General features: G+C 48.3%; 1 protein-coding gene across 2 annotated transcripts; it reads right to left on the bottom strand.

Moving 5' to 3' along the window:
- Positions 1–34832: 34832 nt before the first annotated feature.
- Positions 34833–138882, bottom strand: LOC119456087 (zinc finger protein 771). Of its 2 annotated transcripts, XM_037717688.2 has the most exons (8): positions 138279–138880; positions 97480–97783; positions 90610–90761; positions 89255–89387; positions 86557–86726; positions 81971–82136; positions 57072–57155; positions 34833–37853 (listed from the first exon to the last, which is right to left on the bottom strand). In XM_037717688.2, exons 1-8 carry the CDS (start codon positions 138507–138509, stop codon positions 37459–37461), a joined length of 1635 nt encoding a protein of 544 aa, XP_037573616.1. In that variant the 5' UTR covers positions 138510–138880; the 3' UTR covers positions 34833–37458. The 2 variants fall into 2 exon arrangements, with proteins under 2 accessions (XP_037573616.1, XP_037573617.1); XM_037717689.2 differs by lacking the exon at positions 57072–57155 and having other exon boundaries at positions 138279–138882.
- Positions 138883–144179: the final 5297 nt, after the last annotated feature.

The following is a 144179-nucleotide window of genomic DNA, read 5'->3' as shown; positions in this document are numbered from 1 at the left end:
AGGCATTTCTGCTGCCCAGGCTGAGGCAAACAATTCGAAAGGTGCCTGGAAGCCGCGTCGCGAAGACCCGCGCATTTTCGTTCTGTAAACGCCCTATTATAGCGGTGGAATAGGCCTTCCGTAATGATTGGTTACGGCACAGGTATAACAATATGGTGGCAGGAGTTGGCCCCGTAGCGGCACCCTTCCCTTTACGTTCTTGCGTCACGACTGAACAGACACACCTGAAGTACCTTATCATGCCGAAGAGAAAAGACGGGTATAATGAGCAGCTTCAAAAGGCCAGCTACAAAAGGCCAGCTACATGGATGGCCAGCTATTCACTTAGTGCCACCTGCTTCATTCCGAGAATGTTTCAATATAAACTAGTCTAACACCCACTTTCACATACGAAAGGATGTCGAGCCCATATCAAGCACATGAGCGACAGCCAAAAGCCGCACAAGAGTGGGCGGTTGTGCTTGTTGGTACTGCATAACTAAAGCTAAGAGCACGAAAATACAGAGACAGCGGTGTTAACAAAGAGACTGGTGTCCTGCTGCTCTTATTTGTGTTTTTCTTGTGTTTCCAGCTTAAGACAGCAGTTTTAAAGCCAAATTTCTGCCGGCAGAAACAAAATCCTTGCAGTTCCGCAGGACGTGGGCTACAATACCTGTTACTGTACGAGGTATACTGCTTCCGTCCCCTCCAAATTGGCCATTGACGCGTCGGCTCATCATGGACTATTTTAGCATCTGCGCCAGGAACGCACTGACAACTTGGCAAGTTAAGGTTAACGTTTTCTTACTACTTGCGCAGAGGCGCCAAACTATACAACCCACTCTAGCAAAAACAAAGGCGTGCGTAACACTTGTAGAGTTATTAGCACAGCGTTAATGTGGTTCCTGCATGGGGAACGCAAGCATGAATCGGTCAGTACCACAGACCGCGACCACGAGACGCAGACGCAACAGGAATAAGCTCGGATCGTGTCTGTGGTGCGCCCTTACCGTGCACCATACCGGAACCAGGTTCCAGTTCCACTGCAGCGCTCAGGTATATTGATGCTCGCAAATCACCAACTCTAAATGCGGGCAGCTCCTCTAAACCACTGATAGCGGCCTTCTGGCTTCCATACACGGTGGTGTCGCTTTCTTTGCCTTGTTACGAATCTTTCCGACGTCTAACGAGAAAACTCGTGGCCCCCGCTGTCATTTTTTTCATGCCCCATTTGAAAAACCTGTAGGTTGCAGAACAGCCGTCGATGAGATCTGTCTGCTTTAGTCAACGTCCGGCGGCGCAGTTTCCTACCAGCATATTTCTTCCGCGAGCGAGTATGAGACAGAAGAGACTATACACGGATGCCCACGATGCTTATCGTCCAGTGCACCATATGGCCAACGGGACGGCAGCGACGACACGCGGGCCGCAAGAGGTGCATGCGTGCGCGCATTCGCTGTCGTTGCTCGGGTCGTGCTGAAATCGGCCGCGTTCGTTTAGGCGTCTCGCTTAACTCTCTCTCTCCCCCTCTCTCTCCTTTGCGGCGACGAAGACCGTCTGTCGACACTCGACGAACGCGAGATGCTATCGGTTGGTCGCATTGCCGATTCGAGTCCGGATAATCGGGTTCCTCCGGCGTACGCTTACGGATAGGTATACAGCGCGCGTCTAAGCTCGATCGTGTGTCACATTCTGTCCCTGCCTGACCGCTCCGATCATTAATCACAATTATCGTCCCCGGTGAATTCTCAATCGTCTCGCGGACGAGAGAGATGCGGGTCCGGCAGCTTTTGAACTCAACGATGAGGCCTTTTCCATCACGAGAAAGCTCGAGCCAAGTGTTATCGCTTGAAGGAAAGAAACTAAGAAGCCCTAAGTGCATACGCAGCAATGCCTACGGTTTCGTACTCTCTATTTTTTTTTTTTGTTTATGTCATCACCACTTGTCTTTTATTATTGTTGTTGTTGACGAAGTCATGCTGATTGCAGGCGTCTTGAATAAGATGTGCTTCCTGCGGATTCATTCGGCAACAGTCTAGAGAAGTCTAGATTCTGCCCGCGCAGATTAATGATACACTTCTCCTCTCCAAAGATAACGGGAGCCCTAAAGCCGGCGACCTCGGAGCACTTCCAGTGTTTTGGACCAAATAGTATTGCTAAGACGCGTCCCCGAACGCCCACGTAAGTTCTCGCTGGGCCGACTTGTACATTAGCTTTGCATACCCGTGGGATTATCGTAGTAAATAGATTCTTTTATTCCGACTCTGAAACTGAACATTGATTGAGCGAGAGGCTGTTGCAACCCCTGTACTGGGGCCGAGGAAAATAAAGAAAGAACAGTTCCAGAAATATGGCCACCAAATGTTTATGCCTGTGCGTCTCTAGGGAACGTATGAAACATATGTTAAATTATCTTTATAATATACCTTCATGTGCTTAAACTGAAGCATTTTGTCGTACGATATGTAACTGATGCATACCTCATAATCAAAACTGGTTTCGGCACGTAAAACCCCAGAAAGAAGATCTGTAACTGATGTTTTCAAGTTTACTTATACGGATCATAGTTTATGGTGGATTTAGTGTCCTTAGCTGATCGGCGTTTCTTTCTTTCTTTCTTTCTTTTTTTTTTTTTCAAGCGTCAAAGTTTTTCACGGGCCATCAAACATTTGTTTTATTCATTGTTCTTGGTTCTTGAGGTAGAGCATTGCACGGGCTCGGGCTTACCCGAAAGCCCGACCCCGGCCCGGCCCGTGGGCCGGGCCGGGCCGGGCCGGGTAGAACAGTTTTTTCACGGGCTCGGGCCGGGCTCGGGCACGGCGTGTGCTTTTTGACCCGGGCCCGGGCCGGGTTCGGGCTTTCTGGTGGTGTGCATGTAACGTGCAGCGAGTTATTCTCGGCCGTCTCAACTCTGAAAAACATTATTTTTCGGTCTCGGGCCGGGTTCGGGCCGGTTTCGAGTCGGACTAGGGCCGGGCTCGGGCCTAAGGTAAAGGGGTGGCGGGCCGGGCCGGGCGGGTAACGTAGATTATTTCCGGGCTCGGGCCGGGCCCGGGTCTCGCCATAAAAGTTTTGATCGGGCTCGGGCGGGCCGACCAACGTAAAAACGGGCCCGGGCCGGGCCCGGGCTGAAAAAATCGTCCCGTGCAGTGCTCTATCTTGAGGTGCCCAAGCTGTCCAAGTATTGTATACTGCTTGCTATGGCTTTGTGCCCGGAGACGAAGGTTCGTCTAAAAAAAATATACCGCAACACAGTGGGAGGGAGGCATTCCTGAGACGTAAAACGAAAACTTAGATGGCAGATGATGCGGCTACGGAGCTGATCTGGCGCAACGGCGATGGTTTTCTGGGGCTTCGCAGTATTAGAGACAAAGAAAGTATGTGAGCTATTATGTCAAGTAACACCTTGTACACACGTCTGGCTTCTTCGTTTGGTTATATATGGCCTTTACTGCTTCTTTTCGTCTTCTTTCTTTACTAAACATGAAACTCCCTGAGAAGTTTGGCCGCAGAAAGGGCCGGTTAACCGAACAATTTAGCTAGAAGAAGCAAAAAAAAAAAAAAGGCTAATGCCTCTTTCAGTGGAATTGGTGCTAACACGAAAGTGAAATGTGCCTTATATAGGAAGCAGTGACGTCTTTGGAGCACATTCACAAGTGCAAGTCCCCAATGTACGCTGTGTTTTATTAATCACAGTTTCGCTCGAAGGGCTAAGCAACGGCAGCGATAGCAAGCGAGCGAGGTCTGTGCTGCTGGGCAGCGTAAACAGTCAGTCCCCCGGTGGCTACTAGGAGTCATAAGTATATCCGACGTGACGGTGAGTGCGTATGTGGCGAAACTACTATATGGCTACTGCTCACAAGAAATTTATCAAGTCACGGTTAACGAAAAAATGTTTGCACAGCCTTGACAGTCAATCTCTCTTTGTTGAGGTAGAACCAGGGTTCAAGCACTTTTTGCACACAGAGGATGCCTATCTAAAGTGTCCAGACGACTTTAAAAGATATCTCGCAGCTGGTCATGCTGTGCGTACTCAATAAGACAGTGCTCAACAGAAGATTCTATTGTACCAAACAGTTCAGCCGTTCGTTCAACATGCCAGACTCTATGGTATGCCTGGGGTGGGTGACAATTTTTCCCTCCCACGTTAGGTTCACGTAGGCAACGCTGATTGTCGTTTCTCCCGTATCTCGTTTATTTCCATTACCTCGAATTCGCACTGACGTGATACTCGATAGGCTCCTCTCACATGCGTAAGCAAGCTTATTTTGCGCGTGCGATGAACGTTCAGTTTGCGCAACAAATGGCGTAAGTCCAATCGCGCCCGCTACGTCTCCATGTTGTCCTGCGCAACCGAAACTTCTCACGTTTAGCGCTCACCGACAACAAGAACTGCAACTCTTGTGGGACACATGTCACAGGATACGGTTCTGTTTGGGATCCCAAACAGCGCCGAAGTGTGCTAATAAGAGGAGGGACTGCCCGTGACGCACGTAAGGGTGATTATGAACGCGCGACGATTGCGCCGCGCAGTGGTTTCGCCCGCTGCCGACGATCGCCTCTGTAAATCTCGGCGAAAAGGTCTCGCGTGGGAAACCACGGCGGGGCTTGGCGCTGTGTTGACAGAGCCGGTACCACTTCCTCAATAAGCGCGCCGCGCGCAAAACGAGCGTAGCACGGGCTCGTGCTGCTGTGGGAAGACAAGTCGCGCGGCCACGACGGCCTAATTGGCGCTTAACGCGGTAGAAGCACTTGCGCGGCACACATATTGGTAGGAGCGCGACGCGGGCAATTTTCTTGAAGGCTCTCGATCTCTATGCCTGCATGCGCGCGGATAGCGTGGGAAAATCCGAGCGAGAGTTCGTTGTTGTGATCCCCAACCACGAAGGAAGATATTGCTTCCAAATAGAAACGTTTCGCGGAAGCGTAATCGAAAGCGGCAGTGGCCATTCCGAGTTGTGTCAGCCATTTGTAATTGCAATATGTTGTTTTTTGCATCATTTTCGCACCTATTTTCGGACGAAAATAGTACGAACGTCTGCACTAAAAGCAAGCTTTTTCATATCTCAACGGCTTAATAGAGGGGCAATAAGGGCTAGGTATAGATAGGGAGCCTTCATACAGTGCTTGCATGCAGACTTCCTAGATACAGGCTATTTGCTTTGCGTATAAACTAATGGACCTATATGTCCTACTCCACAAAAACTCAACGTGTGCTCGAAGGATTGAAGAAAGTGTTTTTGGCCATTCACACACAACAAAGAAAGGCGAATGCTCAATAAGGATAAGACGCCTTCACAAAGTACGGACATTACAAAGCACTATAGAGCGCTCATGGACAAGCTCTAGATGGACCCACATAAGGCACTGTCAGTGAAAGGACGAGGTCAAAGAAGATCCTGCAAGCAAAGCTAAAGGCGACATACTTTTACTTTGGAAAGCAGTAAGGCGAGCGTTTACGGGGCAGCCGTAGCAAGCGCAAAGCATGAACATCTTGGCCATCACTTGTTCTTGGGGTCAACCATACGATGACATTGTTCAGTGTCCAAAGTGCTCCGCTCCTGCGTCTGCAGCGGATTCCCGCCATCTACTTTGGACGTGCCGTGGAACAAGCATGATTCACGAAAGTGCACTTAAAGGTGTGAAATTTAACAGTGATCAAACTGAAGACTTTGATAGGTTGATTATGGACAACGAATCTTATAAGTCACTATTGCAGTATCTCTATGAAAAAGACCTGCATGTTTATATTTACTTGCATACAGACGTTATGCCGCGTGGCAACCCACGCGGGAAAAAAATGAACATCTTGGGTGATTGTGGTTTAATGGGGGAAGAGGTGCAGAAGTTAAAAGTACATCTTTCCTACACTAGTCCATTTTACTTCTGAATCAACCCAAAAAATGAAACACCTAGCAGGTATAGCCTTCTAAAAAGGTCTAGCAGGCGTTTCCACCTGCTTTAGGTTAGGTTAGGTTAGGCTAGATTAGGTTAGGTTAGGTGAGGTTAGGTGAATTCTCGATGTGGCCTCGAAGAAATAGACTGAGACTACAATCAGTCAAGGTGTGATATACATCCGGGGAATCCAGGCCAGCTCTGAGAGCTTAGCGTTCAGAGCGTCCGCTCGGGGCGCCCCGCGCCACGGTTAATAACTTTCGCAGCAGCCCACGAGAGGCGCCCACAACCTTAAGAGTGTGAGCTCTAAGGCACGTTCAGTTAACCGACTAAGAAACTTGCAAAAAACACATTCTGCTTCTTATTTTGTTTAAGTTCCTTTGTACCACACACGCTTGAACTAATTAGCGGTCGATAGCTTCTCTGCTACGGAACTGACCAAGAACTCATTAAAGCGAGGGTCAACATAAGTGATTTGACCCCACCATTTTTAATTGACAGAAATAAAGAGGTCCGGCCTATTTAGAAGACCTTTAGCCCTATAGCTACCTAGACTTCCCTTAAATGTTTCTTTTAATTGAAGATTTAAATCTGGAGTTTTACGTGCCAATACCTCGATTATATATCGTGTTTTGTGATATTCTGTTCTTTTTTTTTTTTCTTTGAATATTTCTCCTTCAAAAAGGAATTTGGATTTTGGAATAGCCGGCTCTGACTTAGCCTACCTTCCCATGCTTCTACATCTAAATAGATAAAAAGAAAGAACTCGATTGGATTATGAGGCACGTCGTAGTGGGGTACTTCGGATTAGGTTTGACCACCTGGAGTTCTTTAACTTGCACCCAACGCATGGTGCAAGGGCGTTTTTGCATTTCGCCCCCATCGAAATGCTGCCCGCTGTGGCCGGGATCTTATGCCGCGACCTCGTACTTAACAGCGCAACGCCATAGCCTACTAAGCCATAAAGGTGATTAATGTTTCCTTTTAAAAAAAACGAAGTAAAGGTAGGGGATGTGTCTAAATTTCAGCGTACAAGCCGATACTTGCTTGAAACCACGTCTTCAGAATGTTACTTCTGAAGGTGTGGAACGTATCGAACACCGTTGCCCCTGGTCCATGTATACTGCGGGGAAAAGAAATAAAAGGACAACCTCGATAGGGTTAACACTTTGTACGAGTTCGACGGCATGTGCACCAAGTGCGGCTCGCATGCCTGCACGCCGCCTCTAACAACCAGCGCCGTGCTGTAGCACCGCGCGTCACACCGGCGGCTGCTGGCGCCTCCTGGCAACGCTCCCGGGGGCTTCTCCAATTTGGCTTCGTCGCCAGCGCTTCCCGTTCGCGGCATCGGCCGGCCGGGGGGATCCTCCTTCTATTATCCGATCGGAGGACCTGCCGCATTTTCCAGCTACTGACTGATAAAGTACGCATAATTGCGTGATCGTGAGCAGACCAGCCCCTCAGTCGCTTGATGCCCTCGGGCTCAGATCGAACGACGCTCGCTGCCCGCCTGCCTGCCTTGCTTGCCTGCCCGCCGCGCCGACTATCACGGGCCCGTCGTTTGTTGTGTTCGTTCTCTCACATTTATTTCTGCCTATTCGCGTACTTTGTGCTCGCGTGTGCCCCTGCGTGCACGTAGTACCTCGACGGTCCTTTTGGCGAAGCGCAGAGGAACCATGCATCAACTTCGGCCATCGGCGCTTTTATAAACGCGTGCACCTTCAGCATCTTTTTTTTTTTTTCTCGCGCAGTACGCCCCATCGAACCGCCGCTCTCTTTTGGAGGCGAAACTATACGGCGTGCCGCCACTGTCTTGTAGCTTCCAAGTCGCTGGTATACGTGAGTGGACCGTGAAGTGAAAATGTCCCGAGTGTATTAACTCGCCGCGAACTGCGAAAGCTTTGTCTCATCGCCCCATCGTTGTTTATAGCATACCGAAATTATAATGCCCTTAAAGTATGCACCATCAAATTTCGCCTGTCTGCGCCCTTCACCGCACAGATGGTAACTTAGAGGGGAAAAAAACAAAAAAAACAAAGAAAACTCGCATACAGAAAGCTTATAGGAGTTTGTTCATAAGAACAAGTTTATTATTCTGGCTCATTTGTCCGTCGACACTTTGAAGAATATAAGTCAGTAGGATGACAGTCTTTGTGCTTATTGTCTCTTGGGTGTATGTGGGCAATAAATAAAGGAAATGAACATGCTCGCTGTTCTGTTTGATAGCGAGTCGGTAGAAGTTGGATAACAAAAAATTCACGCAGACGAAGCAGTCGCTAAATGAAAAGTGCGACCAACAGTATAATTAACTAATGAACAAATGCAATGCCATACATGTAGTCACTGGTAGTAATTTCTTAAGTGACCCATGGCAATATGGTCCCGCCATCTCCTGCTTAAGGTCCTGAATAAGGGCTCCTGACTGCCATACAGGGACTTTTTATCGACACCAACTCAACGTTCGCAGCTCTGGTTTGAGTTTGCAGCGCGCCTAGTATTTCTCCCATCAGTCACTTATACGCCCTTTTTTCCTTCTTACCTGGGCGCTTCCACTTGTCAGCGATAGTCCATTGGTCGATCTTTATTTATTTAGGCCTCACGCAGGTCCTGGCAAGGTGAAGCCAGAATTTAGTTGCTTTCAACTTCTATTTATTGGATAATGCGGTTAGATTAGATTCTGGGATTTTTGCTTGCCAAAACCACGATCTCATTATGCGGTGAACCCGATACGTGTGCTACTCTATTTTGAACATATTGGCGTCTAAGTCAACGCCTGCATGATGAGCGGAGGGCAACACACCGGGCGCAAGAGCAGACTTAAAACGCGCACGTGGAGGCTTTTAGTAGTAGTTTGAATTAACTGGTTGCCGTTTTCTCTCTCTACGTTCTGTTTCATGTTGAAATGCCACGCGCTGGCCGTGGTAGTTGACGTTGCCCTGACGTTGCCCTGTTGACGGCTATGACGTTGCCCTGTTGAGCTCGAGGTCGGAGGGTCAATCCCGGCTGCGGCGGCCGCAATCCGATGGAGGCTGAATGAAAGAACGCTTGTGTACTAAAGTCGGAGTGCTCGGAAAAGAACCCCAGATGGTGAAACTAAATCATAATCCCCCACTATCGTGTGTCTCATAATCAAATGGTGGTTTCGGCATGTAAAACCCAAGAATTTAATTTTGAGGTTTCCGGAACGTGGCAATGGTCAGGCGGTGAGATTATAATCAAGTTGCTTCCAGCAAAATTACTTCAGTTAAGTATACTCACAAAGGCCAAGATGCTTGCCAAGTTTACGTTGATTTATTTGTTTAGTACATAGTAGAGATTTAGGTATAGGCGGAAAGCATACAAATACAAAAAAAAGAAGAGAAAAGCTTAAAACCCCTTCCCCACCAGGAACAGGGGTGCACGCGAAGCTTGTCCAACCCTAGTGGAGGGGTTGGTTAGCTTGTTGAGCGTTTGAGACATTCACGGGCCCGTTGCTGATGCCGTTCCATCAACGCAGCCTGCTCTTAGGCAGAACGAACCAAACGCGGCCTCCCCATCTGACTGCCATGCCTGAACCGGCGGGAAACGGCGGGCGCGAGGCGAGCGAACACGCGATCACACCCTTTCCCTACTCCGGAGAGAGGGGACGCCTGTGATTCGCTGGGGGTATGGCGTCATCGCGCTCGCCAGCTCCGGGCGCCGCGTTTACTTCTTCGTGTATACAAAACCCCGCTTAAAAGGGGTGCGTATGACGAACCGACAGTGGCTGAATTCACCAATCATTCAGCCACAGTAAATTTTGTGTGTGCAGGGTGTCCTCAACGAGATTTTAGGTCCTTTCTAGGCCATGAATATGAGATTTGTTGGCTAGTGCTTGCACGTTTTTCGCATATCGTATTTTTCTCATACATACATCATGCAATAAATACCATGTAAGAAAAAAAGAGACAGTGGCTAAATAGCTAATCGGACAGCTCGGGTCAAACTCAGGACAGTCACAGGCGGTCCATACAATTTAGGCAACAGCGGCACACCAAAAGATTCGGTATTGTCTCCACTCCTCTTTAACATTGCCATGCACAGGCTCTCGGAGGAATTGGCCAAAATCCCGAGCTTGGGGCACGTCATATACGCTAACGATATCACCGTGTTGGTCCCCAGGGGGTCACTCGCTGCACTAGAGCAGACACTACAGGCAGCCGTAGCCATCACAGAATCCTTCCTTAAGGGCACCGGACTCAGACTGTCACCTAGTAAATCTGAGCTGCTGCTCTTTAGACAGGGGAGGCAGGGTGTTAGGAACCTTGCGCCTTTAGAACCTCTGCCAATTAAAATCACAGACAACACAGGACGGGTCATACCCAGAGTAGACACAATTAAAATTCTGGGTCTTCTCATTGATGCAAGGAGCTGTAATGCTACAGCTCTAAACCGTCTCACAGGGCCGGCCAACAGTACTTTAAGGCTCCTGGGCAGGGTCGCAAATCAAAATGCAGGTCCCAGGGAGGACAATCTCATCAGAGCATATCAGGCATTCTTCATCAGTCATGTCATGTACATCATACCTGCATCATACCTGACCTGGGGGAAAGGAGAAAAGGCTAAGCTAAACACACTTATACGCTCCGGACTGAAAAGGGCTCTGGGACTCCCGCACGGAACGAGTATCGAACTACTCAACAAGTTAGGACTTCATAACACTATAGATGAGCTCATTGAGGCGCATTTGATGTCACAAATTGCAAGACTATCCAACACTAAGTCGGGCGCAAAATTCTAGATGAAGTCGGAATTCTGCCTCGAGGAGGAGACGTCTCTAAGTTCAAACTACCCAAGGAGGAGGAGACACAATTGCTTGTGGACTCCATGCCTAGAAATATTCATCCTGTCCACAACAAGGGCAGAAGGGACAGCAGGGCCAAATGCATTCTGCGTAAACTGCATCAACAACAAAGCTCAGCTCTTTTTGTCGATGCAACTAGTTATGGATCGGGCAACCACTACGCTATTGCCGTGGTCGATGAGAACGGTAAATTAATAGCAAGGCGTCACTAAGAACGAGCTCAATTCATGCCGCCGAAGAAGCAAGCATAGCACTTGCAATTACAATGAGAAGAAGCTCCACGATTTTCTCCGATTCCCGTACAGCTGTTAGGAACTACTCAGCCGGCTTCGTCTCAATGAAAGCACACAAGTTTCTTATACACAGTATTAATACTCATAATTACGAGCATCTGGGTAGCTCACACCTAGTCTGCTTTCCGGCTCATCATGGCCACTCGGTCAGCCCCAATGAATGCAATCCTAACGAGCAAGCTCACTCTGCTGTGCGAGATCTCACATGCCGGGTATCAGATCAGGAACTGCTCCAGGATGACTGCGGCTCCTACAAAGACCAACTTAGTTCTTTTCACGAGAGAACCTCACACTATAAGGACGGCAGGAGGTTCCCCCCCCCCCCATCGGAAGCTCAACCGAGCTCAGGCAGTCAAAGTATGATTCAAACTAAATCTTATCCCACACCTTTTGTGCTTAACAAAATTGACCAGGATTGTCCCGCAGAATGTAAATGTTGCGGACACACTCCGTGTCTCTTTGATCATATGTTCTGGCTGTGCCCCAACCAAAGGGCTTCGGACCTCAACAGTGAGGAGGACTGGAGTCGAGGGATATCCAGCGGAGTCCTCCAAGATCAACTCCTGGCCGTCCGGAGAGCTCACGACATCGGGATAGCCTTTGGCCTACCGGTGCCTACGTGGGCGGAGCCACCGACTTAGCCTGGGGGCTTTTGCCCTCGGGCCCTAGTTTCTCTGGACCAAAATAAAGTTCTAGCCATGCCATGCCAGTGGCTGAATCGGTTAGCGTTGGGGTCTCGCAACCCGGAGATTGGTGGTTCGATTCTGCAGCCCGAAGAGCAGTTCTTATTTTTCTTGGGTTTTGGCTTGGGTTTTTTTTATACGCCAACACCGACGCCGACACGAGTGAGGCAATACAAGCTTCGCTTTAAAAACAATAACAAATAGTAAGTACTAAAACTATGCTTAATGCTATATAAGGGGTAGGCTAAGCAACATTATATCGCCAATAGTTCGTGGAAATGCCAGTTCGTGCTGTCACTGAGAAACATCAGAGCTCAGACGTCAACAGTTATGTAAAAGTCAAATGTAATGAAATATGAACCAAAGAACATAAAGAACACAGTGGAGCAAGAATAGCTCGTCGCGCAAACACAAAAGTAGCGGTCATCGATTTCAAAAATGAGTCACCCAAGGTCATAAGCTCGATTATCTTCTAGAAATTTCTACGTAATCGCAGTAATTACCTTGCAAAGAATTGCGAATTCGTTTTTCTCGGCACACGATTTGCATAAAAGAAGAGAAGCGTTGAAAAAAAAAAGCTTGGACTTTTTCGTTTCTATTTCTGACGTGGTGCTATCTGCGCCTAATAATTTCTCGAATAAATACCGGAAGCCGGTAACTACGACGCTTTTCCCTGTGGGCTTGTGTGCACTCGCCATACTATACATTTGCCAGCTGCGGAAAAAAGGCAGTAGCTGAAGTTCGCAGTAGCAGCGAAAAAGAAAGAAAAGAAAAAAAAGAAACACCGCGTGGGACACCATTTTCGCGCGAATGACATTATCAACCCGAACAATCTTAATAGAAACCAAGAACACGACTGTATAGGAGCGACGAAATCCCACCTTGCATTACTTACCGCGCGATAGCGAAGGACGGTTCTTTCAGCGCGCTCGCGCTCGCCCCTTGGAGTTGCACTTCCACGCAGTACGGCTACGCGAACAGGGAGATATGGCGCTTACAATGAGGCCTGTGGATTGCACGCGGTAGTTACCGTCAAGGGCAGCAATACGTGGCGCTTGAATTTATATGCATGGGCTTGCGTAAATGCCTGCCACAAACTGGCTACCCGGTCGCACGGTTTAATTCCCCCCTCACTCGTTCGTACATAGCGGAGCTATAGCGCCAGGACGAATCTAATCAGATACCTTGGCACATTGAAGAAATGAGCCTTATTCGCTCCGTGGAAGCTTAGAGTCTCACACGGGACGTTGTCGGCAGCTCGTACAGGCTTGTATAGTATATACTTGCTCGTGTGTGTGTGTGTGTGTGTTTCGCCGAGCCGTTGCGCTTGAGCGCTCACGGTTTCCGCGCGAAGGGTCTTGTTTACAAGTCTGGCATGGGTCTCGGATGGTGCCGTTTTGTGGCAGTTAGGCGATTACGCACTTTGGACATTTCCATAATGGGGGGCTGTCCAAATTGGCCGTATTGTTGTGAGCACCTGCGCCTTTAGTATTCTGGCTCGCGCCGTCGTTCTCCTTCGTCACGCAGTATACGTCTTCTTCCTGTCCGCACTCGGCTGGCTTGTTGTTTCGTTCTTGAAGAACAGCGAGTCTACTTGAGGCCGTATTTGCTTCTCGGGTATTCACATCTGACGCTCTTAGCGCTTGCCTGCGCCTGGAGAATTGTGTGATTGACAGCTAACAAAACAATGTCAGATACGTGGTGCCTTTGAATACAAATCCCGATGCCAACTTCGCTTCTAACGTTATGTTTATTTAGGGGACGCGAAGAAAGAAGAAAGAAGAAAGGAATAAGCGCTAGACCTCGAGACAAGCATCACTTAGTTGAAGTTGAGGAGGATTTTCTACGAGTTACCATTCACGTTGACTGCTAGTTTCATTCATTTATATGGTATAAAAAACGAATAAAGTGGTTTAGACCATTACATTTCATCAGTTGTTGCATTAATTGTTAAGGTTAGGTCAGCCCTAACTCCTATTCTGTATAAGCTAAAGAAAAATAAAAAGCACCAGTTAAGGTTCAGTAACAACCCTTCTTTACCCTAACCATAGATTTGCAGGATTATACGTTTAGGGTTTATACTATACCACACGACGGCGTTGGCATGTTTCTATGTGGGGTCACTCCTGTCCATGTTTTCTCGAGTGGTTTGTGCTTATTGTGCGTAGTCAATTATGTTACTACATTATTACAGTGCACCATATCTGTGTCTTCGTTCCCGTTTGCGCGTTCGTGACAAATTATCATGCTATCGGAGGCACAGAACATGCCTGTACCAAGCCGCTGAAACAACATATAAAATGCAGAGACGGTGAAATTACTCCTCTTTTATGCGTACACATCAAGTGTCAGGTCTTTCTCCCTGTGTGGTAACAAAAGACTGCAATTATACGCTATCATTCCTTCGCCTACTGTTCTCGCTTGGACTTCATTAACCGAACGTGCTGTTGGAGAGCGCTTGCAAGTTTAATCAGCCGACTAACCAGAACTTCTACCGGTTTGACAACAAAATAAGGCAGCTGGCTCCGATTAGTTAACTCGCGATCAGTCAGTACGTTCTGGCGATCACTGCTGATTGGTTATTATGTCTGCTCTCGAACGCTAGTCAGCCGCAGAGGTAAGCAATCATTTTGTCAGAACGTGCGAACACGTAATACGATGGAATGGCGCTTCTCACGTTGATTCTAGATGATTGGTGGCGTGATTTCCAACCGTGACCTGTGATATTGCCCTTGCTGCCACTAAGGGACATGCGTAATGCGCATTATACAAAGCCGTTTGCTAAGGTGCAACCATTCGTGCACGTTACGGTTGTTAGTGTAGTTTAAAAACGCGAAACTAATGCACGTGCAAAAGCAATCGGCCATCGACTACGGTGTGTCAAAGTAATACCATCTCAACAAGGTATTTTTTTTTACGTGCGTCGTTTTTCTTTCAGTAGGTCTTCCTGTATCCGATAATCTCAGCAGGGTTTCAATACTTCCCTCAGCTCCCTTCCTCCAAATAAAAAGAAAACACAAATAAAAGTAACAACGCAAACAAATCTTCGCTTCAAGTAAACGCAGGTCACTGTATATAATACGTGTTTTCTAAACGTATATTTATGTACAACGTCGCAAACAAACTGGAGAGCAAAAGCAGTTGCCATGCCACAGGAAATGAGCCTTGAAGACGGGGAGTTTTCTTTTTATAAGCTGCAAGTTGCACTCGCCTGTTTTACACTATATGCGCCACAAAGCGCCATTGCAGCCGCAAAAGCAGCCATGCACACTGCTTGACGTTTATAACGCAACTTGTTTGTGTTTCTTTGAACGAATGCAGTGTCAGAAAAAGCTTATTTCCACAGCCCATAGAGTTTATTTAATATAGTCTATAAACGAAATAGTAACTAATATAAGTATATAATATAAGTATAGGTATAATATATAGAATATTTATATATAATCGGCGGACTTGTGGCCTGGCACTACCAGCCGACTATTGTCGGTAGGCGTTCCGCAAAGAACACGTTTGTAAACCCCTACAACAGAATAAAGAAAAGCAAACAGGCTTGTTTGCAGTTTGTATTAATAGGCAATTTGTATACTTGCCGTATACACGAGAGGCCAAGTCTATAAAGAGTAAGAATAGGCTAGATGAAGTTCATAAAAAAGATGTTATGCTGTCCTAACTTCTTTTTCTCATAGTCTCTTCACACAGCATATTGTGGGAACAATGTATTCTGGCGCTATAAGCTGTTGCAAATTCAATTCTAACAGTACTCCAAAAGGTTCCCAAAGCGGTTCCCTCTCTCCCTTACTTTGGCATAACCCGCCTGACAGGAAGATATCACTTTGGCGAAGGCTTGCTCCATCACTCGTTCCCCCGTTTCGCTTCATTTTGCTGACACCGAGAATTCGTGCCTTTTTATCGCCTCTGTTTATAGACGCGCGGAAGCGCGTGGGGTGTGGTCAGTGTCTCTGTTCTCTCGTGGTCATCCTCGGCTGCGACTGCCCCGGCCTGTCACCGTGTACGGGACCACGTAAACGTGACCGGCATGCCGCCGCGTCCTTAGCCAGTAAGACCGCCGGGACAGGCGTCGCCGAACAGGCTGCGTGCCATGCGCTGACACGGAATGGCAGTGCCGACGGGCACACCACAGGGGTCTCACGTCTGCGGCAGCGGAAGTCGGCGTATACCTGGCTGTCTCGCCTTGCGTTTCTACCTGTAAAATTTAGCACGCACGCGTCGTTGGACGCAGCTTTGTTCCTCCTATAGTCTTTCCTGGTCTGCAGAGCTTCCTATATATTTGTGCACAAGAGAGAAAGTGTGTGAAGAAAAGGCACGCAGTTTAGTGACGAAGGAGTCGCGGTAATCAAAGAGGGAGAGCGAGAACCATTCGCAATATATTCTCGTTAATAAAGCTACTGTAATAAAGATTCTAAATTACTTTCAATGGACTTTTTTTTGCGACTTAGGTTATAAGTATACTTCATATTTAGAACGTGTGGCCATGGTTACAAGTGGATAAAGTTGGCATTGATTATTGTTCGGAGCTTGTTTAGTTGCTACATAAAAAACTGTTCCGAAAAGCACTTAAGGTGATTTCGAAAAAAAAAGAGAGACCGCGCGCTGTAACCATGTCCAAAATTTACGCTACTTTTTAAACAGCAGCTGCTATAAATCTGTAAATCTTGTCTTGTATCTGCTGTATTAATGTTTCCCTCAGTGTCAAGAGCATTGTAACGCCAAAAACAGGATTCATTTTCCTTCGTCATCCACCACTGCTCATAATTGGCATACGATCTTCACTTGTGCCATCGAAACCGGTGGACGGCTGCTCCATCTAAAGGCGCTCTGAATGTCATTCTTTTTTTATTTGACTCAATTTTATTAAGGCGGCGTTCAGCACGCTGAAAGCTCCCATGCGTTTCGAACGACGCACTCCACCGTGGCACACTAGCTAGTCTGCAGATGATTATGTGGCTCTCACCCGTGCTGTGATGAAAGCCAGAGAGTGGGAGAGGGCTAAACGAAAACAAGAAAGATTACAAACAAGAGTAAGAAATTTTCCACGCACGGTTTCGCGTCGAATCCCGGCTCCGAGAGAAGTCGCATGACAACAGACGCCGCGCAGTCGATGTGTTGTCGTTGACGTGCGCATCTATAGCGACCCGACCGAGAGCCGAGAGTGCCGCTAAAGCGGTTTCAAGATTTTTTCAGATAAGTGGACGCGTCACCGAAGAGTTACAGATGACGCCAATTCCCACAGGGCAGCATGATCGTGGCCTGTTCTGCCGTGTTTTCGTACACCGCAAGGAGAGATGAGAAATTCGAGTCGTGATAGCCGTGCGTACGGTCGGGCTTTCCAAGGTTCTTTTGATTATTGTTATTGTTAAATAGGTTTACTCGCTTCTGCCATTACAGCGGAACTGAGGGAAACCGATGCTCTCGCTCAATACAAACGTACGGAAGTTCGTGCCAGCGCATTTTTCTTACCCGTTACCTCCCTGCCTTTCCTCTTCCTTCTGTCTCTCTCTGTTTGCATGAGCGCAAACACTTCCACGCCATGGCCAGTACGATCGCCTGCGCTGATACATGATTTTATTTTCTTGCGCTTCTTTATTATCGTAACAAGCCGAGAAACTCAGTTCGAAGTGCCCTTTTAAAGAGCAAGTCCGAGTCCACGGGCAAGCGAATTACCGTGTCGGCCGTGATGTCCTTTTGTTGCCAAGACAGTCGTGTCGGGCCTATATACTGCACAGCTTTCCAAACGACCAGCCGACACCGATCCTTCCCGCAGTCGAGGTTAACAAATGGGATCGGAAACAACGTGGTCACGACTCAATAGATTGGCTCTTATAAATAATTAATTGGCTTCACGCCGCGCCTGAGCAGGAGGGCCATCGGGGGCGCTCTCGCAAGCCGCGGTCGTAGCGCTGGTAAATTTATTGCTTTCTATTCCCCTCGGGCCGACCGCTAATTCTTCGCGCCTTTCGCGTTGCTTCATTTTAGATGACCGCCGGCGCTTGACCGCGCCACGTGAGTGGCCGTGCTCTTTTACAAGTTGCATCGTGCGTGCCTCTTCAATGTCTTTCTCCCTTTGACAGAGTGCGCGGCAAAGTTTCTTTGTTGAAGTAGTTTGTCTTCTCGCAATCTTGTGTGTGTTTTTAACAGTTGCGGTGGTTCTTGAGTGCAAATAGTGGCTTCAGTGCCAGCAGAAATACTTACAATGCAACTGACTCAGAGTAACCTTTGCACGCTATTTGCATGAAGTCGTGTTCGTAGAAATTGAAGTGTTCTCGCTAGCTGGGAACTTGCGGTGCTTCATGTGTTCATATACAGGCTTCCGGTATCACGGAGCTTGTTTTAGCCAATACATCTCATGTTGGTCTTTCAGTAGTTTAATATTAGTTCTGAATATTAGTATTGACAAGTGTATCCGACGTACAAAATTAAAAATGAGTGACAATCGGTGTACAAAAATACAGCGTAAGGAACGTTCATGTATGGCGACCACATACGGCGCGTCTTCGCCAGGATATACGCAATTGACTATCAGACTAGTTATTTGCCAGTTTGGTGGTCCTGCAACCTTGCATATATATATATATATATATATATATATATATATATATATACTCGCTCGTATGCTTCAAAAATAATTTAGAAATAGCGAAATGGGTGTAATAAAGGGAAGAAATTGTTTTCATTGGGAATAGCGCATTTCTCTCATGGAGTAGAGTTACACTCGTTTCTCTGTGGCAACTTTCTTGCAGGAGAAAAGATTCAACGCACCATCTTCAGGGAGCATCTAACGTACTGTAACACGTATTTTGCCACAAAAGGCTAAACCTTGCTAGACAACGACAAAGTTTCTTCTTGGTAGAACGCTTCTATCTGTGTTCCCTAGTTTCTGGCAAAATATTACGAATTTCCTGGTGCCTCGGCTCACTGTCTTGTGGCAATATACGCGGAGCCTTCCAGAGGCCCTCCTGCAGTCAGCAGTCATAACTGCCTTCCTTCGCGAGGAAGAGAGGAAGCATGCTCAGCGACACCGAGGACACTGAGCTGTGCTCCGTGTCGGATGAAGACTCATCAGATGACAGCTTCATCACTGTCCGCAGAAATAGGGCTAAAAGGAGGAATGTCAACGCAAATGCATCAACGCTAGCGAGCACGGCGACTCTGACGTCAAGGCCGGAACGCTGGCCTCACGCCATGGTGTTCGTGCCCGAGGAATCCTCAAGTAACCTTCCGATTGCTGAACAGGCAAGAACTATCTGTTTTCTTGGAAGGGGTCGTGCCGAATGAAATTAAGGACATTCGGATGAATACGGGGAAAAATGTCCAAGCAATCGATGTTTCCAACGGAAGTGTGCTCGAAAAACTGCAACAAATCTCGGAGCTAGGACGCATCAAGGTGCGTTCCTATATCCCGATGGATGATGCATCCACGTCGGGTGTAATCTATGACATTGATGTCGCCATTCCCAACGCGGATTTGCCTGTCCTCGTCAAACCAGCAAGTGAGGGGGTTCTCATCACTCATGTGAGCCGCCTTAGAACTTCGCGCTGCGTCAAACTGATTTTCAAGGGCGATTGCATACCATCTCACGTCAAAGCCGGTCACTTCCGACACCCTGCTCAGCCATTCATACAAAAGCCTCTTCATTGTCATCCGTGCTTTAGGCTTGGGCATGTCAAGGGGGTCTGTCCAAACTTGTTACTGTGTCCTCCCCGGTGTGCTGAACCTCACGCGGAGGACACTTGCCGGGCTACGGTCCTGAAGTGTGGCACCTGTAATGGTTGTCATGTTGACTCATCTAAGGACTGTCCTTGCATCAAGAAAGAGCTCACAGTTCTCAAGCAAATGGTTCGGGACACTTCGTCACAGATGGAGGCTGCTGAAGCAATCCGGCGTCGGCGTCACCTAACGTCCTCAAAAAAGGAACCTTTCTCCAGAAGAATGGGCTGCGCTTCCCAGCCAGCAACTTCCCAAAGAATCACAGATTGTCAAGACCGCTCGGGAGCCTGCTCCTGCCGCTGATGACACACCGAAAGCACATCGTCAAGTAATTTCAATGCTTCGGCCACTCATAAATGCCATTCGAGTGATATTGTCGAACCTTGGAACCACGTCTGCTAGAAGTGCCCTGAAAGTACTGGATGCCTTAAGCCCAGTGCTTGAATATCTCGAATAGAGACATAGCCAACCATCACCCATCCTTTCGAGAAGTCAAGGCAGCGTCAATTATCCAGTGGAACGCAAGAGGACTAAAGTCACGCCTTTCAGACTTTCATCGGTATATATATATATATATATTCCCAATCATTGTGAGCCTAACGAGTCAAAACCAGTCAAATTATCGGGATACGAAGCTGTTATATCCACAGCAACTGGTGCATGCAGCAAGGTTATCGTTTTTATTCGTCGAGAACTCACCTATGTTCCCCAGCCGATTCCGCCTCACGATGACAATCAATATGTTTACCTAACAATTAAAAAGGGCAAACTCATGTTTACACTTGTAAGCGTTTATATATCGCCTTCAAGTAATTTTCATTCCAAAAGATTAACAAACATCTTGTCGGTGTGTCCTGCTCTATGGGTCATCATCAGAGATTTTAATGCGCACCACATGGCACGGGGAAGCATAAGAACAAATGCAAGAGGACAAAGATTAGAAAACTTCGCCTGCAACCACGGCCTTTCACTCCTGAATGACGGCAGCCCAACGTTTCTACGAGGTGTGAATTATGGCAGCGGTCGACCTAGCGTTCGTCTCCAGCTCATTCACAAGATGCGTTAAATGGTTTTTGGATATCGAGACCCACGCGAGCGATCACATTCCCACGTACCTTATCATCAAAGGGATGTCCAGGTCCTTCTCACGGAACACCATTCGATTAATTGACTGAACTACTTTTACCTCTGCCATAGAAGATGCTTCTCAGGAGGGCTTGTCCTCTGAATTAGAGGAAACAATCAAGTGTGCAATGCGAGACGCCGCGCGCACGGTCACGGTTGCGTCGAAACACACAGATTTGGATATAGAGTTGGAACGGCTTCGTGCCCTCCGTTTGCAGTGCCGAGCGGCATACAAAATCCATCGATGACCTTAGGACAGCCAGACGACTACAAAAGAAAATTTAACGTCGCATGAATATATTCGCATCTCGACTTTGAACAATGTTTTGCCAGTCACCAGACCCCCGGTAGCCACTTTCCTACATCTGGAGAACCATACGTGGTCTGCATTCCCTCCCTGAACAACGTTTCCCGTTCAGAGCGCTGGCACTCTTCCAGAGGCGGCTGGATGTTGATGTTGCAGAAGACTTTTGTGCAAGGATCGCTGGCCAAGCAACCTGTCCAGGCTCTGCAGCCCCCAGTGACATCCCTGCTTCGCGTGACTGCCGCATGGATCTTCCTTTCACAATGGAGGAACTTGAAGCGGCTCTTGCTGTATGCAGGCGTTCTTCATCCCCGGGACCAGATCCTACCGCGCGTTGAACAAGCTGAGTGAATGCACACGGAGAGAACTGTTAGATCTCTACAACGTATCCTGGCAAGATGGCATTGTTCCCGAAGAATGGAAGACAAGCCGCTCGGTCCCTCTCCTGAAGCACGGCAAGTCCCCACTTGAACTCACCTCATACCGCTCAGTAGCGCTGGCCACCTGTGTGGGAAAGGTAATGGAAAAGATGATCCTTACCCGCTTGGAGTGGTGCCTTGAACACTATACTTGTCCCCAAATTAGATGGCTGGTTTTCGCCGAGATCGCTCATCAATAGACAGTGTTGTTGATCTTGCTACGTATGTCCAGCATCAAACGTCATGTAAAAGATTATCTGCAGCTTTGTTTCTAGATGTCAAGGGTGCATACGATAACGTATCTTACGAGGCTATCCTCAATGCTCTTGAGATGGTTTGCCTAGGGGGTCGAGTTTTCCAATGAGCTTCTCATTACCCATTTATGAGATCGTTCTTTGTGTGTACCGGCGATGGCCAAACCGCACGACACTACACCTACCGAGGTGTTCCTCAAGGCGGAGTGCTAAGCCCCACCCTATTCAACCTCACACTCATTGGCCTCGTTGAACATCTGCCAGCAGCGATCAAGATATCAGTGTATGCAGAAGACATATGTATATGGACTTCAGGTGTGACACGTCCTCAGATACGTGCAAGGCTTCAAAAAGCTGTTACTCTGACAGCATGTATGCCTCTGCAACCAAGGTCTTGAAATCTCGTCAGACAAATGTGCACTGGTGGCATTCAGTCGCAAATGAATGAAACCCTACGCCATCTCTATAAATGGCCAGGTAATTTCTTATGAGAAGACTCATGAATTTCTTGGCATAATCATTGAGAGAGATATCTCATAAAGCCCGCACGTGACCTACTTGAAACAGCGCCTGACAGCAATCTCCCAGCTTTTCAAGTTTCTTGGCCGAAAGACTTGAGGAATGTCAGTGCATGCAATGTTGGAATTGTACAGGGCTCTATTTCTGGGCTTTTTGAGATACAGTTTGCCTGTGCAGACCAACACTTGCAAGACAAATGTTCGTGCTCTACAGGCTATTCAAGCTCGGGCTGTTAGGGTTTGTCTGGGTTTGCCAAAATGCACATCAACAGTGGCGACCATTGCAATCGCCCGGGACCAACTAATACAAACACACATTGTGGTGGAAGTGCTGAGAGTGCACATTAAGCATTTTGCCCGAGCCCGTTCATATCATCTTGCAACACTACCGTCAGAAAGTCTGCTGGAATCATTTTGTGTTAGGGTTTCGGATTATTACACCCGCCTTCCATCAGGCTTCACCCCAGCAACTAAGCCATCGATTCCTCCATGGTGTTTGGCTCGACCTGCAGTGCACCTCACCGTAGCAGGAATCAGGAAAAGTCTGATCCGACATCATCTGCTCTTAAACAACTAACTCTGCTCCTTTTGCACGAGAGGTACGCTGACCATAGAGAAACATACTACGTAAAGAGTGGCCACAAGGGCCGTTTCGCTGCCGAGCAATTGAGGATCTGACCGCCCGCCAGATGGCGTAGCGACAAGCGCTTCCACTTCGCTTCAAAGATAGACAGGTTATCATGCCTCCAGCGGGCTGCATCGACGCGTCATATATTTCTCTATGACGTCCCCTCTGTGGTGTCCCGTCTCCATAGAAGCGTTGATACTGCGCCGGCTGCTCCGGTCATGTGCCTCTGGATACGCCCACCTCGCCGCGCTTTCAACACGCCGGTTCGCTGCTGCGGTAAGTTGCATCCTTTTGTCTGCACTAAGAATTTGCAGTTGTTTGCGTTCAACATTGTTAAAGAGATGTTTATTGATGCTGATGGAGTGTATTTTTGCGTGCGTAGCATACAATATATGCTCCGGCGCCCACCGAGGCTGGTTCGTAAGCGTGGTCTGTACATAACGCGTTGCTGTCATTGCTAAACCATTCTTGTTGTTCTGCCTGCTCTTTACCTGCAATTTTAAGGATATGTACTGAAATTAGTTGTGTCCAATAGGATCTTGGTAGTACGCTTGTAAACAAGGAAAAATAAAGCATTTTGTACTGTGCCACTATTGCTTCCTGTTGTGTATAATTCAGAAGAACGGCAAAAAAGTGAGAACAAGAACAACAACAAAATCTCTGACCGCATGATTTTATGCTGTTCGCATGAGCAAATTCCGTTTTGCATGGCACATCGACAACCTTGGTTGTTTTTGTTTCGTAAAAAGATTGCGATCTGCTAGTTTATACGCCTGTTTATGCCAAAAACACAACACCGGAGCTGCACTAAAGACAACGTAGTTGAACACTTAAACAGCTATAGGTAAATCATATTGAAAAGCGCTGCTGTCAAAAACGAAACCAAAAGAGAGCCAAACCAGGCGTCCCGAATCTCGGAAGACAAAATTGACGGTCTGACCAGCCGCTGGTCGCGCTGGTAGCAGTGCAGTAGCTGGGCCGCAAGGCCCTACGGGAGTGTCCGCTCTTTACGTAGTATGTTTCTCTATGCACTGACCACGTACATATTTATACTGATGGATCATCAATTCTCCACTGTTCCTCTGGAGCCGTGGTCTTCCCAGCGAAAGCCACCACCATCAGTTTCAAGGCGTGTCACCCAACGACATCGACAGCTGCCGAACTTGCAGCTCTTCGCGCTGCACTTCGCCTCGTCAGCCAAGAACAACGTCAGAGATGGTCAATATTTAGTGACTCAAAGGCAGCACTGATGTCCTCGCTATCAGCTCTGCAGCGTGGACCACAAAAAAAAAAAAAATGTGGTTGATCCCTCTTATATAGGAATCGGTATAGAACACGAAAGTGAAACGTGTCTTCAATGACATGCGGAGGCACCACATGCTACTTGCTCGAAAGCTACAACGCGCCGCAACCGACTGCGCTTACGAACGCGCATCCAAAGTGCATCCGAAGCGCAAGCGACGCGCGATGCGCCGCTCGGTTAGCACGGTCCCAAACAGTGTCGCCGTCTGGTGGCCTCCGGCGGAAGGCATCACCGGCGGTGCCAGCGTCTCCCATTAGAAACGCCCGGCGGTCGGCACACTAGTAAGTATATTCTAGGCACTAAAGTCGTAGTGCTGAGACTACCGAAGCGTTCACTGTCGGTGCGCGTTAGTGTCATAATGCAGTACTTCTCTTTTCTGCTCGTAGGCGGCGGCACCGCCCCGAGCAAGAGCGCGGGTACACGGAGGAGTGTTAGATATATAAGGCGCGTCTGTGTAGCTCTCTGCAATTGCGTTTGTGGCGCAATGGGTTAAACGCTCGGCGATCTATCGTCGCGGACCGAGAGGTCGTGGGTTCGCTTTCTCAAAATTTTGCATGTTTGTGGAACTTTTTCTTCTGGTTTCTTTCTTTGTATTATGTTCTATGACGTATTTCCGTGACGGAAATACGTCACTGAAGTCTTGGTGGACCCCGGAATAAAACACTTTCGTGTTAAAACTGGTATTCGAGACTAGAGAACTGATCCATACCTTGACTGAGAAAGGACACCACGTGACATTTCACTGGCTTCCAAGTCACTGCGGCGTCATAGGCACATGCCGATAACGCTGCTCTGTCGGCCCTTCAAGGTGACGAAGAGGAGTGGATACCGTTATCAAGGACAGATGCCGCTAGAAAAATTTGGATGCTCACCTGTGATATCACGTTCTCCATGTGGAACACAGCAAGTTTACAAAGCAACCAGCTGCACCACCTAGACTCTTCTCTGCGCCTTCGCATCCAAGCTCGACCCTACCGCCGCAAAGCTATACCCTCATTTGTCGAATATGGCTAGGAGTGGCCGAAGTCTTTTGCATTCTGAATCGGATGGGCCGACGACGGTGACTCTCCACCACCTTCTCTCTGACTGTCCTCGCTACAATTTACAGAGACGATCACTCGCAATAGCGATAGCGCTCTGTGACCAAAGACCTGGAATAGAGGAACTTGTTTTAGAATGCCCACATCACAAGTCATCACAGCGGAGGGCGGCGAGGGCACTGTTGCAGTTTTTAAGGGCAAGAGACTTGGACGAGCGCCTGTAGCCTGAACAGATGTTTATAGTGCTGCAAGTGCTACTGTGCTGTGCCACCTGTGACCGATTGTGATTGTGTAGCTGTGCTTCTTACTTTCTTTATCTCTACTTTCCTGTCACTTTACCTCCCCCTCCCCTCTCTCCCCGGTGTAGCGCAGCATACCGGATCTTCCCATCTGGTTAACCTCACTGCCTTTTCCCTTTCTTCTGTCTGTCTCTTTTTGCCTCAAAAAAAGTAAGAAAAAAAGAAAAAGAAAAAAAATGGCCGCCATCCCGCCCTGCGAACGTGAATGTTCAGAGAAGCTGTATCAAACACCACACATTGTCGAGCATTGTATTCATGATGTTATTCGGTCTTTAATTTCCGTGGTCTACCCATGGCAGTCTTAGAATGAACTGAATTAGTTGCTAGACGGGTTTCCCCTTTATATATGAAATCGTGGGGACGTCACTAAGTATATATATGCTGTATGCCTGATTGCATGGAAAGACCTACCTTGGCGGCTGTTACGCCTGTGTAAGTTGTCTTATCTTGTAAATATATGCATAGGTATACATTTTCGTGCCACATATTTTAGTATAGGTGCTGGGTACGCTGCCTTTTTCATCACCCAGCACCGAACTCCGAATTGTTCGCCATGTTTTTGGCTCTGCGATAGCCAATGAAGAATTCCAGACCGCGCGGCCACTCACCGCGCAGGCACCTACCGCGCAGCAGCCGTCGCCGCTTTCGGCTATTTTGTCGCTTCCCCGAAATTCAGGCGCCATCTGTGACACAGCGGACGTGGATCTCGAGCATTGTGCATCGACGTATGAGCGTGTCAGCAAAGAAAACAGGTGAGATGGTACGCTTGTGCTGGCGAATTTCATGATTTATCTGAAAGGAACCGTGCGCGCCTGGTGCGACAAGCATGAAATTGACCTGACCAGCTGGGACATAAGCAAGCAAATACTGAACGACTCATTCGGCAAGCCCTTGGGTCCTCAGCTGGCCGCTAAAAAAAGAGCTTGGCTCTCGCGCACAATCATCGACTGGACCATAAATTTCATATATTGAGGATGTTCAAGCGCTTTGCCGTAATGTTGACAGTAAGATGAATGGGAATGTCTAACACCTGGTGTACTAACTGGAGTACAATTCAAAGTATGCTCTTTCTTGCGCACGGTTTTTCCTGTAACATAATTTAAATCAATGCGTGCAGTCCTTCGTCGTGAAGAAGCTACATAAGTGGCCTATATGGAATTTAATGTACATAATTACCTTTTCGCAGACTGTGGGCTGCTCTGTTCGTGTCCCAGCACCTCTAAGAACTTCTCTCTTGTGGCCTTTGTCCCTGGACACAGCTACAGCAGATGGCGAGAATCCGCTGCAGTATTCAAGTTTATACTCTCAGGATGTGCCTTGGATTAGCGCATAGCATGTCAACCGCGGTAACTATTGCCATTACTTGGGACATTGCCGTCGATACAATTCATGCACACATCAGGCAATTGGCCCCAGACTCCTAACGATCTCGCCATTCTTCCAGCAGAAAGACTCCACAACACATTCAGTGGAGCTGTCTGTGCACATCATCCCTCGCTTACGTCAAACTACGCACCTCCAGCCAAGCTGTTGTTTCTTTCGTGGTGTTTAAATCATTCTCAAGTAAACCTCACAATTGAGGCACTTCTAAAAAAGTCTGACCTACCTCGCTTTTCACTAAAGCAACTTAGTTTCCTCCTTTGTACGAGAACTATACAGCAACCACGTCAGAACTGATGGCTCGACTACATCGACCTGGTATGGTGGGGCTGCGGTCACGCCGACAAGAGGAATAACACTAAGAACAAGGCAGCACTTGTCGCAACGTGTACGGCGACAAAACTCGTGCTATAGCTGCGCCGTGCATTTAACTTCACGGGTCGTCTTTTCCGATTGAACACCGGCTTTAGAGTATGGGCCAGTAGTTCTCCAACATGGGGCTCACGACCAGTTGATGTACTAAATGGTAAAAATTTCACCACCACGTAAGTGAAGGAACAACGCCTTGAAATTTTTTTGGTGGTTGACTGGCGATTGTGGGATCACTGGAAATAATTACGCAGACAAGGCTGCTCGAGCGACACATCAAAGAGACTAAAGGGTTTCCCATTCCACTCTCCAGGACAGACACTGCGGGGGAACATCGCCACCTGACATGCACACTCTCGTTAGCAACGTCAAACACGCAAAATCTAAGGTATACAACGCACTGCACGAACTAAACCCACCGCTGCAATTTTCAACTCCATACCCCTGCTTCACCAGGCCTAGAGGTACAGGCTTGGAGATCGTCTTCGTCACTTGTCGGCCTACAAGACAGTGAAGACATTTCTGTGCTTCTTGAGGGCGACTGGCTTGGACGGCGTGGCGCCGTCCACGGCCGCGCACGCATTCACTGCGTCTTTCCTTCCCCTCTTTCTGTTTTTATCTTCCCCTGTTCCTCTCTTCTAGTGTAAAGTAGCCAAACAGGGAGTTTTTTTAGCATTCCTGCCTTCTCCCTTTCGTTTCTCATCTTCTCCCTCCGTTTCTATATTCTAACGCCTCATCCGCTACTTACACTTATCTGCAAATACCAAGCTTCGTTTAGTAGTTCATGCCATTGTTTGCAAATACTCACAGAGAGCGCCGATTATCTTTTAGCGCCATCGTGCACTACGTAATTGTCTGTAACACACAGTCCTTCAAAGCGTATATGCTGCCTTCAGTGAGTTCGTACGGCTCCCGGGGTAGAATTAGGGTTTCGGGAATAAAGGTGCGTTATATTGAACCTTTTCACCGCGATCCCGTGGGCGCTGCCATGTTTGACCACGTGGTGACGCATCCGATTGGTTGCCTCAGCTGCCTCCGTGTTTATAATGTATGTACATGACGCACGGTGCGACTGAGGGAACCTCTGTTTAGTAGATATCGTAGACGCTGACTGAGAGGACGACGCGAAACTTCGGCCACAGCTTCAGAGGACATGTAAAAGCGCTTTTGAAACTCATTAAGCTTTGTCCAAACGGTGCGAGCAGCGTATATGGTGCTTGTTCTAAAAGCGAGGTTAAAAATGTATTCCAAACTATCCAAACTTCCCACTTATGAATGGAATCAAGATCAGTGTGTTTTACTCTTCGTTCTTTATTTGGGAAATTCTTTGAATCAGCGGCTTGTCATGTTTGTGACTCAGTGACGTTCGTCAGTGCGGTCACTATCTGATTATTATTGCGATAACAATTATATGGACACTCAAAAGCAGATTTCTGCCGTCGGCGTCGCCGTCGCCCTCGCCGTGAGGTTCCGTATGACGTCAATGGAGATGAAATCGTCGCTGCGCGCCGCCGAACGCTGTATGTGCGAGTGAAAGGGCGCGAGGGACGCGCGCTTTCACGGGGAGTGAACGCACGGCGGAGAACAAACGCGCGTTCTGCGCCGTGCTCCCTTAAGGGCTGCATAAGTAGGCGCCTCTTACCTCCAATACAATCACCTATATGTAGAGCAAACGCGCCTTCTTCCGACGCCTGAAAGGGCGTGCGGGGGGGGGGGGGGGGGAAGGGAGGCGACGTTTAGCTGCGGCACCAAGTGCCTATTTATATCAGAGGCTCCGGCAACAGTCACCAAAGCCGCACGCATTTTGTGCGAACGCGGGCAAAACGCCGACGGCGTCGACATCAGATCTGCGTGTTGCCGGTGCTGCTGCATGTACAAGTTTATACAGCTGATAAAGCTACTATCATTACTCCGTATAGCTCTCTACAAATTTGCTATCGCAATTGATGCTTCGCCTTTCAGGTGAAACTGCGGCAACTTTTTTTCTGCCTAATCACTCGTGGGTGTGCTCAGTTGCAATAGATTTGTTCTTGCTACCACCAAGGCTTGGAACGTAGCTGTTCATTGCTTTGTAATAGCTTGTACCAAAGATCTATTAACGCTAGTAAATCGCTTACTCCTGCGGACCGTCATGAAACATTCAACTTCCACCATTCGTGGGCTGTTGGTGTAGTCGCTGTCACCCATGCTTTGGCCCATTGATCTAAGTGTGCTCCCATTCACATAGTCTTAATACGTTGGCGATAGAGTGGCCGTAAGTTTGCGGGCGAGTTGGGGTAGATGTATGTAGATAACCTGCACAAAACTTACTATGCCAGGAAGCGGCGCTACTCCCTTTGTCATTGTTTAACGAGCGGTACTCACTCTTGCCGACGTTCTGGGGTGAAGTCTTTTCTTTGGAGGTTAGCGACACAACACTGGTGGATGAGTGAATTTTCTTATCGGCGAAGAAAATCGTGCATCGAGAAGAGCCGGCAACACAGGCTGTCCGTATGTATCAACAGTCCGTGAACTTGGTAACGCATATTCATTCCATTCCTCAATATGCCTATCATTATTTTTGCATGCCAACTACTGCACACGTATTCAATCCACCGCCCCACATCTTGCAGCATGAATGGATCACAGTGCATGAGCGAAAACCCAGTTGCATTTCAGACGGCTGATCGCACAAAAACAGAACAGAAGCGGTTATGGTTTCGTATTCGTGCGCTTGCACTGAGGCAATGTGCGGCGCGCCACGGAAAGCGCCATCTCGTTTCTCGAGAACAAATTGCTCCGCGAAAAGGGTCAATATCTTACATAGCAATAGAAACAGCAGCGCTACAGTGCCCTCGTAACGTCTGTTTATATTTCGTTATTTTATATCTTCAGCCAATCCCTGGGAAGCGACACAATCAATCTTTAACCCTAGTCGGTGCACGGGCCATTTTTATATGTTGTTTACAAAAAATTTTAAAAGGTACATATATTAGCAGAAAGTTAAACACTGCAGGTATCAATGTTTTGTGCTCATCTTAAAATGGAGTTGGCAAATAAGCGGCTACATGCGCAGGGTTTTGGTGAAAATACAAGGCGACCGTGGTTAATGAACACTAGGAGTCTACGAGCAGCTTGTTTTTTTTTTTCTGTCTCTTTCTCTTGTCTGCGCTTTCCAAAACGTGTTGCTGTATAGGTCGACGCAGGTAACGACCCACATAGTCCAGATTTCACGGTCAAGTAGCAAAACCGCGACAAGGCACCCAGACTGAAAGCGAACGTTCCTGTGGCGAACAGTCCGCGAGCTTCAGGACCTCCGGGCCAGGATGCATCAGCATGCACGGTGCACAGCGTGGACCTCAGCGGTCACAGAGCACGGCTCCGGACTCTGCTCGTTTCCAGGGGTCCCGCTTTACGACCGAGTTGTAAAAATGGGGAGAAAGAAAAAGGGAGCGGACGCGCGCGCGCGCGCCGCGATAAGGAAAGCGCCTGTCCCGGTGGAACAAGAACCAATGCAAAAGAACAACAAAAATTGGAACACACCACCGCTGGCTGGCGCCGCTGCCGGGGTGGTGAATTTGTAGAACACGACGGGGTCGTTTCTCAGTCTCAGTTTCTTCACGATTCGCCAGTAAATCATCGAGGCAACAAGGTGAAGCCGACTACAAAGTACGCCGCCGCAGGGCGACGGGGAGAAGGGGGAGGGGCATTAAGGCATACGCGCCTTTCCGGACATGCGCGACCACGCGGACAGACGCACAGAGTAGCAGCGACACACTGCTCGCATCGCTTGGTTCTTGTGCTGCTTATCTCTACGATGCCAGTGGTCAGTACCGGTCGCGGCTTCGCCTTCGGGAGTCCGCTCGCGCGGCACTTACGGTGCGACGAAGCAGACCTTGTTTAATGGCCGCATCTGACACTTATTTGCCGAGAATACCAAGTGGCCTTTGAGCTGCGGGCTCGGTGAGAGGCGAGGGCAGGAGGTGGCTGGGACGCTCGATTCTCATGTCCCCCCCTCTCGGCGCATTACAGCCTACGAATAGTTTCCCCGTGATTTTTTTTTTTTTTTTTTGCCTACTCTATTTCGTCTTTCTTTTCCGCGCGTTATACTACTTCTCCTAGACCTCCAAGTCATGAGATAAGGTTCTGTGCGTGTGCACGTATGCAGCCAGCTTCGGTCATAGCGTAGAGTCGCGTATGCCGGCGTACTTTAAGCTGCGCTCAGCGAGAAGCCCATATGGCATCCGCTAGTCAAACGAGAGTATTGCATGCCTTCTCCGGGGCGGCGGCGGGTTGTCAGTGTAAAAAGACTCACCGCGGCGATGCCAATCTTTACCCAGCCGCGTGCATTGCAACCACGCTGGCGTTTTAGTCTTTCAGTGGGTCCCCGAGACCGAGTATAGGCGAATTCCTCCTTGAGTTTACGAGCGCGTGCATGTGGCAGGCATTAAATCAGTAGAGTGAAGGAATGATCAAACAAAAGAAATACAGTGTTCCATAGCCATTATTGTGAAGAAGCGGTAATCCTTGGGAATTGTAGGATACCGATTAGTTCCAACATCGTTGCGATGTGACGCCGTCGACGCCAGTATGCTATGCGAAGCATGGAGGCGTCTCTCAAGGCGCAGGTAGATCCTTGGTTTTCTGAACAATCATTAAACGTCATGCGCAGTTCATTTATGACCGGATACAAGCAATTAGTAGATATACGCCATAATTTAACATTTCAAAATCTATGGCATTTACCAACATTGTCGGCGATCTCGCTTGATCCTTCCAATCGTAACGAGCAGTGCGGAATGTGTCCAGTACAGCGAGCATGCTTAAAGGACAGTAAACCCTCCACGGCAGTGGTCTGACCCTTCGGCACTCTTTGATCATGAGATAGAAATTTTCGAGAAGTATGTGAACCTACTTTCAGAGTGCAGAGCCTTACGACGAGTAAACATGCGCATAAAACTCAGCAGAATCCCAGACAATTGCTGTAACACGTTGCTTCACCGCGACGGGCCACTACCTACTGCTACTCAAGCTATTTTGTCACATTTCACACTGCATGTCAAAATGCCACCCCTCATTGACCATGTCCGCTGGTTACCTGTTGGCTTCAGCTGTGATGGGCTTAAAAATTTGTTGTTTCAAAATTTTACGTCAGATACTTATCACATAGAATAGTCAGGCAGTCACGTAGCTTGCACCACGCACACTGCCACGCAGTGGTTGACTGCCTGTGTGTAAATCCTAATACGCAAAGCCTAATGCACTTCCTCTCTCCCTCTTTTTCCAGATTACTTTCAGTGGGGCTCTAGAAATTCCCATATTTACAGGGGACATGCTTTTAATGAAAATATTCAACGGCTGTAGCTATACGTTGAACTTGTATATTTGACGGTTGCCTCCGCGCAATATGTTTACTGAATATTGTTTTTTCCCTTCCCCTTCCCCCAGTGCAGGGTAGCAAACCAAAATCTTTTCGGGTTAACCTCCCTGCCTTTCCCACCACGTTTCTTTCTCTCTCTCTGTTTATACCCTTTGTCGGCCTAAATTACGAAACAGTCCTATATTTTTAAAAAGAGAAGACAATAATACTCTGCACAAGTGTCGAATTATTGTCAATTGTGACAATTATAATGCCATAATTGGTTGAATATGAACAATTTGGGAAGTCGGAAAGCCGTCTGAAGTCCGAAGGACAAAGTTTAATTAAATGCGTGTTCTAACCGTCGTTCCCACGGTGATTGAACCGCCACGTTCACAGTTCACATAGACACTAGAGACCGAGTTTCCCCTAGTAATTTTGGTAGGAGACACTATATGGGTTCTACCAGTGTGTGCACCATCGTGTGGTATGCAAACCATTCACCTATGTGAGTGCGCAAGACTCATGCCAGCAGCGGAAGCCAGAACACTGCCCTGACTCTGACAGGGCCGATTGAGCGGAGCGTGGCAGTGTGTCCACCTCATTTCGTCGTATCTTTTTCTATACGTTAGCCTGCGCCGGCGATGTAACGTTAAAACTTCGGCTCCAGCGGCGGCTCGCCGGCGCCGGAGCGGGAGTTATTAGCACGGTGCCAGCTGCGTAGACGTGCGCTCACGCCACGTACGCAGCCAATCAGAGCCGTTTCGCTTCCGCCGGCAGGAAAGGGTTTCGCGCGCGCTGCGCCCACTTCGTTCCCGTTTAGCTCAGTCACAGAAAACCGATGGGACGGCCGCGCATTGTGCGTACCCCCGAACAACAGGCAGCACTCGCCGAGTGCCGACGGGAGGTCGCCCGTGAAAGGGCGCGTCGTCGACGTGCCGATCCTACGGTGCGAGCCACTGAAGCTGCGGCACTCCGCCAATGCCGAGCAGATCATCTGACCTTTCCTTGGTCATGGTCAAGTTACTCACACGAAACATAACCGTCAAACACAAGGTGCAACCAGGACAAGCTTCGCTTACCCGCATTTTCCGGTGTGGGAAGGGCCGACAATTTTTTTGCACTCAAACGCACGCCGCCTCTCTGGAAGTTACTGACCCACCGCGCGCCGACCGTACATGCGCCATCAATACCAGAACAGCCCGATGGTGTTGACAGTGCGAATGCACCTCGTGTGAAATGAAGCATTTGACTCAATATGACTGTGCTTTGCGCAGTCATATTTATTCTTAGCATTCCCTTCATAGCCAGTTCGGTTCATAGCTAGTTGCTGACACTTGTCTTGTATAGCATAGGACAGGCACGCTGTCCACGAGCTTCTTGAATAGTACCTCAAATCAGGCAAGTTACCATGGTTTGTTTTCTTTCCTGCTCTGCAGATGAAGCGAACACAAATTTAGCACACCTGCCTATACAAACTGCACACAGTTCAACTTGCTGGTGCCTTACTGTCTCTGATGACGCAAAATAGATCTCCAGGGCAAAGCTAAATCTGACTTTGTCTGCAAGTTTGAAGCAGCTGCTTCACAGATTGCGTTTCACGTCATATCTTGCTGGAGCAACGAGTATTTCACGAAATGTTTTTCGGGGAAAATAATAACTGAGTATTTTTGACCATTGCCTCCTTTAGGAGATGCCCGCAGCGTGATCCGAAAACCTACTTTCGTGCCCTCACCCTTTTCTCCTGTCCGTAGAAAGGCAACGAGCGCCGCTTGTAGCGAATGCTTGCAACCTAGATCATGTGTTGCGGCCTCTGAGATTACTGTGACGTCTGCTACTGTATCAGATGCGGCATGCGCGGCACATGGTTGAACGGATGAAGACAGCACGACATAAAACGTCAATGTCGCCGATGCTGCTGCAGCCAGTAGTTCAAAAGGCAATGAAAGCCAACTCATTGAATTTATGCGGAACGAAAAAAACGACAGCCACAATGAAAAAGCGAACGACGCGGCAGGCATCTAGCAAAAGAGTCATTGCTTTGACTGAAAACTGGTTTACGCACGGAAGAATTTATAGGGCTTGCTGCACTCTGCGTTGTAGGGCTTAAGCTATATCCCTTCAATGAGTCGAGCGGTTGTTGGCAAAAGCGATGGCTGATGACCAGCGACGACAATAGGTGGAGTATGCGATATTGAGGCGTATGTCTATACTACATCGCAAAAAGAGCATGTTAACAGTCAGGAGACATGGTGTTGGCATTGATTACTTTAAATTGAAAGCCACTTGGCATTCTCGAAGTGTTATCTGAAGAGGCTGAATCTATAACATACCACGCTGATAGTACCCAAATCAGCGCTGGCACAAAGAAGTGCCTTTTTGCGTTAGCCAAGGTTAGCCTGAATAGTTCTTTAGAAGCGCAGGAAGTATAAAATTAACAGACACGTAATACCAGCGTGTTTTGACTCTGTCGACGTTTATTTCCATCCCAAAAGTACTAAATACAATGCAACAGGAAGGCAAGGCACATATGTGAATAGACTAGATAATCGTAAACAACTTCTTCGATCTCAGCTTTGAGCTTATGCACACTGTCGAGCACTGAAAAAGGCTTCCCGTGAAACTTGAAGCGGACACCTTGCACTGAACAGGCAGCGCGCCAAACAAAACTGGCATGGCCATGCGGATTCTCAGTGCACCTGTACACACACATCATTATTCGTTTGTCCATTTCACATTTGGAATCCACTGCGCGTGAAGGTGCTGCATTCGCATCTTTCTCAATAATGGAGAAGACTCAGCTCACTCATTCCAAGCCGTGCTCCTCCTCCCAGGCACCAGTTCTGTTGCACTAAGTTTAGATTTGCTCAACATATATGTTACAATGGCGTGCGCAACGCTGCATTTTTCTTGTTCAGTGCACATTTGAGTTGACAACGAGATCGCAAATGCTAACTGGAATACCCCGACTGCAGGTTGTCTACCACAAAAATGGGCTAACTCAATCCGTTGCAGATAGGTCTTTAAGTAGAAAAGCTCGTTGCTGTCATGAGGCTGAAATGTTTTATGCTAAAACATCTGTAGCACACAGTTTTTCATAATTTTTTCGGATAACATCCCAGTCATAAAACGCTCAACATCTAAGGCATATTTTGGTGTTTCTTTTTTTTTTTCTTTTTTAGTTCACAGTTTGGTAAAGATTTTCGGAATGTTGGAGTCGTGCAACGATGTGCTGCGCGAAGACTGTATACAATATGGCGACTGTATTTTCCTTATAAATACGCCTTATATAGCTACCACAACTCACACAGTGCATCCAGTAACAACAAACATTCACAAAGCGTGCAGCAAGGCATCAAAGTGACATTGTGTATCACAGGAGGTATATGTGGCGCCATATATCGTCGCGTGTTGAGCTACCGTTATATTGAAGAAAAACAATCAAGATTGATTGCCTTTTTTTACTGCGAAGTCACAACAATGGTTCAGTGACAGTGTCGCAAGCAGAAGGCACATTGTAAATATAACGCCAAGATTAGCGTCAAACGGGTAATGGCACTGTAGTATTTCTCTCTTGGAATATCCATTCTAGTATACAACCTTCTATTGCACGCGATTAAAAAACACTGATCAACGCAGTCATAGGAACAATGCCGTATTGAACAGCACCTCGTGCGGTTCGCGATGCCTGCTCTTTACGGCCAATTTCGATTACTCTATCAAAGTGAGAATGATGCATCTCAAAAGAAACACATAAAAAATGCGAATTCTATTACAAGAAGGTCCGGATTACTGGTAGTCAAAAAAAAAGTCATTTCTCATCTTTTTTATAGCCCTAGTCATGTTATTCAAAGAAAGAAAATGTTTATGCTGCATGCCTGTACATGTCTATGTGCTCTCCTTCGTTATGTTGACAAAAATATACATTACTTCACTCAAACCACATTACGGGCTCAGTAGCACTTTCGCTGTACAAAATAGTATATGTGTTTATAAAAATTAGGTAGTATCTGTACGTGTAAGGCAGATATTAAAGCACTGGCGTGTAGGACATCGACACAAATTATTTTGAACATCGACGTCCAATAAATGTAAGGCACATTAAGAAATCATAGACTTCAGAACATTTCATGCTATGACCTTCGCACAGTTTGCCTTTTAGTCATGACCAAGGCACGAACTGTCCTCCTTGTGTTTTGATCGGGAAATACTTTTTTTGTTATTGGTTAGCTTCAGACAAAGATATGTTGTAACTAAAGGCACATTTCGATCATTACACAGTTTTTTGTAGTGAAAAGCTGACGGGAAGACGTTGCCTTGCAAGAAGCCTGCACTGTCACGCATTGCAACGTATTATTTTTGATCTGCCTTGAAGTGGACCCTAAAGGAAGTGGCGCTTCACAACACCTGGCACAATTAGGGAACAGCGTTTTACTGTGTTCGTTACATTATCACCGGGAATATCATACAGACATACTACGAAAACATAATCAAGTTTTTCAAAGTGCGGAGGAACCTGTCTTTAAGACAACGCCGTGACCTCACTGGTTCTTCTTTGACACTTTCATTCTTGCTGAAGTATGAAGCACCGCTATGTACATAAATTCTATTTTGTGTGTTCCGTCAGACGTTCGGTTACGTCACTAACCACAAATCCTACTGGTTATATAAGCGAACGCCATAGTAAAAAAAAAAAAAAAAGAACAAGAACTTTCAATGCGTTGAAAAGACTGGCCAAGAAAATTATGTCGCATGAGCTCATGGTCTCCCGTATAGATTCCAATGCACTGTTCAAGTGTGTACCAGAAGCAAAGAGCCTACAGTTGCTGCCACTCTAAGGAAGAAGGGCGGTACAGAAAGCGACACCAAAACTGTCCCAGTTCGTCGGGCACTCCAGTCCTGACAGCATCAGCCACTACAGAGCACGCACAAGAAGTCTGAGATCACGCCTTCTTCTCTTCTTCATTCTCTCTTTCACATCAAGGACCATTCCAGCGGTGCTGACTCCAGGCTAACGCGCGCGCACAAGCTGAGTCCGTTACACGTCGAGTCAGCAAGACCAGCCAAGTCCGTGGGCGTGTCGTCAGGGTGTGAGCATGGAGGCGCCTTCCAAGAACTTCATGGTCGATAAGGAAGGCGGCAGGAAGGCCTGAGCCGACTGCCGGTAGCGCATCATCATCTGGTCGAGCACACCGAACAGGAGCCGCGGGGGCGGAGGGGGCGTGGTGGGCGATGCGGCACCGCCCAGGTCGAGGTTCGAGCGCGAGCTTCCCTTACTGTCCTCGTTGGAGTCGAGCGTCGGGGACTTTGGAGGCTCCGCCTCGTAATGGCCCGTCTTGGGTGAAGACGACAGCCCGTTGCCGGCCAGGGTGCCCAGGCAGGCTGGGCAGTAGCCGCGGCCCAGCAACCGGCCCGCGCCGCCGGTTGCGCTGATGGAGTAGGACTTGCCGCAGCCCGAGCACTTCTCCTGGTGTTCACCTGCAGAAGCGAAAGAAGAAAGAAGAGGAGAACATCGTGACTTCAAATAAATTAGAGAAACGCCCACGAGGGGGCGCGGGTTTTTAAATCTGCATAATACTGTCGCATTATTCGGTGTTGTTACGTTTTCTGGACGGATGTGTGACTTGTTGTATATAGTGTGATTAATTTTTGAATAGATTGGCCAATCGGCCGATTTGGAACAAACACGGGAACAAACAGATGTGGAACTCAGCAGATACCTCTAGGTTGCTAGGTAGGTTACACTAGCATGTAGCCACCCTGCTGATGAGTGGCTTACGCCACTCATCATTATGCCCTGAAAACAACTTCAATTTTATTCCGAGATATAAGACAGCTCAGTCGCAGAAGAAAGGCATCTTATATTAAGCATTATTCGCTTGAAGAAAGGGCACATAACCAAGATAAGTGACGAATATTTTTTTCCCTACAGTACAGAATGTATTTTAATCGAGTTGGCCGAGTCCCATCCACCCGCCTTCCCCCCTTCGTCCCTTCGAATTTTACACTGGGCAGTACAGCCTCCTCCAATGTACCGAGGGTGCCTGCTTGGACCACTCGCCTTTGCTTTCATCCTGAGCTGCGGTGTTGAAACTTTAACTCCGCATAATTTCGCACTAGACAGAAGAGGGTGGCGACAGAACACTTCCTGGACGGCAACAAAAAGTGCAACCCGCTGGGCCTCTAGAGGGAGACCGCAGACAATGAATCGCATAGAATGGGAGCAAAAGGAGATAACATCTCGAAATCTGCGGCCTGTGAAAGGCGGTGGCAACAAAAGTAGCCATCAGTCAAGGCAACCACGTGGAGCGTTCGCCGCGCTTGCGCATTCATTTCCCACAAGAACCGGTATGAGCTTCACTAATGGCTCCTAAATACTCAACTTCTGCAGCGCTTAGTGTTCGGTCAAATGGAATAACTGTGCTGTTCGCCACGCCAAGTGTCGGCCACGATTATGATAATTAGGCTTTATTTAAATTAATTACCGCAGCGAAAGAGCTACCGTTGGGATAAAGCTGTAACGTGCCGGTAACTTTTTTCCACCATTAATGGTTCCTGCGCGTTAGCTCGAAGAAGGTCTCAGTAACCACTCGGTATATATAGTTCTCGTTGTGTTAGCCAGCCATGGGCTAAGCGAACCTTTCAGATTATCGCTGTAGGCTTACACCCATACGCGCCAAAACCGTGGCATATCAGAGATCTTCTCTCTGTGAAGCCTAGCTATTAACTATGGCTTTTCTTTCTTGGAGGGCTCCACAGGCCATATATTTTGTGTGCAGCCTTACGCGTGTCGCCCTGATAAGACGAACTGGTTCCGCAAGTTTTCTTACTGTTTATAAAGTCATTTCAGGGACGATTTAATCTCTGGCAAGTTGTTAACAAATACAATAACAGAAATATAGCGGAAGTGCTGCCTTCAGCTATTAAGGAATGAAAACAGAACTGCGGGAAGTGGACTATTCCTATGTGCACAAAACAAGCACGTATAAATATCTGACAAATCTGACACATTGCTCTTCTACTCTGACGAGTGAAATAGGTTGCTCCTGCGTATCATCGTTCGCCCCCTCCCCTTCGGCCTGTTTCCTTCTTTTTTTTTTTTAGATACATACATGTCAGGTGCCTATAAGCGGCGCTGACTACTCCTATTTATATAAACATATTACGTAATAAAATCGCGATGGATGAAGATTCGTAGCAGGACGCTCCAAATAACAAAACAAAGGCGACAGAAGTATGCATAACAACCACAAGAAAGAAGTCGCATAAGCACGGGTAAACGTGAAGCAAACGGCGAAGTCAGGTCACATCTGGCGTCAGCGATTATTGAGCGACGCTTGTTTTATGCGTCGCGTCAGTGGGGCATTTACACGAATCGGACAAAAAAAAACGTAGTAAGAGAACGGCGAAAACGCTAAAGAATTACAACTATCCGTACGGCGTACACACCACACAAAGGAAGCAGTGTTGAACCGAGGACGAGCGCGTCCTCTTTTGCGCAAGAACGCAGGGGCGTTGCGTGGTTTCGAAATCACGTTTCCTGCGCGGCACGGTCGTATACAGTTTATACGCTCGCGCACTATACTGCAGGGAGAACAAAGTGCGCCAGAAAGACAGCGATGAAGAAGACGACGACGACGACGACGATGGCATGGGCGTATGCCGCGTGCGTTACAGAGCAGGACGGGCCAACCATTAACCACGGTGAAGCGCACGCGAGAGATACCCGAAGCATTCGCCCCTCGACAAAGATGTCTTGAACAAGAGCAACGACTGCGGCAAGAGCGCCCGATGGAAGCGCCCGCGCTGTTGGTATACGTGGAGATGAGAGGAGACCAACACCCACGCTTTCTTGTTCCTTCCTTTTGACGCGTGTAATCGGCCGCCCCCGGAGCATTACCAACGTCCGGAACGAACCGGCATGCCTCCCCATATTATATATATATATATATATATATATAAGAAAGCGGAACAATACAAACGAACGAGATAAAGTATATGGGAAATAGTCAGGGCTATATAGGATACGACTAAGAGCGTAAGGCAAACCAAAAGAAGCAGAGCGAGAGCCACACAATGATAAGCCATTAAATGGCTCACCAACCGCTTTCATTCGCCTATAACATGCGCTCATTCGCAGGAACTCGCTGTCACACCATTAGTTAACCACACAAAGGGCCTGCTCAGGGGAGCTTAGACGCGGCTGTGAAACTATGGAATGCATGATTTGTAATCTTAATATGATATGATGGATAATGTGACAGGTGCAGACGTTATTTGGCTTCTGGGACTTCTTTGGTATGACATCTTGAAATATGAGATCACGTCATCGTTTTCTATTCTTTATTTTACCTGCAACTCGTTTAAGATCAAAAACGCGAGGCGTGACACGCTTCCTCCTCGAAACTTACCTCTACATGCACTGGTTTCATGTAGGGGTCCGTAAAATGAGATGAATTATGAGTAAACGTGAAATTTTAGATGTTGGAGATAGTGCACCACTCACGTAGGGGTATTGGCATGCTCACGAGAGTCGCAGAGAAAATTATTTTAAAAAAACAACAAAAAACATGCGAGCTCGAAGTTATTTAACAAGCCGGCACCATACTATCGTAAGACATTGTACCCCCTTAAAAATTTCTTGCTCTTGCCACGTGCTCAAACGTCACGTGTACTGAAGTTGTGCGCCCAAATCAAGTTGCAATGATGGGGAAGAAAAGCTTATACCCTGTACATATTTTTTAATGCTTATGAACATTAGGCGTCGCCGCTGTATGACAGCCTCTCTTCTCGTGTCGTCGTCTCCAATGTCACGAAAGCCGTTGCAGGTGAACAAACGCTGCCTATACCTTCGCATATAAGCGACACCCGCGAGGGCAGTGCGCATGACCTGCGACGAGGTAAGTCTCCGGCAGGTACACTCACCGAGACAAAGATGATGAGGCACACGGCACCGAAAAGTAAATGAAATCAAAAGATGGGGATACAGAAACAAAACGCAAACAGCATTCTGAGAGCGGGCTTATGGCGAGACTGTGCAGAGTATGGTGCAAGAAAAAAGAGAAGAGGATGACGACGAAGGCGCGGCGGAGAAACGAAATGCGCTCGCGCGGCGAAGGCGTGGCGCGTGCTCGCGCTTTCTTTGCGTCCCCGACAGGGCGTGCTGGGGGGAGTGTCGCGCACCGCGCCTGGCGCGTGCGGGCAAGTGCCTCGACTACGGTACGGCACGCTTCTAGAAGCGGCGGTTACACCCGCGTCCAAATGACGGCGGAGCAACGAGAGAAAATGGCTTCGCCACGGGAAACCGCGAGGGAAGAGGAGAGCAACACAAAACGCGAAGAAGCAGGAACAGTAAACAAACGATAGAGAGAAAGAGAGAGATTGAACGAGAAGTGGATGAAAGACTAGAAAGAACGGCATTCCGCCGCCCCGGCTGCTGCAGCTTCGGCTATATAGTGCCACCACCGGGCACGCACGGCCGAGCACGCACTGTCGTTGGCAGTGCGCCCCTTTCGTGCCCTGCGCGCTATGCAGGGGAGAAAGGACAGGAGGAAGAGGAGGTGGAATGGCGTGTGGTGTCGTGTGCGATCTGCCAGAGTCTAGCTTAAATATATACATACGCCCTCTCAATTTGTAATCCGTGCGCGCGCGCACACACGCTCGCGCGCCCGCCTCGAACGGGCGACGGGACTGCGTGCCTTATCGCTTAGTAAGGTGCACGTACTAGACACGCCATAGCCGAGAGCGAAGACATACGCGTAGGGCTGCGACGAAGACGTCGGCGATTTGCAGTCGCGCTCACGCGCGCGCTATAAGAAACGTGCGCGCGATTCCAGCTGGTGATGAGATGCGAAGACAAGCGCTAAGGCCTCTATAAGGCCCTGCTCTATAGCTGTCGTGTACTTTCCGGACAACTCTGTTTATTGTGCGAGGAAGGAGATATAGCCCAGAAGGTGAGCTTTAAGGGAGGGGGCTCCCGGATATAGGCGTTAATCGCGAATTTCGCCGATAACAGCGACATGTTGCGCGTAAGTTACGCGCGATTTTTGTAGCTGATGTGAACCTTGCCCGTAATAGATTGCTTTTTTTTTCTTTCCAGAGCAACTATTGATTTGGCAAGTGTAGCCAGCTGCGAGTGTGTGTATCTTTGCTATTGAGCAGAGGCACGGGTACAAAAACTATAAGAAAAAAAAAAGCACTGAGCCCGCTCAATTTCGCCACTTTGTTATTCAAGATACAATGGTTGGTGTTTGGTTGACCATGGGACAAAAAAGAAAAAAACGACGCAGATAAGACGTATATAACGAAATTGATTTGTTGAATATTAAGCTAATTAACAGTCAGGCGGTGGAAATGTCTCGGATATATGCCACGTATGATTTTCTTTTCAACGCGCTTGTGCTCATTATTCCCTCGTCTTTTACAAATGTTTGGGATAAAATTTCAGTGCAGTAAATTGTTGCTCAACGTCTTGGTTGTCTTAGTTGTCGGGGTGGACGAGGGGTCGTCGTATGCGTTTTTAAACGCCCACTAATGAGGGATAGGAAAGTAGCACTCAATTTCGAGAGTAAAGAGCATATCGCGATGGGAGGGTTGCGGCGAATGTAGGCCATTCAAAACAAAATTGGCGCCGGCGGTCTCTTTTTCAGAACGCACTGCGATTTATCTTACGCCAACGGTAGCGTTATGTGGATGTTGAAAAAGAAGGCCAAGTACCCGTGGCAGTGCGCGTTATAAGTCTGTATATAGAACACTTTCAGCCTCTGAGCGTCCGAAAGCTGTCTCCAGTTCTTGCTTTTCGGTGTACCCAACCAGGCGCTCAGAACAACCGCATCTAGTGCTTCGATAGCGGCGGGGAGTGCGGGATAATTATTAATCACCATTTGTTTGCAGCATCTGCCTCTTCTAGCCAAGTGAATTCACCGTTCAATCCAAGGGCCCGATTGGGTTTCGATTTATTATATACTGCTGTATTTCGCTTGGGAAACTATACACTATAAGCAGCCTCCTCAAGACCGCTCATCAGCATTCCATTAGTACAATCGCGACTACCATTTGCGATTAGGAGTGTTCATCCGTCTTGATATCAGCGGCACCCTGAATATAGTGGCCGCGGGATATGGCGAGCAAGAAGAAGACATGCAAATGGAAGCGACAAGGGAATAGGAGCAGTATTGTCGACGCATCCGCTTTTGTATCGCAAGTATAGCTCCATCTTCAGTGCTGAATCGCTTCCAACAAACGAATCGGTCAGCGGCTCTTCGTGGAATAGCATCTCTCTACCGTTAAACGCGGATTTGATTGCCGCTCAGGTTCCTCGTCCTTATAGGAGCTGCGACCAGCCCGGTCTCACCGAATGCGTGTGGGACGCGCCGACAAGAGCAGCCTGGCCGGAAGAAAAAAGAAGAAAACAAAGGGCGGCTGGCAGGAAATGCAAATTTGCCGTGAAAGCCGAAGGCAGTGGTCACAGAGCAGTAAGTGGCCTTCCCTCCCTTGTTATCGCCTTCTAAGCCGGTGCGACCGCCGTTCGCGGTATATACGCGTCTGTTTGTATATGAGCGGCCATACGAACGTATACGCAGACAGACCTCCGTTTCACAGTGGGCGAGCCAGTGGTGTCCCTCCACCCGGAATATAAATGGCTCGGCCCGTTCCCAAATGACGGTGTCGTACCAGCGCGGCAGATTGACTCGCAAGGGTAGAAGGGGCCACTAGCCTCGTGGAAGTCGAAGCAACTTGTCTCTTGGCAGAATCAGAGTCGCACTCTCTGCGAAGCCAGATGCCGCCATCTCTGTGTACGACGCGCGGCACAAAATGAGAAAGAAGCCGACAACTTGGTTTTGCCTGGTGGTGACAAAAAAAAAGAAAGAACGCTGTACTCGCAGGTACCAGAGTCTTGAACTTGCAAGCAAGCAAGCAAGCAACGGGCGTTTCGCATACAGGAAACAAACGATCGCCGCAGAGCGCAGAACGGGTTGTCGATTGCTGTCGGCCCCGCTAGGCAATTAGCCGACCAACGAGCAAAAGTGCTTTCCTGTGTTTCCCGCCTTCGGCAATTTCTCTCGCCCACTGTTCACAGCGTCGACAGAGCTGTTTCTCGTTTAGTGCATAGCGGCTGCTCTCTGAAGTGCGGGCGCGCTATGGGGAGAATGACCCAGCTGCGCTCAATGCAGTGTGTGCTTCGCAACTTCAGGCAGCCAAGCGGGCCAGTGTCCTTGTTCTTTTCATGGCCAAGGCCTCGCCTTACCACATACTCGGCGCTCCTGCATCAATCGCTATAGTTACGTCCAACCTCAGTCTCATTCATGTAGTTTCTCCAGACACGGAAACATTGAGGTGCGCCTTTGTAACACCTTTTTCGTAGCTTTCCTTGGGGTTTATGTAGTCTGCCAGCCTCTGCGTCAGCGGACGTCCCCTGTACGCGTGCATGCGTTCTGTTTTTTTTTTCTTTTTCTTTTGTTGCTCTTTATCTTTCTGTCACTTTTTGAAAGTGTAGGGTGGCCAACCAGATAATAGATGCGGTGGCCTTGGTTAACATGCCTGCTTTTTTGCATTGTAACCTCAATTGAATTTCTATTCAGTTTATTTCACGTTTCAGTAATGTGAGTGTCGCATTCTCTTTGTTTTCTGTAGCAATTAATTCCTTTTCAGCTTGTTGTTTTCACACTAACAACGTTAGGAGCAACTCGGCGTAACTAGAGACCAATCAGTTGGTAAATACACCGTGGAGTCTTTCGAATCCCAGCATTGTATCAATTAAAAGCTGGAGGGATGTCTCCCCGTCGGACAACTTGCAACATTTATGTATAGGAGGCTTTCAAAGAACACTTTCCGAGCAACAACCGACTATACGCGTGGCAAAATAGTACTGCCCAATTGTTAACACGATAACGGACGTCTCCGGGTCCCTTTTTTTCCTGGAGTAATTATACTTCGGAGCAAAACTATTACAGCTAGGTCTCAGAACAGAGCCAGCCGTGGCCCGAATTGGCCGCCTTATTGAGGCAACCATCACCTTGCACACGAGGTGAGGCTCAAAGTGAAGGATCATCTCTTCCTATATATACTTCCACGTAAAAAGAGGCTCGGTCGGTCAAGCCCGTCGTCAACGGGCTCTGCGCAGACGGGAGTAGCCGCGCAATCGTACACAGTGGCGGCAGAACGAGGCGACGTCGCCTTCGCGAAGAGTCATTTTCGTGGAGCTCCGCGGGAGCTGTGGCATTATAAGCCGCCTCCGGTATATAGTACGTACGTATAAGCCCGTATATACGAGAATCGGCGCGCACACACGAAGATGCGGAGGTGAGCAACGCAAGCGCATAGCCTGATAGAGTCTTTCTTACGAAATGTGATCGATCACCGGGCGTCTCCCTCATTCTCTCTCTCTCTCTCTCTCTCGTCTCTCTGAGTGCGTGGCTGCCTCTGGACTCGCACTCACCGACCACGAAATCGCGCCGGTGGCGGGTTGTTCTCTCATAGAGACTCCATAGGCGCTGTCGCGGCAGGGAGCGTGCACATGGTGAGGGGCTACCGCGTAGAGAGATGGGCGTGGTCCGTGCGGACACGGTCGCCCCGTCGGGACATGACGGCGGGCACGATGGTCGGAGCACTCACCGCGAGCCCGATCGAAACCGAGGAAGCCCTGCTGACCAGACGGGGGCCGAAGCCGTCTCTCGCGCGGCAGCCGTATTTATGGCCTACTTTCGCAAGCTATCTATGCACAGAGGCGTGCACCATGGCCACCGGGCTGCGCGCGACTCTTATCAATCCTCGTCGCCTGTCCCGAGAGATCCTGTCCCGCTTTTTTATAACCGTGCCCGGTGATGTTCGCGGTTGTGGTGGAGGATATAGCGGTGGGGTTACGGTCTCAGGTCGTCTCATACAACTTGGTTTTAAACATGCGCTACATTTTTGGCAGTTATACTTGATTGTTATTGTTCCGGCACTCGACAGAAATGTGATGGAATGAGGCGCGACGCAAGTAAAGCTTTGGACCGAGAGGTCTAAGAAGATATCGCCGTGTCCAGTGGCAAGAGTGCAGGCAAAGCTGAGGCGGAAGTCTACGAATGGAAGACGACCACGTCGACAGGACTGCAAGCCTGGCCAAGTTGCTCAGCCAAAACGAAACATCAAAGACGGTGATGCTAAGAAGGATGAAAATGCCCCCACAAAGCGAGGAGGTGGGTAATCTGGGATGTATAACACTAGCGAATGAGCGTTGGCAGTTGTCCGTCATGGCGCTCGGCTTTACCATTGTAATGACAGATTTCTGATGGAAGCAGTCCAAATTAGCAAGGTAATTGCGTAAGACAAGACCAGAGCGTGATACTTCATTTCTTGCAGCATCAAATGGCTGTGCATTAAGTCATACCTATAATAACATGCCTTCAATATAAAGTTTTGCATAATTCGTATTCAAAGCTCAGTGTATTAGTGCGGGTGGTTACGCGACCATGGGAAATAATGGCATCTGTGATGTCTCGAGAATACAAGATGAAAGTATCTGAGGTTTCCCAGCCATCCCATCAACCTAAGCAATAAGGAAAGTAGAATGCAGTGAGTGCAAATTGGCACCGCTTACTTGAGTATAGAAATCAAGTTTTGAGCTGGCGCTTACGCAAACAAGGAAATGCTGCAATTATATTAGTGAGGTCCTAAGTGGCGGCATTCACATTAACTTCGAATTCTTCCAGCCACTTCTAGGCTTCTTTGAGTGTGGTTCATGAAAGTGATGAAAGTCGCAAACAGGAACCGTAACCAGTTTCGTTACTCATTAGGGCAACAGATATATATATATATATATATATATATATATATATATATATATATATATATACGTAGGGAGCGCTTTGCTTACATACAAAGGGCTAAAAGATGGACTAATATGTGACCAAGTTGGGCTTGCCTGCCAATTTCTAGAAAAGCTAAATACTGTATATGTCATTCCTTAATTTACCGGTGCACTCGACATCTTTTCAAATTTGAAATTGTTTCATAAGGCCAATAAAGGGCATGCACCTTCATTACTTTGTCAGTGAACGGCTTATACAGTATTCAGATCTATACACGGCCTCAAAAGCGTATGGATAAAATGATCATGCAAATACAGATGATTAAGATACACAGATATACAGGTCACGTATAACTGCGCCACTTGGGAAACGACTTGATTGGGCTGTGCGTCGAAGTCAACAGCCAACCCGCCCTTTGCCCCGAACGGGCGCCCTTCTGATTGTCAAAAATAAAACGGTCACTGGGGTCAGCCAATTGGGCGAAGTCACCCGAAGCTTTGCCGTCCAGTACCGGATAATACGACGCACGCCTATTACGAGCAAGGCGCATCCGGCATTGCTGAATGTAAGGTAGGGAGAAGCTGTCCTACTTAAGTAATGACAGCCACATCCTATCGTCGGCGAGATGTATTTTAAGAGTCGTTTGCATGTTACACCGATCTTCGCAACGAGCGAGGCGTGGCCTTCTAACATTCTGGACGTTCTTGCCACGTCCGTGCAACTTGCTGAGCGCAGATGCCATAACTCACGCATTGCGGTAAACACTGTCATGGATTCATCATCAGCCTACTTTTGTGTCCACTGCAGGACGAAGGCCTTTCCCTGCGATCTCCAATTACCCCTGTCTTATAGGCTAGCTGATTCCACCTAGCACCCTGCAAATTTCCCGATTTCTTCGCCCCACCTAATTTTCTGACGTCCTCGACTGCACTTCCGTTTCCTTGGCACCCATTCTGTAACTCTAATGGTCCACCGACTATCTACCCTACGCACTGCATGGCCTGCACAGCTTCATAGTTGTCTCTTGATATCCACTAGAATATCGACTATCCCCGTTTGCTCTCTGATCCACACCGCTCTCTATCTGTCTCTTAAGGTGGATTCATTCGGTTGCTTTTAGGGAGAAACGCAGGCAAATCTCACCAGCAGCTATAGCCAGTTATATTCACATTGCGATTTAATGATTTCGAACGCTACGGAAGCCCGACCGACGGCAGAGTTGCGCTGATATCCCGTCGCGATACAGTTAATAGACACGTTAAAATAAACCTGTTCGGTGGGCACTGAATCTTGCTCGTGTGTGGGAATGCGTTACGTGTACGGCTTTACGTCGATTCCGTTTCGACTGCTTGCGCGTCTTTTGCGCTTCAACTCATTTATTTTCTAACACGTTCGTTGTTTTTTCTCCTCCTCTTTACGTCCACATAAATCACAAGCGTGCCGAACACAGAAGGGGGTCGAAAACTTTTTTTCGCGGAGACGTAAATCAACCATGCTCGCATGCAATCACAATTGAAAGAGCTCCGCTCTTTTTCTCGTGGCTATAGCAAGCACTTCGTCTCGGGCATTTGCTATCGCGCCCCCAATCGAGTTGTAATTGAGTTTTTATACTCCGCCACCTATAACGCACGGCCGACCCGTTGCGAAGACACCGGTGCGGCGCGTAATAGCGGGCACATCTTTAGCCGCACTCGCAATTAACACTTGGGGCTAATGAAACGCGATAATAGCGCAAGAAGGAAAAAGCGCTCACCGCGCCACATGTGCTTGGCGCATATATACCGTTCACCGCCCACTGTCCTTCGATCTACTGCACAGAGCTACCCCTCCCCCCCCCCCCCCCCACCTCCCCCCGAAGATGGCCGTCGGGGTTCCCGTATCACAAGGAAGTCAAGCGCATGCGCACTAATACGCGAGCGGCAGAGCTATACTCCGCCTGTCTCGCCCAGCGTGTCTCAGTGCCCGCAGGGTGCGCTAGCGTCTCGCACTCGGTATTGTAGGCTAACAGCAGCAAGCATGCAGTAGCGCCCGCACCATACGCTCTCTGCTTCTGAGTAGACTCGCCTCCCGTCTCCGCGTACCCAAATGATGCGACGGCACGAAACACTGTCGTGAATGAATTACACTGTCCCGATGTTTAATGTCGCCGCCGTTGCCGATGCCGCTCGGGCAAGCGAGTTCGCGTTCTGTAATTAGAGGCGTATAGTGCCGATGGTCACGAGCAGCTCTATGCGCGGCCAATGACAGCGCTAGTATTCGTTTGCAGGGCACGAAGCGAAGAGGAAGCAGACGCGACACTAGCCATGCACTCTGCGAAAAGCAACCAAGTGGACGAAGACATGCGCAGTAATCGCTGTCCCTTAACGCGCGCTTGCAGCTAGCATAGAGACGGTGCAACAAACGTCCCTGTGTTTGTGGTCTTTCTTGGCGTCTCTCGATGACTTCATTCGCGGGCGAGTCTTCGCAGTAGCTTTGGCGCTCCACTCCAAGCGCGGCGACATATTCTAACGCTGGTTTTAACGACGCTGCAGGTGAAGCTCTGCGTGACCGCTTGCTCCCACTGAGCTGTTTGTACTTTCCGAAACAGGGAATGAGTCGCAATTTTCCCGTTAGGATGCTTTAGCAAAGCGTTACCAATCTACCTCTGCCGTTGCAGCTTCTGTCAGGCGCTATCAGCGCATGCGAGTGGCAGTAGTATAGCGCTCGACAAAATGTAGTAGACCAGTGTAGTCTTAACGGTGTAAGAAGGTAGCACTGTGCTGAAGCGTTTGGCTAGTTACGTTTCCTCCAGGGGCAGTATCGTCGCTCGTCGAAGCGGCAAGCACAGTCTATACTAAGAGAAACCCAAACTTAATGCACAACGTGGCAATTCAGGCGGAAAACAGAAATCACACAACTTTAATATTGCAACATGCTTTTTAAGATCGAAACCGGAAAACTCTCCAAACAGCTTTCTTTTCGACTTCAGTTGGATACGCGTGTGTATGACTCTGTGGCTGAGCCTTGTAAAAAAATTATGACGCAATTATTTTGTTTTCTTTTGGTCGCTATCTTGCACATAAGCGACAAACACATAACAAGAGTATACTGATATATTTAGTACACATTTTTTTTGTGCATCCCCAAGTCTTTATGGGGTTCTTAATGAACGGCATAGGAATTCCCGTAGTTTGATTACAAGGCAAAAAACAAAGGGAAAGACGGATAGAAAAAGTGCCTTGTATACAACCAAGGCGCTTAAGAGGCAAGTCGAGAGATACGAGGCTTTACCAGAGAAATATTCCAGGGAAGAACAATTTGTGGCTTCCTGCTACCGGATGGACGTCACTCTATGCCGTAGCTAACAGCCACCGATGCTCGGCACCGCTGTCCTGCTTTAAGTGTGGCCAAGAGAGATAAAAGCTCGCGCAATGCGAAAGATGAAAGGTATGTGCCCATGACGCAAAATGCCCTCGAGGGTCTCACCGGACAGCGCGTTACAGCCGAGAAAGCACGCATTGCGCGTTTATGGCTCCGTAGCCAGCAAGCACTCCTCATCGGCCGAGGGCCTCCCCCGTCGCATATATGATTGCAGCTGAGGACATTCCAATTTGGCCAAGGCGACGACGACGACGACACACGGCGTGGAAATGTGCTAAGAAGCAAAATCATAAAACATGCGAATAAATATTCTCGTGGTAATCAGCTCTAGGCCCGCTGGTCATTTTTATCGCCAACTTCTCATCGCCGATTCAAGGCCTTCATTAGAGGCGATACGCGAGCTGCCGTTTCTGCCGTACCCGCTGGTCGTGGAGTTCCTCTCACTCGGGCGCGCTTCCTTCATCTCCAGCTGTGTATTATTGCGTCGCCGCGCCTGTATCGACCACGCGAGCGGCGGTTCGCCCGGGAATCCTCGGGTGGGGGTTTGTCCCCTCCCTGCACACACACACACACACACACGCACCGACACTTCGCGTGGGCTGGGTCCCCGATCTTATCGCGGCACCTTCCCAAGGCGACGACGACGACGAAGACTATAGGACTGACTGCTTCGGCGTCGCTCACGCTATGCTCACGCCGTCGACTATCCGCTGCTGTAAGACGAAGTGTGTGAGAGAGATATAGAGATGGAGGGGAGGTTTTTTGGACGCGTTATATTGGAGTGGCTGCGGCGAGGCTCGTATGCGGCGTGCGCGGTCCCCTTCGCGCTTGAGCGAACAGACTGCGGTTGTGCCGCAGCCGTCTTTGCTCCCTCGCCAGTAATTGAGCACCGCATCTACGCCCGCGATGCAGGAACCAGATAGAGCTACACACACACACACGCGCGCGCGTGCGCGCGCGCAGTCCGAGTGGATTTCCGCGCCAACTGTGTAGCGAGCAGGCTCGTCGTCTCATAGACGTGCAAACACAAACCACCACCTCTATACCACGCCCGCGGGAGCGCAGGCGTGAGTGAGCGAAGGAGAACCGTACGGCGGCTTGGGTGCCTCTGTATGCGCTCTCAAGTAGTATAGTTACGCGAGTGCGCTGGACATAGACGCACGCAGAGATACGGGAAGTCTTGGCTTCGATCCAGAGTCCGTGCATTAGTAAACAGCTGGTGGTTTGGAAACGACGCGGGTGCATGGTCACGTGAGTAAGGTGCGCGTACACGACGATTGTCGCTTCGCGGGAAACAAAATTTGTAAATAGATATGCGAACACTCCTGTTTGCACCGGAGAGAAGAAAAAAAGAAACACAGGCAAGTTGTTGCCCTCAGGCTGATTGTCCGAGCTCAGTCTGCCTATTTGCGTCAGTGGGAATAGGCAGTTTCAAGGTTGCTGCTGGACTGCAGTAAGGTTGAAATACGTTAAAAGCTTTTAGATGCCTATCCAGCCGTCCTTAGTGGGTAGTTTTCGAATTTCCCGGCTTAGCTGCGACAGTCGCCATTTTTGAATTTAGTGCGGTCGCGCTAAGAACAGGCCAAGAAAGAAAGAAAGAGAGCATAAAAAGTAGGCCGGTTTCATTTTGCACACGGCGAACGGCCAAAGATGGCGGAGTCTAACGCGCTTTGTTTAGACCCTACAGCATAGCTCCGAAAATATGCCATCTGTTCTTTTTATCTAACAAGGTAACCCGAGGCAACTGAGGTAAGAGTACCTGTAATCTACGGATGACGTTGTTATTAGGCTATCCATGGACTCAATACACTTTGTGGCCCGTTTGTGCTTACGAACTGAATCGGACGCTTAATTGGGTATATGATGAGGGCTACATTTTACGAATGTGACGAGTCGGTGAAATTAGCGGGTGCGCATAAAGTGCGTGCTGCTGTAATCGGAGCCATGCGACCTTGAACGAAGTAGTCTCGTTTTTTTTTTCTTCTCTTTTATTTCGTACACGAGACCTATCAGAAGACAAACATTGGTGCAATTAGTTCCCTTGGAGCGAGTCCAGCTCGTCAAAATGCTTATGGAGAAAATGAGCTTTCCAGTAGCAGAATCTAAATTTTATTCCACGTTGTCCCTAGAGAAACATTAAGTGGTGCCAAAGAAAAGACAGGTGTGTGGTTTGGCTGAGTGACTCCAGGCTATAAAGAATTGCCATCACAGGCGTTACTCCAATATTTTTCCCGAGAAATTCACAGAAACAACAGACACAAGCTGCGCAGCTTGTGTCTGCCTTGCGTCATATTATTGCGTCGTTTTTATTATAGATTTCGCATATGCCTGAAGAACGAGTGCTAAAGGAATTAGGTGCATGCCATAAAATGCGAATAATAAGGAAGCTCAACGCGTATAGCATTTAGTCATAAAGAGCCAGGCAGGCAGTTAGCTGCTCAGTTAAGCATCGAAGATTACGAATCACAGGGCCTTGTTTCGTTAAATCTAGCAGGAAATTGCTGCTCTTGTACGCATAATGATCTACAACGGTATTTGTGCGGGATACGCTTAGAACAATTGCAAGTCTGAACCTTAACGCAAGAATGAACATTTTGATCGAGCGTCACTGCAATTATATGCTGTTCAAGTGGTTGTATGCGCAGCCGTTATTATATGACGTAGCATATACGTAAGAACTTCATAGAGGTACATGATCCATTATTACAGATATATATTTTTTGTAATAGACAATGAAAGTTAATTCTTAAACGATTGTGTGCTGCATACTAGGCGCATAAATCACATGCGGGGCCAGTACTAGCAATTGGTATGGCGCCGTGTCATCCACGTCTCTACAAAAGCTCGCAGCAGCACCAAATTTCATGGAATGATAGCTATACAAATCCTAAGTACTATCGGCACACAGCTCACTTTCTTTAACATTCTACGGCCACCCATCAAAACACCTGACTGGTGCTCGCTCACTTTTCCGCTATAACCAATACTTTTCCAAGCGTCCTCATCATACAGCCCGCATGCCACCGCAATTTGTTAATGCCATTCTTTCCTAAGTAGGTGATCATTCGGCAGCACATCTAACGCAGAACGAAGAATACTGGGAGAGCTGCTCAAAATTAAAGCGATCAAATTAACTGGTAAACGCTTCCTATCGAATCGCTATCAACTCTGGAGGGAAACGTCAAAGAACACGGGCAAGCAAAGAACGGTGAAAAAAACATCGCGGAGAGGAAACCGGAGGCTTTTCGTATAGAAAGCTTCAACGCAGACACGAGAAGCGCGAAAAGTAAGAGGACAAACCAAAATGAAACACGGTGTGCAGGAAACGCCACATTTATATGGCATCGCTTCGGGACTGACAGGGAAAAAAAAACAGCGAATGTGCGCCGAAAAGTGAGGACGGAGGGAGACCCCAACTGGCAGCGTCGGTCGGTCGGCCCTTGTCGCCCATCGGGCTGCGGCAATCTGGTGCGCGCACACGCAGCCGGACAGCGCGGCGATGCCGTCGTACCGCTGCCCCACCCTTGCATTTAGCTTCTCGCGTCGTCGTCCATGCACTGGGATGTAGGCCGAACAGCCGCAGAAGCCGAGATACGGGTCGCGTGGCCAAGCGCTGCTCTGCAGCCTTGTGTACGTATAGTTATACGGATAGCTCCGAGGCACGGCTTCGCACGGGAGCTCGGCCATCTACCGCTACAGTGCGCTTAGCGCGGTGGGAACGGCCCTGTCGCGCCTCAACAGGGCGCCGCTGGAAACCGAGTGTGTGTGCGTGTGTGTTGCTTCGGGCAGACGAGATACGCGCACTGCGCTTAACGCGGACGCGAGCTTTCGGCGATACCGGCTGGGGCGTGTGCGCGAGCCGATGGAGATGACTGTATGACTATGCTGTGTATACGTGTATGGTTTGCTTGTAGTATAGTCGCAGTAGCAGTAGTGCAAACCGCCTCGCGGACACACCTTGTACATCTGGGGTTCGCGTTACTCCAAATCGGTCCCGCTCTAGGCGACGCGGGGTTCCGCGAAGCAGCCCGATTGAGAATTGTGTCGCATCCGTCTTCGTCGTCGTCTCCGTCGAGTCCGTGGCAGTGCGAGCCCGTATATATGCGACTGCGAACGCGATTCGAGGAAAACCGAGTTGATGAGAGAGATGGAGGTAGCGATGAATGAGCAAACTCCTCTTAGTCGCCTGACGGGCAGGTGAAGTTTAGGGTCACCGTAGTAGGGAGTACAAGACGAGAAAGAAGAAAAACGCGAGGGCACTTAGAGATGCGCGAGACGTCAGTAAATGACGTTCATACCGTAGCAAAAAATAGGTGACTTAGAATTACTACGAGTTGGGCATGTCATAATAAATTACTTGTAACTAATGCGCAAAGTGGACGAGGACACTAGCAGAGAAATGCGTCTTTCTCTTTATTCCTCTGCTTGTGTCCTGGTCCGCTTTGCACATTAGTTACAATCAATTGGTGACTTACATTCATGCTTCGTTGCTGCGATACGCTTGTACAACTATGATAGGTGAATGGGGATGAAGGAGACGCCATTATCAGAAAGGTTCGAACCAATGCCCCAAACTCTGTTTTACGCGACAACTTTCATGTGAACAGCTCCGCGCACTGAGTTATGTCGGTTAGCTCGACCAACCGAAACATAAATCATGGTCGCCCTTACAACGAGCACGTTTATGCGCGATAACCGCGAACTTAAGGTGGACTTAAAAGAAAACTGAAAAAAAGACAAAACGAAACAACCGGCAGTATAGTAAGCTGCGCGCAAAATTTGTATAGTTCACGTTGTCGGGCATCTCGAGATACCCACGGCTAAGCAAACAGCCCACGCGCAACTATGTGGGCGACCCGCAAGACGTCAGCCTTTCCTGAAACGGTCTGGACGACACGTCAAACGCGAGGCATAAAAACGCTCCTAACACCCGGAACAACCTTCGACTACGTTGTATTCGCAGGTTATCCTTCTGCGCACGCAGAAACATAGAGGGAGAGAGGGAGAAAAAAAAAAGAGCAAGGCTCGAGATCTAGAGCCGTATAACACCAGTACCACTCGGCCACCTTTAGTGCAATTCTGGCAGTGCTGCGATCGCCATGCGAGCGCAGTAAATGTCAGCGATTGGTCGACTCCCTGCCAGCGGTTGAGGCATTCGAAACGATGCGGATGCTTTTGCTTTGCCCTGGCGTCGGCTACGAGAGCCTTGCATCTTCGGTTCCGATCGACTACGCGCCCAACTTTCGCTCTTTATTTATTCGTTTTTCGTGACCTCTTCCTTGCACTCGTAAACCTGGGCAAAGCGTCAGGTGAACTACCTTCCCGCACCTCCGAAGGTCGTTGTCTGGCCGCGACTGACCGCCGCAGTTTCGCAGGGAGCTTACGCTTCGGAGAGAAAAACTTTCGCCCGCCGTTTCGAAAAGCGGTGTACAGCTGCTGATGCGTGAAAACAGGGCGCTTCGGAAATTACTTGGATTGACCGTGTACGATTCTTTATTTCTTTTGTTTGTTTGTTTGTTTGTTTGTTTGTTTTTTGTTTCCTTCTTTCTCTTTTTATTCTTATTTCCTGAATATTCGGCAGCAAATTCTTGAAATTCACCGTATTGATCGATAATGGCTTGTGCCTAAAAAATGTAGTAACCTGCAAGTCCATGCAAGTAAAATCAATTTTGTGCAACGTTCTTGCTCGTGCTGTTTCACATGGCCTGTAAGTACAACAATGCTAGTAGTGCAACGCATTGTAAGTGCGTATTGCGTGTAACGCCCTGTAAAGGCGTAAGCGCCTAACGACCACAATTTGCCAAAAAGTACATTGCTGAAAATATATACGATGCCTTTATTCTCTCTGTCTCTTTGTTTGAAGTGCACATGAGGTTATTCTCGAAAATTCACTTTCGTGCAAGTGTCAATGAGTGCTTAAAAAGCTCGATTAGTCCAAAAAGAAAAGAATAAATGCCTGCATAGTGTTCAGTGCGATTGTAGTTTAAAAATGATAAGTTTTAGTGGTTGGCAACAGTAAGAAAGGGAGAATTTCTTCAATTTACTGTTTACTGCACACCGTACAAGACTAAACGGCGCTCTGGCATGACATATCACACTTGGCTATATAAACATCCGCAGTAAGCTCACCGTTCTTTCGTAAAGGAAGAAAACTGATAAGTTAGAACGGTCAATCGCGTCTCTTCTCACACTGCAATTACTTCTACTTGAAGAACGAAAGCTTTCGCTACTTGGATATGTCTTGGTGTGTGTGAACTAACAAAAGAAGCGGCCTTCCTTGCCACATAGGCGTCTTAGTGAGTGATACGGCGTAACTATATCCGATGAGGATTTAACATCTCTTAGTAAAGTCAAAGAAGTAGACTATTGCAATACGGAGAAAGCTACGTAGGCCGTGTAGAGTTGTACGTGCAGGAATAAGCTCTTTCGCCTTTAACTGGAATGAGCCGCCGAGCTGGAATGCCGTTCATCACAACGCTGTGACACCTATTCATGCGGGCGTGACAAGAGACGTGATCTCAATGGTGGGAGCATCACTCCATACCTTCGTGGGTTTTCAGGTGAGCTCGCAGATTGCAGGCCAAGGCGAACCTCTTTTGGCAGTACTCGCATATGTGAGGCTTATCACCTGCGTCAAGTGCAAGGAGAAAAGAAAGCAGGGGGAAGATAATTTTTAGTAGAGAAGGCAACAGTGACCTTTGCAATTTTAAATTATTTCATTCGTAGTTAGATTGCGCGTTAAAATAACCTATAATCAAATAGGTAATCAATTTTCATCAGCAAACAATAAACGGATTCTGAGTATAACATCAGTTAAGTGACAAGACTTTCTTTTTGCTTGTTTGTGTTACACTGAGTAACTACGTTTGTAGCACTTGTGTTTTTTTTTTCCTTGCTTTATACTTCCTAGTATTCTGTATGTATACGTTTTACCAGCTTTTTTTTCTGGCAGTTGTTTGTATTACACTGCTGATTGTATGGTGTCACCCTGCTAAAATTGATTCTTGGGCACGCCGTATCTCTTAATAACTAAACGATAAATAAATATATGTATAATTTTGCCTTACAAATTTCCACAAAATATAGTGAATCATTTTTTTTTTGTGTGTGTGAACATGCATCCCGCTTGCTTTCTTGCTGCTGTCTCATCACACCTGCTTTTGTGAACTATATCAGCGCGAATTTGAGAACCTAACAGGTGCTTTCGCCAGTACCTTTGCATGTAGTCACTTCTTTGAAATATTAAACAGCGTAATTAGTGTATTAAAATGTCTAATGCATAACGAAGTGCTATAGGCTGTCACCATTGACTTATGATGATGTCCTATACATCATCACCCGTCATCAGTGCATCCGATGTCCACCTTCCTATAGGAACCGATAATTCTTCGTCCCCGTACCGAATGTCGTACCATTGTGGGACTGGACCGGCAGCGTTAGGAGAATCACTCTACCGGCCGTTCTTCGCGTGTGTGTGTGTGTGTGCAACAGTCGACAGAATTCGCATTTACAGTCTTCAGTACACGCACTGCAAAATGTGCTCAGTCAACTGAATAATCCGGGCAACGACAGGAAGAGAAGGACGGAAAAGAACAAAACAAAACGCTTTTTCTGAAAGCGCGCTCTCTGGCATTAGTTTGCCGCGCACGCCTTGTTGCAGGCCTCTTCCCCGCAACCACTTCACGTACGACGAGCAAGCCATCTTCCGCGCTGACAAGCGCAGCCTCGATTCGCCCCAACGCAAACCCAGCGCGTGTTTGCCCCGCGCGCGTCCGCCTGTGTGCTAGCGAATGATGATGGCGGCGCGTGCCGCGTGGGAGGACCAAGAGGCCAAGCGACGACGACCCTGCATGTCGACGGCACGCGCTGCGCGCGGAGCTTCGGGCAGCGCCCGGACTCGCACACGCAAACACGAGACGGAGAGAAAGGGGCGAATTGCAGCGGGGCAGTGGCACGTCGGTTCGCGGCCTCGCATTGAGGTAGGGGGGGGGGGACACGCACACACACACAACGCTCGCTTCGCCTCAAGCAGCCCAGCGGCGGACGACTCTGCTCGTCTCTGCTGTATCGCTCCACGCCTAAGAGCCAAGCGCAGACGCCCCCGTGGAGGAACAACCGTGGAACGCCGTGAGTGACGAGAGCCGCCGCGTGCCACCCCCCCGGCATCGTTGGCAGAAACAAAAGCGCGCTTTGCGGGCACCAGATGGGCGATTTAACCCGTGACGAGTGCACCGCGCGAATGCGGCAGCTGCTGCTGCAGCGAACGTTCGCTATACACTTCCGGGGATGGGTGGCGGGAGCACGCGCTGCGTTCGACCTCGCGCGTGCGTCGAGGCGTCGGGCAGTGTCTCGGAAGACACTGGCGTGTATTCGTACATTTACGCTGTTGTAGAAAGGTATCGATGGAGCAAGGATTGCTCGAAATCCGCCTTCCTGTGGTTAATCGTTGGAGGGGAGACAAGGAGCGCTGATTGTTCCCGCACCCTCTTCCTATAAACTTGGTGGGAAAGTAAGTTTACAAAATCGCAAGCTCTATAAATGAATTTTCATTCAGCCTTAAACTTTTCAGATGCTCCTTCTGAATGTGTTTTCGGGCATGACCACGCAGTCATATCTGCAATAAATGAGAGTAGCACAATCGGCAAAAGTCTTCAGACTTTCAAAGTCTTCAGACTTTCAGTTCGATTCAAAGTGCGTGTCTCGCTTTATGCCTTTGTTTATCGATCAGAAGCTAAACATTGCCTCACATTCACAGCGCAGTATAGCGTCAAATTTGAACGTTTCATGAGTAGCAATGCATTTTAGTCGTACCACAGGCCACCATAGGCAGGCTGGAGCAGCTATAACTCGGTGCTATTGTTCAATGAATCAAGACTCTGTGTCACCGCAAAGTGTCGTCACGACTTCTGCCCCCAGTATTTCCTTCCCGTTGTCTTCGTCGTCTTCAAAATCAGGACAATCTTCCTAACGCAACGTAAATCAAGAGGTGACGGTGGTATGATACCCCCTATGGGCTAAACAAACTCTACTTTTCAATAGCGCACGAACAGCCAGACGACGGCCTGCCTGCATGCAGCCCTCGGCCACACGTCTTTTTCCCTTCAACCCATGCTGCAACCCAGTACCACCAGCACCGTGGATGCACACGTTCGCGGCTATGCTGTCCAGCGCCGCTTACATGCATGCCCCACAACTGGTGGAGCGAAACGACGCCGGACTGCTCAGCGCGTTCCGACAGAGCGCGCCCGAGGACAGCGCGCGCACCAAACCCGTATATATATACGCGCCTGCACAAGGGGCAGCAGCAGCAGCAGTAGCGAGTTGCAACGGTCGGAGCACGCGAGCGCCTCATTTATTGTAATCGGAGGGAAGCGCCGAGAGGTGAGCCGAAGAAGATGGCGAAGGGAGGGGGGAGAGAAAAATTGCCCCCGCAGCGCAGCGTGCATCGGCGGCGAGAACATGCGCGAGAAGGTGGTGCGGGGAAGGAGGGGAGGCGACAGCCAGGAGCCACCCGTATTACACGCACAAGCACGCGCACACGCACGGACGGTATAAGGGGCGGCGGTGGCTATAGGCCGTGGCGACGCCGCCGGTGGAAATTTCGGGTGACCGCCTCGGGAGTGTGCGGGCCGGCCGGTCGCCGCAGCGGCTCTGCGCTATCGAGGCGACATCTCGGCGACGACCGTCGTGGCCAAACCCCCCTCCCGCTTGTCGGGACACCAAAATGTCCGTCGATCATCATCGGCGAGGAGGAGGCTGTGGCAGGCCCAAGGCTTGCTCGGTCCGAAACGAGGCACACACCATCCTCCCGTCGTACTCTTCCTCTTTTCGGCCACAGTCGGTGGTGTCGCATCGCCCAAGCTCGTTGCCCCAGGCGCTTTTTTCTTTTTTTCCTTTTCGAGTCGCAGCAATTAACCGGAGCGGGGAGGCAAAGTAAAAAAAATAAATAAATAAAAACAAAAGCTAAGATGGTCGCAGCGAGAAGACGCAGAAGAACGAGCCCTAAGGGTTGGGATGGTCAGGCGAGGGGACACATTTGGCCGGGGCTCTATGGTTATGTCGCGGCCGCGCCCTCTCATCAGGGATGCGCTGCAGAGGGAAGAGCGTTTAGAGAGCGGGGCTTTGGCGGCGAACGCGCCCGACGCGCGCTCGAGCGCACGCCGGTGTGTTCCAGAGGAGGCAGCCGCGCTCTTCGTGTCGCTGGCTCAATTTTCGTGGCCTCGCGCAGCGCGACCCGCCAGGGTGACGCCCAAAGTTCGCGAGCCCGACTGGCGCCGGCGCGTGCGTCCCGCAGGAGAGGGCTGAGAGGAGGCGGGGAGGGGTCGATATGCATGTGTGGCTCCTGGTCCGGTCAGGCGGTGGCGATAGCGCACGTCCGAACGATAACGACACGCAGAAGCGCCGGTGTTGACGCGTGTAAAGCTCGTGTCGGGTAGTTCGTGCAAGGAGTATACGGGAAACACGCCACTGTAATTTGACAGTCATAAATCAGCTTACAATTTTAAGCTTACTGTACCACGCCTGTAAACAAGCTCCAGAGCCTGACGTCATGAAGTTGGGAAGCACTGCCGTGAGTTTCAACGCAGGCAAACATAATTTTTAACAAGGCAAACTCTAATGATGTAAGATTGCTCGGTAGACGAGATCAACGCTTGTGGGCTAGGTTTCAACGAGTTGCTTGCCGAAGGTGATTAATTAATATAGCTGTGAACAGTGAAGAAGCAGTTTTCCAAAGTGCTATGTGATGCCGATGAATTTGGTGCCTTGTGGCACAAGGGCAAATTATAACATGCGCTTGTCTGCTCAGTTAACTATATCAGCTTGCCTGTTCCTTTTTGCCTGTGTTATGCGGCGCCAAGCATTTTTTCTTAAACCATGAAGTTCGCTATAGAGTTCAGCTGGCCGGACCTGATGTGGGATGTATAAGTTGTGGAGACAGAGTTTTTGTTCACAGTGGGCTCGTCGGAAGAGCTGAAGGCGTACCTGCTCTGAGTAAGGGCACCATGAAGGAATAAATCTGCTGCTAAGATAACAATGAACAACAAATAAACGATGTTTTGAATTCCCGTGGCAAAATGGTGCCTCAAAATGCACGTATTAGGACGTCTAAGCACGCTGTTAAGGTGGCTTTGTTATCCCTCCTGAAAAGTAAAGATGACCATTGATGAATCTCAGCCTGGTAGAGCATATCAAAAGTTACGTGACGTTCTGTGTTGTTATTAAGAAGCATTTGATCGTCTACACTCACCGAGCCATCTCCCACTTGGTGGGAGACGCCGCCGTATTTTGCTGTTGACAAGCTATATAGGATACGAAGCGTCGTAGCCACGATATAATAGGCTTCACTATAGTTTGCAAAGGCATGAATTATAGACACATGCACTCACTCAAATCCAGGCATTTAGACTAAAAGATTGATTCTATAAGCTCTCTTTCCGGCCATGTAAACACATGAGTATCAAGCTGTAGAAAAACAGAAGCACGCCTAAGCAAAATACTAGAGCTATAGACTAGCGTCTGATAACCATCCGTAGTCTAGTTCCTCTAGTCTTTCTATTCCGCTGTTCCCCTCCACCAGCATAGGATAGCGAACCAAACAATTTTCTGGTTAATATGCCAGCCTGCTCTTCTTTCTCTCCCTAGTTTGCTATTAGATTCCTGCTAGATCGACGGGAGCTTGTTATAAGCAATAGCCACTGTCAGCGTTATTGTGGTCTACAGAAGTCGAATAATCGTGGGCGTGGCGTAACTCAGAGCTGCTACTCTCAAAACATTCCCAGTGCTACCAGAATATTAAGAAAGAGAAAGAAAGAAAGAAAGAAAGAAGGAAGGAAAGAAAGAAAGAAAGAAAGTAAGAAAGAAATGGAGGGAGGGAGCACAGACAGGATAAGAACAGACAAAATTCTCCCAGACATAAGGCAGAAGGTCGCTAATGCCAGGTTATAAAACACTCTCGCGCCATGCGTGCACAAGCCGCCTCTCGCACCACCTGCAGAGGACACGAGGAACCGAAACCACCTGCGCATTTTCGAGCTCGAAGTGAAGGCCGGAGCCAAAGCTGCGCTCGGTGCATGGCACGGGATGGAGCGTACCGTGGTTGTTGTCCGTGTATGTATGTATACCCGAGAGCGACAATGCGGCGGACCCTGCAATTTCAGTCCTTCGACCACGTTCGTCGACGGTCGTCTCCTCCCGGTGGTGAGCGCACGCGCCGAGAGCGCGAAGTCGACGACGACGATGACGACGCCGACGAAGGTCTCGTGGCGGAGGTGCCGGTATAGGGCGCTGGCGTGTCGATCGAGGCGCCTATTTGGCCTCGCGCGAGCCGATCGAGCACCCATTTTGGGGTGGATACAAACCACGACGTGCGGTTGGGAGAAAAACATCGAACATGTTATTTCTTGGCTTCGAAGACTGTCCTTCCACTGTCCGCGTATCAGTATGTGCCTGGCATGCAGTCGAGCGCGCGGAACGCCGTGGTTTTGTGTCCTTCGAGCCAGGTATAGCCAGTCTTCTTAAGAGGACGCAGTGCATCCGCCCACAAGACGGCTATGGTGTTGGAAGCGATAGAACAACAAAACTGTCGATGTGTTCTCTTGATAGTTCTATGTTTACTTTTGTATGACAAAAAGAAAGAAGAGGAGGGGGGAGGGGATGAAATGCAGGATGTGTGGCGGCGTCTATTCTTCTGGGCGCGTACGTATTCACAAAAAGCTCTTATTTTAGAATTGTTCGTAAGAACCCTTCCAGCCATTCCTGATGCCGGACATATCATTAGCGAAGTAAAGAACACTTACACCCGAAAAGCTTTGTGAATATGACCCCTGCTTCTCTTGTATCTGCACATTCTATCCATACGCTTGCTGACAACATGGTCTCAGCACGGATAGATTTGTCTATGCGGGTGTAATGTGTTATAGTTGCTTATATATGTTAAAAACATTCCCCTTGCTTAATCTCCGCGGCAGGGACTTTTTTAACCGAAAGGTGAGTATGCGTATCCAGACGGCATATTGCGCTTCCATACACATTGTATTTTCGGACGAAACTCAGATTTTCTATCTTGCCCTTAAAGTGCACAAATAGGCTATCACATGTAAGCCTGCAAAGGTAGATGCATGAAAAGGAGTTACAGCTACTGTTCTTCCTCTGAATTTCACTGAACGGTTACAGCACTTGAGGCTACGAAACAGACTCTACTTCCGTGCCCATTGGCAGCATCTCGCGTGGCAATTTGTTATCACTCTACAGGAGCGAATACTAGTACGCACGCGCCGTTCGGTATACAGTGCAGCGTGCTGGTATCCAAATCCTGCAAACTTGTAGTATATAGGGCAACCCAATTAGCGCGCACTAAATAGTGTCAAGGCGGTGGGGAATAGAGAGAAGAGACTTTTGTAATGCCCCTCTCCAGTGTTTTCCGACTCATACTGGGGTATTTTGCAACGAGGCAACTTCCTTTCGAAAGAAACAATGTGCGCAGTCCTCCGCCAACGCCACCGAAGCCTCCACATGATGAGAAGGAAATGATGAGCAAAAGAGATCAAAACAAATAAACGACGAAAGTGAAAAGCCGAAGTGAAACCACGCGCGCGCTCGCGCGCGGTTGGTGTACACGAGTAGCGCGAGCAAAATTGCGATACATCTGGGAGCGAAGAAAAAAATATATACATTACCCGAAACAAACAAAAAGACAAGTAAACGCGCCCCGCTCGCTTGATGCCGCAGCGGCGCGTGTAATGTTATTCACGCTGAATTGCGCACAGCGCAACAGGTTTCACCTCTTTCGGAGCGGCGTCGACCCGTCTTCTGAACAGTGGGCGCCGCATGGACCCGCGCGGCACAAAGCACTCTGACCCAGTGGGACGACGACGTGCACGGGGGGCGAGGGGGGGGGGGGGGGGGGGGCGCAGGAAGCATATGAGGGGAACGCGCGAGAGTCCTTGCAGCTACGTGCCCGAGTCCCCGGCCGTCGGGTAATTGCGAGAATGCGTCTCGAGCACGCGGCGGCGTTATGTATACGCGCACTTAACTTGTCACCCCGCAATAATGCGCTTTCCGGACGGGCAAAGGATATGCAACTCCCTTATACGTACACTGGCATGGGAGTTGCACGATAGCATGCGACATTGTGCGTTCGTGTACGGCCGGCGTGCGCTGATCCTTCGGTTCGGCTGCACTCTCTTTGAGCTGCCGATCGGAAGGCAGGGGAAGGGAAAGGGAGAAAGAAATTACATAGCGTTTCACACCGGGGGGCGTTTGATTTCGCTCGTGTAAAGCAGGCTTTGAAGAGTTGCAACGCCACCGACACTCACCCCCTTCGATCGCCTTCTCTCGGTGGCGTTTCGGTGAACTGTATCATTGACTCCGGGTGACGCGGCTGCCCCGCTGCCTCGCTCCGAAGTTCAATGCATGTCGACTGCGATTTTGCCTTGAGCGAAGGGAGCACGGAGGAATTCGTTTTCCGATACCAGATGCTGCTATAGGCGAACGGTCGGTTCGGGGCGAGCACACAAAAGCTCTCCTGTAATCTCGTAGCGTCTCAAGGCCTTTTGTGCTTCACAAAGGCAGCATCAGTTTCGGAATGTGGCACTTGGCGAATGAAGCGACGCGTCTATATAACGCTCCCGTATGAGGCCTTATACCGCTTTGCGTTCGAATGCCACCACGTCGGCTTGTGTTCGCATTTCATTTCCTCATTGATTCTCAGCGAACGTTCGTCGTGTTAAGCGCTTCATTTTGGATCGTGAAGCCACAGTCAAAAAAGTTGGTACTACATTTCGTCGAAAGTGAAGTGGCGGAAGCCTCTAGCAAGTGTTAGCAAAAGTTATAGTAACCCTAGATTTACTCTCTCTGATGCAACCAAAGATGAAATTACAAATTTGTACTCAACAATGTCGTGGCATAGACGACAGGCTTTCGACATCCAGCCTTACTGCCTAGATTTGTTAGATCAGCACGGTCACCTCCTAGTGTTCTACACGAATGGAATGACATTCGTTCTGCCCTGTCGGCTGGTATGCTGTTGCGCTCGAGCCAAGCGAATATAGAAGCCCGATTATTACGTTATAATAAGTATACATCGATGAAGAGATCTGCGGCGAATGAAATGAATGCATGTCGACTGCGATTTTGCCTTGAGCGAAGGGAGCACGGAGGAATTCGTTTTCCGATACCAGATGCTGCTATAGGCATTAGCACAAAAGGTTATTCGCAATTTTTTCGACATCCGTGGAGAAGACATTACTGCTGTTTTAGAAATTCAAAGTGATGCGGGAAGAGATGCGAAAAACTTAGCGCAAGCTGCCCTTTCTGCATTTTTGTAAATAATTTATTTCCATCTCTTTTCGAGCGTCCAATGATTGGCTACATTTATGACGAAATGGGCATAAAAAGGGTGTAAGCACTCCGTCGGCATTTTTCCACCCATCCTGGCTCCGAGCCACGGTATCCGCGCCGACATCCCCCTCCCAAGTTCGAAGAAACGAGTATCTGCTCGCATCGGAATGCGCGGACACCACGAACACACCACGTCCACTCTACGATGTTCATTAGCGCACAACATCTGACTCGCTATCACCACTCTCGATCTTGGCTTGCCTCTGCTGCGCACAAGCGTGCTATAGTGCTCTTATCGAAACCGCGGCGCGGCAGGACTCGGCTAGTGGTTTACGCGAAAATCCAATCGGCGGCGAGCTCGTGTGTGCATATATATATATATATATATATTCCTTTCGTGCCGTCGACGCGTGCGAATTGCGCACACGTGTCGCCCACGTAGCGCTCTGCCGTGCGACAGGCACCTTGGTGTCAAAACCGAGAGAATGGCCGCCCACTCGACCAAAAGACGTCGGCAACGACGTTCCGTGCACGTGGTCGCACGCCCTCGGGCCCTTCGCTTTCGCGAAGAAAGAAAAGAAAGAAACGGCATGCCTCCGCAGCCTTCCAGTCGGGCTCGCGGGCATAAAGTAATTAGTGCCGGCGGAGAATTGCCCGCTTTTCTTCAACTCAGCAGCAGCGGCGGCGGGCGGGCGTTTCACGCGAGCGGTAACGCATCGTCGCCTCCATGCCGAGCTAGGCTTCGCCGCGAATGGGCGCCCGCGCGCCAGTGCGAGCTTCGCGGTGTGTGCCGCGATAAGCGACCACCAGCTTTTTTTGCCGTCTACTCGCTTTTCTTACTTGCCTCCTCCGTGGGACTCCGCCGAAAAAAAAAAGTAAGAAAGACAGAAACGTGCGCGAGATATTCGAGATTCTCGCCTCGCACGTCCACCTCGATATCGTCTATATTGCAGGGCTGCAAGGCGTGCGACTAAACCACTGAACAACAGGCTTGCAAGCCGGCGACGCCGCCAGCGGCAGCGACCAACTGGCGACAGAGCGAAGACGGACGTGGCAATGGGCTAAATCCCTTTTATTAGCCGCTCAACAGACGAACCCGGAGCTGGATGGACACAGGAAGCCCCCCCGTTAACGGGACCGAGACTGCGCGGATGAAGCTAGCCGCTGGTTTGGGGGGAGGGGGAGGGCTGAAGAACAGGAAGGACCTGTAGCGAGAAGAAGGAGAGAGAGATGGGTGGCGGCCGTCGCCGAGTTGCCGGCTATCTTTCCAGATTGCGTCTAATTGCTGCCAATGGGCCCTGTACTATATTTGAGTGTTTGGAACGGTAAACTGCCACACTCTGCTGCGACGGCGGACGCGTTCCCGCTGATATCGCGGCGGCGGCAGCCCCAAGACACCCGCGGCTACGGCGGCGATGACGACGAGGGGAGAAGCTTTTAAGCCGCCACAGCACGAAGCAAGACAATTACACGATGGGCTCTGAGGATAGTGGATGCCGTTATCGCCGAACAATCCGCACACACACACTCTAGTTTACAGTCCGCGCGCAGCGTCGTTCATGGTTCGTCGCCGGTGCGCGCCTGCGTCTCCATCTTTCGAGGGTCGTTCCTTCATACATGCTTTACGAGCTGGGATTAACGAGACGCGACTGTCACGGACTCTTATACAGACCGAGAAGAAGTGCTGCGCACGGAGGCGCCACTTCGGGAGCCGTTATAGAGCGATGGCCGTCTCGTGCGTAGCTGTTTAGAGACGACGCGACGAGGGCGTCAGCACATTTTAGACGCTGAGTGCGCAGAGCAAAGCGCTGTCGCGAGTTGGCAGGCGAGCGCGGTCGCGGCTTTGGCGATTACAACTGGCGCGAATTGCGGGGTTGAACGAGACGCGCCTGCCCGGCGACGCCCGCCACGGCTGAAGCCCTCGCGCGACGTGAGATTCGCGAGATACCCCAGCGACTCAACGCGTGGCAAAGAGCTCAAGTGCCCAAGCTGTGCGATGTCTTATCACTTATCCTGAGAATATTTGAGCCCGAAATATGGAATTCTTGTTTTGTTTTATGCGGCGACAAGCATCGTTATTAAGTTTGTTACGTGCTCTCGTATAGTTATGTTGCAATTGACATTAAACGTAAGGCTGCCAAAATTGAGATAAACGAACTAGTATCCAACAGACTTCCAGCCTTAATCAAGGAAGAGCAATTCTATACAACGAACAGGCATGGACAACATCAATAAAGGGAACACCCATTAAACCACGATGGCAAGTCGGGTGACTAGCATGTAGAAAAAGTAATAAAGTATACGGTAATAATACATGCAGAAGCCCGATTGTTCCACTTGGGTCTTTTCTAAAGCAAGCCGCTAGCAAGCCACCGTTAGCTCGCCATGCAGTTTTGGATTGTGCTGCGTTCACCTGGAAGGACATCGTGTGCTCACTGCTTCAACAGCACCTGCCGGCAGCCATCCACTACTGCAGTCTGTTTGTACGTATAGAGAAGAAAAACAAACTGGGAAGGACAGAGCAAACATTCCCCTAAGAAGCCCATTCGTACAGTATACCACTCACGTCATCTCTCTTTCTTTTTATTCGAAATGTACGAACCGTAGACCGGAAGAAGAAGAAGAAAACACGGAACAACTTGCAGTTTTCTTATTTCTTTTCTGAGATTACTTTAGTCCGCACGCCTGTAGGTTCAAACTTTTGTTTCATCTTTTTTTTTTTTTCTGTCTGAGTCAAGCGCAGAGTCTTATGCGTTGGGCTTTGGCGCATTGCGCAGTGTCAGTGCCTAGAATACACGGTATGTTACCGCACGTCTGAAGATTCAACGAGGAGACGCCCGCTGCATCTCCTGCTCAGTCTCGGAGGGCAGCTGAAAGATCCCGACAAGAGTAGCTATTACCTCTCTCGGCTGCGCGCCCCTCTCGTTCCGTAACCACTGTTTTCACCTCCGACGACGCAGCGTGGGGCTACTGCAAGAAAACGCTTCGCCTTCCTAACAGGAGCCGTCACACTTAGCGAGCAGCGTTCACGATCCAGTAACCCTCACCTGCGATTGGGCCGTGGAATTCGCTTTCGACCTGTCCAGAGGGTGATCCCCTCACTTCATGTTAAATTACGTAACCGGGTACAGCTTCAGCGCAACTGATCACTCTTAAACTCATTTGCAACCTTGACAAAGGCATGGGATTCAGTGAACTAAGTGCAGTCCGACAACGCTCCTATCGCTCCCTACAAAGTACTTGTGCGCCGCCTTTTATTAATAAAGGGTATTCATTCATTCTATTAGTGGCTTGCGGGTGAGACATCTTTGTGAAGTGCTACAAAGGTATGATGAGAACATAAAGGTCTGAATTACGGCATTATTAAACAGAGAAAGTCAGCTGCATATGTTTTTCGAGCACTTGCTTGCGGACATAGATTTATCAAGAACTAGGCCTCCCTCCGTTGGTTACTCATTCCTATCGGTTTAGTGATCTTGCAGAATAAATTATAAGTGCAAGTCATATAAACCTTAATGCGTGAGACAGAAATTGCCTTTGAGTAAACCGAAAAACCAACGGAGTGTCGAAATAAACGTTCATTAAATGGAAATCTTAGAGAATTAATACAGCAATGCGTTGGTCGCAACGCCGATATGAAAGCACTCATGCTTCAAATATCGTAGTAAATCCCGAGGCAACTTTGGATATATTAGTCTTCTAAATTTATTTGCATGTTAGTAGTTAATGTCCATGTTGGCATTACGTCATCCGAGCACCATAGACGTAGGAGGCGTTCAAGCGCAATAGAGAGCTCTGTCTCTTGAGGGCGAACTTGTCGGTTCGCTCAACTTAAAATGCCTTGCAAAAAGGGGTATGATATTTAACTGCTTAGGTATTACTGCGAAATTGTTACAAAGCGAAGCTGCCTAACTTGACAAAAGCCGTACCCCCTGTAGAGCAAACGGGCTAAAATCAAGTCACAATCAAAATTAGTTTTTAATAAATCACTAGCTACGTGCGAAAAATAGACACGATGATTGACATCGGTCCACGCAACTTTCTAAGTGTTATCACAACAGCAGTCATCCAGATATAATTTCGCCAACCTTGCGCAACAATAAACTGCATTCGTAGAGCTCTTCGGCCACTTAATTTACCGTGTGGAAGCCTTAAGATTAAATGCATTCCTGCAAATAAAAAAGAAACAGTGAACGCCACTGATACCAAGCAACGAAGAAGTGATGGCGCACCAAGAAAACGACACTATGGGACTTTTATTTAAATTAACATCTCTCACAGAGCAAGCCTCATCAAAAAAAATTAAAAAACAAGAAACACGGAGAACATTTCTATAGTTCCTCCTCTCTTACCGATACACAAGCAGATATACACGCAACTTCAAGTTATCAGACAGCATCAATCTTGTTTATCCAAAAATGCCAACAGGGTCTTTCCTCTTTCTCTTCTTTTTTTCCTTCTTTCCCTCCTACTTTCTTTCTTTCTTTCTTTCCTTTGCTTCTCTCCATTTATGGGTCCTGACTTTTTTCCCGGCAGGGAACACGTTCAAAAATTCTGACTGCTCAGTCCATACAGCAATGGCCGAGAGAGGACGCGTTTTCGAACAATTGTCACAAGTCGTTTTCCGATGGAGCACCCCCGAAAAAGAGCTTCGCGCGACCACGCACCTCCCCAGAAAAGGCGAGGGGCTCTCCCATGCTGCCCGTATGTGAACGCAGCGCGAGGGTAAAAGAGATGGGTTTATCCGGCAACGGACGACTTGTCCGCTGCTCAGCCGAGCAGTCAGAGGTGCGGTTTCTGCACGGCAACATCAGCAGCAGCAGCGGCGGCGGCGGCAGCAGCAGCAAGCGCAGCACTAGAATGCTAATAGGGCGAGGCTCCGAGCCGATCTCGACCGCATGCACCGCGCCACGGCAAAAGGTGTGTTCGTTATTAAGGCGGCCAGCTCGCGCGTAAGGCAGGTAGCGGGTCTCAGCGGTGGCGACCGCGTAGTGGTGGATAAGGCACTTGGTCATCGAAGAAGAAGAAAAAGCAAAAAAAAAAAAAAGCCCCGCCGTTCTTCATCTGGCTCTATGCGCTGCCTCTTTGACTCGTGCTGCCCATACGCAGCCATTCTCTTTATTCGATCGCCCATACTTCACTTTATTTTTTTTTTCTGTTGCCTCCTCACTTATTCTCTTTCTAGCTGCCCGGTCTCTCCATCAGAACACGTTCACGGCGAACAAACGAGTCCGCGCGGGCTACTGGAAATGTGCGGGAAGAAAGATTGGTGACGTTCGTTTCTGAGCGGCGCTGTAGCTGCGGAAAAAGATCACGAGCTGGCCATTTGGCGTCTGCGCTCTTGATCTTTTTTTTTCTTTTTTTTTCGTGCTCTTGGGCAACTTCACGAAGGTGAATGCGGGGGCGTGATACCAATGCATCGTGTTATCGAGCTTTTAAGCATCAGCAGCAGTTGAGAACGTCTTTGTTCTTGATATAAACTTGTGTCCTAAGATTGATCTCAACGTAAGCTGTCGTTATACAGTAGTACTTCGTAGCTACAGCTTGACCGTTCAAGCTTCGCCAAACGGAATGTATACGGGATTTAACCACGAAAGGTAAAATGCGAGTGCAATACTTACAGCAAGACAGACTAGCGCATTCATTTCGCCTTTAGTTTGTCAACTCTATTTCCTGTCCTCGATGCCATTTCTTTGTTTCGTTTTCTCTTTCTTCCTCCTTTACCTTCAGGGAAAGGACAACATTGTCGGCTGCTTCTGTAAGCAGCACGCCACTGCATCCAAAATCGTGCACTGAGAACTACCCTTTTAAATACAATGACGCCCGGCAGTGCGCATGTACAACTTGCAGTCTGCCGCCGCGAGCGCGTGTCTGACTACGGTTATAAGCCCAAATGGTACAGGTTTAGAACTCGATGGCGTGATCGCACGCATCCTCACGAAAGCCGGCGGCTCCCCCTTCAGCAGCAGCGAAAGAAAGTACTCCAAGAACAGCGACCGGCAAAACTGAAACCAAGATGTTGCAGGAAAAGCGTCTCATTTTCCCTGCCACATCCACGCAGCATCCACGTCATAAGATCCCCAGCGATCCAATTGGCTCGCACATGAAAGGAGCATACAGGTGGTTTTTGGGAGCACAAATAAAAGGAAAAAAAAAGAACAGGAAAAAGAATAGTTCCAGGGCTGTGATGCCTAAGGGCTTTCTCCATATACATCACGCTTTTGTGTAAGCGAAGCACTGCTAATTCTTGCGGAACGTAGATGGCGTGGGGCACGCACGCGGCACAACAGCCGTCGAGCACGCACTCACACACGCCTTTCACGCCCCCGCCGGGTGCCTGCCTCGCATGTAGCCGCGTGTGGACGCCGCTCCTCCGTACGAGCTCGTGCATTCACCTCCAATAGCATTGTTTCGCTGGGCCGTGAATTGCTCTTCATCAGCATCCATTGCTAAGCTCACGCGCTTTCCTGTCTTCGAGCTGTCAATTTTTATAAGTTCCACCCTTCTCGAAATAACAGCTGTCGAAGTGACTCAACTCACCGATTCAACAAACATCAAACAGCTTGTTGAACAAACAGTGGTTCCTACTCTATCGTGTAAGCTCTTCCGTTTCTTCAGAGCTACTCGCATCGACGAAAAGTGCCTTACTAGTCTACTTTAATCAAGAAGTCGTTAGAGGCCAACCTGGCAACGAGAGTCCAACTTCGGCAGTGCAGTTTCTATTCGCAATGACACAGCCGGAGTTGAACAGCAGCAAACACGGTATTACAGCGCCTCGGGTCTCTGCGCGTAATTAGTTTGCCGAAGAGTCCCATAGTAATAGGGCAATACCGCGGTTGCAAAACAGCCGCAGCCTCGAACGAAAGCCCACGTTCGCGTCAAATTTACGCGACACTATTGGAGAATGTCCAGCCCCATGACATATGGAAGCGAAGGCGCGCGCGAGGCACACCGCTTGAGTGAGCGCGCGTATAGGACGCCGCAGGTGTGGCATATTATCGCGTCTCTGCTCAAGGCTGCCCTTCGCAATCCTCCAACAGCACGCTGCCCAGAAGCGCGGATAGAGGCCGTCGCACATACGTTGCGCTGCGAGGAAGCTTGCACTCGAGATATAGGTGCGCGAACGCGTGTTTGTGTGGTCCGCAACGGAACAACCACGCATGCCTTGAGATATTGTGCGCGCGCGCCAGCTCCGACGTGTGGATTTAAAAGGATTGGCGGACGAGACGGCGCGCGCCCATGCAAAGGCGTCGGAAAATATTGACGGCCCGTCGCTTAATCAGTAAAGGAAGCAAGGAGTGGGGGGAAAAGGCAGTGCAACGCACCCATAAATCGGTTGGTTCGGTGGCTCGTATGCCAGCGGTGGTGGTGAAATTTGCGTAATACGTAAGCTCCGCTCTGCAGGCAACCGCTACGCCTTGATATTTAGGTGATATGACCAGCGAAACTGCAATATAACGATGTCAGTGAGCTGGAGAAGATTGTGGCAAAACACTGCAGAAAAACCAATATGCTGTCGGATACGGTAAATATAAGAGTATTCCAGTTAATTTCATTCCGTTCCACTTAGTTTCTCTCATACGTTTCATTAAATGTGCGAATATGAGGCGTTGGCAATCGGTATGCTGGTCAGTTAAACAAGTCCTCCCTTTTCACCTGCTTGCTCCTTATTATTATTATTATTATTATTATTATTATTATTATTATTATTATTATTATTATTATTATTATTATTATTATTATTATTATTTGTGTCTGACTGACCATCTTCTGCTAAGCTACTTAGTTATTAACGGTCATGTTGCCGATACAAGCCAAGTGAAGGGAAGCAATAGGTTGCGTGACTTCAGCTGCCCTTGCGCATTTTGTTCTTGAGCTTAATTTCTGTGCCCCTTTGCAGGGATGCATACAACCACGACGGTTTTCCTTTTCCGATAACCACTTGCTCCTCCTTCCACCATTCCTCTCGAAATATACGAGGGCTTATAGCACATCACTATTGTTAGCGCACCGAAATTAAATTATGGGATTTTACGTGCCAAAACCAGTTCTGATTATGAGGCACACCGTAGTGGGGGACTCCGGAAATTTGGACCACCTGGGGTTCTTTAACGTGCACCTAAATCTAAGTACATAGCGCACCGAATAAGTGCGAAACATGCGATGTGGTAGCATTCACATGAATTCGCCAAAGGCTACCTCTGCTCTCATTCGACTCACGGTCATCGCAGTAACGCGATTAGTCTTCTTAGTGCACTTTTTCCGCTTACATAAATGCAGCGTTATATAAATATGATGCGGCGCGCTACTGTCCCATTGATGGTCTTTTTTTTTTTTTTTTTTTTTTTCTTCTGCCTTCGACGAACCTTTCTTGCTGCGAGACTTGCGTAGGAAATGATTCGTCCAAGGCTGCAGCACCTCGGTTGCCCATTTCCCGCGCATGCATGATTGGTTAAAAATGCTCGCGACGCGGTGTCTCGCGGTCACGCGCCACTTGTCCCGCGAGTCGTTCGTGTCCCAGCTCGGATTACAAGCAGCACGCAAGCGGCGGCGGCACCGCGCATCCAAGCGGTTCCGCGTCGCGCCGCTCACCGGCGGCATGCAATGACTCTCCGCGACACACAGACCCAGAGGACGCGCCCCGGCGCCACCGTCGCCGACGGCATCGGTGGCGAAGTGACCGGCAAGTGGCAGGGCGATTAGCAGGCCAGGCCGGCGGTGGTGGCCCTGCTGAGCCGGGTCCACCTCTGACCTCGGGGGGTCGTCCGTGCGCGAGCAGCGCTGCGCACCTCTTTGCCCCCTCTCTCTCTCTCATTCCTGTAACGCAAAACTGTCCGCCTCGATCAGCTACCGGTCATGCCCGCTTGCGCGCTCGTTCGGCGCCCCGACTTGAAGAAGGAGCGCGAACCGGCTCCTCGGCGAAGGGGACTGCGTGCGCGAGGAACCGGCGGTCAGCGAGCGAGCGAGCCAGCTGAAGAAAACGCCGCAGCGGCAGCAGGCAGCCTCGGGCGACGTCCAAATGGAAAGGTTTCTGCCGCGCGGAATCCCGGCGGAGGAAAGCTGCGGCCAAACTGCTGCCGCCGAACCGTGCAGCAGTAGCTGCTGCAGCACCGGCGGCAGTGCCGACTGCAGCCTCATCGTTCGGCCGCCACCGGAGAACGAGCTTCAGTATGCTTTCGAGCTTGCCGGGGAAGCGAAGGAAGAAGATGGAGTCTGGAGCGGCGGCGGCCAGTCTCAATTTTAGTTTTGCCCTGGTTGTGTTTGTGTGTCCGCGACGCGGGCAGGGGCGCCGGCGTGGCGTCGGCGCGCGGATAATAGACGGGAGGTGTGGCGATCTGGGCCCCGGAGGAAGAGGGGGGGGGGGGGGGGGGGGGGGTGCGTCCGATGGCCCGCGCACGATCCTCCCGGGGCGATCGCGGGGCAATTTGGCGCTCGGCTCCGCTGCGGTCCTTCCCGCAGCTCCCGTCGCTCACCTTTCGGGAGGGCCGCCAGGGGTCAACTTTGAAGAGGCGAAACCGCTCCTTGTACTACACGCCGCGGCGGACGATGCCTGCCTTCTTCTTTTGTTTCTCGCGGCTTAGCGCGGTAAGAGAGAGAGAGAGGGCTGCACTTCGCTGCCTCTTCACCTGCTCGGCATCGTCCCCTCTCTGTGTTCTTGGTTTCACTCGCGCACGGCTTCTGTGCATTTTCGCGATGGAAGTTTTCCGTGTGTCTAATGTTACAGTGAAAATTTGCCTGAGCTTACGATACCCTGGACATGACAGTTGAAGTCAAAGGCGTGTCTCGGATTGTTTTGCACGTTGCTTACGGAAACGTTCACTGTTTTGCTCTCCGAGGCTCGTTACCCCGAGTAATAGTGAACAGGGGAGAAATGCTGCAGGAGCATCTGAGAGCGAAAGCAATAAAAAAAAAAAAATTACGCTTTCCGCGACGTATGTACTACAGGCCAAAGTTGGGAGGCCTTGCACTTGAATAGGGCTGGCTGGTCTCAATCATGAAAACTACTTGATTTTAGGTAATGAACCACCCTGGCTGTAACAACAAGAGGACAACGAGAAAGAAGATCAAACTTAGCTGTAGTGCCCGAACACGATTAGCCAAAAACGCCGTAATTGATCGCGAGTTCTTTTACGTTGGCCGTCTCCAATAATATGGTGCGCAAAATGATGCTATAGTAATGTTCCCAACGCTCATCCAGTAGAACGTTAATTGGCCTCGTGCCCAGAGAACCGACTATGAGCTCCAGTAGCATATGAAGGGAAATAGTATAGGATCCTACATAGGCACACGACCGAAAAAAAAAAAGTGCGTACGAGGAAGCCCGTAAACAGTTCCGGCCGCCCATACTTGCCGCTGTGCGCGAATCTGCCCCTTTCCACTGCGGGCGAACGCAGTTCGGCTGTTGGACCTGTTATTTCGCTAATGAATTTGGGCGTACCTGGACTTCCTTTCAAAGCCGTGGAATTTCTATTACACGGTACGTACAGCTACTGTGCTAGCTAACGGCCTTTCGTCGTGCATTTCAGAGACAGAATGGTCATGGTCATACCGATGTAGCTTTAGCAAGCACCTTGGACTCTTACAGGAGAAGTTACGTTTACGGTTTTGACCACGAGCATGTCGAGATGTTTTGGCAATTGTAGTGCGTCACATAACTACACTTCTCCTAGGGCTGCTGCTTTAGGTATCTTTTTATTATTTCACTTGAACCTATTCTGCTAGATTACGCTTTTCTTATGCAGGCTCTGCATTAAAACGATGCTAAATGAGATAACCGGCGATGTTTGGAATAATGGACACTTTTAAAGTTAAAAACGACGGAACTCACTCAATCACCACAAACGCACGCACGCACGCACACGCACGCCCTCACACGCGAAATAAATCCAAACAGTCATAAATTTTAACTCAGAAATGTTATTAATAATTGTGTTGGCGACTTCAAGCCACTACCCAAGTGCTGTACACACACAAAAAAAGAGAAAGCTTCTTTACAAGTGTATTAGCGGAAAACGAAAACATTCGCCGTGAAAGCAAGCTTGAGCTCCAAGGTGGCAGGGACAGCCTGCAAAACCTGCGGAGGTAGGGATCTGCGCATCGCGTGACCAGTTCGGTGGTGCGAGTCTGCCGCGTGAAATGACCAAACGCGCGGATACGTACGACCATTCCTTGCCCGCATCTCGGGCGATGGAAGAAGAAGAAGAAGGGGCGCCGCTGCGTATTCCCGGTACGCCCCTGCGGTATTAATCCGCTGACAGACAGCCCCGCTCCGCAACGCACAGCTATAGAGGTGGATACGCGCTGAGCTCGCGCGCACACATGCTCGCACGCAACTGCCCGAAATGCCGTCCGCACAAAAGGCAAGGCCAAGGAGCGCGCCTCTGTGTGTGTTTGTGAAAAAAAAAAAAAAGACAAGGCGCGCCCGCGCTCAAACACACACACACACGCCACAGGATGTGCCGCCGCGCTCCGTGGCGACCGTGGAGGAGAGAGGTGCGGCGGTTCGGACTGCGGGGCATAATTCACGTGCGCTCACTCCTCTCAATGTGAGAGGCACATCGAAAAAAAGAAAGAAATAAACTAACAATAACACGCAACGCCCCGCGAGGCTGTGCAGCGCACGTTATGTGTCTGCGCTCGCCATACGTGTCTGTGTTGTGGACGCGCTGCTTCGAGCTGACGCGTTTTCTTGAGATGGCAGCGAGGCGGGCGCGAGGAAACAAGCGAGCCTTCTACAACGCCTTGTCTCCTCCTCGCAGTACGCCCTTCGGTGAAGGCGCCCGGCGGTCTTTTTGTGTGTGTGCGCGAGCGCGCGCACGTCGCATCATCCCGAGAAGAAGAGAAGCCGCAGCAGCCTATACATCGCGTGCCTACATCCCATAGGTATCGCCGAAACGTCGCCGCGCCCGCCGCCGGAGCCGCCGCCGTCTTCCCGTAATGACCACAGCGATTCGCGCCGGGTCCGGCCCGCACGCGAGAAGCCGCCGACATGGCAATGCAGGACCGGAGCAGCCGCCGCCTCCTCTTCCTCCGGTCTCTCATGTATATACTGCCCACGGACGTATATAGTGTGTACGCTTGTACGCGGACGGTACACTCTCGTACGTACAAAAGTGCTTGGCAGCGCCTCAAGCGGCACCGGCGCCTCTGAGCCACCCCCCCCACCCCCTTTCCCGGGCAGGAGCATCCCAATTCCGTAGCTTGCAAAGCCATCGCGCATGTATGCCACTGCGAAGAACCCATGGGCGCGTTCTGGGGTAACTTCGACTGTCCGACAGGTCACTTCGAGGCCGTGACATAGCGCGATAGAACTGCGACACTCGCCATCCGCTAATGGCAGCAGGGTGGACGTTGGAACGTGCAGGGACTGTTCGTTACAGTGCGATGTTGTGATTTCAATGTTTCTTTGCCTTTGTTCGCACAGACATGTCAATCGCTAAACAATTCTTGTAACGTACTCCGCGAAGTGCAATAAAACGAGGAGAAAGGGAGATATTGCACTTTGCGAAGTATGCGTTACAGAAATTCTTCGGTATGAACCGACAAGCCCACAATAAAGTATGCACTCCTCCAACGTGTGTTAAGCGCTATAGTTGTCGTTCGGCAACGCCTATGCAGCCAAATTAGAGCCTTTACCTCATTAGAAAACGTCTTGCTCGTGCCAAGCGTCTGATCACAAAATCAGACGTTATTTTCTGCCACTAAGAAAGCTAAGCGTCCGAGAGGAACGCGTTATATGTCGCGAGCGTCAAATTGGGGACCTATCTGTCGATGAATCTGAGGAACCGACTTTATCGAGGCGTGTTTATTTTTCTCCCCGGAACAGCGGAGGCTATGTCGTTGAACGTGTCTATAACGTTCTCCTCTGCAGTTCTTCATTCGTATTTTATCCAGGCCCTTTCTCGCGTGAAAGAACGAAGCCATTCTTCCTGGAATCTGCATTTCCTGCATAGAAGTAGTCCAGTTTACGATACGGTTTCCTTCAGGCCGTCCCTCCCGCCCAGTGCCACAGTCCTCTATATAAGAACTACCCGCCTCTGCCATCAGAGTTCCTTCAACTTCTTTTGTTTTATTGTCTCGTCCTGCTAAGATTTCCTAAACAAGACAAGTCGCACGCAAACAAGCGGCTCCCGTGGCACGAAATGGACCGAGTGGATGATACTGCCGCACCTTCGCGTTATACCAGTTTTCTCCGCATATGCGGCTTTTCTTTCCTTTCTCGCTTCGGTTGACTCCCATGCGTGTTCTGATTAGTCGTGCTTTCGTGCAGGAAAGTGCCCCAAGGAAAGGCGATAATTGAGCCTAGTCGACTCCTTCGGGCTCGTATACCGCGGAGGGAAAATGAAAGAAAGCCTCGATGTAGCTTCTGCAACATGCGACGCGTGCATGCCTGCATGCCGGCTATCCTTTGACTAATTCGAAACCATATCGCGGCTTCTGAAGCGGGGAGAGCATTTAGTCGGTCACTGCGATAGCTGCGGCATCGCGAAGCCAAAACACTCCAATTTTCGGACAGAGTGCGCGGTTTCAGATGCTGGGTCACTGCGAGCGCCAGTATTTTTACCTGACGGCGCTAAATATAACGGTGTCACGCGTCCGCGCTTTTTTCGTCTCACTTTCCTTTTATTTGCCCTATAACAATCTATGGTTCCTGTCCTTGCTTTCGTTGGTACCATTTCCAAATCAGCCTAAAGGCTAGCGTATATTGTCAAGTATATAAGCCCGAAAATTAACAATGTCGACGGTAACAAACTGTATACAACATCGTTTCTTGAGACTAAAATGTCTAGTTTCCACTGTCTTCTGTCCAAACTTTACAAAGCTGATGTTAGAACTGTCCCCGAGTATCACAGAAAGAGACGCAATTGTCGACCCAGAATTGGGCAATTATGGCCTAATGTAAGGTCCTACTGATCATATGTCTGGCCAACATCGACTCTACTTTCAGTGCTGATGGGGATCTGATTCAGACAATCGGATTGATTTTCAGCTTTGTACTGTAGGAACCGTTTATATAAAATAAGCGCTTTCCAGACATATTAATAGCTTCACAGACGCAAACACACAGAAAGTATTCGTGCACACACGCACGCAACAGACGCAGACAAAGCTCGAAAGAGTGAAAAAACGTTCTTCTCGTTAACTGCGCCACCAAGCCCATAGGCACACGTTTCGCGGGGCCAAAAGTACCTCATTCGCGAGCTGCCCAATTACGTGCCAGTCGGCACATATTTCAATCTGTACATACACTGCTCTGCGAGTGAGACCGTGGCCACTTCCGCCGTCTCCCCGGCCGCGCGATTACAGCGGGCACAAGGACCGGGGCGACAAGCAGAGCGAAATTTCGGGGACCCATTCTCCCGTGCGCGAGGCAGGCGGCAGCGATGACGGGGGCTTCGAAAAAAAATCACGCCGCACCCATGGATCGCCGCCGTGATTCAGGCGTGCGCGGCCAGGCATCCATATGGCGCGCCCGGCCCCCGGACGGCGTGCAGCGGGGGCAGCGGAAACGCAAAAATGGGAAAGCTCGAAGACAACACCTGTCCGCCCTTATGGGCCAGGCTATATGGCTGCTGCTCCTGCACGCCCGAGTGAACCCAGCCACGGCGGCAGAAAGCTGTCGGTCAGCGAGCGTCGGTCAGCCAAGCTGTGTGCGGGAGTGGAGGCTGGGAACTTTTTCTCCGTAGCGCACCGGCGACGCCAGTTTAGAGAGTAATTACCCATCTCTTCCCCGTAAAGCACGCTACGCGCTAGTAGGCTTCATCATCCTGCCTTGTTTCAGCTGCGCGCTTTTGGCCCGGAGCTATTCCCGACCCTCTCTCTCGCGCCCATTTCACTTTCTTTTGATCGTTACACGGCTGCTTCTCTTTAAAAAAATTAATTTGCGAAAAATTGCTTCGGTTAGCAAAGCAACAGCTCGAGCATGTAAAAGCGCTGTCGCGGTAGCATGCAAACGAACCGCGCGCTTTCTGTGACCGCGTCCATAATCATGTCTTATGCGCGTTTGAAGTCGCGAGTGTCCTGCGCTGCGCCTTTTAATAGATTAAACAGGCCCGTGAGTCGCGCATAATATTCCATGGTTTTAAGTGTGACGGATTGGGACATTAGCGGAAATTACTGCCTTTCAAAAGTGGGTGCTTAGCAGTAATAGAAGTAAAAGCAGCTGTGAATATAATAATAAAAAAATAAAGAAAACTGAAAAAAAAGGAGCTACCGAACTCTTGACAAACATACAAGTGGAATTTTCTCTTGGCAGCTGAAATTTTCTCAACCCTAACGCGAGGTCAGTCTTTTCACCCTAAAGTTTATTAAAATATCCCTACTCGAGCAATTCTTCGTACGTACGCCAACGCTTTTAGACAGCTTTTTGTATCTACCGCGAACGGAACTTAAAAGGATATTTCCCATGACATTGTCGCGCGCGTTTGCACTGGCTTCGCTGTCTTTTCTAAAGTGGGAACATTTACTTCAACAACTCGCACGTTTTGCGGTGGCTAGGAAGCCGTGACGCATCGCGCTGAGCACGAGCCCACCCACTGTATTCCCCGCTGCACTCCATGGTTATCTTTCACTTCGATGATGTCAGCATGCTTCAACGCCAGTCTCCTGAAAGCCAGAAGCACGTAAAAAAAAAGAAATAAAAAAAGTACAGAAAAGAAAAGAAAACGATAAAAAGAAAGAAGAAATCCTGGGTGTGCTGTGCTATCTTAAAATTAATTATCTTAATAAACTAATGAAGTTCACGGGTGGTCGCTGCTTCGCATCCGTTGCCACAACTTAAATTTCCACGCTCGCGTAAAGTTTGTCGACCAGTATATAGGTGGATTGGATATTCGCGAAAGGATGTAAAGTGAGGGAGAAAGCAATGAGGTAGTTGTGCAAGTTCAGTTTAAGCTTCGGCTTCAGTCTTAACGGGCTTTGAGTGGGTGCATAATCGCAGTCGAATTCCGAGAAGGGCATTTTCTTGGTCCATAAATTTGCGGTAAACAGCTCTGCCGTTCCATATTTTGCATTTCCGCGCCTTCTCCGATTACTACTTCGAAAAGCGATCCGACTACCTGTTGTAGCTCTCTAACGAGAAGAATGCCCATTCCATGCTCTTACCGGTATGTAGGAACAGATGGTTCTTGAGGTTCGTTTGCTTGCTGAAGCCCCGGTTGCAGATGTGGCACTTGAATGGCCACGAACCACTGTGAACGTACATGTGGCTCTTGAGGTCTCCGGGCGTCGGGAAGGACTTTGAACATAGCGTGCACTTGTGTGGCTTCTCCTGCGTGCGTAATAAAGTACAAAAAAAGGGGTGAGGATGACTGACGCCGCAAGATACGAATCAAGGATCCATCTGCAAAGACCTGCTTGCGCACTGTGGACAAAGGACCCTTGTTTTGTTATAAAGATTGTAAAAAAAAATGTTATTTAAAATTGTTTATTGTCAAGAATATGCAGCATAAGATTTTTTTTTTTTATTTGCGCATGCTGACAGCTACATAGCTCGGGACCCAAGCAAACGCTGCACACTTGTATCGTTCGAGAGCGAAACGCGCTTGTGTGCTTTTATCTGAAGAATACACAAAAGAAATTTATACACTTCCGAACGCATGAGTACCCAAGCAAACGCTGCACACTTGTATCGTTCGAGAGCGAAACGCGCTTGTGTGCTTTTATCTGAACAATACAAAAAATAAATTTATACACTTGTGAACGCATGAGTTAGTTGCGTTTTCTGCTTGTTTCCATAAACAGTTTTGAACTGGCAGGATGTACGCTAGATGTAATAACGTTGTACCAAGCGTAGAATCGCGTGTACCTTTCTGTGTTTTCTACATAATTAATTCTAAATGACAACGTGAATAAGAAAGCCGGGTAGAGAGATTCACTCCGCGAGTTTTTTTTTAATCTTCCTTCGGCGAGTAGAGACGGGGATGCATGATATGCTTGATAGGGCATTTTAAGCGTTCATAGGAGGGATGAGGTAGCCGATACCTTTACATAGCCTCACAATAATCAGGACGCATTTTGGCGGTGAAGAAAGTGCGTATGGCGTGGGGGTACGGGATGGGGCAGGAGGAGAGGCGCTTAGGACAGCGAGGATCGGGCCTGGTTTGCCCCACGTTGGAAACGCATCCGTATCGGTACGTCTAAGCTCAATAACAGCAAGGGCTACAGAATGTCGCGTTTCGAATACAAGACAGTAAACATCGCAAAACCCCTCTTGTGGAGCTTACTAACAGGTAATAACTTAATAAGTAGCCACATTCGCGCATGTGTGTCGATCAGCTTGTTTACGTTTCCTATATCGCTGACATCTGACGGAAAATAAACCAGGAAATTCGAATAAAAACACTCGCAGCTTTCATTGACGGATATAGTTTTGATCATTTTTAGCGCGTCCGCTGGCTTGCTAACTGCACTACACGTTATTTGTTTGCTTTGTTTTGATGGTTCCCGCGCGCGTAAACCGCCTGTGACCTGGCGAACAGACGAGGGAACGCCTATGACGTAGGCCGCATTCACAACTTCCTCGATCGCCCGTCGCGATGCTACCGACCGACTACAGACACCCCGGTCTCATTATACGATTACCTCTTCCGCGTCTACAGTGTCAGAGCCGAGAGTGGTGCGCAGCGGCCAAATTACTAGGAGGTTAAAGTAATAATAACAGAAGAGCAAACACTTCGAGCCGGTGTATTTAGTCTCTTCATCTTCGTCACCGAAAGGCTCGTTGGGCGCCAGCCAGCGCTCGCCAAGCCGCGGTGCCGCAAAGAGGACCCGTCGAAGCATCGATCAAGTGCGGTCGCCGCGCGCTCGCGGCCGTATGTCGGGCGGCGCGCCGGCGTCAGCGGAGGCGTCGACCAACGTGCCGTGTCCGGTGGCGGCCAGCGCGGCTGACACAAGCGGTTAAAAGCCCATGCGCGCGAGCGGTCAACGGCCACTGCGAGTGCGTCGCGTTGCCGCCGTCTTATAGCTATAGCTACCTCTCTGAACCGCGAGAAATGCGCCCACGAGGAGCGTTTAGGAGTGAAGAAAAAGCAAAAAAAAAAAAAAAAACATTCAGATCGACGTGCCACCACCCTGTACCGCTTATATACCGCATAGTCGGTCGGCCTGGTTGACCGCGCTTCTCATTTATGTGGCCTGCCTTTCTCCTGCAGCCTCGTCCATGCGCGCGGCGCCGCCGCCGCGCCGAAGGAGATAGATAAGAAACTACTAATTGTATGTCAGGGATCAAGAGAAAACTGCGTTCGCGCGCCTCCGCCCCCTTCTTTTTCGCGGTCGCCCGACGTGTCCGCGCGCGAGCGTTTCGGCCCAGCGGGAAAGCGCACGTTTTCAATCGCTCCGCCTCCCCTCGCGCCGAGTCCCTTCCTGGAAACGCGCGCGCCAGAGCCCCGTCGCTCGCTGCTGTAGCCCCTCTTCTCACGCGCTCGTACTTTATCAGGCGACCGACCACTCCACCTTGGAATGTCGTCGTGCGAACCACTTTCTATCTGGCTGCCGCGCATACGCACGCTAAAGAAGCGGCTCGCGCGCGCGCGAGCGGCCCACCATCGGCATGTAATATCGATCACGCGTCCGTCCCGGCCGGGCCCGGTACGCACGAAGCCATCGGGGCCTGGCCGGCCAGCCAGGCAGGCAGCACCGGAGCGCTGCGCTTCGATCACGATTTTGATGATGACGTCGGCGCGATGTGGCTGTCTTCTCCCAAGCCGCGACTAACCCCCTCCCCCCCCCCCCCCTCACTCCTTCCTCGGCTTGTTCGTTTTTTCTATCTGTCCATTCGCGGCATCTCTTGCAACCAGGCATTGTGGCGCCTCGAATGGGAGGGAATGGGAGGGCGGACGGTCGGAGCGACGTCTTGTCTGCCACCGGGGACCATCGCGGACCTTAGGGCGGCCTGTGCCGAAGGCGGTTTGCCAATTTGGGCTATATAGCGCTGATGGGACGGCCCCGACTGCTATAAAAGGACTGCCGCTTGCCCGACGAAGATGAGGGATTAAAAGGGGATGGCACCGGAGCTTCGCAGAGGGTTCCAGAGGGGGCGAGGAGAGGATTGTTCTTATAATACAACAGCGGCAGGTAGCCAAGCAATTAGGGTCCGTCTTTAGTACGCTAAGCTCGACTCGGCGAATGATTGTGAACGAGAACGCATTTCAGTGCGGAAAGTGGTGATGCACGATTGATTCACATTCTTAAAGACGGGAAAGAACGCGACGTGAAATAGCACTCAACGTGTCTTTTATCGGGCGACCGTCGTTGAATAGTGCTACTCTGCTCGGTAGCTCTCACCCGGACCCGTAGGCAGCCTCGGTCTACATTTGGTCTATGAGCAGTGAGTCCTGCATCGTATAGTCGAAGCACTAGTTTAATACAGTCAGTAAATGATTTGTTAATGAGAAGTTCTCTGGAGACATCCCAACCACGCACATATGGTGCTCATAAAAACGAAATGTGGGCAATCCATCGCGTTCATGACGCATTAAATTATGACGCATTAAATTAGTTGTCACGCTTTGAGGTGTACTTTGTTCAATAGTCTTTGAAATGGTATGACATGCAAGTCTTCGACCCAAGAATCGCGTTTCGATTACGGCCTCCTTTATGACGAAGGCGCTCAGTGTGAGCCGTAAGGAGGCGTAGCCGGCTGAATCTTGTCCTTGCCAAACGATGACGATCTCTCCTATGTAAGTAAGCAAGGTGCGTTTACTTGTACGTACAGACGCACATTTTTTTTTCTAGTATGTGCGGCGCTTCACTCACAAATACCGAAAGAGAAAGATAGCGAAAGAGGCTGCAAATCGTGTTCCTTAAGCGAACGCCTCGAGCACACAAAAAGTTCACTTCTTGGCCATCGATGCCAGGAAGCGAAGCACCACCTGTTGGGTATCATTTATTCGCCGCTTTTCTCACGCTCTTTGCATGGACGGGAGGCCGGGCTACGACGGTGTGCGTCATGTTTTTCTTTAAAGAGCGCGGCAGGAGCTGCCAGATGGTGCTCGGGTGCGCCCGGTACATTATTTCCACGCTCTTGTTCTTAGTCTGGGCGCATAGCCTGACGGGAAACACACCCGATTTGACACCGAAGAGATGAAAAATTAGGATGCACAATATACTAGCCTTGTGAAAGGTATTGCGAGCAAGCTTGTTTTTCGTTACGCGTCAGTTCTTGTATATAATTACATTATTCATTAATAGTGCCATAGCTACGGCTCACATCGCCATTGTCAATATAGCTTGTATTCCATTCGACTACGCTTTGGATCTCAGTGTCCATTCGGAAGTGAAATGAACCAGGACGTAGCAAGGCTTTCGAACCTCTCCATTTGAGTGCCCACTTTATCGTTCCTATGGTGGTCTTACTATTATTTTTTTTATATGTTAGAAGTTACTGGTGTCGCTCTCACAGACTCACGAGGGAAAAGCGCAGTACCCACAGTGAATTATAACGGGACAGCCTTCACTGTGCCTAAAACACGTTTCGTGTGTCCATTTATTCGCCTGGTTCATTTCCAGCCCCGCCTCGTTTCTTTGAGTTGACATGTAAGGAGAGGGGAGTTTCTTGTTAACTGTCTACGCTTCACTCGACGCAACGTCCCTTTAGAATATGCAAATATATGTCTAGTACGTAGAATTATAGCACCGCGATTGCGAGAACGCGCAAGCGCGTTCGTATATACATATACGTTGGCACCCACCTTGGAATGCGTCATGCGGTGATAGTAGAGATTGGAGGACGCCGTAAACCGCTTTCCGCACACGTGACACTGGTGCGGCTTCTCTCCCGAGTGAATGCGCCGGTGAGTGTTGAGGGAGCTGGACGTGCTGAAACCCTTGCCACAGACGTCGCACACGTGCGGCTTTTCCCCTGAGTGGCGGAATAAATAGAAAAAGAAACAAGCACTCAAATATATTTTTGCATTTCCTTCGAATGTGGATAGTTCTAGAAAGAAGTAGAAGAAGAAGGAGAAGTACAAAACGAAACGAAACATTTTTTGGGGCGATCCCCGTTTGCGATCACCAGATCAACACATCACCGTTCTATGCACGACCTGTGATCACGAAGGGGATAGAGATGGTCACTTGGAATGTAAGAGGCTACGCAATTATAGGAGATTCAATTTTCTAACCCGCTCGGAATACAATGAACCACACCATGATCGAAGACAATTTGCGCGAATCAATCAGAACTGCGAACAAGTACAGCACATCCGTATACCGATGGCAAGCGCATGCATTTTAAGTTTCATTCGAATGACCTGAACGAGAAGAAAGGAAACCGAGGGCCCGATTTTTATTAGTCATATCATGAGAAGCCAACAAACAATTAGGCCAAGGGCAGCATAGGGGGAAATTACATTACGTAGTATAATTGAAATAACGAAATGATAAATTATTGGCAGTGAAAACGGATGAAAAAAAAAACAATTGGCCGCAGGTGGGGCACGAACCCACGTCATCGCATGACGCGTGCGCGGCTCTTAAGAGCATCGCACGTGTAATGCGTTTCTAGCATATTCACTGGACTCTCTTTCATCGGCTACAGAACGACACTTGTGGCTATAGCACTATTTTCAATGTTTGTAGTGTACGAAACGACGAGGTGTACGAACGTTGATTAAGAGAGTTGTTTGTCGCTTTTATAAAATGGGCTGATGATGAATGTACTGTTATCCTCGGAATATAATTGCAGTCACCTGCGTCTTACAAGTGTCAAATATACAACGGCGTACTAAAGGAAGGAGGGTCTACTTATTATGCGCATTTGGGCCAGAGGCAAGCACAGTTAATCTTCACCTGTGCATTCTTTTCTTTAACAAATACCCAGTAGAAGAACAAATAAATAAATTCTGCCCTCGAGCGACTCAAATTAAACAATTAGGTTACAGCTGAGAAAAAGTGGGTGTATATCTATACTGGTACACGAGATTAAAGCCGGAGTGGCTTCCCTAAGCTCCCCTGAGTGATAGCATCTGTCGTAAGGTTTTCAGTGGTTAGTTTCCATCTTCTGACGCTTTTCTACTTGTTGCCATAGAGCAGTACCTATATGCAAGCTGACATGCAAATTCTGTGTAGCAAAAAAAAAAAAAAAGAACATGCGCCAGCGCCTTGAATCCTCCACCCGAGTGCCTCTATCTCGGCGGACAAGTCAAAAAGCTTTTAATGGAATCTTCCCGCACGACGCGATAATACTTTGTGTACCGCGAGGACGGCCGGTTCTTTTGCATTGAACTTCCTGTCTTGGCATAGATTACTATAATGAAGCCTTCGTCCAGCGTCCTGGATTAGCATATTGTAATTATCACGTTTCACACGTGGCACAGGTTCTGTGCCCGTACCCTGGTTACATAGGTTGGTTCTCGCTGTACCAGTATATGCTCTCTGGGAACCGCTGAAGTTGCACGTATCCGCATTATGTCTTAACGGAACTGACTGCGAACTCAGATTGATGACAAAACAGCGAAAGAATGCGAAACACATTGCAAAGCGTAAAAAAAAAATAGCCCGGGAAGGTTGTCTTGAAGAACGCATTTAAGCAAAAAAAGTATAATAATATATCGTGTTTTTCTTTTCTTTTTTCGTTGTTCTCGTCTTGAAAGCTTTAGACTCGATGCTTCGTTATATTTGATGATAGGTAGGTGCATTATTTTTTATGCAAGCAGTCAGTTCATAAGTACAAGTATCATGAGTCTTTACATGCAATATTTGTAAGACAGTAATAAATACTGAAATCAGAAATGACAGGGTTACCCGGTTGAGGTCCTCGTCTAGACGACTCCTTCTCCCACTTATGATTAATTTCCTCAGAGGTTTTTGCATCATTCTCTTTTCGACACTGTTCTTAAAAGTGATTGGGTTCCCGCACTGCACTAAACGTTTAGTGAAGCTTCCTTTCAGATGTCTTGCTACGAAACTGTCGTCGCAAAGTTGCCCTTCATATTTTTTTCTTTTTACTAAACAATTGCATTTCTTGATGTTCTGTTGACAAAGAAGTGTTGCGGAAAAAACCGGCCACAAAAATATCCAGCATTCGAAGCGCCATAAAATAACTAAATTCAACTAATAAAACTACCAATCTCAATGCACTCTCGCCGTTTCATATAGGTGCCGACTCTAAAAATGTACCCCGAAATTGAGAAATTGTTTGCGCGTTCCCCAGTGCTTGCACAGCCAGCTGAGATTCAAATTTTCCTTTGAGCACACGTGTCGACATAGCCGCCTGTGAAGAATCGCGAGAGTAGGAGTCAACCGACGTATAAGTACCACCCGAGGCACCATTAATTCAGCTTAAGCTCAGCGCTAAGGCGTGCCTAAATATATCTCTTCTCGGCGCGTAAGCGTCGGCAGTGGGAAATACGGATCGCCAACTCAAAAACAGCAGTGCGTCTTACGTACCTGTGTGTGTCCTCATGTGCCTGCGTAAGAGCGATGGTCGATCGAAGGCCTTCCCACAGACTTCGCAGGGAAGCAGAGTTCGTTCGCGACCTTTCTTCACCATCAAATGCCTCGGTGTTTCCATCGGCACCGTCTGCGAGAGGTTCGAGGCACAACTGTAAGCGATCTGAGGAGAAGTTTAGTAATCTCATTAAACGTAGGCAGAGATATATGTACTAATATAGCCTAACATGTGCGCGGCAGAGACCTTGCGCTGATCGTATATACAGGGTGTATATACACGCGAAGTGCCTCGAGAGGCCAGTCGCGCGGCAATTCTGCGTGTATTCGCGGGCTCCTTTCACACTAGGAAAAACACATTTATGTAGCACGTATTGAGCAACAGAAAGCTGTATCGGGAGTTTTTCATGTTGCTCTACAATTTTCTCATTGACAGTGATAATTAGCACAGTACTTATCGAGTTAGATATTAATAACAATTAGCTAATTAAATCTCAGTAACGAAAAAATTACTGGCGGCTACTCCACTGTACTGGAAACAATACGCACTTGGTTTGCTTCGCGTAATGCCGCGCCTATGTTTTTTAAATCGTGCTGCGTGATAGCTGGGACACCCTGTATACAATGCCGCTTCACACTGATCCAGATGATGACAGTCAAACATATAACTGTGCCCTGCGTTCTTATTCTACTTAAAAAGAAGATTTTGCGCTTACTGGTGCTTCGTTAGCACTCATATTTCGCCACAGGACTGTGCCTTTTGATGATTTGCTTGATGCGCCCTGACATTTCGTTATACAGACAAGCAGCGAAAGCAGTTCACGTCTCTGCAGGAGCTCTCTCGTGCGATGACGAAGGGTGCTTACGACTTGGGTTATACGTTTCAGTTTTGGACGAAACAGGCAAGCTAAGGTGTCAAGTGTTCCATTTAGCGAAGCAGGCTTGGTGCGAAATTTGAGTAACAACAAAGCAGCGCTAGAATAAACCCCTCTTTTTTCAGGGTACAGAAGAAAGTTTCATAATTTTGTTCAGGAGAACGGACGGTAGGAGGCACACTTATACCTTCTGTTCATGGCTTGGAATTTTTAATGACGGATACATAAAATATTTGAAGCTTCGTGAAACATGAATAACTTAAAGACGCGTTAAATAGCACTAATATAAAGCCGGTTGTCTCAGATTACAATTTTACAACGCATGATTATAGGCTCGCACTTTGCGGCCTTGAGCTGGCTCATTTCTCTATTTTCGAAATTTTCGAGATTTTGACAACGGAGGCTGCTTGGACCAGAATTGGCCCGAGGATCCTCCGTTGTTCAAAATTTCAAAATGCGTATAGCCAAGAAGTGTCGTACCTCTTCCGTTGTTGTTCCCTCGCTCGACACCGACCGCCTTTCTTCAGGTTCCGATGGCGGTGTCATGAGAACTCGAGGTAGTTGAGGAGTGACGGGCGATGAGGGCGACACTGGCGGCGCTAGTAAGGACTGAGACAGGTCCAGAGGCGTATCTGAGAAAGAGAAGATGGCAAAAAGGAGGTGAATTGTAGTTATGCACAAAAAGACTGCATAGTGAATCTCAGTCTAATTTTTTTTTCACGTTAAAACATAGAGACCTTGGAGAAGAAAGCCGTTAAGAAAGCGAGAATCCATTCTGGGCTTTGGTTGTCCCACCCAGACCAGCTACGACCCCTGGCGGCAGCAATTTGATCGCAGTTACATGTTCCCCTGTTTGAGCCATGTAACATGCCAGGACCGAAATACGCAGCGCAAGGACATCGGTGGCTGACCGGTTCGAGAAGTAAATCGTTTCAAGCATATACTTGGTCAAATGGATGGTTTTGGTACCTCACAAATGACCACCGTTACAATCCTTCATTAGCGGATTGTTGCCCTCCGTATCGAGGAATTAGCTCCAGCTCAGCATCGCTTTGCAGCACAACACCTCAAGCGCAGTTTTAAACACATACTTTTGATAAGACGCTGTCAATGGCCACCACCAGAACGACCCCTGCAATCCCCTAGGTGTCCGGTACGGTTGCCCGGTCCGCTACGCATTTTTTGACCAGCCTCTGTCGCTCCCTTTGTCGGCGGCAGACGACTATTACGGTCGTATAACGAAATTTCTTTCACTGCTGACGAACGCCGACAATCTTTGTCAAAGCATTGCAGACCTTGACAGCTTTGTCCGCACCGTGAGCGAACCGGAATGCGAGCGGTATTTCGCCTTGAGCCGGACAGGTCATCAATCCTATCGCTTCCTCGCGGCGACCGCCTCCCTGAAATTATGCCAATTTTTGCGGCACTTCATATCTCGGCGACAATAACGGTCGAGCACACAAAAAGCGCCCGTCGGGTTCATTTCACTTTTTCTTTTTCTCGCCCACCACCTTCTATACACGAGCTGCCACTTACCTATACGTGCTGAGCTTCACAATGACGGTAAAGCGACTGCGCCTCAGACAAGAGAATCCTTTTTTTATATTCGCTCTTTTAAACATGCGACTAAGTTAACTTGGACGCCCGTTAAATAATTCGCTGCTTTGTTCGGATTCTCAGTGCGAACCAGTGCCGCGGCTAGTCCGCAGAGCCTTACAGGAACGGAACCAACTCTCGCTTCATCCGGAGAACTAGATACGATCTGCGAACCTTGACTGGCTTTGAAAAGAAAGGCCCAGGAAGCAGTGAGCTTGCAGACCTCGCTGTAGATTTTTTTTATTTTTTTTTATTTTGCGTAACGCCATGCTTTCGAAAGATCCGCCGCGACGTGCCCCGTTGACGGTTGCAAGGACTCGATGCATTCCAGGCGTTGACACGTCTGCCGGTGTAATCAACATGTCAGCTCGCCTTTCGGTATCGCCTGCCTCCAGAACCATGATGACCGGGTTATAATTAACGGTATCGAGAGCACCGAATGCACCGGCGCTCGCCTTTTATCCTTCCATTTGGGAGGAAAAACGGACAAAGCGAAGAGGGTTGAGGCCACCCTATGGGCCAAGCGCTGTCGTCGAAAATGAGGGCTTGTTCCTTGACTGGTTTCATTTTGTGCGGCGGGCGGCTGCTTAAGGCGATACTTCTTTGCTGACTGTTTGGAAGCTTCTTTTATTATTACTTCTCTCTTTGATGACGTGGCCCGGTGGAAAACGGTAGGTGTCTCATTACTAATGCCCTCGTTTTAAGTGGACCAAGAAGCCTTCATGTGAAGTTAACGGCGTCCGGCACCTATTCGCATGAATGATTGGGCTCCCGTTCGCCAGCCGGTTTGCTTCAGCGCGCACACGCCCTAATGACTTCTGTTTACACTGAACGGTCGGAGGGGTTAAGGATTTCGTGTACTCCGTCACGGGCTTGTTATATTTACTGAACGCGTTAGATGCCGCTCGAAGTTCGCAGCTAATGGTGTCGTTTAACACACACACACAAAAAAAGAAGTACAAATCTCGTAGGTCTGAATAACTTCGAAGAAAATATAATTTAGTGTGTCAGTCGCAAACTATGAGGGCGACTGGAACTGTTCACATATTTTGCTTCGCGCCCCTGTATTTTATATTCGCATTATTACTTCCTAAATAGCATAACAGGGGTTATATTTCTAGCCAGCAGCCTCCACTCGGAGCACTTCAGCTCAGAAGTGCTCCAATATGAGAAGAGGCCATCGCGAATAGTTGATATACAAAGCTTGTTCCCTGGGTGCTATTAACATTCTTGCGACCAGCAGTTCTATAAGCTGCCTGAGAATGCTGGCATCTTTCCACCTTTCGTAGTTGTGAACCATTTGTCAAACGACCCTGATATTCAATCATTTCATGCAGGCTCGTCAATGTGAGGCTTCTGTTACGAAAAAATAGTAAGGCTTGCTTCTCTGTTAGGAATTAATACGAATCAGAATGGCACCCGGCTGCGAATACATTAACCGAAGTCCGTGTATTGTGTATAATCGTTTATTGCCGCGCTGACAGGAACTATCCTTTAGACGATAGCATAAAAAAAAAGAATTTTTGTTTTCTGACTGCACAAGCCTGACTCATACAGCATTCAAAAGACGCCTGAGGCGTTGTTAGAGCAAGACGCCGGAACTTCTCCTCGAAATGAAACCGACCAAGAACGCCTCCGTAAGCTTCTCCAAAAAGAATGGGAATAACAAAGAACGACTGTCGACGTATCATTTGACTCTCAGTTGGCGAATATCTGTGGGATGACAGACTTCCTTTCACTTTTGACAGGCCGTCGCAATGATTTAACATCACCTCCCGAGTCGAGCGTGCGATCCACTGAGGATTTGTCACTCCAATGATGAGTAAGCTACATGCAGCCTACATCAGTCCTTCCGATCGCCGCTTCATTGTGGAATTCTGTTTCACTACGTAATTTGGGGCGTGTTATTAAGAACTGTCATACTCCTTGTTAAGGCTCTATGAGTACCGCATAAATAGACCTTTTTTTTCCTTGTTGATTTAGACCACATAGCCAACATGCAGGTTTCTTGATCACTGTCTGGCCATCAAAACTTATTACAGATAAATCTGGTCATTTGTGCAAGCGTAGGCACGAGGGCGTGCTGTGTGGTAAATTCTTAGGCTTTCAATTTCACAGAGAGAGACACAACCCTCTTGTGGTCATAAATTAGTCTCCACCACACCCGGTACAGTATTTGCAATCAGTGGGCTTTGACCACACGAGACCACCGAATTATAATCCTTGGCTTCATCGGCGCTCTGATCGGCACCTACTAGACATGCCGACCTACGTTGCTGAAACAAGCATGCATTTGAACATAGAAATTCCATTTGGCATAAATACACCTCCGAACCTCCAAAATTTTAGCACTGCTGTTATGTGAAATGTTTACCGTCAATGTAGGTTGCACTGTTAACAGATGGTAACGGAGACAAGCTATCACAGCCTGAAGTGCATTTCGGGCGCCCTGGACAAAGATAGCATGTACAGAGGTCAACACACTTGTCTAGAACTAACTCCTGAGGGCCAAAGCAGCCACCAAAACTTAAGCCGACCACCATGTCGAGAGAAATCAATGTAAACTAATTGTAGTCACGCAACCTCACATACAGCCGATTTTGTGCCACGTGTCATCTTCAGATTCTCCAGTGCAGTCAAGAGAACGTGGTTCGCGCGTTCTAGAGAAGTGTGTTGACCTCTGTACACACTGTTCGCCAACACCATATTAGCTTAGAAGTCACGGGACCGAACAGTACGAAGATTGCCACGTTAATGCGTTACGCCTTTTGGAGTAACGAGAACTCGAAGTAAAATTGGAGTAACAATTAGTAAGAACTGTTCGTTCTCGTACAGCTTCTAGAACTTTCCTTTCAATACTGCCAAACTCGTATTGAGTACACGACTGAACGAAGTACTGTATGTGTATAGTAACCTTCAGCGTTAGAAGATCGTCGAAAAAGAAAGCCACTTCTTCCCATGCTGACTTGGGATCGGGATCAAAGCGTAAAAAAATAAAATAAAAATAAAACAAAAGTAAAATAATTGCACTCGTTCCGTGAAGTGGGCTGTTCGCTCTGACCACGTGTCCACGCTCAGGGATGTGCCTTCCATCATTCTAACTTTCTCGCATCACGGGCCCTCTTCAGCTGAAAACTTAGCCGAAGGAAGCCGACCAGCGGGGGGTAGCAGTTAAACTAGCGTTCTAATTGTTTCAGCAAGAAAGGACGCCCACAATTACGTCCATATCTTATGTCTTGACTTAACACTGCAAAACGAGAAGACAATTTGTCCCTCGTTTCCGCGGTTATCATCTTTTCTCACAGTATACCTTTAGCATGCCGCGAAAGAGAAACAAAGGAAAACGAGTTTGGCCGCGGCAGTGCTTAATTTTTCAGCCTCTCCCCTGAAAGCAGGCGTAAAGGCGGGCCAGAATCGCGGGCTAAGAAAAGACCTGCGCACGTGTGTCTGCGGTGTGTTGACTGTTAATACAATGAACTGGCAAAATAATTACGAACGGTCATCATTCAAAGCGGACCACTGACGGTCTCGACAGCTCCGGTCGGTCCTCGGCGCTCTCGGGGCGCGCAACACACGCAAGCCAAAGATCGCTCAGGACTTCCGCGATGGCTATTGCAGGATGCCGTATCGACAAGCGGCTCTGCTGCGGAAGCCGATTGGGTGAACCACTTTTGAAAGCTGTTCTTCACTTGGGCCGACTGATAGAAAGGCGGCTTCGGGCGGGAGAGGGGGCAACTATATAAGCAAGAGAAAGATCAATCACTCTAGCGCGAGCGCGCGCCTATGAGGTCAAAAGAAGGACCGACCGCAGCACTATATAGCCCTAACAATGGGAGCACTGCGCGGCGTCGCCAGACACCGCCGGCCCTTCGGGCGCTTTCTCTTTTTGGCTGCCCGCGTCTCGGGTGCCAAGAGCCTTTTGGCTCCGTGGAAACGTGGTGGGTGGAGTCGTCGAGCGCTGACGAGACGAGTGTGTGACGTCTTGCACTTCCGTTATGCTCGTTGAACCCCCCCCTCTGTCTCTCTCGTTCTCTTCCTCCCATCTCATCCCTTCGTCCCTGTCCCTACCTCGCTACCATGTGAGTCGGAGACGCTTGCCCGCTAGAAGAGAGAGGATATGATAGACCATCAGACTGTATTTAGCCGCAACCTGTAATACGGAGCTATATACACTCTTTGTTGCAGTATTTGTTATGCAATAAAATTACTTCCCGCGTAGTTTGAAGAAATAATACGTGCTGGATCACGCCTTCATGACGCTTTGCCTTCCAGTTTGCGTTCAAATGAGTGTATTGCAGATTGTCGCATTGCAAGCAATTTTTTTTTCTAGCAGCACACGGCAAACGTGGGTCGCAATTTGGAGCCGTATTAGTACCCGTACACTGCTAGCAGACTTCTCTAACAGAAACTGTTCTGCACAGTGTAGGCGATCGATATTCTTGTCTGTCTGCTCACTGTCCTTTATGAAGACTCAGTGGCGAGTGCTCGGATGATTCCGCCTGTTGTCAGTTCAAAGCAGCGAATGCGTAGGTCCTGAGAATACACGTGCGGAGTTTATTCGGCCAACTTCAATTTTAGCTCCTTCATTAAACGTGAGCTCATCTTGAGGAGCAATTGCAGCCATATGTGTATACACCCATTAAGGCGCTCATTTATTGCCTTAGAGCAGACAGCTTCCTTGAGGTGCTTATTTTCAACGTAAACAAAAGTGCCTATATCATGATTCTCTCTGGAAAACGTCCCTAGACGATGGTCTCTGAGCCCCAGAATGTTAACATTGTGGTTGTACAGGAAATATCCACTACCGTGCCTATATTCAAGTGATGTTACCAGTTGCAAGTGTGCAAGAAGACACTCCTGAAGAAATACTGCAATATATAACTGAGGCGCCTCTACGGAGCAACAACAATCTGTCATTGCGGGGCAACATGTGACTTCAGAGGAGGGCGCTGTTTCGTTTTCAAGTGTAACTTCAATGCAATATTTAATTGCTATGGAACAAGAGTATATACCCGTACATTTTTCCAAAAGCGGCTATCCGCCTGCTCACACAGTAAACGCCTGATTGTGTCCCTTTACTTTCTCCTTTTCTTTTTTTCTTCTACCACCCCCTTCCCACTGTTGGGCCACAAACCAGGTGCAACCTTGTTAATCTTCTTGCCTTCCTTTTTCTTAATCTATCTCTCGAATGAATGTTTACAGCCGGTCCTCGTAGCTACAACTAGAGGAGCACTGCAAGGTTTCTTTACTTAACAGTCTGCAACAATCCAGACAACATGTGTTTCGAACGCTAGCTATACGATTATTAATGCGTTACCTACTATAAGCGAGCTGGGCTTATGCATTCGTTTTGTATGGCTGCTACCCGCCGAATACAATCTGGCTGGGTCCACAGTAAACAGACTAAGCATTGCCGCGCATGTTACTTTTATTTCATTTTATTTCATCCCCTTGTACATATTATCTCATTGCCTGCGCCCCGTATTCCATCACAAGGTAAAACCGGGAGTTTTGCATACTGGCTCACCTCCCTGTCTTACTGCATCTTTTTTTTTCTCTCTCGCTTTATTCTTTCCGTTCATAGATAGTATATGGCATAACATTAAAATACGTGTACGAACATCTTCAAAAACCTATTTTAAACCAACATCTAGTATTTATATTATTCGGAAAGGCTTTATTCGAAAGTAATGCCGGAGATGAACAGTTAAAATGGCTTATATGTGTAGCTGGAAAGGCGTGACGTTCGCTCACCTTCGAGGATCATGCCCATGGCGCTTCGGTACTGTGCCAACGAGAGGTCCCTTGCCACGACCAGCGTCAGGGGTGTCCGCTCGACGTCCTCGTCCGGGTCCTCGTAGAAGACCACTAGCTCCGTGTTGGAAGCCACAGTGCGGATAGTTTCGTACACGGGCTCGCCCTTCACCAGCGAACCGAGCAGGTTCACCTCGGCGCTGAACTGCGGCGAGTGGCGCACGAAACGCACCCAGTTGCAGTGGCGAATCTGCCGCGACTTTTCCAGGTGTATCTCGTCGTAGCAGCCGAAGCGATGCCGGATCTGGGCGTGAGACAACAAAGGATGCGAAGGCCCACATTAGCCGAGTTATACACCTTCTCCGTTCTGCCGCAGTTACGGAAAGCACGAGCTGACGGTAATTGTTTGAATTGTTGGATTTAGAAATACATAAATCGGGTGCTCAATGCAGAGGGGTAAATCGGAAGACACTAATCTGATCAGGTGAAGGGGTAAGGAGAGAAAGAAAGACGAAAATGAACATCACACGCATGGTGAGAGAAAAGCTCACATACACATATATAAAAAAAAGAACACCAGGACTACGTGAGAAACACCGTATAGTGAAGGGCTTCGTATTACGCTGGATGTCCTCGGGATCCCTACCATGCACTTAAACTTAAGTATACGAGTGTTTTTGCCTCGCGCTACCATCGAGATGCGGCCGCCACAGTCTGGAATGCTTCCAACCCCTCCACCTGATCTCCCTAGCTAAATCTATCTATCCCGTTGCTGCAGAACAACGTCATAGCCACTGAGCCATCACTGGAGGGTACATATTATTATCGCGGGCGCATGTTTTGCACTATATGCATACAATCGGTTTGAGGAGTGCGCGTCGGAAATGTGCCGTTAAATTTCGCGTCGTTTCAGGGCACCACAATCTAAAACAATCATAACCGCTGCAACGCACTGTACATAACTAGAATGGCATAAAAGCTGTTGTTTCGCACTGCGTGTATACAACAGGCCAAAACGAAACACGATCATGAAGGCAGCGGAAACTCGGTTTACAATGAGATTTTTTTTTGGATGAGACACGAATACGTACACGCGGTTCGGTCCGAAGCTCTATAGGCACGGTTGCATGTACCACAGCGCGAGCTGTGCCAATTTTCCGTTATGGAAATCGCGTGGACCATTCAACTAAGCCTGCAAGTCTTTGATCTTTTTTAACGACTCCATATTTTCGCGGCCTTAAAGAAACAAAAGTGCAGTTCTAATCTTAATGCAGCCGTAGACTGCACTGTCCGTTAATTACCCCCTTCGTAAAACGCACTGATAACACTTGTATATGCTTGATCGTTGCCTCTGATAGGGCACAGTACAGCGTGGGAAGCTCAGTCATTTGTGAGAACGAGGTTGCTATACAGGTTTGCGATGCGCAATAGCTTGTATGCTAAGCTCTCCGGCAATTAGCGCTATGAAGCCGCTGGGTTACGATGACGCCTCGAAGCACTGAGTTCTCGCACACTCAGAACAAAATATATTAAGATAGGAACATACTAACAGCTTTCCTATGTCCTCCGAACGTTAATGATGCGATGGAGAGAGAAATGAGCCAGAGTATTCAGCGTTGTATGGCTTTTTGCGATGAGTGATATGTGCTATTATACATAACCCCAATGTCACGTGTGCTGTGCCAGTGGTCATTGAGCTCTATGATATCAGTAACCTTATCGAGACCCGTCTGAGCTGAATTATGGTTCCGGCTCCTTTGAAATGTGAGAACTTATCTTTCCCAGCGCATGTAACTGGTGCATTCAACAGCCGTCTCATTACGATGGCACAAGAGTACCCCAATCAACAGCAGTAACGTTAAATAACCATTGTTGGTGTAGACAGGCACCGCTATTCTGTAGAATAAGAAAGGGTGATAGCACTGAGAGCGACACCATCTTTAACAAAGGGGTGCGATTTCGCCAAATCAAACTGCAAGTTTAGGGTTGGGCCCTTGTAGCACGACACAGGAGAAGCATCTGACCGTTTTCAAAGCATGTCATCATATCATAAGCCTCAGCATAAGGGTGTTTAGTGCCACCGTGACACCTCGCGGAAACTCGATCAGTTTACTTGCACTAACTCCAGAGAGATGAAGGCTTTAAAACAAAGCAATTGGTGAGGGTATCTGTTACGCCGCTAGGCTCCGGATGGAGACACGCCAAGAAAGCCTGCGATCTAACGGCTCCATTGCTGGCCTGCCAGTGCAATCCCTTTGTGCATGCTCTATCGACAGGGTGTCTCCTTTCTTCAGCCACATAATATAGAGTTGCCGATGGCAAACCATGATTTCTTTTGAGAACAATGGACAAACGAGCAGTATATTTTTCGCGGGTGTCGTTTCTCCGCCAGCTGACTTTCTCTTTCGGCCATGCTCAAGGACCGAGGAGAGCGCACGGACCTTCTTGCACCAGTCATGACCCGTTCTAACACGAACGGACGGTGCCCCGGGTGACTAAGCCTTATTACATGGATAGTAACATTCTGTACAAGATGACAACATCAACGTGCAACGCGCGTTGTGGGAGAAACGGCGGCTGCAATTTAAGCCATCGCGGTGTGTAAATAACCCGCTCGGCTGGCCGCATGATTCACACCGTCTCGCCACATCGAAGCAATTCGCGTGCGCGCGACCATTGTAATATCGGGTCGTCGCCTCGCTCGCGCGCCGCGCATCCCAGAAGATGCCGCTCACGAAGTGCACGCTTTGGCGTCGCTATATAGGCTTGCGAATTTGACGACGTCACCATTTGGCTTTGTGCCCGCCGGTTGTTCCCCCCCCCCCCTTTTTTTTTCTCCTTCTCTCTATATATTTTCGGCACTTTGTTCGCACTTTGCCATGGATTGCAAGCACGGTAAGAAACCGCGGAAGCTTCGGCAAGAACGTCAATGGGGACGAAGTCGAGATGTGAAAAGAAGCACCGCAAGCATAAAGACGAACGCAAAAAAAAAAAAAAAGAAATCAGAAAAGGGGAAAAAGGCAGAAGAACGACCTGTCGGGGCGTATTAAACCCTGGCGTCTAGCTGCGTATACACCGTGCCCGACGCGTCCGTATACAACAGACACGGCCTCGAGGTCGTGCGGAATAAAATTCGGCTACCGAAAGAAAAACGTGCGCGCGGGTGTAGGACAGGGCTCTGACGGGCGAAGAAGAGCAAGAAAAATGTAGAGCTTGGCGTATACGGTCGACGGAGGAGGGGGGGCATGGATGCGAGAGTCGTGAGGGATCGGTCTATGCGAGCCGATCATATGCCATATTGGGCCCGCCGCTATCCGCTTTGGGATCGACTTTATGCCACTAAGAGTGCGGTCACGCACGCGGCAACACACGGAAGGGGGGCTTCCCTCCCGTCGTGGCTGCTGTATCTATCGTATAGTCGCGCAGCCGACGAGTGGCGTGCGATGCTGCACGCCCGAAGTCGACAATGTTTCTAGAACGCCTGCAGCGGGAGTTTATAGCATCGCCTTCTCTACACGTGCGGTGATGCCACAATACGTATGACGATTACGATGTGGTCGCGACTACCGAATCGCCGAATTTCGTGCACTTTCATTGCTTCTTTTGCTTGGTTTTGATTTGTTTTTTTTTTCTTCTCGCTTTAGCGCTCGTGTCGGCACGAATTGAACCCGACGTAGCGTGGGAAACGCACTGCGTTGCGTGAAGTCGTGAACGCGAAAAGCGAAATAAAGAAAAATATTCGGTGTAATATGATGACACCTTTGAAAATTGCAGTGCGAATGAGTTTGCAGGGAACGCGCCTCAAAGTATTTGTCTTTATATGCGAATAATCTGTACGTAGAGAATGTGAATGGAAACGTTTCACTTCTTGAATCGACCCGTTGGGTACAGAAACGCAGCTGACTGTTTTAGCCCCGTGGTGTGGCTGCTTGTATGGATGAGGGTTGTGCGCTCGATGATGATGAAGATTACATAGCTGAAAATGGAATTAACCACCCGAATAGTGTTGACGTTCAATGTTAGTGGATTGGTGAACAAAAAGAAAATAATAAAAAATAACAACAAAGCTTACACATGTGGGCCTAATTGTCCTCTCGTTTTCAACCTGAGCCGACGAATTCCTACAATCACCTTTAAGCAAGCAATTTTTTTATGTCTCGGGCTCTACAGAAGCCTTGTGTTGCAATAGACTGTGGCTTTGCTGGTACTTTTTACTTGCGCTTCAAATGCGTCAGTTGATTTCTTATAATAGCTGGCTTACGTTTACACAACGCTTGCAGCATGTCTAACCTGATTAGCAACGACAAAGACAGAAAAAGATTGCGAATAGCGACATCATCAATGTTTATAAATCTTTTTCGTCATTAATGACAATCACGAGCCGTAGCATCTCTAATGTCAAGAAGAAGGCCCATTCAACCCTCTACGTCTCCCATACGTTTTGTTTATCTGACCCTTGTCCAGTCTCAAGGCAAGGCGTCGTGCCCAAATACAGGCTTCCAGCGCTTCGTTATGTTCAGATTGTTTCTCCAATCGATGCTTAAACTCGACCACAAATTTATACTCCAGCTGAATACACCAGCCCAACATAATAGCCACTGGCACATCACGAGTTCTGCCAGGGTCTTAATAGGGCTCAATGGGCCTAAAAAAGAGCATTAGGCTGAGATATGTTCGTGAATACAGAATGTGTTCTGAGCCAAGCTTGTAAGCTGCCTTGCTGTTGTGATAGAAAATCGGTAAGCATTTATGGCCAGTTCATTGGGAGCTGCATGATGATCACTACTTACTCGTGGGGTGCCAAAATCTCAGCTTGCAAAGGAGAGTCTATTTATCCCAGGCACGCTTTGTTGCGGTATTTTACATTTACCTATACTGTATAGCCTGCCTCGCCTCAGGAACATCTCGTTAAGACAGCATTGCAATCCTGAACTGTATGTGCTAGGATCCGAGACGTCAACAAGACACCCCAAGTGTGAAAAATGTGTGCACCCGTGTTTAGAGCAACAGTTAAACATATTTGTTGGAGGGCGACCGTTGGAGTAAACCTGCGTAACCAAAGCGTGTCTTCTAAAAGTATAAATGAGCGCTTATTAGCAAGCCCCTCGGGATGACAACCAAGCGTACTCAGCAGCACTGACTGCGTTCCATAATGACGTAAATTAGTTTTCGTCCCTTTACAATGTATTTTTCATAGGTGTCAATCATTACTACAATCCTCAGCAGTAAGACGACCTAGATTGAAGAGGTCTGTGTAGCATGAGAGAGAACTCATAGGCAGGTGTTGATTTCGGTATATACGAGCGCGCTGCTAATGAAGAAATATCCAATTTCCAGCTTGTAATTGCTGCAGTATCAACCTTGACAGGTTGGCTGACAAGTCGATGACGTGTGTCCTTGAACATATTGCTGTGAACCGCCGTTGAAACGCTTTATAAAACATGTGTGTTAATTGGGATTCACTCGGAGGGCACGCGTTATTTTTGACCCTGCAACGGCGCCGCGTCCCCGTCCCGAAGCGAGGTCTTGACAACATACTCCTTCTCTCCAGCTTCCTAGGTTGCACACGTCTGTCGTGTGTATCCACACTCGATATGGAAAGAATAAGGACAATCAGAAGCACTACCGGGGCAGGCGAAGCTTAACCTTGAAATTGCATGGCTCCTAGCTTCCGTTTTAAGAAAGATCCAAAGCTCAATAACTTATTTAACAGAGTTACTAATTTAGAACGAAATCCACGGATATGTATCTATACAGCATGTTATCCACCATGGCGGTATCAGATGCAAGTCACGCACACATAGTATCATTTATCCTGCGTGATAGTTCTGATGACGGCAGGATTGTGACGGGCCCTTAAGTGCCTTATCCGCACAATAGCTGTCGTCTTGCGCGAGCTTTCTTGCCGTAATTGTCTTTCTTTGAGTGCCAAAAGCGAGGCGTGACAATGCCAAAATACAGACCATATACTAGTGTGGCACGAAAACACTACGTGAAGGGAAGGACGCTGTTTTTCATTACTGTTCTGCTTGCACATCTGTGTGCCATGTGTCTGCGACTACTTTGTCTGTGCTTGCCGAAAATTTTTTATGATTTCTATATGAACCAGTGGGAGATTTTTATTGGTAAAGTGCGTGCTGTATGAAACATCCTCTGAATACTCGAGTCCGTCTCTAAACATTGAAATTTGCTAGCTTCCCGGCAAATGTATTAATGTCTTGCGCACATCCTGACATTCGTATAAGGATTGAGTAGTAACGCAGCGACAAAAGCTAGAAAAGGTCACTGCCACTTCAGGATTCGGGAAAGTTGTTCACATTTTCCAATAGGCGATATTATCGCTATCATTCATCATACTATGTCAATAACGCAACTACTCGTGAAGGCGAACGTCTCCTATCGCGCAGGTCTTCTATATATATATAAAGCTTCCGAAAGAAAGCCATCGTCCGCCGTCCGCCGTCCGCAAAGAAAGCTAAATCACGCCGAGCGCGACAGTGACACAAGGCCAGGCGCCTCACGTCACCTGAATGATTTACACATCATGAGAGCGCAAGATACCCCACTCTTCAGTAAATACGAACTTGAATAGTCGGATAAGCGCGCGCTTGACCCAAACAAACTGACCGCGAGCCGCCATCATACACAAACATGTGCCGTCCTTTGCTCCTCCGACCTCGCGAATACGTCTATCCAAGGCGCACGCAACCGGAGTTATCCGAGAGCGTCCCATAGCAGCAACGTCCGCGACAAGGTCGTGCCTTCGGAGTGAAAACACACTGAAAAGGATGCTCAAAAAGCTCCTATATGGGCTCCAAAGCAAAGCCATATAAGCCTCATAACTCCGACAAGAGGTACGTGCACTGGACAGGAGAAGTAGCCTCTCTTTGGCTTGAAATATAGAGCGGGAAAAGCACAGTGACAGCGTCCGTGCGCTCTATATAGTCTATATGGACGCATAATATACCCCGGTGTGAGCATGTGCGCGATGTACACTATAGAAGCGGGCCCACAGTAAGCTGAAGGAGATAAAGAAAACCATTATCAGCTCGAGCTGCCAGCAGACCGCGAGGCCTGCTCGCCCCGCTTTCCATAAATCATACCCGTCGTCACCGCCGAAGCCGGAGCCGCCGCAGCGGACAGTCGGTCGCACGAAGCGGGGCACGATGACCCGGGTTTTAGGGTCTCTGGGCTCTGCTGCCTCCACCATCGGTCAGGGCGTCTTTCTTTCTTTCTTTCTTTCTTTCTTTCTTTCTTTCTTTCTTTCTTTCTTTTGCCCGGTTGAACGCTATATAAGAAAGCACAGTCGGCCGGAGAGTTGTGGCTTAACTCTACTTTGGCGTGTCCCTAAAGCTGCGCTCTGCGAGAGCTTTATGGTTCTGGTCCAGCAAGGTGCGCCTCGGCTATACGAAGGAAGGGACCGTACGGGCGCGCGAGTTTGGGCAGTGATTAGCGATAAGGGCGGCCCCAAGCGCGAAACGACGGGGTAAACAGTAGGCGCTGTAAAATGAGTGAATAGCGCACCCACCTCCGGCAGCGCCCGTGTGTCCTGTTAGCTTGACGGTTGTCACGTGTCGATTGCCTCCCTTCTCTCGAGCTGATAAACGGAGTGGAGTTAGCGAGAACACAGGAGTGAGCGGGCAAATGTACGAGGAGTTTACGCGCTTGACCTGCGGTGGTACCGGGAACCTTCCGAAATAGACATTGCATGATTCGAAATAGGGATTGCCTATAGACGTCGTCACTTGCAAAAAACATGTTGCTGCGCCAGTTGGTTCATACTTGGAGGTTTAACATACGCACGAACGACAGGACAGTGAAGTATAGCACAAGCGCTGGTCTTGGGTTTACTTCACTGTCCCGTCTTTAAGATTGTTAGGTCGTCACTTGCGCCTTGAGATGTGGACCAGTATGTGGAGAAGCAGCGCAACGTACATTATTCCAGCTTGTTTTTAATCTAATCTTTGTCAGTAAGGGGAATGAAATGGGTATTGATGGGCATTGTATAAGTCACACAGTGGTCACACGTATATAGGCGGTCGTGAGATCTTGTCCTTTATGCCCGCGGGACAACGCGTACTATTCCCGGACACGGCGGCCGCATTAAACCGAGAGCGGAATGCAACAACTAGTACGCACTTGGACTAAGGTGAACGCTAAAGAACTACAGATGGTGAACAATAATCCCCAGCCGTCCCCTATACGGTATTCCTCAATGCCAGCCTAGATGTTGCTTTTGGTAGTTAAACGCCTGCTATCAATCAGCGTACCCCTTGTCAGCGCTATAGACAAACGTATATGGACCTCTGTAATAATGAAAATGTCGAAACTTGCCGTTGGTACCGTCAGTGAAGTCAACAGTTAGTACAGCACACACACATCCATTACATTTACGCTTGGAACACTAAACTTCAAGTAGAAAGGAATCTTTCAAAAAATAAGTGTTGTCCAAAGCAAGGTTGAGAGGGAGAAGGGATAACTAATGCGGCCTTCTGATTGGCTGACCCAGCGTAGCTCCGAGCGGTCAATACAGGCAGCGTGTAAATATTCCTCCGCTTTAAGCGTACATTAAACTCGCCGAACGACTGCGGAAGGATCGCAAGAATGAAAACTTTGCCGAAGACAGCAGGGCGATACCGTCGTTCTCGTTAATTGGCTCTCAAGAGCTATATCTCAGCGCCGTAAATTCAAAGTGGACCAATTTAACGAGCTGCGGCGCATTTCCAGAGCTGATTAGACTCCGCGGGGTGGCATGGCAGGTAAGGAGGCACGAACCCTCGCGAGACGCCACTCGGCCCCATAACAGCTCACATCACACACACGCAGTCCAGGGAGTATACATAAACGTGGGTATACCCAGTTCCACGAACGATTTCACCGGTCTGCTCGCGGGAGCCATGCCTGGCACGCGCCGCTCCCATATATTCGCGGAAAAAAGCGCTAAAACTGAGGAATGCGAGCTCACCGAGCACGCAACTGCGCCCCCCTTTCTTTCTGTCGGCGCAGCTTTTTCCGCCGTCCGGGCATCAGAGGCCTGGCATAGAGAAGTGTTGTGAACACGCTTCGGCATCGGGTATGGCCAACACTATAACCTCGATAGTTTAATTAAAATGCGTGCTGCAATCGCTTTCTGCCTTGGTGGAGATAGAGAAAGGAGGTTGCGAGTTCGGCTCTCCTCTGTGAGGTGGCTGTACTTGCACGGGAGCGCAATACAAACATCATGTGCTCTGATTTCTGTGTTAAATTATTCTGCCACCCTTCGTTATTGTCTATAGCAAGAACCTACTACAGCGTCCACCAGCGTGCCTTATTGAGACTGCGAAATAAACTGAGAAAGTCAACCTCACTAGATGCACAGCTCTTTGTTTTTGAGGGAAGTGATGCAACAGTAATCGACGGAACAATAGGAACGGAAACGCTTTGGAGGCGGATTAAACAAGATGAAGCGCATATGAACAGGAAGTCCACCATGAAAGACGCCGTGGTGCCAAGTTGCAGTTACAACACGTAAAACCGTGTCAGCGGTGCAAATGTATAAGACATTTCACTTTGTTTGGGTCTTAATTAACATAACTCTGCGTGTCTTTATATTCGCGGACTTTACCGGCCTCCAGCATTGAACGTCGCTTACGTACCTGCACTGTTTGGAACCGTAAGGCAAATCTGGACAGTGAGAGCTCAGAGTCTTCCCTATACGGCGCAGCAGTAGTGAAGGCGCTGAATACGACGGTGTCGATGGGTCGAGAGTTAAATGGTGTGTATAGATAGGTGCAGCGATCCGAAACGCGCACCCGTCATGTTTAATCCTTGCATCGTGGTATTCCAGCCCACTGACTTTAGCGACAAGACACAAGCAACTTGCGCGTCGCGGCTCTACACACACCCTGCAGAGGTCGTCGATGTATAAGAGCAAGGCGCGGCTTTAGTAACGCGAGAGCGTGAGCGCTCACGCGCCCGCGAGCACGCGATCATGGGTGACGAGGGTTCACCGTATAATGGCGCGCCACAAAAGGACCATTATGCGAGCGCCGGGCGCTGATGTCCGATTTGTTAATCACGTTTCAGCTGCTCCCTCACTCTGTCTCTCGAGCCATTTACACATGCGCGTTCGCGAAAGCCTGCCCAAGTCTTGAAAGATGCACTGCTGACGAACTAGCGGCTCCGTTCGGCTGCAGCTCCTCGACTGCGTCGCGACCTCGCCTGCTAGCCGAGAGAGGATCCCTATACTTATCGCTCCAGAGCTATCCAAAGCCAACCAAGGGGCGAGGAAAACCTTGGTCGGTCGTCATCTCCATACGTGACCGGTCGGTCCGGAGGAGCTAATGTACGCGCGCGACCAATGTGAGAAAGAAATAAAGAAAGCATGACGGAAGGAAGGAAGAAAAGAAGGAACGAACAGACAAGCCAGCAAACGAACGCACAAAACGCAGATACCCGCCTCGAGCGGTGTGCCATCCTCTGTTATTCAACACGGCGAGAGGTTCAACGCGGAGGAGTTCGACGGCAGCGCGCTTCCATTCCTGATGCATGTATGCGCGGACGCGGGTGAAATAATGAACAGACTCAGCCAGCAGAGTTAGGCGCCGCACCTGCAGGGTTACCCTTCATCGTCATCATCATGAAGATCAGCTCTGCTGACGCCGCCTTTCCGCACGACCTGCGCGTAATGTTTCCAGTGCGAAGTGGATGGAGCGAAATGCGCGATGATGTAAAATCACCGACAGTACCGCCGTGTCACTTTCTGCAAGAGCGGTCAGCGCGCGCACGCACACAGGCTGTAACTAGAGGTATACTTCTAGGTTTGGTTGGCTACTTTGCACGAGGGGCAAGGGTGAGGGGATTCAAAGGAGAGAGAGAGGAGCACAAACGAAGTAAACCGCGCACAATATCCAGCAGCAGCAATGGTAGCAGGTTACATTCTCATAGTTTATAACGAACAATCAAGACAATGCCAGCATCATGCACGGCACCTCCCGAAACCGGCCGATTACGTGGCGAAAACGGGTCTATTCAGAATGGGTGTTTACCGAGCCCCGGTGTGGTGGTATATTATACAGCTAAGATATAGCACCTCAGCCATGGCCCTTTTCTCTTTCAGGAAGTCGTCGCGAATGGCGCAAGCGCAGCAATCGTAATGACCCGCGTTTCTCCTCCTTTTGAGTCAGCTCTCGGCGGTCGCCCACTCCGCTCTGCCCTCACTGTGTCGGCGAGGGAGGAGAGAATGGCGCCTGGACGAAATAAACCGCGGCGGTCGCGCTCAACGCTGGTACGAGCAACAGCGTAGGTAATTGCCCCTTCGCTGACGTCATCGTCCGGCGTTCACCACGCCGCCGAGTCGTAGAGAAAACGAGGCGTGACCTATGCGTGCGCGCTCTTTCTGGAGACACCGTCGCGATGATGGCACCGAGAACAAAGAGGCGAAAAGTACCCTCCGCCGTTGCGCACGGGTGCACGCTGGGAAATTTAAGACTCGTGCTCGCTGCGTCTGTGTTCGAGATGTGTGTTTCCGTCAGTGCGTGCAGTTATGTTCTATCCCTCTTTTCTTTTCTTCTGGCTATCTCCTGTTGGTTTCACGGTTAACCTTTGTTAACGGGCTCCCAAACAAAGTCTACTCAACGTCCGGTCATTTTATTTGCCCCCTCTCCAGTGAAAGCAGCGTAGTCAGTTTATATATTTAAGAGAAATTCACTGGATAAGCACGCCTAAAAGCCCGAAGTGCTTTATCCTGAGTAGGCCTACTATATGCTCCAAAAGCGCCCAGAACATGGTTCTCCAATGTTAACTCACAACTGGACAGAGATTGCATCTGGTATATGGCGGGCTCGTGTCGTTTGTAGGAATTAGATTTTACTTGTATATCTTTGTGTTTTCGTGTCTTCATTTCCTTTGTTCAGTTAACTTCGCGTGTGTGTCTGTGTGCTTCCTGTGCGTGCAGTGCTAATCACACATGCGAGTATACTTGTAGCACCATAAACACAAATAAACAAAGCGCTTGCATGGGTGTTTTTGCCGACAAAGGTATAACCAGACCGGAGGTTATCGTGCGCTCATCTTAAGGCGCGTTTGTTTGCATCTCGCGTGAAGTCGTATATGGGATAAAGAGCCACTTGAGAAATGAGGCAGCAATTATACAATTACTGCATCATTAGGCAATTTGAGTACTCAGCGTCTTGTTTTCTCTCAAGCCTGTAATTTACTCGTCTTTCGCTATGTAAGCTATACGGCTTGCCGCCTTCGAGACTCACTCGAGGCGTATGTACCTCTGCAAGCCGCTGCGTACCCGATCATAAAGATAAGATGCTCGGGTAACGTCTCAATCCAGCTAATGCAGATTGCGAGATGGTTGCCCAGTCGCCTGCAGAAACAAAAAACTCGCTGTCGCGCACGAAATGGGGCAGTCTCGTTTGGAGCCATAGGCTGTTGTTTTTGTGACACGTCAACATCGTTTTTCAGTTTTGCGTATACGTCGAACGTTTATGAAACCCGTCTGAGCGTCAAGAAGCATAATGAAACGCATAACCAAGCTCACGTTGTTTTATTTAATTTGTGATTATTGAGAGACGTTAATTGTGTCTTACGTTCGTTTGTGCTTTTCCTTAAATTTCGCCTAAGCGCAGAAGAAAGGGGGTAAAAAAAAGTAGAAACAAATATTTAGTTTGGGTTTACTTTTCGCGCGGTCTTCTGGGCTTTTAAAGGTGCATGTAGTGGCAAATGATTAATTTTCGCATCAACCTGATTATTCCGCTTTCAGGATTTACGTGATGCGTTAGCATTTAACTTCTGGTTTTTATTTGAATCTAATTAGTGGGTGGAAGGATTCAAACAGCATAGGTGAAAAAAAAAAGAAAACAGAGATCCGAGCCTTGTGGGATTTTGCCGAAAGACGCATCTAACGTGCAAATAGACATACTCGCGTACGTGCGAAGATAGCCAATCCTTCTCGTATATATTTATAGCTGTGGCCTCATTTCCGCGGAAAACGTGTCCAAGGAGCAATTAGCAGCGGACACCGCGATGCTTCCATACATTAGGAAAAGGGCGCGGCTGCCACATATATACCGCGCCTCGTCTGCGAAGAGTCCCACAGAGGCACCATTAGACCCGCAAGGACATGTATCTGCATTCCTCTTTCCGGTATCGAACCACTTCTCTGTGCTATCAAGATGCAATCGTCCCTGCGTCGATGCTTACTCTTTCTTTTTTCCTGTTTTTTTTTTTTTTTTTTTTCGTAGCGCCTCGGGTAACCGCTCTTGTAGCACCACGAAACGCTGGCTAGTGGACCACCTCTGGGCTGCGGGGTGCGGTAAAAAGAAACAAAGTCACTGGGCGTCGTGCTGTACGATCCTTCTCGCGTGAATTCGCAGGAGATGGCATGCCTTTCTGTGTGCGTATTTCTCTCCGCGCGCCCCGGGGGTGTCCGAATCGGAGGAGTAGAAATTACGGTGCCTCGAAGAGAAGGCGACGGCATGCACGCAACGCTTGCGGCTCCATCTGAGGAACAGGTTGCTAGAGACCTCTAGACGATGAGATGAAGATGACCTTCTCATATAGAGTTGCGAGAACTGCGACAGAGAACGAGGCAGAGAGAAACAGAATGGAAGCACGAAATGGTAGGAAAACGAGGAGATTCAGCCTCCAAAGCGGACGGCTATAGGTCAGCGAGACAAGAAATTGCACCACTCGGTCCACGCAAACGGTAGATTCGACGTCGGGAGACTTTTTTGCAAACGACGCGCCGACCCTCTAAGAGTTGGATGCGATCGCTACGGTAATGCACGAAGTGCGTGCCGGAGGGCGTAATATGCGTGGCGTCGTCGGTCTGGATGACTTCCGCTCGCCACTCGTAACACGTCAGCTCCAGAACAGAGTAGCATATGCCACAGCATGCGATTTTGTTCTTTCGTATTTTTGTTCTTCTCCTTCTTCTTTCTATTTTACTCTGCTGTGTTATCAAGACAAACGCGCACTTTAAACAACCTGCATAAACGCGTCAGCATTGCAAAGCCGGGCGCGGATTAAGGTTCTGGTTACGCCCCAAATAAATGTACACTCGCGAGGAAAAGCCATAAGGAAAGAAGTGTTGACGATCGGTGCGTCTCTGATCGGGCAGCCGATACTGAACGCGTATAGGCGAAGCGCAGAGGCGGACATTAAATCCACGGACGAACAAGCCGAAGGTGCAATGATTATTTGCAGTCGAGAGGTTTTACTGCTGTTCCGGATAAGCTGCGAACAACTTCGAGAGCTTGCACGTCACGCGCTTTTTCTCGAGGATATGAGCCAGTTGCACCGAGATCGGAACTAGTTTGTTTCTCAGCCGGAGCTACGGACTTTTCCAGATCGCACTTTTGGCTGTAATCGGTAACCGATATCGACAGCGCGAATAATCTGTGCTGGGTGCTTAGCAATGTATATAGTGTGGTATGTCTTGAGCTTTGCTTTGTATTTTAGAAAACTGCGCCTTAATATTTTTGCTTTTTTTTTTTTGTAAGGACAAACATCAGGATGACAATATATTTCTGAAGGGTGTGTTTGTTCTATCTGCACATGCAAAACGTGTAAACGCGAGTAAATGAAAATATTAATTGAGAACTGAAATTTTTAGTTAAACAACGCCCTCACTGCAGCTAATGGACTGCAGAAGTAAGATCACCCCGGAAATAGAAAACTTTTTTTTCTGGAACTTCGAAAGCTAATAGGCTACACGAGATACCATATATAGTATTACATGCAAAGCTTGTGTATAATTAGTACACACATGCTATAGGTTGTGCAGCGTTTGTATGCGTGCGAGTAAATGTGCGCAAGAATTATAGAAAAATCATTGTCAACTACTGTCATCCATAAACAGCATCGCTTAACAGCCCGAGAAAAGATAAAAGAGAGAGAGAAAGGAATGATAACTGCTGAGTTAAGCCATCTGCAGCTTGGCGCACTGCTCATTGTTCTGCAGAGAAAACTTCGACACTCTTTCAAAGCCTAATCGAATCGCTGTAACGCGCTGTCACGATCCTTCTCAGCGTAGTTAAACCCGAATCAAGTGGACGCATATCCGAACCTCTCTATGTTCAAAACTTTTGTTATCCCTCACTCCATTTCTGTTTCACTACCACAGAATTAAGAGGAGCGAAAGTCAGGTGAACTCACCGACTCAAGGCCAGCGGAAGGAACTGGAAGACCGCGAGTTGTATGGTGCCTCTTAAATAGCCTTTCTCCAACAGCGCGACGCTACGCCCTGCTCTTTGTCAACTCGACCCTCTGAGCACCGCCGTCGCACACCTATATATGCTTGCCGTTGTCTCTGCTTGGAAACAAGCGTGCGCATATTCCTCGCGCTCTGGTTCGAATAACAATCGTTTCCCGAGTGCCGCATTGGAGGCCGCTTGCGTCAGTCGACGAGGACAAAGTTGTAGACTGACATGTATCGCTGGAGTTGGGTAGCCTGGGATGCGAAGGGGAGGGGGGGGGGGGGGGTGCTTTAAAGACATTCGAACGCGCGTTCGCGTGTGTTCGCGCACGTAGCATTACGGACAGGCCATGTACAAGATGATGCTCTGAACGCATCGTATGACCTCATATACCATCTATTGGCGTGTACATGCTGTTGAAACACTTGTTTGAATACACAACGCCGGTGAAGTAATGGACCATGTCTCACACAATCTTTCGGACACGTCTTTCAGAGAAAGCGTACGCTAGTCACGTTTAATTATTGCGAGAGAACATTAGTGAAGACAGAGACCATCCGGACAAAAGCATTTGTAGATAATGTGCAAACTGCACGCAATAGAGATTTCAACAATACGTCGAATTCAGAGCTTCTTTAGTGCAGTGGGGGTGAAAAAGGACGAAAAGAGATATGGAGAAGGCGCTGCCGCGTTCAACTATATTTTTTCGTGTAACATAAAAAGTTGGTGCTATTTTCTAATGCCCCTAAGACACAGGTTCTGAAACTCAGTTTTAAACTTACGTGCACATGTTTTCAATGCTTTCTAGGCTGCAGAACACGTGATTGAAACGACTTCAGGGTCCGGTAACTGATCTCTTACTATACGAACATGGCTTCAAATCTATGAAGATTGATTAGGAAAGTGTCACGAGAACGTTCCAGCTCCGAAGAGCTGGGAATGGAATCCAAGTCGCACAGTCGGGTGTAAGCACGTTGTTGTTGGCCTGAAATCATTGAAATCATGAAGTGTTCAAACTTGAAATGCCGCCATTTAACTGAGGGAATGCGACTAAATTACGCATATTTGGCAAGCAGCCCGATCAATGTAACGATTGCCATAATGCCCAAGGTTGAGTGCGTCGTCGTTACGATTCTTCGCAACAGAAATGTGTAACATCGCTATGCTTGGCGCGAAGTCGACGCCCGCTTTATGTAATGGCAGTGTTCAAGTCCCACAGCAGACTGGCGACGCCGGCGTAAGGAGAGGGAGAGCGCGGGAGGAGATTAGGAGGAGGGTGCGGGGAGGGGGGAACGGATGGCGCGACGAGATGGTCACCCCAGACATATTTGCACGTATTCTCAGCAGGGGTCACAATTCCAACGGGCGGACGAGGGCGTCAGCTAGCGCAAACTCGTGCCGGGTCCTACAAACACGGCCGGACGCAAAGTGGCTTCTATCGATTCGCGGCTCTTTTGTGCGATGCCGCTGACGCTCCCCCCCCCCCCCCCCTCCTCCCACTAAAGCCTACTCCCCTCGGACACCCTCGCGAACGCCGTAAGACCCTCCGCCGCCTACGGCCATCTTCGACGCCCCCTGCAAACCACGGAAAGGTACGCGCGTGCTTGCAGCGGCGGCGGCATCTTCGAATTAGTTTGGCACTGCTCTCGCCGTCTCGGGTGTTTCGTCGTTGAGGCTTGTCAAGGTGGCGGCAGGGGAATGACGCGATTGTCGGCTCTGCTTTCTCCGCGACTGAGGGAACGCTACGGGAGCGTAGATGATTCAAGATTGCCCTCCTCTTGGCTCGCGTCCTTCTTCCTTTTTTCCGTTCTCCGGCATTGTGCGCCGCGGCCCGGTGCAACCGAAACAAGTGGAACGAAAGCTCGCGTCCGACTACCAAGAATGGCCGGCCAGGTTTTCCGAATTGAGTGCGGCACCTCGCAGTTCAAGGGTGCGTTGGTGTAATCCGTTGTATTTCTTTTTTCGAGCGTTCCTTTTCCACTACAAACACCCGCGTGTTTGCTCTGTAGCACCGCGCTTAGAGACGTCTGTGCCACTGACGCGTATGAGGGAGCTTTTCAGAACTATGTAATTCAGATAAAGAAAAGAAAAGAAAAAGAGAAAAAGACGCGAAAACTACTCCATTTGCTAGGCTGCCTGAGGATTCAGAGTCTGAACATCAGTGACCACGAACACGAAAATACGAAAGCTGCTTAAGATTGAATTCATTTATGTGGCTTCAAATAAAAACGTGCATCACTGAATACTAATATATTTTATGATTTTGCCTCCGCATAGTCGGAATATGAGCACATTGATTCAGAGAAACAAATAACCGTCGCCCATTCGCCATTCAAGGTCAATTTACCTGTTGCGCTCGCGTATTGTGAGCCCCGTATCGTTTGTCTTGCACCCCTGCGGCACGGGCGGTATTGGTTTCCGTTGCGGCAAGGCAAAAAACAAAACAAAGCGCGTTCGTATTTCCTTTTCTCTCCTCTCTCTTTATACGTTCTTCGTCTTCCCCCGCTGGCCTCGTCCGGTTTCAACAAGTGTGTTTCGGCGGCGTGGGGCTCGCCTTCTTAGCTTTCTCAGAAAGCTCCGTCTCTCATTTCTCCAGGCTCCGCTGAATCGCGCCGGGAAATCATTGTGTCCCCTCGTCGGTTGCATGCCTGCCTCTCGCTGGCTCGCCAGTTAGCGGCGAGCGCGTAGCCGTTTTGTTTCGAGAGAGAGCGCCGCAGCTCAGTCAAGCTATTGCCAGAGCCGCGCGCGCATTATTTCTCTCAGCCCACCGCGAACGTGCGGCCGCTTCCGTCGATGCTTTCTTGCAGGCCAGGGAGGTATCGAACAAGTAACCTCGCCCCCCTGCAAAGCTTACAGGGGTCGTCGGCTCGGTTTCCAACTGGGTCTACACTATATGCGCCACAGCCGCAAACGTTGTGTACACTCGGGCGCGCTCGCCAATATGGCAACGACACCGGCAGCAGCAGCAGCAGGAATGGCAGCGCTCTTTTTTGAATTGTGGTTTCCCATTGAAACACGAAAGTGGTTCGCGCCGAGCCATCGCTTCGTGTCCACGCGTGTACATATGCGACTGCTGGGAGTTACACGTATTGGGGCGTGTTCCGAACTAGCTCGAAGAATGCCCGCGGGAGACGTATGTACCCTGGTGGCATGGGTTTGTAATTGCTTTGCGCGCGAGCAGGGGGAATCGAGAGCGGGGAGGCGCGCAAGCTAGAGAAAGAAACAGAATGCCACCACCACTCGCGGTCCTTATGGTGTGCGCTCTGTAAAGAAATATGGCCCCTTGTTAATTGGGAACTATGGGGAGTGCCGCGCGCGTTCGTTCGCCGTTGGCTCGTGACTATATATACGTTTTGTTCCGGAGCTCTCCCGAGCCGAGTCAATTGTAATTGGCTTCCTTTTCTTTTTATCCCCACTCTTTCTCGGTTTGGTCCACGTCCTGCTCTCTTTATGTGAGAAATGACACTGCGCAATGCGCTTGACGAGGTATAGACGGAGACCACTATAGCTTTCTGAAAAGCGGACGTGCTTTCATACAGCTCGGGAGATGATAGGTATCGGAAATGTTGAGAAGTACGTGAACTGGTGGTGCAGTCGCTTGAGAAGTATTTAAACTATAGCGCGCCTCTATAGGGACGTTAGAGTCTTCGAGTTTGCGTTATACAGCATACTATGGTGAGCTCTGGAAACAACAACGAAGGCGGTTTGACAGCCGATAAACTTCTCAAGATATACATCATCATTCTCTACTTGCACGAAGCGATTTATTGAGTTTCTAGAGAAACAAATGCTTGTTGCAGCGTACTATACGCGACTCTAGGGTCTAGTAGCAGTGACGAAAAGAACAAGAAGAAATAAAAAGAGCCGTATCACTCATTCCTCGGCATTCCGTGCGTATACGCTATACACTGATGTCCTCAGCGCAGCGCGGATGTCACGCCGAGTGTCACCTGTCCTTCATCCACATGCTCCCCTGTAGAGCGCCAGAAATTCAGTAGTGTTCCCTGGGAGCAGTGATGAATACACTTGACGTCGATGGGTCTCTCCTGTCATCCGCTCGCTACTTTCTCGACTCCGCAGCGCGCGGTGTCAGCGCGAGCGTCCCATTGTTTGCGCCGTTTTTAATTTCATTCGCCACCGTACGACCCTCCCCGCGGAATGCTGTTGCCGGGCGTGTGCACCTGTATATATATATATATATATATATATATACACGAATCCGAAGAAGCCAGCGAGGTGACGACAGGAATGGCACGGAGCTGCGGGCACGCCACTCTTGCGAGAGGAGAAAACGAACAATGACGAAACACCGGGAGAGCGTCGTGCTCTATCTCGCGAGCGCGTATGGAACTCGGCTTCTTGACGGATCCCTGCCGCACGTATGCGACGCGCACCTGCGTCCCAAGAGCATCGCCACGCTCCGTGGCGACGGCGGCCGCGTATACGTGGAATGCCGTTCACGCGTTGCCGCGCTTGGTATGAAACCACGATGACGCTGCTCGAGATGCTTCGGGCCTGTCGCAGGGCACCGGGAATGACACCCGTGCTTCGGGGCCTCGTTTGCAATCTGTACGTGCTTGAGCACGCAAGGCTATTGCACTTGCTACTGCGCCGCTTACCTACGCTCCGGCCCGGGGATTGTATATGGGGAGGCTTGTATGAGTCCTTTTCAAGTCACATTAGGCCGCGTGCATTCAAGGAACAAGGAGCGTATCATATATGCATTGTAGGCCATATCATATCAGTGTACCAAAAAAAAAACGAAAAAACAAAAACAAAAAAGGAACAGAAACAAGAATTTACATGGTTTATTCTTGACTGGGAGTTAATTTTAACCCATTAAATTTGGCCCATGGAGTTTAAACGACATTCCAGCTTTTAACTCCGCCACAATGCGTCCTTTCAGTTGAGAATGACGACAGTCTACCTGTGTGATTGAATCGAGGGAGGGGATCAGTGACGGGCAGGCCTTAATGTGATTATGACATATTGATGTAAGCATATGCGTACACTGCAGGAGTACACTTCATTCAGCACACTGCAGATGACGAATGAACGATCAGCGCTGTTTCTGTAATTTTGCCGGCGCAACCCCGCTGAGTTAAGGATTTCCTTGACAACGTGCGCCGTTTATTAATTACAGCCTGATTGTATTTTGTCTTATTCAATGTCTAGAGTGATTCTCTTCGTGTGAGAAGGTACGGTACGGACGGTTCCAAAGTAAACTGCCTCGACTTCGCGCTCAAGAAGCTAAATCCAATACCTCCAGTGGAACACGGATTCGAGGGCAGCACACGCTAGCACAATACAATCACGAGGGAAACCGGGACAAGAAAGAAAAAAAAAATGTAATAGACGTCCACATCGCGCGGAAATAGCGGAACAAACAGCGCCCACTGACACGAGAAATGTTTGTTCTAGTGGAGACCATCGAATTTCAGGAGCTACGGCGCTTGCCTGTTCTCTTAGATCTGCTTGCACGCGAGACCTCGTCCACGACGACGCGCACACAGACGCATCGCCGCCTCCGTTGGGCCAAGCCAAGAAAGCGCAACGCTGCTGGCAGGCGAGCATGCGTCTTTCGACCCTGAATGAGCTCCGCAAACATGATCCGGTCGGCCCCGCGGCAGCGGCGGCTGGGCTCCTTGCCCCGTCTGAATCTTTTCCAGCGCTCCAGGCACGTGCTGGCCGTGTGGCGGCACGACAGCATAAGATCGTGCCTCCACAGCCGACACCTTCCACGCATGTGTACTACAAGGCGAGCTATTGAACGCGTTCGCGCGCCCGAGCATACAAAGGGCCTCCAAACCGAAAGCCGAGCAGGGAAGCCATCGTCTTTCTGTCGCTGTCGCAGTACCCCCCCCCCCTCCCCCCCCCCCCCCTTCCTCTGTCTTTTCTACCCTCACCTTACAACAAATCTTGATTCTCTCCGTCCACTCTTCATCTCTCTTTCTTTTTGTTTATCACGTTTTGCGTTCCTCACCTGCACGAGTGGCGGCAGATCTCTCCACATACCTGCGTCATCAAATCGGAACGCGCAGGTGTCGATAATGCCGTCATGCGTGCTCGAGGGTTCTTCGCCGCTTCACTCTCGGCAGGCATGCAGAACAAGCGCGCAACGCGCTTACTTGCAAGGCGCGCGCGCGACCGGTGCGGCATGCTCTTTCTCGAGAGCTCCTTGACGGCCGCGGGCGGCGCGTCAACAGCGGTGCTCGCTTGTAGCTTTGACCGGTCGGCAGGGACGACCGTCCACGGTGATGCAGCTATAGCTCACAACCGTATACGGGCAGTTACCCATATTGGCTATTGTGTGCACGAACGCTTGTTTCCGCACGAGCACCACGAGAGGCGAGGGGGCGAAAGAAAGAGATGCCCTCGAGTTGTTTGACCAGAGAAAGAAGCTACAATCGGCGCAGCGGGGCAGCGCGGCCGGCGAGTGCGTTTTTTTTTGTTTGTTTTTTTGTTTGTTTTTGCAAGCGTATGTGTGTTTGTGCCGCTGTGGGCCGACGACGCGACAAGCACGAGGGCTCGCTGCTTGCGTAGGCAAGGCGAGAGCACGCGGCGGCGGACGCGGGTACATCGACGAAGAGGAAGGGCGAGGTAAATACAAGAAGGGAGGCGGAGAACATGCCCAATCGGGTTCCTCTGCTATATGGCCCCGTCGTCTCGTCGACGGGTGTGGGCGAGCGCAGGAGTTATGTGTTCGTATTCACGACGGGTGGTGGTGTTGGTAGTGCCGACGGTGACGGCGTTGAAGCTGCGGCGCTGGTGGTTTTGCCATCACTTCCTGACGCTTTTATCTCCTTCTCCTTTCTTGCGTGTCTCTCATCGTGTTCTTTTTTTTTTTCTCATGCACGGTCACTTGCCAAAGCGATCGGCCGTGGTCGCTGCGAAGTAGAGTTTGTTCTTCCCATCCTCTACGCGTCGGTTTAACCTCTTCCATCGTCCGCGCACTTGATTTGTCTGATCGGAAATATTTCAGCCGAGCCATTTGTCTCTCTCTCTTTCTCAATGAGACGGTGTGGGTTTCTTTCCTGGACGCTGCAAGAGTTGAGAACTAAGTAAAAAAAAAACAATGAATCCAATCAACTAAAGTTGACAGATTTAGCCCGAACACGCCCCGCGTGCAGGTGGGGGTCATTTGCAAGAGAAACGAGCTCTAAAGCACAAGGACTGACATATTTGTAGAGAGACCATGCAGCTTAGGCCAGCAGGCTTACGGTGTCCTCAGCAGAGAGCCCTAGCTGCCGTCCACAGGGGAAAAAAATAGAGAAGCGTAATCTTGTGATAAATGTGTGTAGAGTTTTTTACATATATCCACGAAGCAAGGCGACAATTTAGCGCTCTTCAATGCATTGAGAAGTTCTCAGCAGCAACCACGTAGGAATTAGGGAGATACCACAATATCACGAAAAAGGCGCAGTGGCATAGAATGGTTAATTGTTATCTTGGAATGCGTCTCATTTAAGACTGCGGTGGTAGCAGGTGTGCTTGTATAATGATAGCGGAAACATGGCTGGAGCTGAGACACATCTTGTGCGTGTCCACGTCATCATAATAGCCAGGACAAATGATCTTAAAGAGGAGGGGAATTCGGTTTGGCGTCGTCAGCAGCGTCGTTGCCAGAACAAGGAAACTATAACAACACCTCCTGGTACCCCCTACTAAGGAAGGTTAAGCAAGCTTTATGCCTAGCCAAGTTAGGTGCAAAGGCTCGCATGATGTATATCCTTAGTACAGCAGTGCCGTTGACGGCTAAGCATGCGGGAACGTATTACACTATAGTGAGGATAAAGTGTTCAGCAGAACAAGGCTTACGATGCAGCTAAAAAATACTAATAGCGCAGATCTCATGCGGGAAGTTTTGGTAGGAAAGAAACCGTGGCACATACGTAATTAAAATAAATCCACATTATGGCAGCCGGGACTGTTCGTTGAGAGGCGAATTTTGCAAGATGAAATTGAGGCGTGGGCATTTTCCACTCCTGGCCACTGGGCATTGAGATATACTCGCGATATCAGGATAGTGAATGCGTAACTTGGCTATCGTTGTCGTATAACATTAACTGACGTTTCTAGCCGGGGAAATCCGAATGAGCCACTTTTAGACTTCACATTCGCTTTCCGCTTGGCCTTGTGATTTCTACCTATAAGAAACGCAGCATAACAACGACAGTTGTAATTAGAATCTGTGCACGGTATGCGCAAGAATTAGCAAGCTTTCCATGGAATCATCTTCTTACCAGTTCTGAATGCAACACAGCTTGAAGAACAACAACGTATGTGTACTTTCACTGCTCTCAATTCCCGCCTTTTGAAAAGTCCTGGAATATTTCCCAGCCCATATCATATGCCTCAGACAATCGTAACGTTCTGGTTTTCTTCAACTGCAAAGCTTTTCTATTGAGAAGCCCGTATTGGGGTTTCATTGTCGCTTAGTGCCATATACACTCGGGTGGATGACTTTTCTTTCTTTCATGAACCTTCTTCTTACTTGGAGGCTTCCACAGAACTTATTTGCCAGAACATAATATCTAGGCTAATTGCCACCTTGTTGCATTTGAGATTTAGATGTTGACTAAAGCGACATTCCAGCACATCCTTCCAACTTGCGAACGTTACAGGGGCGCTGGTTGATCATGTCCAAAATTTCTGACAAATGAGTTCGTAGATTATGCTATCGTGCACCTAATAAACACAGTTTCTTTCATAAAAAGAGATAAGTGAGGTGAAGATAATGGTTACGATCAGAGTTATTCCCTTAAAGTACATGGTGCACTCTCCTTCAGTCGCATTTGATTATCGTCAGTTGTTCTTCAGTTGTCAATAACGTGTAATTACTGAATAAACATTCAACGTCAACACCAACTGATCACTAAAGAAATATTGTAAAGAGTAGAAATACCAGGGGAACGCTGAAATGATAAATATTTTTGCATGTAGATTAATTCATTCGCCGTGGTACCTTTGTGGCTATAGTGTAGCGCTGATAAGCTCGAGGTTCCGGGTTCGACCCCGGGCCACATTTCAATCAGAGCAAAATGTAAAAACACTCGGGTACTTAATTATATAGATTTATGTGCACGTTAAAGAACCTCACTGGGTGAAAATTAATTCGGAGTTCGCCACTATACAGTGTGCCTCCTAATTGTGTAGTGATTTTGGCACAAATAATGCCAGAATTTAGTCTGCGTTCTTCAGTCTCCTTATCTCTTTTAATATCTAGAGGTCTTGTGAACATTTATTTTCTAACTGTGCTTATAAAAGTAAGCGGTTGCGATTTTCTGCGTTTCACACCAGCCACCTTCAAAAACCATATATAGTGGCGGCAGACACTAATCCTTCTTTCTTTTTAAACTTTAGTTCATGACAAGGGTATATATATATATATATATATATATATATATATATATATATATATATATATAAAGCGATACGATGTGGCCACAATTTTTCACATGGTCACGCGATCTCCAGCCGCAAGCATGGATATGTACGCTACGTCATAGACCTATCAAAGTGGCTCTTATAAGTGAGGCGGCGTGCGCGAGCGCCCTTGATTCTTTTTATTTCGTTTGCTCGCATTTCTTGCGTAAGCGTGACGTACACAACGCGCGCATCAAGGACGAAACACGAAATGCACGCCCCTCGTAATCAAGGCAAGAAAACGCGCTTTCAAAATTGCCCCGCGCAGATAACTACCCGGCGCACCTCGGATTCGGCAAAGTATCCAGTCTATGTATTCTACGTGCAGGCGGTAACAATAGCTCTCTGGTCAGGCAAGGAGTGCAACAAAAGGGGCTTGCCCGGAAAGGCTCGGGTATACGTGTCCGGAGTGGTGAAGTACAAAAGAAAGAAATGAATAGAGAAACAGAAATAACAAGCGCAGCTTCCGATCTGTGGCGGTGACGATTACGCGAGACGTCGGAGGACGCGTGACTTGTTCGGCGCGCCGCGCAAACACACGCGCGCGCTCGCTCTCTCGCGCGCGCGCCCGTGATTTTGCAGGCGAGCGCGCACGTTCGTGTATTGAGCTGTCAAACCGGCGTGATTCAGTTGACACCCTCGCGGGAGGAGTGCATTATGCCAGCGTCAGGAGAAATGACACCCGTGGTGAGCCTGAGGGTTGCGTCGAGCTAGCATGCAGGCTTACTACACGGCAGAGCTGAAAAAAAAAAAAAATACGTGGGCGCAAGACCCAAATCGAGTTCCGCGGCTTTGGATTCGTTGGCTGCTCACAGACAACTGCGTGATAGCGGGCCGGGGCGTAATGCCGCGGCTCGCGTTAAGAGACGAACGATCGGAACATGCTCGCAACAAGTGCTACGGTGGACTGACGTTGGTGCAAATTTGGGAATGTGCAGTGACCGATGAGGTACCGAATGAATAAAAGAAAGAAAGAAATGTCGCGAGAGGCTCTTGGCATCAACACCAAAATTATATGTTCTACTGTATTTGCTATATCGGAACATAGGTTGATGCCCGATGGTTAACGCCTAATGGCATGATGAACTGCGGCGAACTGTATGCCTCTTTAATCATCACCACGGGCTACCAGCTGCGAAGCTGCTACAGATGTAAAAGATGCATAAGACGTATATCACAAAAAGGTGCAGTATAATCACAGATCACGATATACATGCGTAACAGCTAAGCATAAGGATTTCCGTAACCAAGCCACGTTGATGTCATTCTGACTAATTTATGAGCCAATAGTCATCCAGGAGAGGCAGCCTCACTTTAGCATCAGATTCGCGGCGACAAATTTTAGTTCCATTTGCCACGATGAATCTGTATTTTTCAATCGTCGATTTTGAGCATGCGCCCTGCAAAAGAGACCACGTACAAGCAATGGCTGCACGACCTGACCAAGTCATGCTCTACAATGCTGAATAACGTTGACGACATTGATTCTGGCCGGCCGTTTTTCAGGTGAAGTTTGTCTACGCAGGAAATCAATAATGCGAGATGCCCTCTGCAGTCCAGGTAGGTAGAATTGGGATTAACGCCAGGACGTGCAGCAAGAAATTGACGGGCGTGCGGTAAATTTCGGGAGGAGAGCCAGAGATATTCTTTAATGAAAGGTGGTGTGGCATGTCTGTGGAAGGCCTAGCATGTTGCTCCAGACGATTAAGTAAGAATTTAGGCGTGGAGAACACACCTCACTCACACAACGATATAAACGGGCATCGAAAACAGATCAGGGCATCTCGCTGAGACCGGTGTTAGGCAGGAAGATTAACAGCACCTTTCTATGTACATATAGTGCGGGTATGACTGTATAGTTAGACATTTCAATTGTCCCCGAGCTGCCGTACGATTGTATACTTCACGAAAGAGTTATAGTAGCCAAATAATTGAGTGGTTTCTTCAATCTTCGAGAGAAAGAAGAAATCCTCATCGCGACATGCTTCCTCCAAAGGCTGAAAGCACTCGCAAGGCTAATGCGGGAAACCAGCCTCTTCCGAAACGAAAAGCACTGTCCGGAGTAGTCGGAACGGCCAACAACATATGGCAGACAAAAAAAAAAAAAAAAAGAGCGGACAAAGCGGTGGGCACAGAAAGAGGAATAGGTGAACACTGAGATGGGCCGAAGGAAACTTGCGTGTGCGCACCATAACGTAAAACATCAGGAGCGCATTTCGGTTTCCTCCGCCGGGGTAAGGAGCTGCAGGGGCCCATTCGTCATAGTCCTTTTCTTCTTTACCTTCACCCGCCCCTCTCTCGCCGCTGCCTCGCAGCCACATCGGTTTCGGCGGCTGCTGAGGAGATGCTACTGCCTCCCCCACCCACCTCCCGGCGCCTCATCCCAAGGTGGGATGCGTGTTTTCTAATGCGCCGTCTCGGCGGTTCTCTCTCGGCGAGAGAGTTCATCGGCGGCATTAACCCTGTCACTGCTCTGGCTGCCTCATTCGCCCGCGGTTCCCAGCTCGAAATGGCGGCACGCAGCGGAGAGCGAAACGACGAGAAAAGAAGCGCGCGCGAGAGAGGAGTGCAGGAGAGAAAGAGCTAGGAAATAAACGAAGATAAAAGAGTGCCGAGGGACGAGTGAGGGCCCGAAGGCCTGGTGTGTACGGAGGGACCGCGTCTCCGCCCATCGCCGGCTCGGATAATTAGTTGCGGGGACAGAGACGGGTGGCAAAGCGGCTTCCTTGCTGCCCCTTTGTGAGCTACCGAACGCGCCTGCGGTTTTCGCGCTCGCCCGCCTCGCAAGGCGCACACGTATTCGCGCAGTGCGCGTACCACCTTGTAATAGAAAAGGGGGAGGAGAAAGACGAGAAAATGAACACGCGCTGAGGAAAACAATCAAGCGCGGGCTCTTCTTCCTCTGGTCGCCTGAATGCAGTCGGTCTATTATGTTTTAGGGCTCTTAGTACGTGTTCCAAAAAGTCGAGGGGGAGGGTGAAGTCTTGTGTGCTCAGCTCTGTCACGCACGACACGTGGTATAGTTCATTTCGTTATTTAGTTTTTTTTTTTTTTTGTTTCGAATGCGGAGTCATGCGTGACAGTTTATTACTCTCTTTTTTTTTTTCAAGGGAATGATGCTATAGGAGAGGGGGGGGGGGGGGGGTGTATGATGGGGAGAAGCATAGGTATGCGAGTTCTCATAGCCACTCATATGCACGTTGGAACATTAGACACCGTGGGAAGACGAAAAGGTATACGACCTATTGTTCCGGCGTCCGGAGCCTATTAATCAACGAAATTAGTCGCACAGATCTCATGACGGGGAAGCGGTTGCGAATATGGGATCCACTCGAAGAAAAACGCGCTTAGCTTGGAATACAATACTCTTGCGTCTTTCAACGGTTCGCGCACCTGTCTAGTCAAGCGAAGGGCGTGTTACGATAAAACAGATCACTCGGCATGGTGTTGGCGAGTGCATGTGTATCAATAATAATCGTAAACTACTGCACGAGAATATGCAGAAAGGAACGGCGCAATTCTGCGGTCGCACTTTTTGCGACTTTACCATGGTTTGCTCTATTTTTCAGTCACCGCAGTACCATACACGCAATATAAACTTGTTTTCAGTAAATTCACTTTGTAGTTGCAAATATCCAAACTCAAATCGCACCCTTTGTGACCTATATAAACAGCAAATGAGAAGAAACAACCTCTAGCACGTGGCATTGCAAATAGATTCTCAGGAAGCGGGTTCCGCGGTCAAGCATAGGAGTGTTTGTGCATAGTTTCATTGATCTCAATCGGCCTTAACTTTGTCCTTCCTTGTAAGCATTTACCAGCATGTGGGTGCATCTGTAAGCCCAATAATGGGCCTGTTCCCGAAGGAATTCGGTCATGTGAAGAAAGTTATTTTGATGAATCGCTGGTAGGGTGAACAGAAATTTGCATTCAAGGGAGTGGGACGGCCACCAGTGACCCGGGGTTGATTTAGGTCTGCTCATAAAAAAACAGGTTCACAAGGTAACAGCACTTATATATACATGTAGATAAAGTTGTTAAGTTGTTGACGAACAGCTAAAACGTTTTTGACGGGATAGAAAAAGTAACATGACACAGGCGACACGAGAACAAAGCCTATTGGCACAAGAACTACCGTTATGCTGATATATACTAACCTTAACATTCATGCTTGATTTGTCATTTATACTTCTCTTGTGAACATTGATAGTATTTTTTTAAGCAGTACCGCCACCCTGACACGCACGGGTATACTGAATACCGCCGGGAACGTTATATATAACGCAGGATCGACTGTATTGCACATTGCAGGGTTAATTTACTTAGCTTCCGATCCTAAAAGGTCGCTTCAACGTTTGGTTGCTTCTTTATTAAAATGACTGACCAAATATTGAAGCGACCAAATAGAGCGCACGCATTTCGGATGCATTTTTGGCTTGTCGCTGCCTGGCGTTCCCATGTGATGACCGCGTTGTATTGCCGGCGATGCGTTGCGTGTGATAGCACATAGATAAGTACACTCAGTTCAATTTTGGTTATCACTACGGTGTGGTTACGGTGTTAATTGAACTAGACATGAATACGCCGCACGCGAAATTACGTCAGAAATACGCCCCATACATTGGCCGCTATTTTTCTTCATAACGAATTATTAGAAAGGAACACCATTTATGGCGTGAAATCAAATGCTCCTCTTGGATGCCTCGTCATTCAATGCAGTAAGGTTAATGACACATCAGGCAACCCGAGCGTAACTTGTTTATAACGTAATTTCAAGATAACATGCAGGAGAACATATTGAAGAAAAGCGAAAAGCTTTTTAAAGTATCGTATCCTGCAGCCTGTCTGTCTTTAAGTTAAGGTATGCCTGTCTGCTTCCGAAGATTTCGGTCTAATCACAAGAGAGTGTTCCAAGATGTGAGTTCTTTATTTTGGCCTTCGTTTTATTCAAAGTTAACTGCGTTGAACAAAAGCCCGGCAAGTCATGTACATGTACTTTCTTCAAATCACCATAGCAATAATAAAACACTGCTGTTACAGGCGTTCCTTCCCGTGTCTGTCTGATAGTCGACTGAGTGATTTTATTTGAAGTAATAACATGGCGCCAACGCGCCCACATTTCGCTAATCGTCCAGCGTAGGGCAATTTACACGTGAGGAAGCGTAACTCAGATTGCCGAGCCAAATTTTTTCATAAGAACCATCAACATCTCCCTCTTTTTCCGGATACCAAGTGTTATTATAGCTGTCTCGTTCATGAGCGCTGTAAGAGGCACTGTATAATAGGCACTGTAAGTATATACGAAGCATTCAGCGTGTTGCATTTCTCTTAGTCTATTTTATTGTCTCGCATTACTCGCTTGACGCATGAGAAGCTGCGCGGCCGGCTCCGTTTACATCCACGTTTCCTCCTCGCCTTCATTTTCCTGCCACCTTTTGGTTTTACCTATACAGAGCTGTCGCGCGAGCCCGTGTCACGCGCCTTCTTCGACCACGTCGTCGCCTCGAGAAGTCGTCATCGACGCGGACGAGTGACGCCCGGACATTCGAAACCGGCAGCCTTTTTTGAAAAGCTTGAACGAGGTGACGAAGGGGAGGGGTTCCGTCATCGTCGACACGACATCGCGTAGCCACCGCGCCCTGCAGCGAATGCTTGCATGTCTCCGGTCTTACCCAACGCGGGCTTGTCTTCGAGCGAAGACGCTTGTCACTCGCATATAGCACTCTGCGCGCTGGTGACATTTCGAGGCGCACGGAGTGCGTTGCACGGGAGCGATACGGGTGCCGCGTGCCACGCCTTTCTGGCGCCTGAAGCTTCTGTAACTCGCGCGCGCGCGCACTCCTTTTATTACTTGCGTGCTTGAGCAAGGAGTGCGCGCGAGCGAGGGCTGCTGCTGTGGCTGCTGCTGGTTGCCTGGCTGCTCGCGCATTTCTAGGTTCGGCCCGCGCACGGAGTGGCCTTCCGCGTGGCGGCCGTCCCACGCGAGCCTTTGTCACTTCGTCGAGCCCGGCAGGGTTGCTTGATTAACGGGTACTCTGCAGTGTGTGTGTGTGCGCGCGCGCGTTTTCCGCGGTTTTTACGGCGGTCAGCTGCGCCTTCTGGTTCCTGGCAGCACCATATGGGCCGCTTTAGTTTAGCTTTGAGGCTTATCTTGCTCGTTTAATTTTTCTATTCGTAAAAAAAATATAAAAAATGTGAATGATTAAGATCCCGCCGCTAGATGTGTGAGGTGTCTGCCTCTGTGTCATTGAGCATAATAAATTCGTTAAAACTTGGTTATTCAGGGTACTGGGTGCTTTTTGCTTTTATTACAGTTTTATGGCTTGTGTCGGTTGCTATTTCTGTATTTGTGTGTAACGAAGAAAAAGTCGAAAGTGCAATCGCGCACTTAGCGAATCGTAAACGAGATTAAGGGCTTGCCTTGAATTAAGAGTTTGTTTATTATATATCCTATTTCTGGGCGTTGGTCCAGTCTTTTAGTCACCCGTTGAATGTAAAATATCTTCGTCCTGGAGAGACAATAATGGCTTCCTTTAGTAATTTCTGACGAGTTTGGTTCTTGTTCAAGCTTAACCTTCAGTTTGCCCACTTAAGACACAAACGAGTGCCAACACCTGTATTCGTGTAACGCTTAAGCGTGCTGCCGTTTTCTTTTTCTTTTTTTTCTGCTGGAGTGAACCATCGTTCTTGATACCGTAATAGGAAAACCTGGCGATTTAATGTTGCATAGCAGCTACCACGTTTCAGTTTGGTGACCGAAATGTGAACTTCTTAATGAAGGCGACTGCTGTCAAGCCAGCTGGGCTTTGCCTCTAGTGACTGCCTCTTGCTGCTTTTTGCCCCTCTGGTATCTCTTGTGACTCCAAGCTCTATGATTTTGCCAAGCGCTATGCGGTCATGAACGTTTCCGTGTATTTGCCAATGCTGCTGACGTGGCACGCAGATATGGGTACAAGAAGCCATGCCATTTCTGTCGAAGTATCCCGTGTGATGTGACATTCGTTTGTTCAGAGAAAAAGCTTTTAGAAAAGTTAGACTACATGGCTAAGCTAAAAGGAGTAGTTCGCATCACGGTATACCATCGTATACTACATATATAGTTAATAAATAAAATTTAGGGCAGGCTTATATACTGAAAGGTCATAAAAATGCTAGATCTTGCATATATAATGTACATGTCTCTGCATTCGTTGCAATAAGAATCCCACTTTATAGTTCTTTGCTCTCCAGCTAACATTAAATGTTTTCACCCTGTCTCACTCTTTTATGGCTCTTTCAAACTTACCTTATGGACCACTATATATGCCATCTGAATAAGCATCCTGTTATTCTTCCTGAGTAGCGTGTTACTGTTTCCTAACGGTATAGTCAGTATGAAATAGTAGTCATTAGAACATTAGTGTGCTAAATGACATGAAATTTCACTCTCCGAGTGATTGGAAGCTATTCAAGATTTAGCTTTGTTATATATTCTCGCAATACGTTCAGCTGTTTAAGCACCAATGTTTGCGTCCGCATTTGCTAAAAAGAAAGAAACACAGCGATGTTTTTCAGGCGTCTCATTGTTAACGTAAAGTGACGTATCGAATATAATGCCCGCTAAGACATTTTGTAGAGGACATTATGTGTCTGAAAGTACGTCACTTGAAAAGCGCAGTGCTCAGTGGGAGAGCAAGAGAGCGTTAAAGTAAACACCCATGCAAATTGCACTCTTATCTCTTCTCCTGTGTTGTTTCACTACCTTTTCTAGACAAAGGTTTTTGAAAACTATGGACCTTCAACACAAAAATCTACAGAATTTCAAGAATGATTTTCGTAAGGTAACCGCTTTATTCAAGTAGTTGCGCTGTGAACTAATAATAAACTGGTAGTATTCGCCTTTAAGTGTAGCCTCAATGAAGGAAATAAACGCTAAAAACACTTGTTAATGCCACTTATTAAAAACAACAACGCATGTGTGTGTTGTTAACTTTTCTGACGAGGACTGCGAAGTCGGGTAGTAAATGCGAAATATTTTTTGTCATTCACAAAGGTTTTAGATCGGCACGAGCATTAGTATAGTTTCATAGAGAATCAGTAATACGTATCTAAACGCTACTAAATCTTATTTGTGTAACTTTGATCACGACATTGTACTCGTAGAAGTATGTAATTTTAAAATATTTTCAGATATTCTTTTCTGAAATCAGTTTTCTTGTCGTTTTTTATGGCTATATGGTGTGTGTTTTATGTTTTCGTGTGCTTTGTGTTTTCCACGAACGAGAGAAGTCGTTTGTACTTAAAGATAAACGTTAAATGTTAGTGAACTGCTCAGAAACATTTATTCTTGTATGTATGTGAACTATTGAACTGTGGTCACTATAGTTTTTTCTATTATCTTTGTTTGTAATTTTTTTCAAGTATTTGTAGGAAATAAGAGAAGAGGAGGTAGCCGATGCAGTCTCCTTGAACACAGTTATAATAACACTAAAATAAATGTTCTTTAATACTTACAGACAAGTATATATATGACCGAAAAAATGGATTTCTTATACGGGGTGTTTCAGCGAACGCTTTCAAAAATTTTTAAAGGTTGCTTGTGGCAGATAGCACAATTCTGGTTCATGCGCTGGTCTCCTCGAAGAGGTTGGCATTACTTGCACAAAAATTGAAATGCATAATCAACTAATTACCAAGTATTCACTAATTACGTTTTTAACTAAATACCGTATTGTCCATATTGTAGTTTACAAATTGTAGCCGTGGAGTTCGCAAGATGGATCCACTTGGAAAGATTTCTCAGGATGACACCAGTTCCGAGATATTAAGTCCCGAGTGAGATATTAAGTCCCGAGTTTTGCGGGACTTAATGCACTGGCGTTCCAGTTACATTCTTAAAAAAACGTCGTTTTATGCATTGAAGCACAAAATTAACTGGAATCCAAATGCATTTCTCCACAAAGTCCGGGAATTAGTATCTCGAAATTGGTGTCATCCTGAGAAATCGTTCCAAGTGGATCCATCCTTGTGAACTCCACGGCTACAATTTCTAAATTGCAATATTGACCTCAAGGCAATTAGTTAAAAACTTAATTAGTGAATGTTTGGTAATTAGTCGATTATGAATTTTAACTTTTTGTTAAAGTAATGGCCGCATTTTAGAGTAGACCAGCTCATAAACTAGAATTGTGCTATCTGCCACACGCAACCTGTAAAACATCTTGAAAGTGTTTGCTGAAACACCCGCTGTATCACATTGAAATATCTCACAGAAGCTTAACACTTCTGTAATTTATTCATATAAGAAGGGCAGGTGTGAGTAAGATATATTTTTATAGTTTGCTTAGTGCCAGTAGAAGGAAACGGGATTAGCGTATAATTCAGTGCTGAGGCATCAAGAATGGCTGGGGTGGTGTTTAGGATTGTGAGCACTATAGTGTTTTTTTTATCTGATGTACACCTTTCATTTATTTAATCACTTTTACGCATTGTTTTGCGTAATGAAAAGACGGGAGTTACCACTCCCATGTAAATGTAAATTTCACTATACAGTCGCCTGCAGTAGCCGGCACTGACATTGACGTTGGAAACGACCGTGGTAAAAGAGATTGTTCTTGTTGCTCTGAGTCGAAAGTACATCCTGTACGTGTCAGCATAATGTATACACAAGGTTGACCTGCGTTCACTGAGGGAGAAGGCTACGAAATAACAAATCGCCTCACTATTAAAGCCTGTTTTTCATAGCCCAAGTACATTAGTTAACCGCTCTTGATGTCGACCGGCGCCTGTTCTTGGGATCCACTTTATGTAGCACAAATATCTTGGTTTTAGCGTGTCATTGTCTCGGAAGATAACTGTGCAGTTTTGACAACACTCAAAAGGAGAAGTGTGCATGTCATTACGAGTAACATACATAAGTTGGCATATCCTGTTAAATGTAAATATCTTGATTACCTAATAGTGAAATTATCAAACGATGCGATATTTAGGGCGTAGCATGTAGAGAAATTTATTTACTAAAGATCCTATTTGGGCTTGTTGATGGGTGCGATTAGTGCAGATTACGTAACAAGTTACGGACAAGAATAACAGAAAGAAACAAACAATGCACCGTGCCATGTGTGTATTATTTGTTTATTTCTGTCATCCTTGTCCATAACGTGCTACGTAATGTGTACTATGCCAGTAATTATGAACTTTCCAAGCTACGAGTCAGTAAAATGTTTGTGCTTTCGGCCGCCTTGATATACATCGCTAAAATTTTGGAGGAACCTAATTACGTATCATAAGATCAAGCTATACGTTGGTCCCAGTTCAGGTTAAATGTGCAAGTATAACTGGAATGCAGAAATTTCACTCATGAGGCGACTGGTTAAAATGAGTGTTGTCAATGAAACTCTTTGCATTTAGATGGAAGAAGTCGGATTCTATATGTTGTGCAATAGCAGCAGCATTGTCACTTTGTGTCCTGTAGGGCAGTATAATTGGACCTATGATAGTATACTCGTTGGAACAGCGTTTAAATCAGACAAAACGAACATACGAAGCCATGGTTCAGGGAGTATTGCAACATTCACATCTATTATACCGTGTTACATTCTACAGAGCCGAGTAAACCATAACAATATCTCGCGCATTCGAGTCACCAGCGGGTGTAGCTTGCACTATTTTGATATTTGTTTTCGTCCTATAGGCAATATAGTGTACTGTAGTTGAAAACGAAGAAATCTGTAATATTCTCATGTCTTTTATTTGATGTACTTGACGTAGTAGATATTGTTTTTGTAACCGTTATGATTTGATTCTTTATTTTCGGGTAGGCGCGAACTTAATTCAATTTGGTTCGTATATTAACTTTAGCGTTTGACTTATATTTCAGTGGAATAGTCAAGGATGGTTGCGAACAAAACGCGTTGATAGCAGTCACAGTGCTTGCGTAATCTAAAGTCGCAGTTGAATGCAGATGTTATTACTATGGGCTGCTATTGCAGTTACAGTAGCTTAGTGACTATTGTATTTTGTGGCTGACCACGAGGCCGCTGGTTTGATTCCCGGCTGTGCCAAGGCGGCCGTGTTCTGATGGAGACAGTATGCAAGAATGCTTGTGTAGCGTGATTTGGTTGTGCATTAGGTAACCTCAGGAGGTCGAAATTATTTGTGAGTCGTCCACCACACCACGACGTATAATTAGTTACTTAAATAAAAAAAGAGATGGAAAAAAGCTAAAAGAAAGATGTTTGGGAGAATATCGCGCGAGTTTGGGATGTTTAGTTATACTAAAAGCAAGGTGCCGGCTCTTTAAATACAGTTTATTTCTTCTATACTAGTACAATTCATAAATATTGCTACCAGGCTAAAATCTAAGCGTCAACAGGGGTTCTTAATTGACTAAAAATTACAGGAATGCAAAATCTAAGCGCCAACAGGGGTTCTTATATAACTAGAAATCACAGGAATGTTATCCGGAGAGTTCCAATGCGCTTTCCGTATTTGTAAAAGATCAATGTGAAAAAGCGGCGAGAGCTAGAAGCTTGAAACATTTAAGAATGATGGTCGTGGTCCCTCTAGATGCTCGCAGTTTTTTAAGATGTTGCTATGGCAAGTAATACAGCGTTGGCACTCGCTTGAGTATATAGCGCGAGGTAGCGCGTCGTAGGAGCGCCAATCAGAGTTTGAGGCTTGGTTGGGGAGGTGAAGCGAACCTGACGTCACCTCGACGGATGAGGGAGCATCTGTAGTGGCGTGAGTCGCGTGAGGAATGTAGTCACGTGAGGAATGACATCATGCTCTGATACAAAACAGTGCACTCTCGACAGATTCTGGTTGTTCGCCATTACTTCGACAGAAAAGTTTGCACCCGAAGAACAAAAAAAAAACTGATGTTAGCGAGGACGTGGAATTTTAACGCTATTTCTCAATCTAGCTGCAGTTTGCCGGAGAGCTTGCTGGAGATTTAAGGGAGATAGGTGGAGAATGCGAAGAAATGGGTGAAGAGTGAGGGGAGAGGGGCTGTTCCGCCTAAAAGCTGACGCTGTCTTTGGTATATACTTACTAAATGTTGCCTAATTTTGCTAAGTTACTTTTTAGCATATACAGCAAGTAATGAAATACAACTTCAAGAGCAATTGAACTTCTGCGCAATTAAGCTCGGCCCGCATTCACAACGTTCTTATGCAAGTGCCAACTGCGATTGGAAGCTGTAACATCTGGTTTCCGTGCGGACGTGGCATTTTAGCGATATTTCTTAATCTAACTGCAGTTTGTTGAAGAGATTGTTGGGGACTTAAGGGAGATAGGTGGAGAATGTGAAGAAATGGGTGAGGAGTGAGGGGAGAGGGGCTGTATCACCTAGAATCTGACGTTGTCTTTGGTATATACTTACTAAGTGTTGCCTAATTTTGCTAAGATACTTTTAGCATACATAGCAAGTAATGAAATACACATACAAGATCAGTTGAACTTCTGCGCAATTAAGATCGGCCGGTATTCACAAAACTCTTACGCAAGTGCGAACTGCGATTGGCAGCTGTCGCAACATTGTTGTCGTTATCAGAGGATCTCTGTAGAGAGTATTCATGTGACGTCACGTACGACATTTTGTTCTACATTCACAGCTTCCATTGTGTTGCAGAAAAATCACAGCTTACAACTGTACTGGTTCTACAACAATATAGCGGCCTTGATGGTGTCAGGCCTCAACCTCTAAATGAGTGGCCAGGCCCCCGAACGCGAGCCAATTGAGAAACGTGCACATCCGTATTTAAGAGAAGTCTTGTGATTACGAACCCTGGTTTCCCAGTTTGAATTTTAGACATCCCAGTTACGTCAGCCTCTTCTCAGAATGCAGAAAGCTGTGCCCGCAGTCGATACAGCATTAAAACACTTGGTACGATACGTATCGGACGATGTATATGACGATTGGAATAAGGTGGCGAAATGTTATGCGCTTAGTCGAAAGGCTGTATGCTACTGGCGATAGTTACAATGGTGGTTGTGGTTTCCTCATGCGCTACGCAACTGTGAATGCACGTGCTTCAAAATACTGCTTTTATAGATTGGTACCGATAAGTTGCAAAAGTGAACGCAAAAAGTGGTTTCTTCACCACTAAAATTAGTTTACGCGCTGAAACGAAGAGATATATTTCGAAATACTGAGGGCTCAATCCTCGAAGCTCTCCGCGAGCAATTTATATGCTTCATGTCTCATGAAGCCCTTTGCACTCGATGGCTGATATAGTATTAACTGTGCCATGACAGTCAGACTATGACAAAGAGTTCTCATAAGCAAGGATGTTTCACCTGTATACAGCCTTGCGCAATAAGATTGATTTGGATGAGCAAGAAATCATGACGCCCACTAAGAGGACTGCGAGCAAATGGTAAATCATGAATTACCCACGCATGACACAGTTAGGTTTTATCATCTGTAGCCATATTTATAAGCCTGGTTAAAATTAATCAATTCACCCATTGTATGCCATTGACTGCCATGCTACTTTTTATTGCTTTATGATTGATGACATGTTTTATGATTGACTGCATGGGAATAGGTGAATCGGGTAGAAGCAACACTGTACCAATACGAATGAACTTATTTTATAGAGTTAACAGCATAAGTGAACCATCAATACATTGCCTATATAAGAGAGAGAAATGAGGACAATGTGAAATACAGTCAAAATTTAACAGAACTACCCAAAGCAATGTCAGTTCGTTATAACAGCCCTTTTGGCAAAATAAAATATCTACACTAATCTAACTGCCTAGAACATTTATGACATCAAAAAACAGCTTTTGGAATACAGAAGGTGCTGAATGAGGCCTCTATGCACTAATTCGAAATCATTCGCTGTATGCGTAGCATCTGAAGAAGAAAGCAGAAGGAAAAGTTTTACGGGAGAACTCGAATTAGTGACTGTGACACCTGCACATCAGAAATCGATTCAGCTCTGTCCTGTACTTAACACTGTGTATGTAAATATAGTTTCATTCTGTATTTGCCTTGTTTTGAATCTTACGCAATAAAAAGCGCTCATTAACAGTCTCAACTATCGGTCATTGCGCTAATGTAAAGCCGCCGTGAAGGTCGTCTAGTGCTCGTCTAACTTTATGTATGGCAACAGAGTCTCTTATACTTATGCATAAACTTTACGTTTTTGTTTGCTCCTCTTTCGCCATAGCATTAATTATCATGCACAATACGCCACGGCCACTGTGACATTGTACGTGTTCGTGGCCGGAGTGGTGGCGAAAAGTGAGACGAACATTTAGTATTTTCTGTCAGCATTCAGGTGGAGTTCCAGAACGAAAAACATAGAATTCTGCACGAGAACACTTTCAGCGCGCTACGGCACGGTGAAAGATATATGTTATGGGAGCGGCAAAACGTTATCCATTAGTGTCATTTTAATGATTCACGAGGCTGTCAGCGAAAGAAGAAAAACAAACAGTCCGTGATACGCATAATTCTTTAAGGGTTTCTGGTCTTTCTGGCACACAGACATCAATTTTTTCTCGGTTAAGGTATATAACGACAAGTTATTTGTTTCTAGGGCCCCGATGCATGAATTATTGACGTCGCTTGTAGAAAGCGGGTAACATGCACTAGAGAAGCTGCTACATTCTTTAAACATCAGCATTCTGCTTGACGTATACTTAACGCCTTGATAACGAGTTCTCGTTATTGCTTCGTAGTACGTAGGCACCTGTGCTTGTGTAGGTCCAGACTATTCTTTTTGTGGGAGTACATTGAGTGTGGACACGTAGATGCAATGCTGGTGATGAATCTTGCGCACTAGGCAGCGCTCAAGAATACCAACAGGTGTCACGAGGTAACAAAAATTATTTTAGTTAGTGTTTGGTGCGATGCCAGTTGCATTGCAATGTTTCTTTGCTCCTTCCGGACGCAGGGGTGGAAATGTTGTGATCTCTTGTGCATAGTCACATCACTTCAAACAGCAATATCCAACCGTGTTCTCCTTATCGACCCACTCACAAGTTCAGTGAAACTTGTTTTGAGCTTTGAGTCTTCTTTGAATCTCCCGCCCGTGTGAAAACTAAGCCATCATGGTGAAAACTAAGCCATCATGGAAGTGCCTGTATTACTGCCTGAATACAAGTATACCTGACGGTCATGACCATAGCAAGGCCCACGGCACCAGAATAGTTAAAAGGGCCTTCACATAATCACAAGAGCCCTATATGCAGTTATAATAAAAAGAAGAGAAAGGGAGATATTCTGCAACTCTGAGATTCCAGTACGCAGACATTCCTGCAATAAATATGCAAATCTAGGTGGGAAGATAGTATACTTAAAGAATACCTTGCCTTCACGCGATCACATCAGTAAAGAAAGCTTTGCCATGCACGTATTGCCCTTTGTGGCGAATAAAACAGGCGATATATATTACCGTCGCTTGCCAATTAATATTGCTGCGTCCATGCTTGCATCTTCCTGGACATTTGGCACGATAAAGGCCTTAACGACAACACGGCAAACTTGTCGCCGCGCCCACAATGCAGGCGTGAGTTCACATAGTTTAATGTTTTAACGCGAGAGCGTTAAGGAAACCGTGTCGCAGAAAATCCGGTGTCGGCGTCTCAACCGGCATAGGCGTCCGTTGAGCGAAAATTATTTTATACGGCACTAAAGTTCTTCTATCACTAACGTTACTCCTACATTGTCTATACATTCTTTACAAAGTTTTCCTCAGAATTTTGAGAATGACAGCCCACAGACAACCGTCACGGAACAATACACCGACAGCGCATGCCTTTTATGTTAAATCTTCTCATAGTGAAATATTAAAAGTGCGTACAACTAATAAAAGACCGGCCCACGCAAGAGGCCGCCTTTCTACCAGAAAGCTCGCCTTCGTGCATAGCATTCGCCGCCAGCGTTTGCAGGTAAACATTACTGTTACATAAGCTGCAGTTGCCGGGAAGCATGAGACGCAGTCAGGGGTCTTTGAATTATATCGCACTCCACTATTAAAGGCGAAGCTTAAGCGTCCTCCAAATTTTCTGCCGGAAACCCATGCATCCGGATGCAAAGAACACGAAGGTAACGCCGACTGCGACGCGACGGTATACAGCCGTCTCGAAAAACCACGTGCGCGCGTCATCGCACCGGCGGTCGAGCGAACGGAGATGATGAACAAGGGGAAAAAAAAAAAGAACGCGGAGAAGGAAGTGAAAGACACTCACGTCCTTTTGGTCGAGCGTGCCGAACACCTCGAGCTTGTCCAGGCGGACAGTTCCTTGAAAGGGCAGGAACCTCGTGCCGCGGGAGATGCGACTGTTGCTCCACACAGCCGCGGTCACTTCCTTGGTGGGCGGCCGATCGCCGGACGTCGTCGAGTCGGTCGTAGTCGTCGATGTAGCGCGGTCACTGATCACCAGACTGAGCTCCTTCGGGATGAGCACGAACGTCTCCATCGTTCTCCGAGGAAAGCCACACACTCCGCGCGCTCCCACTCTTGCGTCCCCCCGTTGGAACGCACGAAGACAACGATGCGTACGAGGCGTTGGCACACAAGAAAAAAACCAGCGGCAGCGCGAGACGGGGTCCACCACTTCACGAAAACAGTGAGATGCTGTCGCAAAAGCAGCAGCAGCAGCGGAAGCCGAGCAGTGGCGGAGGCATCACGAGAAGAGCGGCCGAAGCTGATGCACCGAGGAGGACGCCGCTCGTAATCCCTCTGCCCGATGGTGTCGTCTCATGCCGGTCTCGGACGGCGTGCAGTCTGGCTCGAGTGAAAGTTGGCGTGTCTCGACTGCCAAAGACAGGTGGCAACGGTAAGGAACTCTGCCGGGCCGGTGTTGGTGGCGTCGCGGGGGGAAGGGGAAGAGAAGAAGACCGGCCCTTGCGAGAGAACGGAGGCGTACCGGGGAGGCGCCCGGGGATCGTTAAAGGTGCGCCGGCCCACCTGCCCGGTCGCTCCATTGGCCGGCCGCTCCTCGGCGCCGGCGAATCCAGGCGCGAGCCAGGTAAGACGCGCGGTGCGAGGCACCACGCGGTCGCTATTGGCCTCGGCTGCGGTGAAGCCGCCGCACCGGGTGCCATTGGGGGAGACCACGCGCGTTCTTTGGAGTGGTGGAAGAGATGATCCGCGATGAAACTGCGGAAATAATAAAAAAAGTAAAAAAAAAGCAGTACATGGACCTGGGTTTTGTTTTTCCGGTCTTGCCTGCCGGTAGCCGTGGTGGTGAAGCACGCTGCACTACCGCGTCCGTATACGGCAAACCTCAGAACGTTCCTTTCCAGCAGCCGAACGCGCAAGAGCAAGCCTCCATGCTGACTAGCCGTTGTTGCGGAAACGTGTTGCTTCCTCGACGCTCAGTGTGTACGCTTTCTGGCATCGGTTTCTCGCGGGCCCTGGAGCTGAGCCAGCGTAGCGTGGCCGAGAAAATTGAACAGAAAAAAAGAGATTCAGGCGTGTGTAACGACACGTATGTTATTAGAGACGATAAACGCGCGGGGAATATGTGATGAGTGTTTTAGAGCATTTGACTATTCTTACGGGGGCAGCTGCGCTGTGCTCTGGCGCATGTTAATTCCTTATTTCCGCGCACTTTCACGCGCTCTGTTTTGGCAGATGGCGAGATTTCTGCTGCGTGCGTGTGACAAATTGAAAAGGCTGCTAATGTGTGCAGGCGTGAGGTGCACTTGTATGGTGATCGCTTTGTGTCATTGTGTCAGTGCTACAAGAAATTCGACGATGATTTATCAACAAGCCGTTATCACAAGTGTTTATGGTGTCTTTGCAAACAGAGTCCTTATTTAGGGCCTATTTATTTCTATTTACTGGTACCGCAACCGGGCCATTACAGGGGTACAGGGGCAGGGTGGGATACAAAGCAAAAAGGGAACACAACATAATGGTACAAAGGAACATGCAGAGGTTATAAAATCTGCATAAAACAGGCACGTTCATATTAAAACAGTATTATATAGACAAAAAGAACAGAGAAAATGAGGCTGAAAATGCAACAAACTACGTTTAAGTTATCACACAAAGGTGAAAACAGTTTTAATGTTTCCTTAACTAAGAAACATCCAGCTTCGCTATGAGCTCTCAGTACTCCGCTATAGAAGGGTGAAACACTCTCATTAGAGAGATAGCCACCACATGTGAAAGAAGATAATGAGAAGTGCGGGAATTGAGTTACAAGTGATCTCTGTATGCATTTTCATGACTAAGTATAGGATGACATTTGGCTGCAGTTAGCCTCCAAATGAAGATTTGCGCTTTGCACCATGTCTTTATCCTATCAACCAAGCTGGGAAACGTTGCCAACGTGACCAAATCTCTACACTAATAAACGTTTTGCAGATCCTCGCCAAAGAAGCACAAATGATAAGTTGCACTTACTGTTTATGTCTATCTCTGGTATACGGACTGCTATAATATTGCAACCAGACTTTTACACGTTACAGAAAAAAGTAAGCGATTACAATTACAATTATTTTAATCAAAAATGTAATTGATTGCTATTACTAATTACTGGCCCACGAGAGTAATTGAGCAATTAATAAAAAGTAATCTATTACTTTAATGTTACTTTCCTCCGTACTTTTATTAATGTTGCACAACTAGAGTAAATAGAACGAGCTGGACTCTTTTAATGTGTGCTATGCAGCCTCTCACACGTTCTTTATGTTTACTAAGGATTGCCTTTCGAAGTTTTATTCGGTAATCTTTGCTTGTTTTGTTGGGAATACTTCTGGTGGCGATAGTGAAAACTCGCTTAATGTGTGCGCAGGAGCAAAGGGCTGTATGGTAACGTACGAACACCTTCGTCAAAAGGTCGTGGCTATGCTCAATGCCGCGATGCTCGGGTGATGGGTTCTCCATCAAGCACAGCGCTTCGTTGTTGCTTCAGATAGGGGCAGGTGCTCCCGATCGACAGCGCCAGTGAAAAACTTAAAAATTGCATTGGGCAATTCCCTGACATCAACGTCCGAAGTGGCCATCGCTATCGAGCCATTGAGCCTTTTCAATTTGTCGAACACCTGGTGGATCTCCTCTAGGCGCCCTTCACTTCGCAGTTATTTAAACGTAAACGACTAATTTAACGGAAGCCAGCAAACGTTCACGTTCCTTGAGGTGGTGGGCGGATCTATGTCGCAATTTATTATAGTGCTGCCTATTATTCAGCCCTGGAAATACTGTACGTGTTACAATCACAAAAATGGTGTTCATGAGTGACGTATTATCAAACAAATGGAAACATGAGTATAACGGTTAAAAACGTCTGTCTATATTAGAGAAGTCACAGACCGCGCGAAGCGAAGAGGAGCAGCAGCTCCTACCGCCTGTGAAGGCTGCTTATATGCGCTTCCAGCAGAGACGCAGAGAAATGTATTATAAAAGAAAAGTTCAGGTGTCGGATTTCCAGGAGAAATGTGCCAAGGTGCAAGTCTGCAATGTTCAGGTGATCCAGGCGCTGCTGCAGAGAGAGAGAGAGAGGCAAAGGAAAGGCAGGGAGGTTAACCAGAGATTATCTCCGGTTGGCTACCCTGTACCGGGAGAAGGCTAAAGGGATGCGGTGGTGAGAGAGAGAAAAAATTTTTTAAAAAGTTGTCGCAGTTTCACCTGAAAGGTGAAGCATCAATTGCGATAGCAAATTTGTAGAGAGCTATACGGAGTAATGATTTTAGCTTTATCAGCTGTATAAACTTGGACATGCAGCAGCACCGGCAACGCGCAGAACTGTTGTCGACGCCATCGGCGTTTTGCCCGCGTTCGCTCAAAATGCGTGCGGCGTTGGTGACTGTTGCCGGAGCCTCTGATATAAATAGGCACTTGGTGCCGCAGCTAAACGTCGCCTCCCTTCCCTCCCCCTTCCTTCCCTCCCCCACGGCCTCTCGCGCATCGGAAGAAGGCGCGTTTGCTCCACATATATGGTTATTGTAAAGGAGGAAAGAGACGCCTACTTCTGCAGCCCTTAAGCAAGCACGGCGCGGAACGCGCGTTTGTTCTCCGCCGTGCGTTCACTCCCCGTGAAAGAGCGCGTCCCTCGCCCCCTTTCACTCGCACATACAGTGTTCGGTGGCGCGCGGTCACGATTTCATCTCCATTGACGTCATACGGAACCTCACGGCGACGGCGACGGCGACGCCGACGGCAGAAATCTGCTTTTGAGTGTCCATATAATTGCTATCGCAATAAAAGGAAAAAAAGGTGTAGCTGCAAGGCGCTGATTGTGTTAAGGAGGTAACACATGTACATGTTTTCATTCCTTTGGACAGTTTAGTCACTACCAAATTTAAGTGCCAAAAGTTGCGTCACCTGTCAGCGCTTGTTTCGTCAAAATTGTAATTGGTTACTTGTAATTCGTTACTGCAAAGAAGTAATTGAACTACAGCGAGCATTACCAAGAAAACAATGTAATTGTTATATTACAACATTACCAAGGAACCTAATTGATTACAAGCAATTAATGACATGTAATTCATTACGTACAAGTCTGATTGCAGCACACTTTTTAACCGCCGAACTCCTGGAAGCGTGATTTGGAGTGGGCGTGTGCACTCCTGGTCATTATTTCCTGCTTGTACTCGTATATATAACGTCATAACATTTCTTGTACTCATTTGCATCGGGATGGTGACACCTGAGGTGAAACGCATCACTGATTTGCATTTCTTCACTGCCAGAGCACAGTGTGTACGTCCAAAAACGCAGTGGTGAAATAAACGATCACGAAAAACACAGCTATGCATAGCATATTGTGATGACAGGCCTACAATCGCGGGTGTTTCACTGCATGGACTATGCTCAATTCAACAATGTAGAAACGATGGGAATCGAGATCAAGCAATGGGTCCTTTTTTCATCGGCACCATTATAGTGAACTAGAACACTTTACTAGTTCACTATAGGCACCATCATGTTGCGTTGGCAGTGGCGCCATCTATGAGCTCTCGCCATGCTTGGGTGGAAGCTCCGCTTTGTATACGGAGTATACGCTATATGAAAGAGTTGCTGCTGGTCATTTTCGGGATCACGCCATGTGTTATGTATGGCATGGCGTCTTCGTATAGGTTGGAAGCCCTTCTGTGAGACTCACTGAAGTCATTTAACTTGGATTTAACGGAGTTGCTACTTCTGGTGACACGGACGGAGCACTTAGCGCGATGTGTGCGCATGTCCTTGAGCCTACAATCAGCCTCAGAGATCAGTTGGCTATTTCAAAAAAAAAAAAAATTCTCGCAGTTTCACCCGAAAGGTGAAGCATCAATTGCGATAGCAAATTAGTAGAGAGCTATACGGAGTAACGATAGTATTTTTATCAGCTGTATAAACTTGGACATGCAGCAGCACCACCAACGCGCAGAACTGTAGTCGACGCCGTCGGCGTTTTGCCCGCGTTCGCACCGAACGCGCGCGGTGTTTTTATATAAATGCGCATTTGGTGCCGCAACTAAATGTCGCCTCCCCTCCCTCCCTCCCGTCCCGCCACAGCCATTCGCGCGACGGAAAAAGTCGCGTTTGCTCTCTATATATAGAAAGGAGGAAAGAGACGCTTAATTCTGCAGCCCTTCAGGGATCACGGCGCACTGGCGCTGAGCCGTGCTCCCTCAAGGGCTGCAGAAGATAGCGCCAACCTTTCCCTTTCCATCAAGAACCACTTATCATCATCACGGCGCAGAACGCGCGTTTGCACTCCGACCTGCGTTCGCTCCCCGTGAAAGCGGGCGTCCCTCGCGCCCTTTCACTCGCACATACAGCGTCCGAAGCGCTGAGCCGTGCTCCCTCAAGGGCTGCAGAAGATAGCGCCAACCTTTCCCTTTCCCTCAAGAACCACTTATCATCAAGCGCGGCGACAATTTCATCGCCGTTGACGTCATACGGAACCTCACGGCGACGGCGACGACGACGCCGAAGGCAGAAATCCGCTTTGGAGTGTCCATATAATTGCCATCGCAATAAAACTTTTAGAAATGCTACCCTACTATAATTCTATGATATAATTTAGAAGCATTTAGTAGTTACGAAACACACGCGACGATGGTAACAGCATGGGACCATTGTGCTATATACGGAATAAGTTGTGCTGTTTGTTTTGACAAACGCTCAAAGTGTTATCTGTACGTGTATA

The sequence above is a fragment of the Dermacentor silvarum genome, chromosome 6, assembly GCF_013339745.2.
Source record: "Dermacentor silvarum isolate Dsil-2018 chromosome 6, BIME_Dsil_1.4, whole genome shotgun sequence".
Lineage (NCBI taxonomy): Eukaryota > Metazoa > Arthropoda > Arachnida > Ixodida > Ixodidae > Dermacentor > Dermacentor silvarum.
Note: the sequence above shows the minus strand (reverse complement) of the source record. Positions and strands in the feature narration are given on the sequence as shown.

Coding starts and splice junctions, on each gene's coding strand:
- LOC119456087 (XM_037717688.2), bottom strand. CDS start 138,509: ATGGAGACGTTCGTGCTCATCCCGAAGGAGCTCAGTCTGGTGATCAGT. Junction 89,388..90,609: donor AGGGAACAACAACGGAAGAG/GTACGACACTTC, acceptor AACCTCTCGCAG/ACGGTGCCGATGGAAACACC. Junction 86,727..89,254: donor GCACATGAGGACACACACAG/GTACGTAAGACG, acceptor TCCGCCACTCAG/GGGAAAAGCCGCACGTGTGC.